Source organism: Ixodes scapularis, unplaced genomic scaffold (assembly GCF_016920785.2).
Source record: "Ixodes scapularis isolate PalLabHiFi unplaced genomic scaffold, ASM1692078v2 PGA_scaffold7__128_contigs__length_106722199, whole genome shotgun sequence".
In the NCBI taxonomy this organism is placed as follows: domain Eukaryota; kingdom Metazoa; phylum Arthropoda; class Arachnida; order Ixodida; family Ixodidae; genus Ixodes; species Ixodes scapularis.
The window spans coordinates 63,967,530-64,092,799 of NW_024609882.1; the positions used below are offsets into that span (position 1 = coordinate 63,967,530).

The 125,270-nt window shown below is 46.4% G+C and overlaps 2 protein-coding genes and 1 pseudogene across 2 annotated transcripts in view; all 3 read left to right on the plus strand.

Moving 5' to 3' along the window:
- Positions 1 to 1,542, plus strand: part of LOC121833287 — a 3,632-nt gene extending 2,090 nt beyond the window's left edge. The window contains exon 4 of the mRNA XM_042286441.1: positions 1,300 to 1,542. Within this exon, the coding sequence (XP_042142375.1) occupies positions 1,300 to 1,454 (155 nt within the window). The 3' untranslated portion in view covers positions 1,455 to 1,542. The remainder of the gene's footprint in view (positions 1 to 1,299) is intronic.
- A 21,517-nt stretch (positions 1,543 to 23,059) lies between these two features.
- Positions 23,060 to 65,429, plus strand: LOC121833146 (annotated as a pseudogene).
- A 17,369-nt stretch (positions 65,430 to 82,798) lies between these two features.
- LOC121833147 (trypsin-1-like) lies at positions 82,799 to 98,323 on the plus strand. Its single transcript, XM_042286252.1, has 3 exons — positions 82,799 to 82,895; positions 86,123 to 86,283; positions 98,156 to 98,323. The coding sequence occupies exons 1-3, from the start codon at positions 82,814 to 82,816 to the stop codon at positions 98,321 to 98,323; spliced, it is 411 nt and encodes a 136-aa protein (XP_042142186.1). The 5' UTR covers positions 82,799 to 82,813.
- The last annotated feature ends 26,947 nt before the right edge of the window (positions 98,324 to 125,270 follow it).

Sequence of the window (125,270 nt, forward strand, 5' to 3'; positions counted from 1 at the left end):
TATAATTTTAATTTTATACCATTTTTGGTATCCTTTTGAGTTACTTTGCAATTTAAGCGAGTTCAATGAAATACAGTAGAATTGGTTGACGAGATTTTTTAGGGAAAAGTGACAGCCAATTAAGCGTTGGGAGGCTTATAAATGAGAGGAAGCAATTATGACTGCAGCTGGTTTCAGATAGAATTTCACAGCCTTGGTGAAGTTTATGGTTATTGCAATATTTGCCGAGTGTTTGTTTTTCAGAAATGTTATTTAAAGTTAGCAATTAATTTTCAGTTGCAACTTACACATGGCAGCTTTTAATAGTGAGCAAAACTTTAGAGACCATTGAGCTGACCCAGATGTTGACCCCCGTCAAGTACTGCTCCTGGCACATGAGTGCAGAGTAGTGAAGCTCCACATGCATGCTAGTATGAGGGGAACTGTACACTGTGCTTCTGCTTGGTTAAAAAGTTGGGATCACAAGAAAAGTTAAACCAGTAATAGGATGGGAAAGCAAGCAAAACTGAGCGCAGCAGTAAAAAGCTTGCATCGAGCGTCATGGCATAGTCAGTGCAAAGAGGTGAGAAAAGGGGCAGCAGAGCAGAATAAGGGGCAGCAATGATCCAACACATCAAATCGACCGCATAATATTGTACATTTTACTTTAGGGCAAGCAAACAGATTAAATAGAAATTGATACACCTATCACTACGGGAGTTTGGGATCAGTGTTAATTAACATAAAACTGAAACAATGTGTCAATCACTTCCACTATTGCACTTGTGCGATAGGGGAGGGAAGCAGGTAGTGTTTTGACATTGGCCTTTTCACCGACCTCTCTGAAATTTTATTATGTTATGACCTCACCCACAGCTCACTGTCCTTGCCCTTTTGTTTGTATAAGTTATATTTCTGTCGCTCTTGGATCATACTTCCTGAAAAGTAAAACACAAAGTTCTTAATAATTTTGGTAGTTTGAAACACTTGTATGCAGAAAAACTGTACGGTGAACGTGACATACGCACTGTCTTCAGAAACGTTTGATGAGCCAACAAGAGGAAATCTTGGAGCTTACTTTATTTGACTAAAGCACCTCAAAAAGCAGGTGAAAGGGATGGACAGGACCAAGCGCTAACTTATAACAACACAAACATGTTCAATTGTAAGGTAGCACTCCGTGCTGTCCATCCTTCTCTTGTGTCCACGCTTTTTAGGCGCTTTTCCATTCAAATCATGCACTAATTAACTAGCCCACCTAGCCATTTTATTGCTTGTTTTATTGCCCATCTAACACACATCTATTTAAAATTTCCCCAGATGGTCTCATGTACTACGAGGGAGCCAAACCCACCGAAGCTCGGCACACGGGCCCCGAACTTCAGAAGATTGTGCGGGAGGTTTTAAAGGAGTTCCTGCCCGACAACGCAAGACAAGGCACAAGAAGGAGGGAACCACCGGCACCCAAAGAATAAATGTGCATGCTTGGGTGAAACAGCACACAAGATTTACACCCAAGCCTCCATCCTCTCAATAAATGTTCCTCGAGGCATTTAGGCATAACTTGTTTACCTGTGTATTTATTTCAGCTGGTTGAATGGCTAAACTGGTTTGTTCAGCCAATTCCCTCAGCATGACAAATCACTGAACCATCTGGTCATGCTAGGTGATCTACCCAGTGTGACCAGATCACCCACCATGACCAGATCAACCAGCATGACCAGCATGCCAAGCTGGGACCAGCTTGCCAAGCTGGTCCCAGCATGACCAGATTAACCACCATGCCAAGCTGGGCATGCTGGGGCAATAACCCAGCTTGAAGCTGGGACCAGCTTAACCAGCTTAAGCTGGTTTTTTCAATAGGGAAGTGTCTCACAAACGTTTTAGGGCAAACATGGCCGCACATCACTTGGCTATTTCGCCGCGACCAGCAATTAATATAGAAGCGTGGGAAAGAGGCATGTGTTTTGCGCACTGTTCACATGCATCCCTACTTGAAGCAGTATAAGGGCAACGCTAAACTACACACAAAGGATTCAGCCGACAAGTCTGCCGAGCTGTCCGTCCTGCCCGTTAGAGCTAAGGAGGTGCAGGACTGCGATCAACGGCGAGATGCGCCAATGAATCAACGAAAGCAAATGCCACACAAATCTTCAGTGCACCCAAAAGGATCCTTCACCTATGAATGGCGTGAACCTGATTTGGTGATCACTAGCGCCCCCTCGTACTTCAGTAGTGATTTTCAAAGTGGTGAGCAGCTGTGCGACCCAACCACACGAAAAGGCACATTCGTGACAGGATGTGCCTTTTTAATGCCAAAGCATTATATGTCCATGGAGCGGAAAATCCGAGTTGTACCAAAGGTTAACAGAGGAATAAAAGAAAGAATAAAATGTGCTTCCACGGCTGAGATTTGAACCCGGTGCTGCTGTGTGAGAGCCGGGCATGCTAGCTGCTGTGCAATATCAGCCGCTTCGGAATGCGACATTACTCTCCCCTCAAAAAGAAGCTTGTCCTATTACAGCAAAAGATGGCATGTCTTTACCCGTTCTTTGTCCCTGTTTATCTGAGGCGGTTTTTTCATCATGTTTGACGGCATCGGCGTTGATATGCCCGAAAGATGGTCATAAAAATATGTCCTCGGTTCGATGACATCACACTTCACGTGACGACATGACGTACCATGATGTGTGATGCCGTATGATGTAACGTAAAACAAATATTAGAGGGGCACTTAGTTATACCTACGTGGATTGAATGCGAAAGCATTGCCATTCCTAACAATAGAGGAAAAAAAAAGGAAGTGTCGTTAGGAACGGCAATGCTTTCGCATTCAATCCACAAAGGGATACCCAAGTGCCCCTGTGATATTTTGTGTGGAGTAGAGCTGAAATAAACGCCGTACGCTGCAGTATATCCATGATTAAGTCGCTGCTAGTCGTGAGGCTTAATGTTTTGCACCAACAATACCGTAGTTTTTCCTCGGTTGCGACGAAGTGCCACTGCGCTACGAACTTGCTAAACATTTCTGCATATGCGACCACTTTCTTCTGGAAACCTATGGCGACCTGCCACTCACTTTTGGCCAAAGAACAGTGAAAACACCAGATGTGGAAACAGCCATAACAAGCATTAAAGAAATCAAGATGGGGGTCATAGCATTAGCTTCCCAACGTGGCAAGACTAGCACAGGATTTCTGTTACTCGCCGTTTAAGACAGGAGTCGACTTTTTCCGGTCTGATCTTGAAAACAAAGTTTGGTTCGGTTAATTTTGTAGCAGAAAGCCCGTGCTTTCCTGTTTGTGGGGTCATTTTCTCGTGTTCAAAATATGATGCAGAGTCCTTCCCATAAAAATGCATGGGTGCCCGCTAGGACTCTTCGAAATGGTTAAATTAACTGAGGTCATTATACTCTGTTGCCACTCTAGAATAGCAGAAGGCCCTCCCACAAAGCCCTTCACTCTTTTTAATAAGCAAACACCAGAGAGGAGGAGAGCCGAGAGGACACTGCCAATCATGGTGAGCAAAGGGAACTGTGGGAGGGGCTTGTGCTATTCTATAGTTGCAACGGACTATAACAAAAGTTTACAGTACTATGAAAACAAAAAGACCAAGTATGCACAGAAATTCGCAGGAAGTGTAGCAGGGACAGAATAGAAAAAACTGCAGCTGCAATATTTACCCTTTAAATTTCCCTCGACAGCACAGCAGAGATGACATGCTGGTCGTCAGCGCCTGGAGGGCCACCCCCTTGTACTGGGAGCACATGTAGTCTGAAACGAACAATAAACAAAAAATTAAATGCATGGACAATCCGCACATGCTGTTATTTCGCTTCATTGGCCGCTTCAGAGAAAGCAAGCATGCACACCGTTGTTCAATCATGTCAACTGCTAGCCGAAACTTTCTGCCACCAGGATTACGATATTGCTTGCGCTATAAAAAAAAAAAAAAACATTTACACACTACCCAGCTGGCACGCAGAAAGTTCAAACATTGAAGAAACTACAACATAAAACTTCAATGCAAGAGCTACACCTCGTGGACAATACACAAAAGTATGTTCAGTGTAAACCTTGGTGCACCGCAAGGCTGATTTATCTCAGCCAGTTTGAAACATCTGCAGTTCCATTCTTTTCAAGATATTATGCCTGAAAATTTGTGACAAATTAACTGGGTTAAAATTTTTTAATCGACACCCGGCCCAAATATTTAGGAAGTATACTAGTGGGTTAATTTCTAACTTACCATAATTATTTTCGGCATCCTGAGGGCGTCGCTTCAGGGTCCAGTTTTCATATTGGATTTACCTCGCCCACACAGCTGCAACCACACTGAAATGTTTGCAAAGTTTCAGGCAGGGTAATTAAACGTCTGCAGTTTCTCTCGAACACCGCTGTCACAAATTTTGTCTTTTTTGTCATTTTGGTCTGTTTAAGGGTGGTTGGAGGGAGGGTCAATTACAATCCTCGCACATGTTTACCTGGGCGTCAAAGGCTTGAGCTCGGATGAGACTATACTTCTCTTCATACTTAAGGTGCAACGCTGTCAAAGCTACTCGCGCGAGCGTGGGGCTTGATCTTGTTGATCATTTGCACGCCTTCTCGCGCAAGCCAAACCGTAGATGAAGCCACGCACTCGCGCCAGTAGCTTTGACAGCGTTGCACGCTAAGTATGAAACGGAGTATAATGCCGGCCGAGCTTCAAACCAATGGGAAGAGGAAGACAAGCGTTTCAGGTTGACCAACCACGAACCTGTGACAACCGCATAGGTCATTCAACACATGTCTTTACCGCTTAAACACTGTGTCGAACTGCATTTTGAAGGCAGGCCCAATTTCAACGGTGTATGAACAGGGCCATTCATTTCGTGGCATGCCTTAAAATGAATCGAAGTGACGCAAGCTGGGAACACACTGCTGCTGCTTCATTTGGGAATAACTGCGGCCCTCGGCTTGATCACATCACAATTGCAAAATGAAAGAGAAAAAAAAGAGGCGAAAAGAACAACTGCTTTATCAAAAGTTCTAACCGACAAATGTAAACCCAGTTCAATTCTAGAAAGCCAGGGGATCGAAGTTTGTCCTAACAGTACAATTTAGTCCACTTCCATAGCTTCAAAACAAAAGATGGATATCCTCTTCTACCATTTTGACTGAAAAGGAATATTGTCTCTGCATGAACCGAATTCCAAGGAAGTCTAACTTCGGAAATGTAATAAAGTATTATCAATGTAATTAATTTATAGTTGAAAGACATCAGTACACTGCTAGACCAATAAGACATTTCCTAAAGCAACGGACTGAAAGTAGCATTAGGAATTCAATACGTGCTCTGTTGACATGAGCTACACTTTCTCGGACCATACACAGAATGAGTGGCAACTTTTCATTACGCTACACATAGATCCAAACATTAGGACAGATAAAGCAAACCCAACTAGTTAAAAAAATAAAAAAAAAACATTCTAGCTTAACGAGAAAATAGGGAGTTTTAGAATATCGGGCGCAACTTTACCGCGCGTTACGGACGGCAAAATAGCGAGGATTGCGGCGAAGAGTTTTAGAATAGCGTTTCTCTGAAGGGGACCCCACCAAACGCAAGCATCTCGCGCTTAAAACGCCACCAAGATGTCGCGACAGCTTTTATTTGAAAGTTAGAACGTTTTACCTTGAAAATTAAACAAGCTTTTTGTTCAGAGTAACATTTTTATAGTTTTTTTACACTCAATGCCGCATGTTTTGTTTTTGTCGCTGCCAAGCTGCTCTGTTGTACTTACGAAGCCCAGACGATCCACTACCCAGGCATGCTTACATGTCTGCCGCGATCGTAAGTACACGCGCCTCGATAGCTTTGCGCCTCGATAGCTTTGAGCTGTGAATCCAGCGATCCGTGGCGTTTTCAATACGCTTCGACCATACCGACCGCGGTCACCGAGTGCGACTCACGCAGTTCCCGAACGGGCGACGGCGTCGAAGACGCGATCAACAGAGATGTCGTGGGCGCCGCCTTTTGCGGTACGCCGCCTTTTGCGGTACCCACGCTATTATCGAGAAATAACGGGCCCCAAAGCTCGAGTCCGATGCTTGTTTTGGGTCTGCGCATGCACAGCAGCCACGAGATTATTCTAAAACTCCATAATGCTCACTTCTCGTTCAACGCGTACAATGCAAACAAAGAAGTATGCTTACCAACTGCGTTGAGTTGCTCGTTCTGTCGCGTCGTCGGTCTTCCGCGCTCTTCTTGAACATAATCATCACAAGAGGAAACTTCACAGATGGATAAACTTGATTGAATTAGCACATTTCCATGTCTAAAGGCATTTCTATCCCGCGACACACCCAACGGTCGCAAAACTGGCGAAACCATGCGCGAAAAAGAAAAAATAAAGAACTGGTGTCGCTACCGATGGGGCGTCGAAGACGCGATCCTTAAAATATGAAACCGAAACCAGTAAAAGTTACAATACTGAAACCGAAACTGACCAAATCGCGATAGAGGGGCGGCGTAAATAGATCTGTTCACATGATGCATCTTGTTGGCGAATCTTGTGTCGCAAAACTAGGTTTCGGGAAACAGATTCCCCGTCTGAACGCAACCGAAAAAGTGGCGCGCCTTCGAAAAAAGTGGCGCGTGTTTCTCGCTTCTGGAGCAATTTTTCGCTGAAACCTCACCGACGCCCGTCAGTCACCCGAAGGAGAAACGCGGACGCTGCCAATGGCCGCTCGACTTCGCTATGACGTCTGACCTTCGAGGAGGAGCGAGCTTTTGGAGGAGTCTGATTTTTGGCCGATTCCGTATCCGAGCCGAAGCCGAAAGAAAACAAAACAAACATGTCGAGCGACAAGCCCCTATGCGACAAGCGGCGCAGCGGTGCATACGGGCGACGAGTCTTGTTCCTTCTCTGTTGCAGGTGTGTGAACGGCGCCTACAGTACGGATTGGGGGCGCGGTGCAGATTCGTCAACAGTCGCGGCGGGTGCAAGCACCGTATATAAACATGATGACTGGGGATAACGTTCTTTATTAGCGGTGCAAAAATTTCCGAAATGCTTCGAGATCATCTCGCGGTTTTTCCCAGGTTTGGCAGGACTAGTAAACCCGTTAAGCTGAATCTGACGAAATTCATTGAGTGGCATTAATAAAACAGGCTGTCTCTTCACACTGTGCGTACCTTATATCATTTTGAGGCGAGACGCTTAATATTCCCGGTGCAGACAAGGTTTGGCGAAATTCTCGTGAGTCAACACGTCACAGGTTTCGCGCGTCAAACTCCACGTGTGAACAGGCCGATTTCGCGAAATCTTGGTTTCGCTAAACTGTGGCGCGTTGAAGACATACATCGTTTGAATAAGCCTCTAAAAGTAAAAGAGGGTGAATACAGTTATTATTTTCAGCACAGGAAATAAATCTGTATATCAGAACTAGCACCGACGCGCTTTTTGCTTCGGGTGCAATGCAGTAGGGAGTAGATTTATTGATTTTTTTTTTATAACACTCATTTCAACGTGTAATGAGTAAACACAAAAGAATCGCTATTGATTGGGTAACGATAAACCTCACTTGAATTTGTAATGAGTAAACTCAAAAGAATTGATATTGATTGGGTAACGATAAACCTCACTTGAATTTGTAATGATTAAATTCAAAAGAATAGATATGGAGTGGGTAATGATAAAACTCATTTAACGATGAGTTTCTTATGAGTTTCATTTGACTCTATAAAAACACATTAGAAGCTCAATTGAAACCCATTGTTCATTTTTGTAAGGGAACCATCATGAAGAAATGTTATGCCTGAGCAAATGCACCGAAGTATCACAAATTAGAGCGTGTAACTTTATTTTCGTTGCAGTGAAAAGCAGTGCGTAAGTGAAACTTCAGAAATGACAGAGAACAATTGTGAATTTGCCGCCAAGCCCGGCAGATGCCCGTGATAACCCGCCAACCCAGCCTTCCCGTAGAGATCGCTCGTTTTTTGTTTTTATCTTTTGATCCAGGTAAGCTCATGTTCTGAAACATTGGCATCTTTCTTGGACCGCTAGGGTTACACTCTGGCGGAGTTAGAGCGTTCTGCGATGCGTAGTTTTTTTACGCGAGCCGAAAAGTATGGTTTACTTTTCTCGATCGGGCCCTGTATGTTCACCTGATGCTTGTAGTATGCGTAATGTGTGTATAGTTGAAGTTCCCGAACATCCCGAAGCGCAATGGTGGCCTAGCTACTTGCAATTACGCTGCTTGACCCTGTCATCTGGTGGCAAGCGATTTAACCTTCTTTCACGCAACGCGATAAACAGCGGCCTCGAGTTTGTTCTTTTGAGAGCGGCTTTTGGTTTCGCGAATTGAGTTTGCCATTCCTCCGTGATGTGCGGTTGACGAAGGAATTGTGACTCGAGGAACACCAAAGGTAAGACGTAAAGTGCGCGAAGAAACTGGGTATCGGTTGTCTCCGTTTAACATCGCAGTGCTGTCGACGAGAAGACTGAGTAACTGCTTTCGAAATGAAAGTTTCTGTACCTGTGGGGGGAATCTGGCTTCGGAAATAAACCCAGTTCCCGGAAAGCTCGTGTTACGCTTTTATTTGCTGCTCCTCTCGTCCCGTACAAGAGACGTAGCGTCCTCGTTAAGCCGTTAAGTGTCCATAATGACATGCAGGCGACGGAGGAACTAGTTGCTCCCCTGCTTCAGGGACGAAAGTTTCTCCCTTTCTAAAGGAACATAGGTTACAAGACCGTTCCTCCCCTTAGGGAGGACTATCGATACCCTTTTTTCTAAGAATGTAGACTTGAAACTCGTCACCCCGAGTTGTAACCTGGCTTACCTCTACCTGAGACAAACATTGCCACAGAGGCACCGATCCTTGGATAAAGCACTACGAATTTCGCTCAACCCAGCACTTCTGCTTTCATGTCACCCACTCTCCCTACAAGGTCCTTAGCTTCGAATTGGCCCCTTCATCCGGCTGCCGTGCAACCCTCATTCTTCAGGGACCAGCTGCCAGTCCAACGGCCACCGCCATGGTTCCAGGTGCCTGTCGCTCCTTGGCAGACTTAAGGGGCTCATTGGCAGCGTTGTGGGGGCTTGGGGCACGCCGAAAGGAGATGTCCAACGGAACGACCACGGGCTCCAGTTGTATGGTACCGGTGCCACCAATCCAGTCACATCCAGTCCCACTGTCCGGGAAACAAACGCCGGTAGATGCCACACCGGTGGGCATCTGCGACAACTCGCTGCAAGCTACAGCAGCTGCCGGGGGAAGGGAGCCACTTTTGGATTTCCGGATCGGTAACTTAAAGTTTACAGCTCTCCTGGATACCGGGTCAAGTGTGAGCCTTCTTGGACCCCGAGCGATGGAAGCTGCAGAAGCGTGTGGAGCGAAGAAGAAACAAGAAAGACGAGCACTTCGTCTAGCTGCAGGATGGGCTCAGTGTCTCGTTACAACACGCTGCACAATTTACTGGACTGATGAAACTCGTCGTCACCAGTTCTTTTTTATCCCCGATTTGTGCAAGGACATCGTGCTTGGGAGAGACTTCCTCACAGTCAGTGGGATCTCCCTGCATATGCCCTCGGTGGATGGACGGTAGGCCTTGAGTGGCAGCGAATCGTCCCATTTATAAAGGAACAGAAAACCTGCGCGAACGAGACAGTTGATGAAGAAACATACTTCCTTCAAGGCCTTTTTGGCGAAGAGTTAGTTCTTGATGCTGCCGGTTCAGAAATCGACTGCTTCAGACAGCCGGACAAAAACCGACAGAGTGTTCTTCATAGTCGGCGTATCGAAATTTCCTTTGCGCACTGTTTTGCAATGCGGATGCAAGCTTTTCTGAGGCCGTGCTTTGCCCACCAGCCTTTGAGCCCCAGTACATCAAATGGTGAGACGGAATATAATTAATGTAAAATCCCATAATGACGCCCCCTCCTAAGAGATCGCCCATCCGTTTTTTTTTTTTTTTACTAAATATCTGTCACATTGTGGTTCTCCTTTGGGCCACTGCCTTTGGGAGTACCACGTTCGCGGCGAGACGCTCTACCGCGAAGCGGGTTCGTACTCGCGTGGCATGCTGCTCGTTGAGCGCAAACAGACACCAGTCACGTTGGTAACGGTGATAAACTGTTTATTTACAATGAAACAAATAACAACAAAACAGCGGCTATAAGCTGGTGAACGCCGTCGGTGTGGAGATCGCCCACGGCCGAACGGTCGTTCACAAAGGTACAAAGGACGGGGTAAACGCTCACCGGTGCGCCGGACGGTTCCCCGTTGTCGCCGCCGCCGAATCCCTGCTGTCCGCTGGTTTTAAGATAACGGCGGGGGCGAAATGGCCAATCAAGGAGCGACACGTCGATCTCCTTTGTGCGGGGGTTCGTTACGGAAATCGCCCCAACGGAGGAGAGGAGGAAGCCACTCACAGTGGTAAGCAGCGCCACCTCTCGCTACGCCAGCGCGGCCGCCACGGCGCGCCAAAACGCTGACGCGACAGAATGTTGAGGGATCACAATCCCCACACTCCCCCCTCCTTAGCCAATAGTCACCCGCAAACGGGTGGACCAACACAAACACACAACAAGACTAAAATAATAAAAAAAAAGAAAAAGGCGGCTGCAACTACACGGGAAACAACAGCCCGGCTCATAGGTCCATGCTCCAAAAGTTCGTCCAACGGTCCCTCACCAGCGGTGCAGCTCCCAGCGGCAGTCGGTCGGCTGCGTCATCCCGTGACGGTCGCGCACTTGGCGGGTCACCTCCTGAGCGCCCAGGCCGGGGTGGGGCGTCGAGCCCAAAGTGACGAATGTCCCACAGCAGCATTCCGACGAACGCTCAGACGTCGGACTTGAAGGGCGCCCTTGGACTTTTGGTGGTAGACGTCCGTCTCGGGGTCCCAGTGCTCATGAAGAGTCCGAAGTCGGCGACCCAGCAGCCGTGTTCGTCGACGAGCACGTTCCGGGCGGCCAGGTCCCGGTGGATTGTCCCCCGGCTACCGATGTAGTGCATGCCCTGCGAGACTTGCTGGGAGAACTGCGCCAGGTCCCTGGTGCCCTTGGGACTTGTTACGGGACGAACGGGAACGGCTGGTCCCTGGTCGGCGAGCTTTCCGACCGCGGCGCGGGTCCCGAAGATGATAAGCCGGCAGTCCCTGACCGGATGACGATCCCGACGGCCCACGAACACGACGGGTTACTGGTTTGGCCCACGGCCGGCTGGGGTAGCGGGGCCGCCTGACGAGTCACGCCCAGCCGTGGTCCCTGGACGCCGCTGAGCTGCCGTAGCCACGAGACAGCAGCTCCCGAACGACGCGAAGCAAAGGCTGGAGGTTCTCTTCGTAGGTGCGGAACGTACTGCGGTAGAATGACCACTTGGTCTCCGACCGCTTGTGACGACGCACGCACCGCGCTCTTGCGTTGACATGTGGCCCACGTGAGCGTAGGTGGCAATAACTGACCAATGGCAGTTACGCGTACCCTTTCCCTCGGAAGCCGTGTTTGGGGGATTCCCCTACGGGTTCATCCGGGAGCGAACGCTGAGGTGACGTATCTAGGTGACTGCTTGCCAGTAAACAATGGTGTCTGGCGCGTTCGCGAAGGCAGCAGGTGTATTGCGCTTTGCACTTCCCTTAATGTGACATTTCGCCACTTACAGGGGCTGCCTCTACGAAAACTTCGGATAATAGTTCCTCAGTCTAAGCAGATTGTAGCGAGACGCCTGTTGTTCATCGTCGGCGTTATCTCGCGCTGCGGGTGCATGTTTTTGCGGGGGCTGAGTTTGCTCGTTGGCCCCGTTTTCCCTCTCATGGTAGGGTTTCAGATCGCACACATGCACTGGCCCACTGACTTTTCTTGATTGCAAGTTTGTCAGCTTGTACACGAGTGGGGAGAGAATCGCTTGTACTCGGTATGGGCCACACCACTTCGGAACCAATGCGGCCGAGAAGCCTTTGCTAGCATCACTCAGAACATGGTTGCGTCTGAGGACGAGATCGCCCACCTTGTAGCGGAGATCTCGATGCGAGCGGTCGTACTGAGCTTTTTGTTTCGCTCGCGCTACCCCGAGATTGCGACGCGCCTCCGAGAAGGCTTCCGTCATCCGAGTTTGTAGCTGTCGCGCGTGGTCCGTTTGCGTCGGCTGCGCGTTGTCCACCCCGGCGCTCGCCCCTAGGACACGGTCCATGGGTTTCGGAAGCTCTCTCCCGAATGTGAGGAAAGCGGGGGTGAAGCCCGTCGAACGGTTGAGAGTGGTCCGAAGTGCGAACCCGATCTCGGGGATATATGTGTCCCAGTCACGGTGCCTTTCCGCGAAGGCGGCTAGCATTGGTTTGATGTTTCTGTTACATCGCTCCGTGATGTTCGACTGCGGGTGGTATGGCGTGGTTGTCTTGTGCTTTATGCCAAGGGCCTTGCACGCGTCCACGAATACTTTCCCGACGAAGTATCTCGCTCGATCAGTCAAAAGAGCTTCGAGGAACCCAAAACGGGTGAAAGCCTCCATGATCTTCTCCGTGATCGCTCGGGCTGTCAGCTTACGGACCGGAAAAAGTTCCGTCCATTTGCTGAAGTGGTCAGTTACAACCAGCAGATACTGGTGTCCTTTAGGGCTCCTCGGTAGGGGGCCGACCACGTCGCAAGCTGCCAGAGACCATGATTGCTGGCTCGGAATCGGTTGCATTAGGCCCGGCGGTTGGCCGCCTCTCGGTTTGAAGCTTTGGCAAGAGTGGCACGTGCGGGCATAACGGAAAACGTCCCGTTTCATGCCCGGCCAGGTGGCGATGCGACATAACTTTGAGTAAGTCTTGGAGCCGCTCGCGTGTCCGGCCAAGTGCGAGTCGTGATAGTAGCGCAAAACTGCGTTTCTCAGACTGCGGGGTACCACTACCTTGAACGCCTCGTCGGAGTCGTTCTCGGAGGGTATGTACCTCAGCAAGAGCCCGTCATTGCTCAGCAGATATGAATCCTCCGTGCCCGCAACAATACCAGATACGTCCCGGCACTCGGCGCCTACTACAATACCAGTAGTGTTGCGCCCGGCGGTCGCACCGCCCGCCTCCACGGCGTCCGACTCTTCCGCGAGTCCGTCGATCACCTTTCGACAAAACGGATCATTCTGCTGGGATCATTCTGCTGCAGAAGCTCTTCTTTTCTGAACACGATTCCCACTACGCTCACTGCGTCTAGGTGGTTGATCGTCTCGTCCGGGGTGGTCAGATCTGCTGCCTTCCTTTGGGACTGAGTCATGGCTTCGCCTGGCACTGTGAGTGTCGTTGGCTTGGCCTGGGTCTTTGCGGAAATCTGTGTGCGGTCTACGAGGGCTCGTGACAATGCGTCCGCCACCACGTTTGTGCTGCCTTTCCGGTACGGCACGACGTAGTCGTATTTTTGCAGCATCAAAGCCCATCTTGCCAAGCGACCAGCGGGTTCGCGAAGTCGGGAGAGCCATATTTATTTATTTATTTATTTATTTATTTATTTATTTATTTATTTATTTATACATACCCTCAATGCCTCGGGGGCGTTATAGAGGGGAGTGGGTCAGTACAAGTGGTTTTGAAGGGCTAGTCGGAATTGCTTGGAGTCGGGTATGGTGACTATGGCGTCCGGGAGGTCATTCCAGTCCACAACTGCTTCAGGGATGAGGGAATGCTGGTGTGCTTCACTTGATGACTTGGGACGGGCGATCTTGCATGAATGGTCTAATCTTGATGATATGTAGGTGGGCGGGTTCAGAAGAGACATTTTCAAGAAAGGTGTGTAGAAGACTTTATGAAGAAGAGAAAGGCGGGAAATTCGACGGCGGGAGGAAAGTAGAGGAAGGTTAAGACGAGACTTCATTGATGACACACTTGAGGTACGAGAATAGTCATTAAAAATAAAGCGAGCAGCACGGTTCTGAACGCATTCAATGGAGTCTGTTAAATTTTTCTGATGAGGATGCCAGATGGAGGACGCATATTCTAATTTAGGCCTAACAATAGTGGTGTACAAAATACGTTTTAGGTTTTCAGGTGAGGATCTAAAGTTTCGGCGAATGTAGCCTAGAGAGCGGTTTGCTGAGGATATAATTGTTTTAATATGAGTATGCCATGATAGATTAGGTGTGAGATTCAAGCCTAAGTATTTGTATTGGTTAGTATAATCAATGGGGACAGAGTTCAAAAGAAGTACAGGATAGGTGATTGACAATGAACGAGAAAAGCACATGCATTGACATTTGTTAGGATTTAAGGACATGCGCCATGTGTTACACCATTCAGAAATTTTATAAATGTCGCCTTGAAGCGTTACAGTATCATCTGTAGAGGTTATCTTACGATAGATTACACAATCATTGGCAAAAAGCCGCACAGTGGAAGAGATGTTGGGAGGAAGATCATTAATATATATTAGGAAGAGTAATGGGCCGAGTACTGTCCCCTGGGGGACACCAGAAGAAACAGAGCACAGGGAGGATTTGGTGTGGTTAGCATAAACAAACTGACAACGTTGAAGAAGGAATGATTCGATCCATTTTAGTATGTTAGGGTCAATTTTTAGCATAGAAAGTTTCAGCAGAAGGAGGTTATGTGGCACTTTGTCAAAGGCTTTGGCGAAATCCAGAAATACAGCACTAGTGGGGTAGCCGGAGTCAAGGTTTAGGTGAAGGTCATTAGTAAGAAATAGGAGCTGCGTTTCACAAGAAAAGTTGCGGCGGAAACCGTGCTGCGCGTTGCTAAAAAAGGAGTTGTTTTCGAGGAAATCAAACAGATGCGTGAAAATGATATGCTCCATGATCTTAGATGGGATGCAAGTAAGAGATATAGGCCTGTAGTTGAGGGGAGAAGACTTACTGCCGCTTTTGTGGACCGGAATGACCTTGCCGATTTTCCAGTCCCCAGGCACCACCCCCGACTCCAAAGACTGCTGAAATATCTTGGTTAGAAATAAACTACAAGACAGGCTAGTGTTACGTAATATTTTAGTGTTTATATTGTCAACCCCAGAGGACGACGAGACCTTTAATGAGTTAATAATTTGAGATACACCATTAACGTCTACAAAAACAGGGTCCATTGGAAAATAATCAGCAGGAACGTGACCAGGTAAAAAGTCGGTAGAAATAGGTGTAAACACATTGCAAAAAACATCATTAAAGGGGTACTCCGCCGATTATGGTCCCCGATTTGCTTGAAATTTTGCTAAACTCGCCAAACAACATCGCCAAAATAGTATCCCGAATATTAGGTCAAAATAATTTTTTTTCGCGAAGTTATTGAATTTACAACTTTGTTCCTCACCGTGTTTTTCAAACTGAAAGTCTCTACTGGCAACAATGAAAAAGTGACGTCATTGGAAGTGCAGAGGTTCACTCTTTGGACTGTAGAATTTGTTCCCAACTGATTTGAAGCAGTTTCATGGTGTCAAATGAATGCCTTGGAAGCTCGCTCCAGTCCCCGCGCTCCAGCACGGAACAAATGATTGGCATATTCTATTTTTTAGATTGCTCGCCCGACTGGCAAGCTGAACTTCCACTGACGTCACGGCCCTGAAAAGGGCGGGTATATTTGAATGTCTGTTTTTGCATCATTTTCATTTGCCGATTTCGCAATAACTATTATGAATTTCACGATACTAAATAGCATACCAGAAAGGGTAAAGGCCTGGGAGTCAGAAAATATAGTTATTTAAGGTAGCTCAAAAATCGGCGAAGTACCCCTTTAAACATAGCTGCACACTGATCATCTGGCACAACTTCACCCGAGCCGTTAAAAATCTTTGGTAAAGTGTGGTCTTTTGAGTTAACAATACTCCAGAAACGACGAGGGTTGTTAAGTAATATTGAAGGGAGCGTCTGCTGAGAGTACACGCTTTTGCACTCTTGCAGTTTCATTTTGTAGTTATGTTCACAATTTTTATATTTGGACCATGACTCAGGAGTATCATCACGCTTAGCAGCACGGAAAAGCCTTTTCTTTTTGTTACAGAGAGACCTAAGCTGTCGATTGAACCATGGTTTCGCCGAGGAAGGCCTGAGGTATTTGAATGGGATATGAATGTTCACAAGTTCATCTAACTTGTTTTTAAATAAGTTCCAGTTCTCGTTAACATCTCGAGAATCAAAATTATTTAAGAAAAAAAAAAAAAGAGAAATAGTCCCACAACGCTCGGTTTATTTCTTCGTAATTCCCTTTGTCGTATAGCAATATTTTCTTTCCTGAACGAACAATTTTTGCAGTTTCAACTTTTATGTAAGAATGAATTGATTTGTGGTCACTGATGCCGTCCAAGAATACCAAAGGCGTTGGAAATAATTCAGGGTGAGAAGTAAGAACAAGATCTAAAATGTTTGAACAGGAATGAGAGACTCGCGTAGGAAGGGAAACTATCAGAGAAAAATTGAAATCTAAAACGACGTCAATAAATTGTTGACAAACACTGGAGTTTTTAGAGCAGACAGGAGTTGGGTCGTTCCAATTAATGCACGGAAAGTTAAAATCGCCAAATAAAAGTATGGGATAGGTTGGATATTCTTTTGAAAGTAATGACAATTCATCGTGAAGAAGGCTTGAGAACGAGTGTGACACGTCAGGAGGACGGTAACAAACACCAACCAAGACAGACCTAAAACTGCATTGTAAGCAGACCCAAACTATTTCAAGCTGTGAATGATTAGAAACAACTCTGCTAGGTATCTTTTTATCTACGGCTATAAGAACGCCACCACCGCGTCGTTGCTGTCGATCGAGACGATAGATAATGAAATTAGGGTGATCAGGCAGTACTTCACTATCAGTGACTTGAGGAGTTAACCACGTCTCGGTCAGCAAGATTATTTTGGCGCTGCAAGACGAGATAATGGTACTTAGCTCATCACATTTAGATAGAACGCTTCGAGCATTGGCATATAAAAAACTGATGCCCTCATACGAGCCTAATCTGCTGTTTCGAACACTCCCCGCCTTGCGCTATCGCTGAAGTTCAGTTACTAACTTAGAATGGTGGTCGTAGGTATATGTCTTTGGACCGATCAAAAGTTTATCGAAGCGTAGTTTGAATGGGGAAGTTTGTTGTTTGGCATATACGAGCAACGCCTTCCTTGCGGTGCGAACAGTTGGTGAATAATCCTCAGATAATGAAAAGGGTGTACCTTTTAGTTTCGAAGCGGAAAAAAGTAGCTGGTTTTTCATTTTGAAAGACAAGAATTTCACAATGATGGGCCTTGTTTTCCCTTGACGGAAAGCACCAAGGCGGTGCGCACGCTCAACATGCGAGCTATCAACTGCGACGCCCAAGTTGCCCTTCGCAAGGTCGAGTGCTTTCTGTTCAGAAATTTGTTGAGACTCGCTAGGAGCATCAGGGATACCGTAAAACAACAAGTTTGAACGACGCGAACGGTTCTCTAAGTCGTCTATGCGAGCAAGCAAGGTTGATGTTGCAGCACTCTGCTCAGACGTCACAAACTGTAGCTCATTAATGTCATGCTTAACTTCAGCAATGATAGATACATCCTTTTCAATTGAAGTAACCCGATTAGAAAGAGAAGACAGAGCGGTATCAAGGCTTTGTTGTTTCTCTAAGATATGTTTTATGTCGACCTTGATGTTTTTCTGTCCAGCTTCAAGTATAGTTGATTTGGATTCAATGGTTTGTAGCATAACAAACATGTCATTTAACTGCCTTTGTTCAGAGGCAGACAGGGGTCCCGTATTGGTTTCCACATCACCACACTGCAGTAGCAGTGCCTTAAGCATACAAAAACAATCAGTGACAGATACAATAAGCACTCCGGGGCATGGGAGCAGAAGAAGGTACACGTTGCTAGTCCGCTTAGTATGTAGGGAGAAACGTTTACAGACCTGTACGAAAACGAGCATGTCCTGGTTAAGCGTCAGCATTACGCTTGCGCTCCCATGCCCACTGGCGCGGCGACGCTCTGGCACCTCCTTTTGTAGGCCCATCGAAGGGTATTGTGGGAGTGACGACAGGGGTGGTGGCGCTGTATCCGCAAAGAAGGCGCTCCATGAAACAGCTGACGGGCCCTCCAATCCAGAAGACGATAAGGGTGATCCCGGACTGTCGATGACGTTGTTGGTCGGGGCAGCGATGACGGTTCCAGGAATGAGTCCGACCAAGACGAAAAACGGGAGCTGTACGAAAACGAGCATGTCCTGGTTAAGCGTCACCATTACGCTTGCGCTCCCATGCCCACTGGCGCGGCGACGCTCTGGCACCTCCTTTTGTAGGCCCATCGAAGGGTATTGTGGGAGTGACGACAGGGGTGGTGGCGCTGTATCCGCAAAGAAGGCGTTCCATGAAACAGCTGACGGGCCCTCCAATCCAGAAGACGATAAGGGTGATCCCGGACTGTCGATGACGTTGTTGGTCGGGGCAGCGATGACGGTTCCAGGAATGAGTCCGATCTTTGGTGATCTGTTTCGATCACGAAAGTGGTCCCGTCGACATAAATGTCGAAACGCCGGAGTGCAAAGACGATGGCCAAGCACTCTTGTTCGCATGTGCTGTAGTTCCTTTGAGCTGGCGTCAACGAGCGGCTGGCGAAGGCCACCGGTCGGAGTACACCTTCGTGCTGTTGGAACAGGACCGCGCCCAAGCCAAGATTGCTGGCATCTGTTTGGATCAGAAAGGGCTTGTTCAAGTCGAGTAGCTTGAGTTCAGCTGTGTCCGCGAGCGCTCGGGAGGTGCGGCGAAAGGCTGCTTCCTGCTCGGGACCCCAGCTCCAACTCACGGACTTTCGCAATAGGCGTGTCAGTGGTGCTTGAAGCGTCGCGCAGTTTGGGATCAATTGGCGATAGATGTTCACCACAGGGCCGTAACCAGGGGGGGGGGGGGGGGGGGGGGGATAGGGGGTTCTGACCCCCCCCCCCCCCCCCGAAATTTTTTTCTGGGTACGGCCCTGGTCGGTGCACTGGCAGCCAGCCGATTTTAATCTCCACCTCTGCGCACGCGCAGTGGCGCCGGTCGGCTACCGGGTACCAAACCGGGACCGGTTCTCCGGTTTGCTGTAACTCCCCATTATATGCCACCGATGCACATGATTCATAGGCGAAAATAAGACAATAGACACTTTCAAAATGGCCGCCGTTGTCCCCGAAACCCCCCCCCCCCCCCCCCCCCCCCGAAATTTTTTTCTGGGTACGGCCCACACCATTCCCAGGTAGCGACGGAGGGAGCTCACGTCGGTTGGCGCAGGAAACTCCAGGATTGCCTGTAGTTTGTCGGGATGTGGCGCAAGGCGCCCGCGATCAAGTTCGAACCCGAGCAAGGCGATGCGGGTTTCGGCTATTTGGGCCTTTTCGGGGTTCAGGGTCATTCCCGCGGCTTTTAGCCGGTCGAGTACGTCCTCCAGATGACGTAGGTGATCTTCGAAGGTGTTGGAGTAGACGACAATGTCGTCGAGATAGGCCATTGCTTGTTTCCATTTGGCTTCTCCCAGTACTCGGTCGATCAATCGCTGGAACGTCATTGGCGCTCCACACAGACCGAAGGGCATTCGTGTGAATGCGAAAAGCCCGCGGTGACAACAGAAGGCTGTTTTTGCCTCGTCACCTGGCTCCATCCGAACCTGGAGGTAGCCTCGGCTAGCGTCCAGGGTGGTGAAGTACCGCGCACTGCCCAAGTTGGACAGAATCGAGTCGATGCTCGGTAGCGGGTAGGCGTCCTTTCGTGTGACGTCGTTCAGACGGCGGTAGTCCACGCAAAGGCGTGAGCTGCCGTCTTTCTTCGGGACCAGCACCACGGGGAATGCCCAGGGGCTGTTAGATCGCCGGACAACTCCGGTATCGATCATTTCGTCCAGGGCACGGTCGATGGCTTTTCGTTTAGCCAAGCTTACGGGTCGCGCGTTCTGCCTTCTTGGCAGTTCGTCGCCCGTGTCAATCCGATGTCGCACTTCGTTTGTGCAGCCCGGTCGGTCCGTGAACATTGCGTCATAGCGGCGCAACAACGACGACAGTCGGGCTTTTTCTCGCAATGACACGCTGCATGACTGCGTGAGCAGTGGATGCGTCATTTCCCCAATGGGGGCGGCGCTCGCTGCCATCGGCGGTGGACTCGGTGACTTGGGGTCAATGACCCGGTTTAGGGAGTCCCTCGCTTCCTCCCGACGGCTCGTCGCGTGCGCCAATGGTGGCGTTGGCGGTACGGCCGGGGGTTCGCAGAAGGGTTTCAGGGGTGCAGAAGTGCCCCCCCCCCCCCCCCCCCCCCCATAGCTTGCGCTGCTGACGTCGATTACAATGCCTGTTTTGGCAAGGAAGTCTCTGCCCAAAATAATGGGCACCTATAGGCCAGGGAGATGAACGAAGCGTTGTCGTCTTACTCGATTCTCCCATCTCGCGACCAGCCGCGCGATACCAGCCGAAAGGGCGGTTCCGCAGGCTAGGCGAAAGGCAGTGTTGCATTCTCGGAGTCGGACAGAATTCTGTCGGAGGTGAGTCAACACTTCGTCGCCGAACATCGAAGCGCTTGCTCCGGTGTCGAGGAGTGCCTTGAATGGCTTGCCGGCGATCGTTACAGAAATGAACGGGGCTGGCGTGCCGGTCGGGAAGCCTATTCTGTAGGCGGTCGGTAAAAGAGTGGCCATGGGACCCTCCGATTCTTTGTTAGCCACCGGTCCGCCCGTCCAAGGGCCGTTCACCGGTGGCTTTGCTCGTTTCCCGCGTGGTGCGATTCCGTGTTCGGCCGCTCCGGGCACTGGCGAGCGAGATGACCGGGGCGATTGCACCGAAAACATCTTCTGTCGTCGCCTCGCCGGGGGTTCCGCCGTGCGTTTTGGTTTTCGCCGGCTATGTCGTAGCGTGCATCCGCTCGCTGAGATTGAGGGATCCTCGTTTCCTCCTGCCTCGCTGCCTCGTTGGGGCGCGAGTCGGTGGTTCTGAACTGCGGCGTCGGCCGGCTTGTTCGTCTGCCGTAGGAGTAAGGGTCGAGCGCACGATCTGAGATTGCGTACGTATCTCGGCCCCAATCTTCCGCATAGTTTGCGGAATCGTAGCGCCTCGGTGTTCGAGATGGCGTGACCCCGCTCCACGCGCAGGGCGGTTCGAGGGCCGCTGACGCTGGAGGCGGAGGCCGTTACGCACGGGCAGCGAGAATGTCTCCCTGAAGGCGCCGGGCCTCGGAGGCGAGCTCGTTCAGATCGCGGAAACGGCTGCCTCGAAGATACGCAGCGAAAGTCGGGTGGCTTTGGCGTATGACGCGTTCCACTCGCTCTGCATGGGGAGCTGAGGGTTCCGCGAGCTCGAAGAGCTCTTGCATGACTCGTACAAACTCCAGCAGGGACTCGTCCGGATGCTGGGTTCGCTGTTCGAGCTCCCGCCGCATCCTTCTCTCGTAGCCGGCGGGAAGGAATTCGCGGCGGAACGTTTCTCGGAACTGATCGAGCGTTCCGGGTTGGTCACCGACAAGTCTGAACCAGCGAGCGGCTTCGTCGACGAGCGCGATTGGCAGAATGCGCTCAAGTATTTCACGATCGGACATACCCATCGCGCGTTGGTACTTCCGTAAATCGTCAAGGAAGTCCGTAGCGCTCGCTCTGTCTGCGTAACCCCGATAAGTCGGGACGGGAATTCGGACCGGAGGTCGTTGGGTCTGTGGTGCGAGTGTTGTCGTTCGCAACGCGCCTGTCAGACTTTCAATCACACGTGCCGCGTTTTCGAGCAAGGTGTGATGAGGCGCCGCAGCGGTTTCTCCGTGGGGAGACCGGTAGGCTTCGCTTTGTGCCGGCGGCGAAGCACGTGCGTTAAGGGAAGATCCGGGAGCGATGGCGCCCGTCCGCAATGGCGTCGGAACCACGTTCGGCTCCAGGTGTGCGCCGTAGGGCGCTTCTCGTTGGAGGGTTGGCATTTCGGCTCCCCGGTGAAGTGGGGGCCGCGCGAATGCGTCGGCCGCGGTCGCCAGCGTGAGCAAATCCGAGAAGTCGGTCTGCATTGTCACGGCAAGCGCTGGTTGCGCGAGGACTCGTCACTCGGCTGCAGTCGGACACGCAGACGTACCGGAATTCTGGTCGTCAGCCCTTTTGTTGGGCGCCAAATTGTGGTTCTCCTTTGGGCCACTGCCTTTGGGAGTACCACGTTCGCGGCGAGACGCTCTACCTCGAAGCGGGTTCGTACTCGCGTGGCATGCTGCTCGTTGAGCGCAGACAGACACCAGTCACGTTGGTAACGGTGATAAACTGTTTATTTACAATGAAACAAATAACAACAAAACAGCGGCTATAAGCTGGTGAACGCCGTCGGTGTGGAGATCGCCCACGGCCGAACGGTCGTTCACAAATGTACAAAGGACGGGGTAAACGCTCACCGGTGAGCCGGACGGTTCCCCGTTGTCGCCGCCGCCGAATCCCAGGAAGAAGAGACAGCGATACTGCTGTCCGCTTGTTTTAAAATAACGGCGGGGGCGAAGTGGCCAATCAAGGAGCGACACGTCGATCTCCTTTGTGCGGGGGTTCGTTACGGAAATCGCCCCAAGGGGGGAGAGGAGGAAGCCACTCACAGTGGTAAGCAGTGCCACCTCTCGCTACGCCAGCGCGGCCGCCACGGCGCGCCAAAACGCTGACGGGACAGAATGTTGAGGGATCCCAACCCCACAATACTTTTCGAAGTATCTTGGTATCTTGCAAATACTTTTGATCGAGAGTATTTGATAGTGTATTTTAATTACAAGTTTGAGTATCTTGTACTAATTATCTCAAATGCATTTCTAACATTGTGCCATCTTCCAAGTTTTTCGGTGTGAAGTGGTATCGGCGTGGCACGAGTGAACGCGAACATTCTATCCAGAAACCAAATCCTGTTGCAAGCTCCGGTAAGCTACGGCGACTTCTCACCCGACAACAGGTGTCAGGCGAGACTTTTTCGAACGATCGTTAGACAATCCGATCATGCCTTGAACTCTGACGTAACGGCGCTTCCGCTGGCTGGCTGACATGAAACACTGTGAGACTCAAGGCGCCCGCATCATGCGGCACGGTAACACCATAAAAAAACTACTCTCATATTATAAAAGCCACCTTCTCGACACTCCATTAGCTGCGAAACACTTCCTTTGCTTTGCCTTCTGCAATACTCTCACCCACTCAAGCTGTCACACTCATCACGATGGAAGACGGAGGTTCTGTCCTACCGTGGCCGTGTCCTTATTTCGAATGCCTGTCCGAGCAAGTCTACAAACTGCAAGTTGAAATGCAAGCTATGCCTCCCCAAGACGAAGATACTCTCCGTTGGCAAAGCTTCAAATTCCAATATCCGGAAGCACCTGAAAGTGCGTTTGAATTTTTATTCTTGCTTTCAGGCTTCAGCTCAACATGTGCAATTGTTTAATGTTATCTCAAAGCATTTGCATTGCAGACAACTCCTCTGTGTATTTACTTTCCTCTAACTGCAATGAAGATAAAGAACCTAATGAGTTTGGTATTGCATTTGGCGATTGTACTTCCTTTTGTCAGGGTAAACCGAAATTTCGCGGTCATGTCTTCCAGCGCAAACGAAGACGGATATATGACGAGAAGTTCGAAAACAAGCATAGGTTGCGTGCTAATAAATCCTCCTGATAAACCAGATTTGCGCAACTGGATAATTGTGTTTGTCACTGACGTCGATACAAATTACGCAAGCATCTTTAAAAGTAGTTTAATTGCATTTTTCAGTATTTGTATTCTAAACAAGATACTTTAGAGTAGAAGCAACTTGAGTAGTAATTTAAATACTCTATTAAGCACGTATTTAGAACTAAACTTAAATACTTTTTTCGAGTATCTTGTCCAACACTGGTTCAAACCAACGTGACTAGAATAACTCAGTTGGGAAACTGCCATGGAGCCTGCTTTGAAAAAGTGGTACCTATCTGTACTCGAGGGCCAAACTAAAGGTGATCGCAACGACGCCATTTCTCTCGCAGCGGCCACTCCGTGGACTACACGGCTGCAGGTGTTGGTTCAGGACGAGTCGCGCAAGGGTTCGGTGGCGTCATCTCGAAGTGCCAATTCGCCCTACCCATATAAATAAATTTTCATGTTCTGACTCGTCGCTAAAGGGAGGCGCTGTTATAGTATTTGGTTTGGTCTCGATGGACGCGAGTGGTCCGGGTTTCAAGGGTGAGTTTCCAAGCTGAGTGTTTTAGTAACATTGGCCAGAACGCAAACTCTCATAGTACAGCTTTGAATTCACAAGATCGCGAGCTCTCGCTCCTATAATTTGTTTTTCGCCCCCACTCTTTTTAATCTAAGAATAGAACATGTTTATGATTTTACTCGTTCAGATATAAGTTTGACGTGACCATGAACATAAAAAGATAAGCCGAGAATCTTTTCCTTTGACTAGCCATTCGTGTTTCGTTAACTTGTTTTCACCATTGGGTTTAAACAGCCTCGACTTCTTCGTCCAGGGAGCACAAACGACGACATCGTTTCTCGTGCGTTTCAGTATTCCAGCTAGTCGAAAGCCTTGAGCCATATGCCAAGAAAAATCATCGACCTGTTAACAGATTTTGTTTTGTGAACATCATTTGTTTTATTCATGGCAGTTGGGTCTTCCAGCTCTATGCCTTAAGCCGACGTCCTACTATTCGGTTTTATTCCTTTAAGCATAATTTTATTAAGCCGATGTCCTACTATCCAGTATTTTTCCTTTAACGCTGGGGCTGCTGCGAAAAATCGGCGAATATTGCCCGGGGGTTTTTGCTCTGCGGTGGGCATCGATCAGCGCAGTGGCTGCTGAGTCGCGCGCACATTCTGAGCATGGTGTTCAGACTTCAAGCATAAAAAACTTCCAACCGCCAGCGTTCATATAGACATTCCGGTCATTAAAAGTCGGCTTTCATTTCTCGTTTTTTTTTTCGTTTTTTTTTTAACATTTGACTACTTTTGCTTTCATTTATTTTATTTCAATAACGGGTTGATCGTTTCAGCCAGTACATTTTTCTGAAATATCATGCTTAAATTTTTCTAAAACAACTACTTAATTCAAGTATTATAAAACAATCACGCGCACGTTAGTGTCCACGCGTTATAGGATGAAAAGAATATGTTTTGTCTTATTTCCCACGCAAACTTGGCCACCGAACGAACTTGCCGCTCCCGTAGGAGAGGTCACTTTACACCGTTGGATTCGCGAGCTCAGCATATCCTCGCGGATTGCGGGCTATTTTCCATAGTTTTGCCATCGCCTCAAAAGAACGATTCGGTATCGCCGTTAGTGTACACCTAGGAAGGGGCAGACGCAGATACAATCGGTTGCCGACGCACTAACAGCAGTAAAAGCTGACCAAATATCGCTTTCAAAGTCCCGGATTTTTTATTTTTTTTATTATGGAGCTAATTTCGAGCTTAGCCTGTGGCTTTTTTAGTTTTTTTGTTTGTTTTTTTATTGAAATTTACGCTACAGTTTGTTGTGACGGGTTTCTTATGAAATTCGGCTAAAAACGTAGTTTTCGCTTTAAAAATATTACACTAGATTGATAATTTCTCAAGACTACTAATAATTAAACAGAGATTTTTTTTTTTATTAGGCACAGAGGCAGAAAAACAAGGAAATAAGCCAAGGCATTCTGTTATCGATGTTTCGTGTTTTGTTTTGTTCTGCATGATACGATTAGAATTTTATGCTCTTATTTTTATTCGCCCACTATGACATGAATACCTTATATCAACAAGCATTCTCGAACGATGAGGAGATCGTTTCGGTGACCAAAGTGCGTTTTTCGTTGTCAGATATCATCGGAAGTTGGTGTCATAATGGAGCCGGTATACACCAGCTGCAGCTTTATATAGTAGAGTTGACTACATCTATACAAAAGATGTGAACTTTTTTGCGGCCTTTTTGATAAACCTGAAAGCACGCTAACCAAATAATTTAAGGGAAAAGCGGATGTGGGTACAGTTCGACGACCCTCGTAAGTTTCCACGTGTTTAGAGATCAGTGTTGTTTTCGAATAAGCTCAAGGTCCTTTATACTTATGTTTTTCTGCATTGTTCTACTTTTGTGCGCGCAAAAATATGCTTTGAAGTGAAGAGCACGGGCCAACTCAGGAAAATTTTCCAACTAGATTTTAGACAGCAAAAACACGATTAGTTTTTTTTTTATGATTATTTATGAGTAACGTAACTTGCGTAAATCGCAAAGTTGCAATAAGCAAACAAACTCATCGTAGGGGAAAGGTCTACGAAAGCGTTCAAATCACTCGCCGTTCCTCCCGCGTCTCCCCGAAACAAATTACAAAATAAAAGTACAGTCTCGACTCTCAACCATGTATTTGTTGGGCATCGTTAAAAACCACTGAAGCTGCTCAATTGGCAAATTGGCAATTGGCAAAACCACTGAAGCTGCTCAACAGGCAAATTTAAGACAGGCTCCCGTTTTTTAACGTTACGTTAGGTTAAGAAAGCTTGCGGGTGAAAATGAAGGGACATATGTGATTCATTTTAAGCGTGGCTAGCAGTTCAAGGCAGTAGCCTGGCATACGACATTCGAGACACCATCAATGTTTCGGTGGCTCACACGTAACTTAAGAAGACGTTGCTGCGTAAACCAGCCCTTAAAGGGGTGATGCAACAATTTTGTACATTGCGCGAAGCTTAGAACGAATCCCTGACATTTATGACAAATGAAACGCGCGTTCGTATATCTCGCCACGCAATAAATGCCGAAAAAAAAAATTAGCGAAAAACGAGCAGCCTTTGCCCCCTCAATTCGCAGCCAGAACAAGCGGCCGCGTGATCTGGAGCTGATTATATGCCGCCAATGTTCGTCATATGCACGCCCGGGGGTTGGAAAAGCAGATAAGCGCTGGATAAGCGCTCGCTGTCTTACGGCCTCTCCAGTGAGGCATGATAAAATTTGTTTACGAAGCGGCACTGGCACGTAGTCTTGCGCGTAGCTAGAGGGGCTTTACACGTAGCTAAAACCCCTCAATCCTGGGAAAAGTGGCGCCATTCATTGTTGTGGAAATGCTCGAGACACGTGCCGCGCTGCAATTCTGGGAAGAACATGGCGTCTGAAATCTATCCCAGTGCTGCTGTGCCGCCATGACCTTCCTAAGGACTGCAAGTTGCACGTGCCTCTTCTACCGACACACCTTGCGCTACTTTTAAACATTAAGGGGCTTTACACGTAGTAAGCTACAAGCGCCACTGGGCGGCCGGGAGCTGTGCCACAGCGCGGCCGTACGATATGCCACTGTGCTATACTTGGTGACAACTTCCTACAGCGATGCATCCAATCGAAGGCAGGAGAACGCGCGCTTGAGCTCTGATCAAAGCTGTGCACGCGTGCTCCCTTCCCTTCTTTGGAAATGCTACAGAAATTTGTTTACAGGTATAGACCTTTCCAAAAAAAGGGCCCCTGGCCGGTTCCATTTTGAGTGTGTGTGCCTATGGCGCGTGATTTGTCCAATTTCCTAAGTGACGAACATGCGCGTGCTGGGCCGAGCAGATCGCACGCTGGGATGTGGAGTGGTAAATATTGGAATGGTGTATATAGGGGTATTCACACGAGGGAGAAATCACGGGGATTTCTCCCCGGCACGCGCATTCCACGACGAAAACGTTAGGCTTTGCGATGTGCAAAAGCCTCGCGTTTTCATCTCGTGATTCTCGCGTGCCGGGGAGAAATCCCCGGGATTTCTCCCTCGTGTGAATACCCCTTATAGATCATAGTTCAAGCAAACTGGAAAAGCCGACAAAAAAGAAGCGAACGCGCAAATCGTTTAAAAACTATCGCGGAGCCTGCTGTGCCCTATTCCTTTTGTTGTGCAGGAATGCGAAATGCGCGTAAGGTGATGCTACATTCTCGGTGACTGGCGGTGAAAGTTTATTCTGAGTATGATATTTGAGAATCACTAGAAAAAGCATAATTACAGCGCTGGCCGAAGATCTGAATGCTGACTCTGAGCGAGGTAATGCCCCAGCACCAAAATTGCAGGGTATGAGCATTTTCTCGTTTTTTTTTTATTTGATTACCATTAATCCAATAATCTGCTAAATGCTTCACTACTCACACACCGTAGATGGGTACCTGTCGACAACAAGGTCTTTCCTTGGTATCTTCTTTCTTCACGTGGTGCTTTGAGATTCATAGCTGGGCATCCGGTGAAAAGAAACACCAGGAGTCTTCCCCGAGCTTAAATGGGAGTTTGGAACACAACAGGAGACTATCGCTGATGCAAACGTTGAGCAGGATGATGGAACTGCGACTGCGGCTCGTATTCAGTGACGGCCATACCTGAGTCCCTTGCTCCCGAGCACTTGGGGTGCAGTAGACCCTATTCTAAATTGAGCCTGGCCACTTTGATCACTATCATCATCTGTAGACTGCAAACCTATATGAGGGGGCGGGCGAGTGCGTTTTCCCGGCTTTCCCAGATCGCTTACCCTTTCTCCAACTTCCATACGCTGGCATGGATTCGGGGGAGGGAGTGGTATCGATCCTCAAGTGTGAAGGTTGCTGCTGGATGTCCACGCGGATTGACGGGGACATGGAGATGGACCTGGAGGGACCTACCTGTCAAGTCTGTCGGTCGCTTGAGGAGGCGCGCAAGGTTCAGCAGGAGTGGTTTGAGGAGGTACACGTTCTGTATTTTCCGAGGTGAATCTTCTACGGGGCATACGTCGCTGGGCCGAGTGTTCATTTTAACGCAGCCTAGGGCAGGTTGCTCCAAGCCAGCTCAGCTCATTTGAAGTTCTGTCGGCGGTAGCCGGCCGAGTCCAGCGAAATCATCCCGGACGAGAGAATCAGACACAAGAGACACGATCTCTCAGGCAGAATTTCTCTCAAACGATCCCCGTGCTCCCTTTCTTCTTTTTCTTTTGATTTTCAGGGCGCACAGCCGCGCCATCTACTTGGCTTAGACGGGGAAGTAAGATAATTTATAATCACTACGACATGTCCAACTAGCTGAATTAATGAGGCAATCGGAGGCGGACAGGGCTGTGATTGGCCTCCTCGCGCAGGGGATAGCGAGTCTGGGTAACGAGAGGCGGATTGAGGCAACGAGTTACTCGAGATTGAAGAGAATGATGGAGATGCAAGATAAAGAACCGACAGGGGATTGAGGACGAGGATGTGCAGGACACAGCGCCCGGAACAAAGGGAGGAGGCGTGGTGCCAATGGGAACCGGCCAAGAACAAGCCCAGGCGCGGCAGGATAAAGAACCCGCAAGGAACGAGGAAGAGTATGTACGGGACACCGCGTTCGAGGTTCATTTCTTGAACCGTTTTTACGTAGCGTTTACGTTTTTACGTAGAAATCCCCATTGAAATCCATCGCAAAGGACAACAAGGAGAAGTCAGCGCGAACACAGAACGTCGATGAGAGCGACGGCACGGGTTGGGAAGACCTCTGCGAGTACTATGACAAGGGCGGAAGGTCGAGGACGCCGATGAGCAATAAGAATGGAATGGTGAAGTGTGAGGGGTGCTACCGGTGGGTAGACCATGAGGCGGCACGCTTCGTGACACTAGGGGAAGCACTGGCAGACCGCTACAGATATGCCTTGAGCATCAAGATAGAGGTGCTGCAGGCGGACTCACTGCAGGGCCTACAGGGGCTCATGAATGAGTGTGGCGCAATGGGAGAGGCCCTGGGGCTCAGCTTCAGTTCGCTTAAATCTGGGCTGATGAGCTTAGGGGAACCGAGGAAAACGGGACCACCAATCTGTCTATTCAGGCTAATTCTGTACCACGGGTGGACCACTACAAATATCACGGTATAGACCTGCAGACGTGACACCACTACCTTCTAGAGGACGAGACGAAGGCCAAGACGAAGAGTAGGAAAAACAAGGGCATAGCAACGAGGCCTGGGACCTCTGCGGATATAACCGATATGAGGTCATCCGAGTGGTCTGGAAGAGAAGTGGCAATGCCGGGGCTCACGTTCGGCAACGCGGTGTTGTGCCTGTAATCAGGCATCCGCCAATACCTCGAGGTGCGTCAGAGGCAAGTAGGAAGTTCAGCACTAGGAGCAAGCCGAACAGCACCGAACGAGGTCGTCCAAGGAGACATGAGTTGATCCAGTTTTGAGGCCAGGGAGGCCCGAGCCAAGCTGGGCTTCGAGTGACGCCTTAGCCGGATGAGCGAAGAGCGCTGGGCCAGACAAACTTTCAAGTATGTACATCTTCGGTCCCTCCCGAACCGGTGGGTGCGACGGACGAGCCATCTGGCGCAGCGGTACTAAGTCAGCACCCACTCCTTTACCCATTCGTGGAGCAGCCGGAACTAGAGCAGAGCTTCCGCGTAACGTTGATTGAGAGCGAAACGCGGCGGTGGGCGGAAGCAGCACGTCGGAAACCAGCGCTGGCCCTGAATGCCAGAGAAAAGCAGGAGGTGAAGCGAGTATCTTTCATGGACAACAGCATGGGCAGCGCTTTGCTTTCAGACGCCCGAAGCGGCATGCTGCGGACCCGCGTGCTCCGCGCAAAGTACATGGACGTGGACTTGAGGTGCGTCATGTGCGCGCAAGGAGCAGACGAGACAGCGGAGCACGTTATACTAGAATGCCCAGTCCTGAAGGCGGATATTGAGTGTGAATCAAGCATAGCGGTGGCGCTAGGCTTCCGGGGCGCCACCGATAGTGGTCAATCAGTGGAGGTAACGAGGAGGAGACTGGAGTGCTGGTGGAAGAGGACAAAAGAAAACGACTACGACATTGGCTAGTGTGCCTACTATATTCTGTTTCACCTTATGATGTACCACAGGAAAGGCTACAAGCGCGAGCTCCTTGCTTTAAGGCACATTTCGGCGGCACAAGCTCTCGTGTGTTAAGAGCAGCTCCCAACGCTATGAGCTCGCGCTTCTAGCCTTTGCTGCGGTAGAACATAAGGTGACACGGAGTATAGTTAGGCTAGATCCGGGGGGATCGGTGGCCGAGTGGGCTAACGCACACCACCTCGGAGCACGTGTAGCGAGAGCTCGCGCTGCAGAACCCGGGGATCCTGGACTCAATATTGTCAATCCCCACCACTGATCTCTATTTTAGTAGGCTGGATCGCGGATCGGGAGCCCGCCGGTGTCGTCACCGGCGGCCATTGCTTGACACCAGGCAATACACGCAGGTCTATGGGAGAAACGCACAAAAGTAAGCATACTGAAGCATGTACGCTGTGCTCGGAGGCGAGTATTTTATGGTGCGCTGCAATCCTTATGTTGGATGTTTGGAGATCGAATTGGTATTTCTCAAACGTCCGGTCACCGAATCAAAAAATGAAACGTACCGGAGCACCTACGGCTGAGCTGTCGAGCTTGCTCTCGTAGAGGAGTAACAAAGTAGCTTGCCGTCAATAAGACCGTCCTCAGGGAAGCCCAGAAGTTGATGAATGACAAAGAAGTTCCAGCTCGACAGCGGCTTTCCGGGAGAGAGCGAATTCCGCGTAGCAAAGCCTTCGAGCTTGTCGTCTGCTAAACCCAACTCAACGAAACCGCCACCGACTCGGCGGTAACTCTAGGTAACTCTCGCCTCATTGAGCTGCACCACAGCGGAGTCACTCTCGACCACAAAATATTTGTTTAGAAGAACTGCGACAGCTGTCAGTTTTAATGTTTGTACGCAAGCTGTTTGGCGGGCTTATCGAAAACCATCCGAAAAGTTTCAGTGTCGACAACAGCTTAGAAACGGGAAAACGTCACTTTTTCTCGTTCTTCCCATAGAGTCCCATGCATTGGCTGGTGTCAATCAATGGCCGCCGGTGGCGACACTCGGCCCCAGCTGCCGAGGCCGCGGTCCGCGATCCAGCCTACTACAATAGAGATCAGTGATCCCCACCCCTGCCCGTTTCGATATGGATGACCAACATACCGGCGTGCGGTCGTGTATCACTACTGCGTGGTGCAGGTTAAAGATCCCAGGCTAGCAGTTGTAGTGCACTAGCTTAACATACCGATCTCACCGAGTGTTCGACGCATGCGTGGCGCCGCCGTAACTGTAGTTCATAGGAGGCAGACACCAGTTCACGAGACAGCTCATGCCGCCTCGTGCTCTGCTCGCGCCAACCTCCAGCGGGGTTGTCGCGCGTGCAAAAAGACTACAGGTCCCAGGATGCATGGCGGCAACGGTGGCGTACTTTGACTAGCTGATGAGATCGGTCTATTGCTCATATACAGCGAGTGCCTCGTCGCAACATTGAAATGGCTGACCAACTACACGCTGTATAAATATCAACACAACCCCATTATTTTATTCAGGCTAGATTCAGCGCTGCTAAGATCCCCCGGTACAAAGGGGTTAGCCCCAGATCCGATCCAATCCAATCTAATCTGTTCAATCGCATCAAAAAATCAAATTGGACGTTTTTGGTGATTTATACAGCGTAAGGTTGGTCTGCCAGTAGGGGCGACACTGGTTTACACTGTAGACGAGCAATTTTGCCAGTGCAGTACGGCTGCTAACCTGGGGTCTTTTAACGTGCACCACGCAGTAGTGATACACGACCGCACGCCGGTACGATGCTCATCCAGATCGAAACGGGCAGGGGTGGGGCTCGAGCCCAGGGTCCCTGGGTTCTGCAGCGCGACCTGTCGCTCCACGCGCGTCGAGCTGGGTGTGCGCTTCAGCCCACTCGGCCACCGATCCCCCCTTCAATTGCATCTGTGCCGTACCAATGGCGGCCTTCTGGTAACTTATAAAGGAAGACGTTGAAGATGCTCCTAAGCGAATGGTGTGAGGCCTGTACATTCGGGGGTCAGCACGATGCGACGTAGGAATGAAACACAAGAGCTACGTAAGCGTGCAATTCAAACTCAAGTTAAGTGAATCTGTGGGCGGCACACAATCGGCTTTAAAGCCATTTGGTGTTTCGAATTTTATTTAGCCGCCTGTGTGGGTTGGAGCTTTTTCTCGTGCAGGTTTTTCACCACACGCAATCAAAATCGTAAAAAAAAAGAAAATTAAAAATTGAGTGCTTACGCAATGCTCGGGTTCAATCTATGAGCCGCCTTCGAATACACCGCAACATTTATCGCATACAAATACACCGCAACATCGTAACAAAAGGGTTCCTTGGTCAAGGCCGTTGCGCGCGAGCATACCTGGGTCCCACTAATGCCAGTAAACTCGTGTAAAGTGAAAAACATGCCAATTATATATCTTTGCACTGCCCATTTAACGCGCTCACGGAATTTCGAGAAAAACACAAAACTGATCTCTCCGCACAAGGTTTTGCTTCGCGTTCACAAAATTAAAGCTCAGCCTAATACCCAGTGAGCCTCGACGGACTTAGCATTAAGAAAACAGTTTTTTTGTTGTTTTTGGTCAGAGCTTTCTTTTTTGCAATTTTTATTTTCATACACCATGCTACAACCAGAATAACCAAGATGCTTATGCCAACAAAAAAATAGAATTTTACCCCAAGGCAAAAGTTAACGTAAAGCGGGCGGGTTGGTAAAGGTGATTTGAAAAACACGGAGAGACTAAGAGAGACAGTAGAGATGTTTTTCAAATAGCAACCGATGTTTTATGATGCCACCTACACTAAAAATGAAGGTAGGGCTGATGTAATGAGAGTGGCATCATTAAACGTCTGCTGCTTTTTAAAAGAAACGTATTGTCTATCTTTGTCCTTGTACGTTTTATGTACTCGCGGTTTTTAAAAATATTATTAGGCAGCTGGATACTTTTTTTCCTCTATTTGTTGACGAGTATGGTACTCGTTTGAGATGTGGAACTTTATGATGTGGAGCCTACTGATTTTCGATAACATATGAGTAATTAAATTAAGAAATATCCTGCAAAGCGATATAAATTAAACCTGCAAAGCGATATCAATCAAGAAAGAGCGTGCATTATATATTTTGTACGACACGGTTTCCCGGTTTCATCATGAGTCTGGAAAACACTTTGTCGTCTCAGTAATTGTCTGTAATCTATTTTGATCAAAACCATTTACCGAAACAAATGTGTTTCGGTAAACACAAATAGGCCAATGATATTCCTGGCAATGGGGACCAGTTTCAGTGTCACGTAGTTTGGTTCACGATTCTTTTTTTTTTTTTTGTCGGCAGTACAATATACTTATACGCGTAAAACAATTGAAGTTAAATTAAAAAGCCTATCAGCTACGTAAAATTAAAGTCAAGGTAGACTAAATTCCGCAGTCTGTCGCCCAATACAAACAATATCGCAAATATTTGTTATCCATTCATGTTGCCGGCCACTGTCGCCAAGCTCTATCCATTTAACTGGAGGCTATACTCTCACCGGGTGCTTTCAGTGACAGTCAGGAACGCCACTAGGGCCCTATGGCATTGTCCTTTCTTTACCTTGCGTATAGTACTCAATGGTCTTGAGCCAATATTATAGCTATACCCCGTTTCACTCCAAGTTCGAACGCAGCCGAAGCTATACAGGGTCCGATGGGGCAAATCAAGGAGTTTTAAAAATGCCTCGTCACGACGATCGTCGTTCTTGCCCGTTTGCTCTCCCTTGCTAAACGAATCATGCAAAGTAAAGGACCTCGAAATCCATATTTAATTCTAGAGAGTGAGTTGAGGCTCGCCGAGAACGGTCGTTGCAGCCGCAGGTGTACAGAACGCCGCGCTACTTGATGTGGCAGTCACAGAGCAAATAGAATTACCCGCACGCAGAAATGTTTCCACTGGTTCGCACACATTACGAAAGTTCCACACCGCCTGTTTGCCAAGCTGGTAACGTGGTCTGTCAAAGTTAATCATGACGAGCGATAGTTTCGCTAATCATATTATTGTTTTGATCCAAACAAAAAAAAAAAAAATATTTTCAAACATTTTCTTGGTGGCCTCTTCTTGACCACGAGCATGTATTTTGGTAAACACCTTGAGCGCAAAGAAAAATAATAAGCCAGATCTACCGATGCGTCACAGCTTCGGGTGACATTTCAGTGTTCCGAGGCATCCGGTGTGCATTTTGGCTGTTCTAAAAGCTTTTGAAATGGGTCGTACTTCCCGTGTACACGCAGTTCGCTCTATGGTGAGGCTAACGTCCCTGAATAGCAATATGCGAGATAGCAACAACTCCTCCTCCCCCACCCTCCTCCCCTCGCTCCTGTCGTCTGCTAGCGCGCGTTCCGCCATGTCCTGTGTTCAAATTCTTTCGAGTTACTCCGGCGGGTAATGTCACGTGACGATGCAGATAGAAACGCTGGACGCGGGTAGGTTTTCGAAAGCCAAGATGCCAAACCGTTACTCGAGAGTTAGTTCGAGTCAAATTCGCCATGCTCTTCCTAACCGAAAAGGAACGCGCGGACCAATAGGAGAGCTTGTCGGCGCATCGCTGTCGGTACTTAGCAAAGCGCGTATCGGGGGACTTTAAGTGAGGCTGCAGCTGGTGCATGCGCGCATCGTCATCAAGCACACGTCACTTCCTACATAAAAATTTAATAGCCTAGTCGTCGGGGGCATGAGTCACCAGTGCGGTGCAGTAAACTCTTTACTCTTTAGTACACTGGAGCCTGGTGGGGAGAGAAGGAAGCTCCCCTCTTTCCTATAGCCTTCCATGTACCACAAACAGCACTGCGCCGTTGCGATGCGGGCCCAGACAAATTGGCCCTAAGACTGGAATTAAGTTCAGAACCTTTGTTGAACCTCAAACCTGTAGCCCCATCGAAACTTCAAGTTTCAAAGCACAATCATGAGTGCGCTTCAAAGTCTCTTCTTCTCGGTCATTCTTGCTACGGCCTTCGCTTCTGACGCCAGTAAGTAATAAATCGATTTTAAAAGAAAATGCGTAAATATGATTGCACAAAAAGAATCAGGTAAATGTGCTTCTTCAACACTGTTCGTGTTTTCTTAGCGCCATTATTGATTGTCCAGTTCTGTAATTTCTCTTTGTGTGTAACCAGCTTTCCTGGCACGCTGTAAGACGATTAGAAGCGGACCCATTTCACAACTCTTTCTTTAAGGCTGCGGTCCCACGGCAGCCGTCTTGAACAAGGCGTTAGTTCAACCACTAGATGGCGACACGCACCCGTGGGGTGACCGAGACATTGGTTCACAGTGGGATGGCTCGAGCACCATCACGTTCCCCTCGTGGCCTTGCTCGCGCCGCTGCCAGCTGATCTCATCTAGCTCAAATAGCGTGGCCCAGAATGTCAGGCTGCGGTTCGGCGGCTGTAACGGGCTTTCGCAATAAATCTTACCAAGAAGGAATCAAATGTTCATTGACGTGTCAATATTCTATCAATGAAAATTTCTTCTGCAGGAATGCACGTTCAGTAGACTCAATCTTCCAAGACACCAGTAGAAGCGGACGTCAAGTAAACTGCTTCGCGATTTACACCATTTTAATGACGACTAAAATAACGTCACGAAATATTGTGTTTCACGAGGTCTGGAAGATGTTGTAAAGGTTGTTACATTATAGGGAGGGGGGGGGGGGGGGGTTCCCAGAAACTTTCTGGATAGACTCGAAGTCTTCCTTGAGTCCAACGCCATCATGAACAGTAACTGAAAACGATCCACTATTCAGTCGGTGGGTGGCGAAACGTGATCCGCATCTGCGGAGCCATAGTCGATGCGTACTTTAAATGGCTGGAAGTTTACACGATGCCTGAAACGACTTCCAAACACGTCATTGACGTTCTACGGTCTCTTTTACCTACTTTTGCCCTACCGCAAATACTTTTCTCTGATAACGCGCCAAATCTTGCTTCAAATTAAATAAACAAGTTTTTGAAGAGAAAAAACCGGCATCAGGCATCACATTAGTGCACCATACCATCCTGCAGCTAACGGGCAAGCAGAAGAGATGGTCTGCAAAACGACAAAAAAACCCTTTTGAAGCTTACGGAAGAAGCAGTTCAGTGAAGAATCGGCAGGTTCTTGCTCCAGCAGCACGCGACGGTCTCATATTACACGGTAAAAACACCCGCCGAAGCGGTATTCGGCGGACGAAGAGCCACACCCCTTGATCTCATGATACAATGGCCTACGAACGAAGATCGAGAGGTTCCCAGATCGGGATTAATGGCAGTTTATTCGGTCGGACACCTCGTCTACGTGAGGAATGTCAGCGGAAGTCGGGCCTTCCATGTAAAACTTGAGTAGAAAAGGCTCTATGTTGGTTGGCCAGAAGGTGTCATACCTCTGAATACGTTGGATATCAATGCCTTTGAGTGTAAATATAACTAAATCACAGAACTCTCTTTGTGTATTGTGTAACTGCCCTTGTATTTGATAGTAGAAGCTATGGTGGTGATTTGGGCCTTTCACAGCAGGCTCCTTTTTCTTATTTTTCGCCGCATATACTCCTTTGCGGTTTAAGTATAGGCTTCAATAATCTTTTGGAACGGGGACACTTTACGTCAACGAGGCCCATTTGTTCCAAGTAGTCAATCAGGGAAGGCTGCTAGAAATCCGTCCCTCCTATTAACGAATAAGCCGCACTTCTGCACAGTGCAGTTTTCCTGTTCCACGTACAGTTGTAAAGCAGCATCCTCATTGATTCTACCATATTCTGTTGCGGGTGAAGAAAGTCTTTGGGTACACGATACTTGAAACAAGTCTAGCACTGTACGCTGTGGTTCGACACCAACTAATGTGTTCGTCCTTATAGAGCCTCATCATTTAATCATTACCTCGTCACCTCATATTGCTCTTCATCAACAGTAAGTACAATAGGCTACCGCCATATTACAATCCAAGAATTGAAAAATTGAGTCGTTCAGTCCTTCAACAAGTTTACGATTCATATAATGTTATTACGTTACAGTACCTCGAGACAATCTACGTCCATCGTCGATCTTCAAATACTTATACCTGTATATAAATTAGACACACAAGGGGTGGGGGGGGGGGGGGGGGGGGGTCGGTGGCCGAGTGCATCGTCTAGCGCACACCAGCTCGGAACACTTGGAGCGAAAGCTCGTGCTGCAGAACCCACCACGCCCCTGCCCGTTTCGATCTGGAAGAGCATCGTACCTGCGTGCGGTCGTGTATCCCTACTGCGTGGTGCACGTTAAAGACCCCAGGTTTGCGGTTGTACCGCACTGGCTAAATTGCTAATCTACAGCTGAGACACCAGACGCCCACTAAGGCAGACTAACTTCCGGCTGTATAAACATACACACAACAATTTGCATTTAGACGCATAATAACAAAGAACACAGCGTGCCGCCTATTTTCTTTGGATGCCTCTTTTAAACCAGCGAAAGCTCGCGCGTTCTCTCTTTTAAGACGGTTAGAATGGTCGCACATAAAACCCGCGTTTCTCCTACCCGGCCGCTCCCTCCTCTCATTATATGTAGTTGGTTATAACTAAATAAGCTATAATAATGGTGTATTATTCATATTTACTTTCAGTTTCAGTCAGGGAAAAGTAGTTTCGCGGGAACTAGAGCCAATAAATGAGCTGCGCTTAGAGTATCGGCACTCTCTTCCCCAACAGTGTTGTGAACGCCGCCATCTTGGTGCGTGTGCAGAGCAGGCGCAACTGCCGATCGTCATGATTAAAAAGTGCGACATCCTCAGCATTAGATTCGGTGTTTGGAAGCTCATGTAATGTTGCTTTGCTTTGTCGCAAACTGTTTAAAGTGGAGGACGGAAGGGCGTTTCTTGTGATTTCAGATAAAACTTCAAATAACTGGCAGCCATGATTTTAAGCCACGATATGGCCAAGTGTCGCTACTCTGAAGCGTAGCTTATTTAATGACACTATTCATGCTCTTGTTCAAGAGGCTTGTAATACCTGGAGAGGCCATGACATAAGCCCCGCGGATTCCACAATCCACTACCTTTTGACACCTGCCTCTTCTTCATTGTTTCGCTTGTGTCAGTAAATTAGCTACGGTTCAGAGTAACGACACTTGGCCATATTGTGGCTTAAATCATGGTTGCCAGTTTTCTGAAGCTTTATCTAAAATCACAGGAAACGCTTTTCCCTCCCTCACAAATGTTTAAACAACCCGCGACAGAGCATAGCAATATTGCATCAGCTTCCTAGCACCGCATCTAATGCTGAGGAAGTCGTACCTTTGGATCATGACGATCGGCATTTGCGTTTGCTCTGAAGAAGACCCAAAATGGCGACACCCAAAACAATTTCGGGGAACTGAGTGCCGATACCTTAAAGCTCATTCAGTGACTCTAGGCATGAAGTGAACTCGGGTGTATTCTTTTCCTCTTCGTCTTTATTATTTATTGATTTCAATCATATCGAATAATGAACACGTTATATCACGCTACGCGTGTGTAATTATTTGGCTTAGATTTATTAACCTAACCCAGTACTTAAACCATTCATTTATCGATAGTAAATCTTCCAATATATTTTTTAAATGTGAAGGTAAAAAGACGCGGAGATTGATGATGATACAGACGCCAACGCCGCCCTCGGAAATTTTTTGAACATGAGAAATCAGCAGTTTGTCTGCCATCCACCAGGTAGCGCAACAAAGCACCCAAACAGTTTTTAATTGTTTTTAAAATTAGCTAAGCTCTAAAATTATTAAAAAACCAAAGCAAGATCATTGTGAAAATTTAATACATCGCAATCTATATCTATTCCAAACAATAAACGTTATCAGATGCCAATAAATCTGTTTGATGTCCAAAAAAGATATGCGTCAAATACAGGTAAGTTTGAAGGGCTCCTGAAGCGTTATGACTTCGAAAATAAAAAAACCGTCGTCCACCTCTTGGGCAACCATTGTAGCTCTTAATGCTATAAAAGATTTTATCATAGTTTAAATATTTCCTCAGCGGCATTTGAAGTACCATGGCTCAAAGCACAAAAAAGTGTTACGTTTGATATGAAATATCTAAACAAAAAAATTTTACACAACATTAAATTTTGTTTTGCATATTACCAATTATAAGCACTACATTTGTAGCTAATTTCATTGTCCTAGCGCTTGTCATTAAAAACATATTTGTGCTGAAAAATGTAAATTTTAGGGCAATATTTGGAGGGATGAAAAAAACAAAGTATTGCAAATACCAAAAAAGTGTATCGTTACATTCTGCTCCGACATCATCTTAACAAAACTGCTATATTAGAACCGTGTTATGTTTAATGGATCGTTCATAAAACATGAACTAGCGGAGCAAGTAAGGGTCCGCGCCAGCATATTCGCAACGCTAGAAATGCGCATGAACAGTAAAAACCAACAGATACTTAATATTAAATGAAAGAGGATTGCATCGCCTTTCGAATGACATCAATCCCACAAAACAGTATTTAAAAGGAGATGAGTAATGACCTGCCAAAAAGTACCTAAACTGCCACATTCAGTGGGACCGTCGCCTTAAATCCGGCAATCGCACTGCCCTCACGAACTACAAACTCGTTTTTAAGCCGGAGTCACATTGCTTATACAACGTACGAAAGGCAGTCAGCATACAGATTCGAACGCGAGTCACCGCGAGATCCGTGCTTCGAATGCCGCTTGTCAATGAGCCTAAAGGGAAAACAACCTGGCACTCGGCACTCGAACCACGGATATTCCGGTGACTGGTGTTTGCGGACTCTCTTTTGTATAAGGTATGAGAAATGTGACCCTGGCTTTAAGGTGCAACCCCACCGTGCATGACGTTTTGGCGCCTTTCCGACGGCTTATAACTTTCTTTCTATGTATCTTACAACTATAAAGTTACTGTCAAATTAAAGAGAAGTTTTTCAACAATGCTTTAATGTCTTGATATTACGATTATTTTCAGTTGTTAGTTAATTATTTGGCTTTTAATAGACCACAGTCTCTAATATTGAAAAAATTATTTCTCGAGTTATAACGTCCCATCGTCCCCGATATTTTACATGAGCGTTCGGTTAGATGTAATAAAATAAAAAAAGTAAGCAACGAACTGTACAGATAATGTATATTTTAAAATAAAAAATAAAGTTTAAAATTGTAATATTTTATGGCGCTATAAAAACGGAATCACGTCAACTAATCAAAATAACGAGACATTAAATTATGAAGCATCCTTCGATATTACATTTTCCAGAACTTCCATATCGATGTATTACACGTTAAGAATGTTATAAGACCTCAAACTTTTCCCATTCAGTTACGGCGAATTGTAGTTTCTTAATATGAAGTACAGATGGTGACACGTGTTCAAGAACAGCTTGATGTGCATTTTCCGTCATGTGCCGCTTTGAACGCCACGTGAAAGACAGAAAAAACGCCAGATGTCAGGGTGTCAGATGCCTGGATGCCCGCAGTGAGCGAGCCAGAGATGTGAGAACAACAAGCGCGAGGCTGCGGGTGCACCACAGCTACTTTTGCGCGCCTTCTACTGTGCGTCGGTACACATGCCCGACGCGATCCAAATGAAATGGGCGCCATGAAATGCATTCTGCCATTTCAGATTCCGCCACGTATGCGAAAACATTTTAATGTTTTTATCACTTGCATAAATCATTTGCGATATCAAACTATGTTTGTCGGAATGGTTCGACTATATTTTGTTTCAAAAACCACCTCGATGGCTTTTGAGTGCCAATGACATTAAAACGTCTCAGTTCCTCTCAGCCAACGCGCTGGCCCATGAATCTATATTTGTCGGGTTTAAATATCGGCCGAGGTGCCCGCAATCCGACGGAGGCCAACCTGAGATTTCGGTTGCACGTCAAAAGATCTACGGTTAGTCAAAATAAACCCGCAATAATTTTTTGGGGGGCGTGTTAAGTGCTTTTTGTTGGTTTGGCTTGTGAAACACTAAGATCTGAATATTTGCTTTGCTTTACCTTAGTTCGGAGCGCAACCAACGCTACAGGCTGATGAAGCCACTGAAGCAGCGCCAAGAGCGCGATAAGCTGTTCGTTCTCTTTCTGTGCCTATGCGGTCGGGCTAAACTAGACCCACTAAATAAGCTACGCTTCATACAGATATGGATGCTTAATGCTTGTCAGTTATCTGAAGCTTTATCTGAAATCACAGGACACGCTTTTCCGTCTTCCACAAATGTTTAAACAGTACGCGACAGAGCGAAGCAATATTACGTGAGCTCCCTGACACCGAAACTATTGCTGAGGAAGTCGCACTTTTGAATCATGACGACCGGGCGTTGCATTTGATTTGTCACTAACCACCAACATGGCGGCGCCCAAAACCATATCGGGAGAAAAATTGCCGATACTCTAAGTGTAGCTCATTTGGTCTAACTTACAGGATAAATCAAGTGCGGTGGGGGATCGTTGGCCGAGTGTGTTGTGGCACCGCAGATCAGAGCACGTGGAGAAATGCTCGAGTGCGAGCTCCGTTCAAAGCACGGAGCTCCCGCTGCAGAGCGTGTAGGGACTAAATCCCCTCGATGGATTTGCGTTGGTCTTTCAAATAACCTCAAAGGTGCCAGTGCACGAGGCCCGTGTCTCGACCGGCCCTTGGACACAAATGGTGACGCAGCACTAATACATTCGAGTAGCCCGTGTGGCACGCGTGCCACACGGGCAACTCGAATGTCAATTACAACGAATGACATTCATGTGATCAACGAATCGGCTCGCGATCTGTCGCGCGTGGAACGCCCCACGCTCAGAGTGTCGCGCGCTGATTGTCCGATCCTTCAAATGTCATTCGTTGTAAATGGAATTCGAGTTGCCCGTGTGGCATGAGCACCGTGGGCACGGGTGTATAATGACTGGCCCTTGAAAGCGAATGGCGGCGGAAGGCCCGCTCGTGGCACGTGTCTTGCGCGTTCTCACAATAATGGTTGGCGGTATTTGTAAAAAACGCTTTTATCAAGGGGCTTTAGCAGGGACCCTGGGTTCAGTCGCCCATTTGCATCCTACCGTCGTGCGATCGTGTATCACATATACTGCGTAATGCACGTTAAAGACCCCGAGCTAACAGTTGCACTGCACTTTTTATAACCTTCATCAGGTAACAATGTCGTCCTACGAAATTGCTGCTCTCTAAAAAACTAACGACTAATTTTGAATGCGCCGTTACATCGCATTTTTAATGTGTGTTCGCGTTCTTTTTTATATTTTTTTGTCTACATCTTTGATTATGTGGCTCTTACTTATAATGAAACAGACTATAGTTGTCAGACTTCTAGAAACATATTATATAACTAAGAAAATGGCACGTAAACGTAAAAGCAAAAAAAAAAATAGAAAAACGCATAGGCGCACTTACTAAAGACAATTTAAATAATAGAATTGATTATAATTGTGTTTTCAAAGGTTTGAGCGCCCCAAACTCTATAAAAGCGAGCTCGGTGCTTTGGATGGTGCGCTTGTTCCAATGGGGGATCGTTGAGCGCACCAAACGCTATAAAAGCGAGCTCGGTGCTTTGGATGGTGCGCTTGTTCACTAGAAGTGTAGTTTAGGACAGTATGCTCTCACTTGTGTGTTCCGCTTCGCTCGCAAGATAAAACCAAATACTTTATTGGTAATGTATTTAGTGAAACAAAGCTTACCTTCTGTATATGTGCAATGCCCTCAGTTTTCGCGTGATTACACGCTTGTTTATCATTATTGTTTTCGTTTTCCACAGCGATTTAGTTCGTGCTCTTTTGTGTGGTACATGAATTATTAGAGACCAAGTTAACCCAAGAGCATTCTTTTTCGCAAATTCTAAAAGAAAAAAAAAAAACCTATGCAACTTGTTACGTGTTCCACAACCAATAGAAAATATTGTAAGCTTCACATATGACCGCTTGCCTGACTAAACATTGTTGTTTGTCAAGAACAATTCCGATCGTATGAAATCACGTGGGGAAAACTCGTTTTAAGCACGCGACCGTTGGCATGCAGTGAATACTCATAATTGGCGCCGAGATGATTGGTGGCCGTCAGCAGGTGGAGTTTTTTTACCAACCCAGAGTTAGAGTGTTTCCTTCTTTCTGTTGTAAGCAATCAAGAGACAACTTACAGCAAATCTGAGGGTAATAAATTATTATGAGCATTCAAACACAATGGCCTGAGCGGTATATGTGTGCAAGCTTTAGTTTTTGATGCACCCTTAAAGGAGCGGTGCAACGATATTCAGTTGGAATGTTTTTCACTTGACAAGAGTTTACTGGCACACCTGGGACTCAAGGATACTCACACGCAACACCACTGGCCAAGAAACTCCTTTGTTGCGGTGTAATTTCAAGGACAAAAGCGATAATTTTCATTCAATCTCTCCTTTGCAAAATTTGATGACGTAACGTGGGGATCGCAGTGCACTCAAGTGACTATATTTGGATGCGGTTAATAGATTGGACCCGAGCATCGCGTGGGCACTCGACTTGGGCTCGTGATAATTGCTAGCTCGAGAAGCATTCGGGTAGTGACCCGTGTCCAGTCGCTGCAACGACGACAACAGCCGAGCCACAACAATGTCTGGAACTCAGCGCGTGTCCTGCGCTTTGCCGACCCGAGCGCGCGGCTATGATCAACACTGGCGGCATATAATCGGCTCCAGATCACGTGGCCGCTTGTTCTGGCTGCGAGTTGAGGGGGTGAACGCTGCTCGTTTTTCTTTAATTTTTTTCTGGGACTTCTATTGCGTGGGGTGAAAAACGAACGCGTGTTTCATAGGTCATTAACGTCAGGGATCCCTTTAAAGCCGTATTTGCGCAAAGTACATAAATTGTTGCATCGCTCCTTTAACTTTCGACACGCTCAACGTTAGTGTAAAACGTAGGGCTGTTTCATTCTTAATCAGCGTACCATGTGCGTACTTACACTATATTTTATACAACGTCAAAGCCTAACCGTTTGCATCGTTTTCATTTTTGCACACCACTACTTGCGCGCATGAATCACCAAATTAAGACTGGCACAGGATGTCACAAAAACAATTTACAGGGTTGTTTTTTTACCGCAAAAATAAACTACGCATTGCCTAAAGCTCATTCTCCGCCCAAAGGTAGCGCTAGGTCACAACCAGATGCCAAAGTTCCATCCCGAATGGACACCTTATTCAAAATTTATAAGTGAATTTCTGAAAATTCCAATGGGAAAAATGGAGCCCATTTTTGGACCTTTTTTTCGTTTCTGGTGCCATTGTGCCCCATGTATTCGAAAACTCCGTCGGCCGCTATTTTCCCATTGTACTTTTCAGAAAATCACCTATAATTTTTGAATAGGGTATCGTATTGGGCTGAAACTTTGACATCTGGTTGTACCTCTAGCGCTAACCTATGGGCGGAGAATGAGCGTTCGGCGATGCCTAGTTTATTCTTGCGGTAAAAAGAAACCCTGTATTTTTTTCTTGTGACACCCTGCAAGTTGCTTAAACTATGTGGAAAAGCTATCAACAGACCCAGGCTGTGTTCCAAAAGTTACTCGATCCGACTCCGGAGTAAAAGTTTCGTACCGTGGCGTTCCAAAACTTACTCGAGCTTACTCGATGACGTCAGAACTCGCGTTCCAGAAGCGGGTTGTTTACTCCGGAGTAATTATTCGCGCTACCCTCCTCGATCGGGGGGTAAAGTCGGATCAAATCGAGTAAATACGTCACGTGATCTGTTCGTCGTCTGCTTTCTGCGCCGACAGCCGTCAAAGCTCGCTTGCTCCGTTGGTTTTGGTGGCGGACGTTCGAAATGACAAAGAATTAGGTGCAGCATGTGTGGTTATTGCGATTTGCTGTTGTCAACGCAGGAATTGACTGCATTACATCCAGACCGTCTACCTTCCCCGGGAACGTGTACTTGTTATTATCTGAGTGCGAGCGTAAACAGGAGCTCCTCCGCATCCTCGTCCTCGGCATTGGGGGAATGCCGTAATCTCACGTTCAAGGCCGAAAATGTTTGAACTCGGTATATGATAATGTAATATTTTTGTTTCCTGCAGAGTGTGTGTAATGAGAGGATAACGTTTGTAAAGCAGTGAAGGCTTCGAAAATTTCACTGTAATCACATTCGCGTCAAAGCGAACGTGAGTTTCATATTCTGGAGAAAGCACCCTCGCGCTGGACCGCTACACCGTGTGGAATATATTTCTGCAAAACATAATCGGTGCAAATTACAATGCGTGGAATATATGTGTTTAGGGCACCGTGACTAGAATTGCAGCGATCGCGCTGATTAATAAAAACACATTTTTTTTATGTCTAGCTGTAAGGAGTAAGTAATATTGATCTCAATATACAGCTCAAAACGAAGGCGAGCAAAAGGAGCTGGTGGATCGACCTCAAAATACACCGCGTCGTCATTAACATTACCGATCTTCGGGTGCTTTCTCCATGATCAAAAGGATCGTCTGCTATTTTCTGCCATCGCTGCTGTGTTTTCTTTTCGCCGTCGCCCAAGACGAAGCCAATCCGTGTAGTATCCAGGTGATTATCCTGGCCGTTCCAAAATCGAGTCGCGGATCGTTTACTCGCGATGTCACGTGGTATTACCCGCTGACGTAGGAGGCAGGTTACTCGGGTAAGATTTGGAACATAGTCCCAGAATCTTTGCCTGGTCAGTCATTGCATTTATCACCGAATTCCTATTAAAATTAATAATTATTCTTTATTGCTGTGAGTTCATTTTTAACCTCGGCATTTTTTATTTGGTAAACCCAAAGTAGGACTGGTGCGGGGATCATCCCCCGCACCAGTCCTACTTTGGGTTTACCAAACTCAACATCGGAACCTGAGTGTCATTTTTTGTGTTTTTCAGTCTCGCGGTTTGGGTCAAAATAAACACCCAGCTACCTAAATGAGACACCTGACCGCCCAAAAATAGTCTTTTCTTTTAGGTAGTTAATTCCTCAAGCTAGAATTTTGGAAATCAAACTATGATGTCATCACGTTTTTGCTGGAAATCCACAAAGATCCAAACACATGCACGATAAAAGGGCCGGCCCGTCATATTGCCGCCCGCAGAGCCGAGAAAGCAACGCTTGGTCACGGACTTCTGGAAGATTCGCGTTCATTCTTGCACGAGACAGAATTTTCGCCCTGTTTTCTTGTCCTCGAAAGTGCCAGTTCATCCTCGCCCCGAACGCGCGACGCTCGAACCTTCTTTGCCGAACTTTCGAGATGGCGACGTGACGCACTCTAGATAAGCAGCTGCCAGCGACCTTGTCGAGTCAGTCTCGCTCTCGCTCTCTGTTACGCTGCCGAATCGCCGCCTGCTTTTCTGCTGTCTCGACGCTCTTTGTTTACTTTTTTTTGTTTGGAACAAGTTCGCCGATTAAGGCCACGGTCCCACTGAATGTGGCAGTTTAGGTACTTTTCGGCAGGCCATTACTCATCTCCTTTTAAATACTGTTTTTTGGGATTGATGTCATTTGAAAGGCAATGCAATTCTCTTTCATTTGATATTATGTATGTGTTGGTTTTTACTGTTCATGCGCATTTGTAGCGTTGCGAATATGATGGCGCGGACCCTCACTTGCTCCGCTAGTTCATGTTTTATGAACGATCCATTAAAGATAGCACGGTTCCAATATAGCAGTTTTGTTAAGATGATGTCGGAGCAGAATCTAACGATCCACTTTTTTGATATTTGCACTACTTCGTTTTTTTCATCCCTCCAAATATTGCCCTAAAATTGACATTTTTCCGCACAAATATGTTTTTAATGACAAGAGCTAGGGCAATGAAATTAGCTACAGATGTAGTGCTTATAATTGGTAATATGCAGAAAAAAAATTTAATGTTGTGTAAATTTTTTTTGTTTAGATATTTTATATCAAACGTAGCACTTTTTTGTGCTTCGTGTCATGGTAGTTCAAATGCCGCTGAAGAAATAATTAAACTATGATAAAATCTTTTATAACATTTAGAGCTACAATGGTTGCCCAAGAGGTGGACGATGGCTTTTTTTCATTTTCAAAGTCATAACGCTCCAGGAGCCCTTCAAACTTACCTGTTTTTGACGCATATCTGTTTTGGACATCAAACAGATTTATTGGCATTTAATAACATTTATAATTTGGAATAGATATACATTGCGATGTATTAAATTTTCACAATGATATTGCTTTGGTTTCTTAATAGGTGTAGAGCTTAGCTAATTTTAAAAACAATTAAAACTGTTTGGGTGTTTTGTTGCGCTACCTGGCGGATGGCAGACAAACTGCTGATTTCTGATGTTCAAAAAATTTCCGAGGGCGGCGTTGGCGTCTGTATCATCATCAATCTCCGTGTCTTTTTACCCTCACATTTAAAAAATATATTGGAAGATTTACTATCGATAACTGAATGGTTTAAGTACTGGGTCAGGCTAATAAATCTAAGACCAATATTTACACAAGCGTAGCGTGATATAATGTGTTCATTATTCGATATGATTGAAATCAATAAACAATGAAGTCGAAGAGGAAAAGAATACACCCAAGTTCACTTTATGCCTAGAGTCACTAAATGAGCTTTAAAGTATTGGCACTCCGTTCCCCAAAATTGTTTTGGGCGCCGCCATTTTGGGTCTTGCTCAGAGCAAACGCAACTGCCGATCATCGTGATCTAAAAGTACGACTTCCTCAGCATTAGATGCGGTGCTAGGAAGCTGATGCAATATTGCAATGCTCTGTCGCGGGTTGTTTAAACATTTGTGAGGGAGGGAAAAGCGTTTCCTGTGATTTTAGATAAAGCTTCATATAACTGGCAACCATGATTTTAAGCCACAATATGGCCAAGTGTCGTTACTCTGAACCGTAGCTAATTTACTGGCACAAGCGGGAACAGTGAAGAAGAGGCAGGTGTCAAAAGGTAGTGGCTTGTGGAATCCACGGGGCTTACGATATGGCCCCTCCAGGTATTATTACTGGGTGGAGCACTTCATGTGCCCTTTGCTTAGGGTGGAGCACGACATCTGGCCATTTTGTCCCCCTCTTTTATTTTTATTTTTTGTTCAGAAGCGCGTGAAAGAGCGTGTCCCTGCACGCGCTCGTGGCGCTGATTGTGCTATGGCGACGTTTTGTTTTCGTCGATTTCTTTGTATTTTCCCCGTGAGCGCGTGCTGTCGGCATCGGGTACTACAGAGGGTGGCATCACCCTAAACAGAAGGACATTGAGGCACCCTAGGTATTACAAGGTTCTTGAACAAGAGCATGAATAGTGTTATTAGAGAGTTTTAGTAGACCGTTTTCATCTTCCGCTCCGCTCTGAGGGTGCCAGACTGCGCATGCGCGGCCCGCTTCGCCGGAATGGAAAGCGGAGGTCCAAAAACGCGTTTTAGTAGAGTGTTTTTCTTCAGCGTAAGAGCGTTTTGAGCGGGTTCGAAAAATTTGCTTGCGTGGCCCCACAAGTGGACGTTTATAGTACTAGTAAGACAAAAAAACCTAAGCGTTAACACCAAGAGAGTAAAAGGGAGCGTGATTGTAGAGGTAGTAAAAACGAAGGCGACAATAATGAACACAAAAGAGTAGGCACACACCTGAAGAAATATTAAGCTATAAAATATAAATATAATCGTTCCACCTTGTGTGCGAGTGAAGCCGAAGGTATAAGCATGAGCGTGTTGCTCTATACGGTATTTGCACTGCACGAGCGCGCGTGCTTATCAAGGACGCTGAAAGGCCGGCACTCGCTCTTGTAGCTTCTGCTCCACTCGAATTAAAACTGAAACAGATTTACTTATTCGAAGTAGAAAAATAAGAGAAAAGGACGAAGTTTGCGCATTGCGAGTACATCCTTTTGCGTAGTACGAGTACAGTGTTGCTCAAGGCTAGCAAGGCATCTGCACGATGAATCCCCGCTGTTCTCAAGGAAGGAGACTTCTACTAACGATATTAAGCTGGCGAGACATCGAATCTATGATTCGTATCCCTCGTGCCATCAAGCGCCGAAGCTTCCTTTCCGAACGCGGTTTGCTGGATATTTCCAACGTAGAAAAGAAACCATTTAGGAAGCTATCCTGCTTAAAGAAGGACCTGGCTGTTCTGCATGCGGGCCTCCAAATACCAGCACCCGACAGATCGGCGCAGGGTGTTGCCAATCTGGCGAGACGCTTCGCATGGTTCTTCCTCGACTGGCCTATCCCAACCGTCTGTTCGTACTTGGATGAGCGTTTGGACGGAGCTTGTCGGTGTTCTTCAGTTCTGTGAACCTCATCGTGGGTCACATCAACGAGAGGTTCGGCCACCTGCTCGCTGACATGAACAAACATAGGTGGTTGACCCTGGCGAAACTAGAGCTGTGCTCACAGGTGAGACCCCGCATGGTTTGTGTAAATTTCGCGTATCCATTGTTTCTAGCACAGCTGCTCTGTCTGGTGAAAAGTTACTTTTTTCTATACGCCAAAGGTGTACATGGGCAATGTCAGGACAAGTCACGACGAGCGCTTTCGTAATCTATGAGTATTAGTAGGCCACTTTTATGAGCCCTCTTTGCTCTGCTTTACGCTCTGCGAAAAGCATCGTCCCCACCGCGCATGCGTGGCCCGCTCTGAGTTGGAGCGTATAGTTAGAGGAGTGAGCGTGCGCTCCGCTTCACAAGTTGTAAAGCGGACTGCCCTCAGCGTCCTTAGCGTGATCGCTCAACTCTCAAGATGGCTGCACTTACTCAATACGCGTCTATCTTTTTGACCGTGACCTCAGCTTGAAAGAGGTTGAATCAAGAAGTAAAGCGTACGCCCCGCGCGTAAAAAGTAAACCATTCGATTTGAGTTCTATGTAACACAAAACAGCATAATCAAACGAAGTGAACGAGTATCACTTTGCAACCAGCACGGCGTCGGTAAAGTCGTCGCGTTTTGTGGACGTCCTATGGCTATGCAGTCAGATGTACGGGTGCGCGTGCTTGAACGCCGATTGTATCTGTGCATGCGCCCTCCTGTCGAAAATGTCACTGAAAGCTGACCACGAGCATAGCGCTCGCAAGCTGCACCAAAGAAACCATTCCCTCTCAGCTTCATTTATTCACACTCGCTCGCAACTTTTGAATTGTTTAACTTTCCTCTAGAAATGTTTGCATTGGATTTCCTTGGTAGATTTAGAAAATATTAGAAACTTGAATGCAGCCTTTTTAAAAGTGCAACCCATGGTGCCGCTAGTCTTCGAGGCCGCCTTATTTTGGCCAAGTGTCTAGGGAGCAAGGGAGCTACGTCATTGTTTGTCGCGGATGCGAGTCTAAATGTATTAGACACGAATGCTGCGTCAATACTGAATATGAAATGGGTTCTATCACAAGTCTCGCACTAAAAGCGATGCCCAAAATATGGCGGCCGAATATGTTACCCGGTGGTGTTTTGAAAAGAGTTACCAATAACGGTCGAAAGAATATTCCACGTCAATTTTTTGTCTGGTGAAAACCAGACAGGCATAAACAATGCAAAATTTAGCAAACACAACCCTGGACTTCTAAGCAATAGTGGTAGACTAGAACAGTTTTCAGAAGTTTCGTTTTGAATTCCGGCGTAGCGGGCCTCGCATGCACAGTTTGACGGCCTCAAACTTTAGCAGAATTAAGGAACAACTATATATATATATATTAATTTACGATACCCAGTTTTTTACAACCCTACTATGGAAATACGCTTTATCTTAGAGGAGTAACAAGTCCCATATCACATGTTTTGGTAGTGTTTAAATACTGCCGTGTTATAAGAGTGTTTTTCTTTGTCTTTTTTATTAGGCCGTCAAGGACAAGAGAACACCCCTGAACAACTGTTGGGGTTTTGTTGACTGCACAGCATGCCCATATGCCGTCCATCAAAAAAATTAGAAGAAGACCACAAGAAGGTGCTCGTCGTGAAGCACCAGGCAGTGATGTGCGCAGACGGCATAATTTGACGGCTGGACGAAACCTACAAAGACCATGGGCATTTTTTTGTTTGTTTAATATTAGAATGCATAAACTTATCACAGTAAATCATGTTCAAGCTTTTGTACTGAGCGAAATACCTGTCCAACTGGGCTGAAGGGCATCTAGAAATATTTTAATAAAAACGTTTACTAACGACTCCCATTTTACTTCTCAGATGTGCGTGTGAATATTGCATCTAACCAAATTACAGTGTTACTGTTGAATTCAGCATTGTAAGAGTAGACTATGTTGCGTGGCCTTCTATTGCAAGAAAAGACCGTAGCACAAGTGAGGCCGAAACTGGGCAGGAGCTTAAGCTGAAAAATGCACTTTCATAAACACACAAAAGAAATAAAAAGAAGTGTATAGTCAAGCAAAATGGTTTCATGTCACCCCCCACAACATACACTGCGCTCCACTGTTAATACGAACACGAAAAAAATCGCTTTCATTTGCAGTTTATTTCTTTGACAGCTATTGAAAATGCTGAAAATTTGTCGCTCAGATTAGTGCCCCAAACGAGCGCTTTATTCCACACCAATAGGCAAATGTCAGCCCCTCGAATTTAAGGTGAAAAATGAAAACAGGATATTGAATGCTCCCGCTGACAGTGTCGCGCCAGTGTACATAAACACCAAGGCACCATATCACAAACCGAAGCATACGAAGAAGAAAAGACTCAATTCATTGGGAAAAAAAAGTAGAGATATAAATGGAGCGCTCGCTTTTGCTAATTTTCACTGTCTTTCTGCCTGAAGTAACCAAACAAAATATCTGTCCGTTTGCCGACCGCTTTAGTCTTTGGTCTTTAACCTTTAATTTTTGGCTCTGGAGAGCCGCGGCACCCCGGAAAGGCAGCAGCCCGTACCACCGAGGCCCGCGGTGCCGCGTCTAGGGAACATGGTAATGTGATGGGTATATACGTGCAAGATGACGACGACATGGGTTGTTGGTATTGGGAGGGTGGCAGTCCGATTCGCAGAAGTCCAGACTTCGTGGAGGCGGGTTGGGCGGGTGAGCAGCGAGCTATGAGGATCTTCCATGCCGTTCGATCAGTGCATGAAGGAGCACCAGGAACATAATGGCGCTATTGCTCACTGGGGTCCACTGGGGTCAAAGAATCATGCTCCAAGGAGGTAGTCCAGCCGAAGTAGAAGCTGCCGCCTCCGAGGAACCGAGGGCTCAGATTGAGACACCGCCGTCGCCCGGTGTGTCATCCTCTGAACGTCGTCGTCGTCATCTCGCATAGAAAAATCGAGCCCGCTGGCTTAGACAAGGCAGCACCTGTTCCCACCGTTCAGCGGCCGTGAAAGGATTGCGGCCAGCGATTTCTCGAAGCAGCCAGAGGTTCTTGACTACCGCGAAACGGTTTCTGGGGGACGCCTTTTCAAACAAAGTCTGCGCAGCTTCTTAGTGCAGCGAGGTTCTTAAGGGTCAAGCGCGCTCCCAAGCATAATTTCAAATTGCGAGCACCCACCTTTCCAGAAAAGCACCATCTACTGAACCTTTACTGAGAGTGGAACGTACTTCTCAAAATGGCGACGATAGCGGAGCTGACGCTCCACGCTCAAATCCCAGAGCGGGTCGCGCATGCGCGATGGCGACTCCGCTTTCCATAGAGCGGAGCGGGAAACCGAAAACGGTCTACTATAACTCTCTATTAAATAAGCTACGCTTCAGAGTAGCCACGCTTGGCCTTAGTATGGCTTAAAATTATGGTTGCCAGTTATTTGAAGCTTTATCTGAAATCACAAGAAACGCTTTTCCGTCCCCCACTTTAAACAGTTTGCGACAAAGCAAAGCAACATTACATGAGCTTCCTAACACCGAATCTAATGCTGACGATGCCGCACTTTTGAATCATGACGATCGGCAGTTGCGCCTGCTCTGCACAAGCACTAAAATGGCGGCGTTCACAACACTGTCGGGGAAGAGAGTGCCGATACTCTAAGCACAGCTCATTTATTGGCTCTAGTTGCCGCGAAACTCCTTTTCCCTAACTGAAACTGAAAGTAAATATGAATAATACACCATTATTATAGCTTATTTAGTTATAACCAAATACACATAATGAGAGGAGGAAGCGGGCGGGTAGGAGAAACGCGGGTTTTATACGCGACCGTTCTAACCGTCTCAAAAGAGAGAACGCACGAGCTTGCGCTGGTTTAGAAAAAAAGGCATTCAAAGAAAAGAGGCGGCACACTGTGTTCTTTGTTATTATTGTTGTTGTGTTGTTGTGTGTATGTTTATTCAGCCGGAAGTTAGTCTGCCTTAGTGGGCGTCTGGTGTCTCAGCTGTAGATGAGCAATTTAGCCAGTGTGGTAAAACCGAAAACCTGGGGTCTTCAACGTGCGCCACGCAGTAGTGATGCACGACCGCACGCCGGTACGATGCTCTTCCAGATCGAAACGGGCAGGGGCGGTGTAGGCTCTGCAGCGCGAGCTTTCGCTCCCAGTGCTCCGAGCTGGTGTGCGCTAGACCGTGCACTCGGCAACCAACCCCCCCTTGTGCGTCTAATTTATATACAGGTATAAGTATTTGAAGATCGACAATGGACGTCGATCGTCTCGAGGTAATGTAACGTAATAACATTATATAAATTATAAACTGGTTGAAGGACTGAACGACTTAATTTTTCAATTCTTGGGTTGTAATGTGGCGGTAGCCTATTATACTTACTGTTGATGAAGAGCAATATGAGGTGACGAGGTAATGATTAAATGATTAGGCTCTATAAGGACGACGAAATTAATGGGTGTTGAACCACAACGTACAGTGCCGGACTTGTTTCAAGTATCGTGTACCCAAAGACTTTCTTCACCCGTAACAGTATATGGTAGAATCAATGAGGATGTTGCTTTACAACTGTACGTGGAACAGGAAAACTGCACTGTGCAGAAGCGCGGCTTATTCGTTAATATGAGGGACGGATTTCTAGCAGCCTTCCCTGATTGACTACTTGGAACAAATGGGCCTCGTCGACGTAAAGTGTCCCCGTTCCAAAAGATTCTTGAAGCATACTTAAAGCGCAAAGGAGTATGAGGCGAAAAATAAGAAAAAGGAGCCTGGTGTGAAAGGTCCAGATCACCACCGTAGCTTCTACTATCAAATACAAGAGCAGTTACACAATACACAAAGAAAGGTTTGTGATTTAGTTATATTTACACTTAAGGGCATTGATATCCAACCTATTCAGAGAGATGACACCTCCTGGTCAACCAACATAGAGCCTTTTCTACTCAAGTTTTACATGGAAGGCCAGACTTCCGCTGAAATTCCTCACGTAGGCGAGTTGTCCGACCGGATAAACTGCCATTACTCCCGATGTGGGTATCTCTCGATCTTTGTTCGTAAGCGATAGTATCATGAGATCGAGGGGTGTGGCTATTCTTCCGCCGAATATTGCTTCGGCGGGTTTTTTTCCGTGTAAGATGAGACCGACGCGTGCTGCCGGAACAAGAACCTGGCGATTCTTCACTGAACTGCTTCTTCCGTAAGCTTCAAAAGGGATTTTTTTTTCGTTTCGCACACCATCTGTTCTGCTTGCCCGTTAGTTGCAGGATGGTATGGTGCACTAATGTGATGCCTGATGCCGTTTTTTTTTTTTCTTCAAAAACTTGTTTATCTTATTTGAAGGAAGATTTGGCGCGTTATCAGAGAAAAGTATTTTCGGTAGGGCAAAAGTAGGTAAAAGAGACCGTAGAACGTCGATGACGTGTTTGGACGTCGCGGCAGACATCGTGTAAACTTCCAGCCACTTAGAGTACGCATCGTACATGACTCCGCAGATGTGGATACGTTTCGCCACCCACCGACTGAATAGTGGATCGTTTTCAGTTACTGTTCGAGTCTTTCCACAAAGTTAGCCCAGGTGCCAGGACTTTTGTCGAAAGCGGTAAGTGTTCGAAACGTCGACAACGTCGGTAGCCACGTGTTGTGCTTGAAACTGGACACTAACCAATCGCTGAGAAGAAACTTGCTTGTTCGTCTGCCATGAATCGTCCGATATCCGGTCATCACCACAACACCATCTCCCGACAAAACTGGTCTTCATTGTCCGCATGTCCATGGTTAGCAATCACGTCAACTTATAAATTCCCGAACGCTCATAACTTGCCGTCGCTAAACGCCGTTCATTCATAGCGTCTTCATTGCAAATAAACGTCTTCCTATTTCTTCTGATGGTTTCCCTAAGCTGTACTTACAACATAATGTGTGTCGGTACTTCCGAAAATATTGCAACGGCGTTTGTTTTCCGGAAACTATAATGTAACAACCTTTACAACATCTTCCGGACCCCGTGAAACACAATACTTGGTGACGTTATTTTAGTCGTCATTAAAATGGTGAGGTAAGTACCGTAAATCGCGAAGCAGTTTACTTGACGTCCGCTTCCACTGGTTGAGTCTACTGAGCGTGCATTCGTGCAGAGGAAATTTTCATTGATAGAATATTGACACGTCAATCAACATTTGATTCCTTCTTGGTAAGATTTATTGCGAAAGCACGTTACAACCGTCGACCGCATCTCCCTATAGACGCTTTGCACACGCGCCAAATTACAGCCGCCATTGCTGACCTTCTCTTGTCTTACCGAGATGCCAAACAACTGAAACGGTAGTTGACGATCCTCTACAAAGGCCGATGCTTTAGAAAAGGACACAGTTGAATCTAATATGGATATAACCTGGCCTGCTATGGCAATGATGAAGTGAAATAAACGGAATAAGAGGAAAGCAAAAACTGAAGGTCAGTTATGGCGGCGTCCATGCACAGCTGCTGCAAAGCGTCTATATCAGACAACAATTTATACCCAGCCTGACATTCTCGCATACATCCGTTTGCTGGGCCACGCTACTCGAGCTAGCTGAGCACAGCTGGCAGCGGCGCGAGCAATGCCACGAGGGGAACGTGATGGTGCTCGAGCCATCCCACTGTGAACCAATGTTTCGGCCACCCCACGGGTGCGTGTCGCCATCTATTGGTTGAACTAACGCCTTGTTCAAGATGGCTGCCGTGGGACCGCAGCCTTAAACCTTTATTTTTCAGTTCACTGTTCGTCCTCTCGTCACCTTCATTCGTATCAGTATAAATCTGATCACATTGTAATATGTGTCATTGGCCTCTGAAATCTCCGATAACGGCGCACAGGCAATTTTATATTTTTCAACACGTCGGTAGTTTTGTTGTGCATGTGTCAGCCATTTGGCTCAGGACGATTTTCGCGTTTTGTTCTGACTACATTTGCTGGAGACGTGAGCTCGGAGCGTGGCAACTGGCCCCCTTGCACGAGAACTGGCGCAGCCGTGCGCGTTCCAAAGAAAGCTCGTGCAGTGAAAACCAAGCAAGGGACCAGGGATGTCAAATTCTGGATATAGAAGAATATCCAACTGTATCGAAGCGCCACCACACACGATTTCTCGCGTTGATGTAGAGGCCTGGAAGGCGATCCCACCGCCATCTGTTGGTTCAGAATCACACTAACCAGGGGTGGGGTTGCACCTTAAAGGCCCGTTCACACGATGCATTTTTCTCGCGCATCTAGTGTCGCGAAACGTAGTTTCGCGAAATGGTTGCGCCGTCTGAACGAGTCCGAAAAGGACACGCGCATCTAAATAAAGTTGCGCGCACACCTCGCTTCTGGAGCGAGCTTTTGCTGAAACTTTGCCGAGTCCTGTCAATCACTCCGAGGGCGCCGCCAATGGCCGCTCAGAAACGCTCTCACGTGGCGTTTGAGGGGGGAGCGAGCTGTTTGAGAAGACCACTTCACTGCCGGTGTTGTAGCCGAGCCAAATCCGAAAAAAAACCGAAACCACGAACGATGGATACTGCCGGCGCTTCCGCAAGCACGTCAAGCACCACTGAAGGAAAAGTGAGTAGCATATCAGAAAAAAATCCAGCGATGGACGAAGACGTGATTGGTGATGATGATAATTCGCGTCTATTTTTAGTCATAATTAAGAAATAAAACCTTGAGACAAGAAAACAAAAAGGGACGTACACAGTACCGTCTCAAAACCAGCACAGCGCACAGCTCTCATTTACTTCCACAACAGTCTTCTTCTTTGTCTACCTCCGTCCAAATTATACATATTCCAAAGTAAATAAAGTAAAGGGCAGTGAATGGCAATTCAACAACTAGTAAATGACGATTTAAGAGTAAATTAGGTAAATGGAAGTAAATGACAGCTGTATGCTGTGCTGGTTTTGAGACGGTGGTGTGTATGTCCCTTTTTGTTTCCTTGTCTTAAGGTTTTATTTATTAATTATGATTGTTCAGCAGCTCGCCTGCGTTTTGACTCTTAGAATGTGGCGGGAGATGGAGAACACGACGCTGAGTGGCTAATGGTGATGATGTTGATGTTGGCTTTCAACTGAAGCGCCACTTTATGGTCAACACCCAAACTATTTTCGCGAGTCTAAACGTCATTGTTGTTGCACGTGAAGCGGTACGTGTGAACGAGCACATTTTGCGAACCTTGAGTGTCGCGAAACTGTTGCGCGCCTAAAAGATGCATCGTGTGAACAGACCTTAAGAGTAAAAATGCTCAACGAAAACAGAGTAAAAGAACACTGACAGACGGCAGCGCCTCTAAGTCGGAGTCCCATTGCTCTTGTATCATGCGAAACCCACGGTGATCGCTGCCGACATGATGGCAAAATTATCTACGAGAACGCCTCAAGCACGTTCCAAAGCATGTTTACTTCGTAGAAATGTATATGCTTCGAATATGTCTGCAGGCAGTCTTTTGCGTGACGTATTAGCTGCGCGCCCGCAGATTTAATCTTCTTTTCCTCTGTCAGTGTCTTCGCCCTGTTTGTACTTTGGACGGGAGCTCAGACATAGTTTTGATGGTCGCTGATTTGTCTCAAAGTTTGTGTAGCATATTAAAAAAAAAGCACTAAAATGGAGAAAAAAAAACTAAAAAGGCTTATTTGGGGCACTAATTTGCTCTGTTTTATAAGCCTATGTTCTCACTATTTATTTTGTCAGACACACTTTAGGTGCAGGTAGCCCGCCCTATACGCCCACACAGGAGCGTAGCCAACTACACTCCGTTTCTCGGCTCTCATTGATTAGAGAGACGATGGAGGTGTGGAATGTTCGTTATGAAATTGTTTCTCCGTACCGTAACAGTATTTTTAATCGACTGTATGTTTATGTTCGAGAAACAAATAATTGATGTAGAGTCACTGATAGTTTTCAAAAATATCCCGAGATTGCCCTTCCGCTTCGATTTCAAACGATAACAAGCATGGCTACCGGTGTTTGCGGCGTGCTCAACCAGCCGTCCTCGCTGAGCTAGATTATTTTTATCAGGACGAGTCGCTATGAGTTTACCGAGGTGTTGAGAAGAAGACCTCAACAGTTCTATAGTTTGCAGCAAACAGCTGTCGCAGGTACACGCCTTCGGGAGCGCTGTGCGGGTGCTCGCTCTCGTAGCGGGACTGGCATAAGCCCTAGCGACCCACGTCAACTATGTAGCTTTATCTGGCTTGATTTGTTCCTTTGCTCGTGGTGATGGTGAACAAAAATTTCGATTGACATAAAAGCTGTCCCGGTGCTCTGTGACTTGCGTAACCGTCGAGTTAGCCACCATGGTTTCAATACCAAGAGGATACCTACAAAGGTAAAAATGAGCGAGCCATTTGGCTGGAGGCAATCAGGCGTTCGGCTAACCTCATGTTTCTAGATGTATGTGTCCGTTATTTCGCTTCGAAAGGCAAGTAGCCCTGAAGTTTTTCAGTGCACCTCACGTGCTAAAGCGAATACTTTGGGGTCACATTTTAATTGTGCGTCATTACCAACGAGGTAGAGGGGCTCAGAGTGATAGACCGGTGTTCAGGTCCGCACACGGAAGTTGACCTTACCCCCCCCCCCCCTCATCCATTCCCCCGGCGCTAGGATTGTATGCAAATGTTTCTGCCAGTCACTTGACCCAACTAAATACGTGACGTCACAAGAAATATGGCGGCGCCCAGGCGGTGACTGGATCCAGCTGGGCTGGAGCTAGTCAGATGCGTTGTTCGCTGTTGGTCTGAGCGAGTTGCTTTCAGATGCGAGAGCTGTGATATGAGCTGGTCAAAAGCAGCTTCAGAGTTCAGCGTAGTGTCTAACGTAGGTATAACGTGAAAATACGGAGGAACGGTTCGCATTTTGCTGGCGATCGAAGGGGATATTGCCAGGAAAGAGGTAGAATTGGCACTGCGTGGCTCGGATATCGGAGGCAAAACAAGAATGTGAGATAATCACGCATTTTTCGTGAACGCCTTCCAGCGGCGTGGAGAGATTGATACGATGTTTTAGCGCATACCAGAAGTTACGACATTCAAGACGGTTGCGCCTTTGTGGAAGAGATGTATAAGCCGTGTGACCCCGCTTTAAAAGGGTCATGAAACGATGTCGGGTTGGAATGTGCATCTGTTGGCAGAGGCGTACAGGTCCTAGTCTGGCCCAGATATACTTGCACAGACCGCCACTGATTCAGAAGCTTCTTTGTCGCTGTGAAATTGCGAGGATAAAAGGGGATTATTTTTTTTAGTCTTGCCTTTGCGAAGCTTTATGACGTAACTGTAGGATCGAAACCACCCACCTGACGACAGTCGAGCAGGGCTCATGGAGTGGGCGCAGTAATTGCGTGAGCACTCGACTCTGGCTCGTAACAATCGATGCCTCGACGGACACTCGGGCAGGGGCACGTGTCCAATTACTGAGATGATGAGAATAGCCAAACCTTAACAATGCCTAGAGCTCGGCACGCGTTTTATACTTTGCCAACACCAGCGCGCGGCTATGATTAACTTTCGCGGTATAGGATAGGTACCAGGCCGCGTGGCCGCTTGTTCTGGCTCCGAGGATGAACGATGTCCATATTTTCTGAATTTATCTGCTAACAGCCATTGCCCAGAAAGAAAAACTACGCCAAGATTTGTCGGGTATTAACGCTAGAGAGTGATTCTAAGTAGTATTTAGCGAAATAGTAAAATCGTTTCATGGCTCCTTTAAAGGACAGGTGTGACAAGCAAAGAACACTACCACCTTGTCCGTGCTTGTATATGCTAAATTCGAATATAGCATTTTAATGTGTGCTGTAGTTAACCAGAGTAGACTTCGAAGAAGTTTATTATCGGCACTGTTTATTGTCGCCTGGACAGTTCTCTCTTTCGAAATAGCTATAAAAGGAACACCCTAAATTTGTATAATCTAACTATACAATGTGCATGAATATTTTTGTTGTACAGATTAAGCTGTCATGATGTTTGGATACATCAGCTACTGTTGTGTAGCATGGTGTAATTTAATTTCTCATTTTAATTGTCTGACAACATTTTCGGTCATGCTGTAATGCATTTAAGCCATTTTTTCATAGGATGTAGTCTTTGTGAATCCTTAATGTACTTTACTTTTTGTGTTTGTAATTATCTATGAATAAGCATCGAGATATAACTGCCCATCAGATTTTATTTGGTTTCGTTTTCTTATGAATATAAAATATGATGATTACAACCGTGTGTAGCTCTTGAGTTAACACAAACCTACAAATGGGTTTTCTTTTGTGTACAGTCAATTCTGCTGAATATGGTCTTGTGCACGAGATTCTTGTCTAGAGTAGTATTTATATAAAGTAATGCAGTAATTTAGACATACGCGTATAGTAACTCTTGTTGAAATTAAAATACTAGCATAAGTAGGATGTTGCGGTACACAAGAAAGTGCAAGCTACCACCCGATACACTAAATACCTCTCATATTGACTATCCATTCATGTAATCCGTCTACTTTGGGCCTCAAGTCATTTATTTGGTTCTACAAAGGCCTCTGGAACGCTCCTTGGCGGCTAAATTCGCCGCTAGGGCCTATGGGAGTGTCCACTCTATACATGTAACTACATTACTTCATGCCTTGCTTTCCTTCTCTTCTACCAGGCACTCAAGGAATAAATGTGGCAGTACCGGTGCTCAAAGCCAAATTTCGAGCTGAAGTGCATGTCCGCCATGTTGGTCATGGAGAAAAACCAGCGACCGGTGGATCTACGAGCACGTACGTGCGCAAGGAAGAAACTAAAACAATACTAACCATTAGCTCGCAGGTGCGGGTGGGGATCAGTAACGGTGAGCAGGCTTCGATTGTTATCGACAACGCTATGAAATTAACAACCGCCAGACGAATCTCGACCTAACAAAGATGGCAGCGCACAGAGTGTTTCCAGATGTTCGAACGATTTCGCGTATGGTCTATTGAGCTCGAGCCCGACGCTGAGTATCGTTCGACGCGTTGCCTGTACACGAATTCCGGCCGAATGCGGACGCTGTGCTCATGGACAATTTGTGTCTGCGCTCGATATCAATAATGGGATGACATCAACATTATAATGCACAAGCTCTCATTATTTTAAGTGGGTGTATTCAGACCACCGTGATTCTGACCCGTTCTCTAGACGGAAAGAAAATATTGCAGCTAGCCGGCAAAACATAGAGTTCCTCTATAGAGAGTCAGAGTTGCGCGTTCATCTCCGTAGAGCCGTCTTTCCTGCACAGCATGTTGATCCCGCTCGTCACGTGACTGAACTCGGCGAATAGCGGCGCCGTGCGTTCGAGGCGCGCGGCGCGCTCAAATGCAGGGGAACTTACGCCGGGGCGCGTGCGACGTCTAATTTCCTGCACAGCACTTGATCCGGCTCCTCACGTGATCGGATCTCGGCAAATAGCGGCGCGGCGGCACGTGGAAAACATACGCGCAACTCTGGCTCTCGTAGGGAGCCTATAAAGGAACTCTACGCAAAATTAATCTCGCCCGCGCCCGGTGTCAAGCTACGGCGCGTGTCGTGCACCCATTTGCTTGCCACAAATGCAGCGCAACTTCTCTTGGCTATGTCTGCGTTTATATGGATCGATATTTTAATATATTGATTGGTAGCAGATGGGTAGAATAAGAAAGATGTAGGAAGGCGATTGGTCCCTCCTTGGTTCGATGCGCTACGATTGCGTTCATGTAGACGAAGCCCACGTAAACGCAGCCTACGACTCCAACGCTGCAGGCGCCCGCGCAGTCACGTAGTCGCGTAGCTTTGAGCGCCCCTCAAACCTGTACGCCCGCGCTCTAAACTTCTTCAGAAATGTCCCGCGCCTCAGCACGCTCTCTGACGTTGCACGCGAACAATAAATGCGAAATAAAATTAAAAATTCCTAAAAAAATCTAGAGGAAACCATTATTAGCGTTTTGATAAAATGCTAAATATGGTGCACTATGTTGGTCTTTTTACGCTTAATTAGCGCTAATGAGCAGGAGCTCAAATTCGCTTATACACAGTTTCTAAGTGTACAAAATCACAGTCGAGGCTATTATAGTTTTTCGCCGTTTTGAAAAGTGAGTAGAGCCCCCGACATACGCACGAACCAACGCTACCAACCCATGAACGCTGAGGTTCGCACCGGCCAGAAATTCTTTGTTTACAAAATGATGGGCTGTGAAGATCGGACTGCTCAGCATGCTATCTTCAAAGTTCTCAAAGCACGGATTTGTTGATTCCAAAATTGAGCAAAGCACGCGCAGTACGCACAAGCGCTGATAATGGCACCACGGAGAGAAGCATTTTTTTAGCTAGGACCCTGACTCGTGCATAATCTGACGCTAGTCATGACAGGCTTGCATCTAAGGCTAAACTCAGTGGAGCATGGCTTAACAGTAACATTCGCGGAGCACAAATCTATTACAACACACCACTGCATACTGGGCGGAAGTCAAATTCCATGCGACGAACAAGCGATGAACGCCGCCAAAGGCAATACATGATGTCAAGGCGTCGATTGCGTGTGCGACTTCTTCTGCACGCAAATGAAGCACTTGCAAACGCTGGAAACTCGAGTGCAAACCTGCGCGCAACAACATCATCAAATAGGGTGTTCACAACATGCGTTTGAAGTGGTTCTGACGTGGTTCCAACTTGGGACCCAGTCGGAAATCAGAGCCATTATATATATATATATATATATATATTGCTCGCGCCTCGCGACGGCCGATAGGTGAACCAAATCTAGCCCGCATATCCGCAGCGAGATGTTCGGGTATCGCCGCCTGGTGGAATTTTTTCACAACCCAGAGTGAGAATATTTCCGCCTCCTCTCCTGGTGCAAGCTCGCGCAATGCCGAGCTTCATGCGCTATAAAAATTAAAACAACCGCGTGGGTAGCGAGTGCACTACCCATATAGTGAGGTAAAGTCCTGTGATAAAATTTTCTCAAGACAAACGTAAACACGTCTAGAGGCTTCATAGTGAGGAAGACAGAAGCGCACCTTGCGAGATTATCACCGCGAACACTCTTTAGTCTTTTTCATACTTACTGCAGAACGCTGCCAAAGCTGGGGGATCGGTGGTCGAGTAGGGAGGAGGAAGAAGAATCATATCTAACTAGGCCACAATTTTTTTCCTCTCTCGTTCAATTTTCTAATACACATAATTTAAGACACCCATTCAAGTCAACCTTGGCCTTTCGAGGCAGGGGTACACCTGGTGCGTCCAGTGCCAATGGGCATTCGCCAGCCCCAAACTCGAATATTATCGAAGTGGACGATACCTAAAATGGAACACAAGTAAGCCCCCGAACTAAACGACGTAAGAAAGACGGGGATGATGAGGAGGTACCTGTGACCGACCCCTTCTAAAAAATGGAAGAGGCAGAAACCAGAAAGGACGCGGAGTTAACCTTAGAAAAACATCGCCGACAGCGGACAAGATGCGTCCCAGTACTTCTAACGCCCGTGCAGGAGGGCAAGCGGTTGCAGCAACAAACCCCGCTGAAACTGTTTGCTGAAGTAGATAGACCGGCTGGCGCGCCCATCGTGAGACATCATTTTATGACGAGGGGAGGTCGTCTAGTTGATGACTCAGAAGTATCGACTGTGCGTCGACTTCTCAAAGTGCACTCCCTATGCGGGATCCCAGTACAAGCAACAGTACCCAAAGCGTTCCTGGAAAACTTCGGACGTACCAAAGTGGTATTAACGAATTCCTGGGACCAACCGCTGTGATAGTCACTTGTCGGCTCTACCAGCGACGCGAAAATGCAACAGATCCTGCACATTCAACCGACCGGGCAATACTAACATTCCGCCCAAACACCGAGCGACCGGACAAGATCAAGCTCGGCTTCACACGGCACGAGGTAACCAAGTGCATTGAGGCACCTCCAAGGTGTTTCAACTGCCAGACCCTCGGCCATGTTGCGAAGTACTACATGGGAAAAACAAAATGCAAGAGGTGTGAAGAACCACACTCGAACACAGAATGCCATGGCACACTTCCTACCCAATGTGCAAACTGCCTCGGTGACCATCCTGCTTCTTATGCAAATTGCACGGGGCGCCTGGCAGCGCTTTCAAGAACAAAATATTTTGTTCACGGATCAAAACTCGTTGAGAGCCAACGATAACTGGCTGCAGTACAAGATGAATATTCTGCGCTCCATAAAGAAACATCCCACGCAGTTCATTCCCATGTGCAAGCAGGAGGAAAAAAAAACACAAAAAAAGACTCGTAAAAAAGAGCCACATCGAGGTTAATGCATATCCCTTCTGAGGGTTCTCCATCCACTGATAAAGAAAACTCAGGAAAGTCAGATGCGAAGAATGACCAGCAGCAAATGACCCAGACTAGACAAAAGGGGAAACCTTGCATACAATAATGTACTTTCTGGTCAGCGCGTGCCTGAGGAGACAACGCAGGAATCAGCCACATCCGGTGATAGCATGATTTGCTTCATCTTGTCTGCACTGCGGAGCGCGACTGTACAAATGCCACCAAGCACGTTGAAGACAATTTCACGAGGAATGATGCTCCTTGAGCCGTATATCGTCGTAATCATGAAAGCGTCTCAACACAGCGATGCCTGAGAGGAACGCTTCAGGATCCCCTGTGTGCTCACCGGTCTACGCGAGGTCGTATCAAGATGCTTCCCTTGATCATCCAGTGGAATGTTAATACTCTTCGACATCAACTCGCTGAACTTCGTCGACGCCTCCGGGAGCTTCAACCATATGTTCTTGCTCTTCAAGAAACGTATGTGCAATCAGGGCCTCATCAAATATACCCATACGTCCAATATCACAGTAAAACACCGCACCTTGACGGAAAATCTAGGGTATCTATACTCGTGCAGCGACTCGAACACTTTTTATGATAAACATACAGCCCTAATAATAAGAATGGGCAAACATGATATTACCGTTGTCTCAAGCTACATACGTCTTCACCAACCCTGGGATCACAATGAAATGAGAAATATCAGAAAGCGCTGTCCTAGGCCAATCGTATGGTGCGGTGATTTTGATGCGAACCACCCTGTTTTGGGAATTGACAAAATTACGCGAAGGGAAAATGCGCTCATTGATGTAACGAAAGATCTAGGCTTAAGATGTCTCAACAACGGCTTGCCAGCCTTCATTCGTCTTCTCCTTAAAACAGACTGTGTTCTCAATCTTCCTTCGTGTCACCCAAAATACGTATGGTTTCGAGTGTTGAGCCTGACACATGGGAAAGTGACCACGTGCTCATCTTCTCCTCCTCATCACGGCCATCCCACGGACGATCAGAATGCATAAGATTGTCAGTTGGGATGTTTATTTATGTAAGTCTGAGCACAATATTAACAAGTCAAAATCTCCCAGCAATTGAGGAGTCCGTAGCCACAGGCTTCAAAGTCGCCACTAAACAAATAACGCTCCCAACAACGAAACCAGTCGCAGACTTCACATATTTGAACCTTCGCGCCGCGTCTCGAGAAGCTCAAGGAATAGCTGGGCGTTCTAACCGACCGCAAAACTGAACAACGTCACGACGAATTGAGGCCAAGCTTTGCAAATATGCCGTACAACTGGGCCGTCAGCAGTGGCAACAGAGGAATAATTTCCTCTGTTAAACACTGATGCAAAAACCTGCCTTCCGTGGACGACAGTCAAATGCCCACTCACTGCAGTCCCACCTAAATACCACTTCGCAGCAATCGCCATCAAAAACAAAAGCTTATTCGCAGCCCTCAGAGAACGGTTTGCAGATGAATTCATCGCTCACATCAACTTACCAAAGGCAGTTTTTCCTGGACCCAGGACTGCCGTTCCACACTTCCAGAACGTGTCAGGTGATGACGATTTCACTACATCAGAATTAAATTACGCCTTGTCATGCTGTCGTCGACGCGGTGGCCCAGGACCTTAGGGTATAGCTAATCAAGCTCTAAAAAACATCGACTAAGAAGACGAACCCAAACTACTAGCCTACTTTAACAACATTTGGCAAAGATAATTACTACTCGATGCCTGGTTGTAATCGACCGTGATAGCTGTCAAGAAAACAGGAAAACGCTCGAACGTAATGTCTTCATATAGCCAAATATCGCTGACGTCCTGCACTTCAAGCTAATGGGAAAGATAATCCACCGCCGTCTCACTCGGCAACTTGAACGTACAAACGCGTTCCCACACGAACTTTCGGGATTCCAAAGAGGTTGATCCACAGCAGATGCCATTCGAGATATTGCCTGTCTTTTGAAGAGCCCAAAGCACAGAAACATGTTATACATGCCGTGTTCTTGGACAAAGATCGTGCTTTCGACGCTTTTCCTCACGACATCATAATAGAGAGATTGCAACTAATAGGGGTATGGCTCTGGCCCCGGCGTTTGCACGATCTTTTCTAAACAAACAAATGCTCCAAGTTAGACTGGTCAGGCATTTGAGTACGCCATCCTAGTGCCCACAAGGAGTGCCACGTGGAAGTGTGCTCTTCCCGCTACTCTTTGATATTTGCACATTTGACTTTCCAGTCAAATGTGCAATATACGCCCACGACGTCGTACTGCAGTGTGCTGGTCCAACGCTCCTCTCAACAACAGTTGAAGCACAACTCCGAAAGGCTCTCAACACCCCCTCAGTATTTCTCTATCACGCTGGCCTCACATTGCCTACTGCCTAAGACCTCCGCACTCACCTACAGACAACGAGGGCGATTAGGTTCCGAATTCTCAAGACTACGCGTGGAAGGAGAACGGATTTGAAAGCGAACACACATGAAATACCTTGGCGTCATTATAAAGGACAAAGTAAACTGGCACCCTGCTGTTAAGCACGTCATGAGGGAGTCTCGTAAACTATGTGTCGCGCTTCACCTTATTGCGAGTTCAAACTGGGATCCGTTTCAGTCATCATTGTTGACGTTCTATCGGGGTCTCATAGTAAGCAGAGTGTTCTACGCATGTCCCCTACTCGACATAGCAAGACCCACAATGGACAACTCTTGAAACTTTCCAGCGAACGGCGCTAAGGTTCTGCCTCGGCCTGCCCTACTCATCACAAAATGTGCCCACGCTCGTAGAAGTCGGCGACTCCCTACTGTGGCATCAAGCACAAGAACGAGTGCTTCGACATTTCACTAAGCTCCACAGTGCACGTAATACAACCCAATTCATAGAAGGCATCATAGCGTTGTGTAATTCCTATTTCGGAAGGATGGGAGCAGCATTTCGATAAATTATCGGCTACCCCTCTAACGTTCCCGAGACACCCACGCCTCAGTGTGACGAGGAACATCAGCAAATACTGCCAAGTATTGCTGACCTGCTTCGGCAAGGTAGGATCGCAGATTGCGTAAGATTGCGTAGTACGGTCTATTATTGAAGAGTTGATAACTACAAATTACTCGGGAATAACGCACATATATACATATGGTAGTACACATGGAAATTCCGCATCAGCTGCTTACTGCATTTCTGAACTCAAAGTTCACACAAAAGGTCGTTGGATATCTGCTTGAACACCGTCTGTGCTGAGCTTGCTGCCGTCTGGCTTGCCATAAAAGAAACCCTCAAGCACGCCAAGCTAGACCACTTTGCCATCTTCTACGACTGTACCATTATTTTATCGTAAGATCCGTAAAATAATGTACCATTATTTTACGGATGCCAACTATTTGGAGCCCATCGATGTAAATGAGCAAGTCGCTCGGCTCACGTGGATTGTTCTCGGGGCTACCGACATATACATTACGTTAAAGAAGTCAACGAATTTCCGCTTTCCTAACTAGTTTTTATCAGAACTAAAAACTCCCTTAATCAGAAAAAGCTTCTTGCACAGAAAATTTGCGAAAACCATCTCCCTAAGTGGGAAGCAGAATTCAAGAGCTGTAGAAAACAATGCAAGCATTTAATTATTCGCATTGAAAATTGTATCACGAATCTGTAGAATCAGATCTTGTGAAAGATCCGAAGAAATTCTGGAGGTACGCTAGATATCAACTAGGATAGCACTTAAAATCAGAGATAGCTCTGTATTTTTATGGAGGTGATGCGGCGAGTGTACCTAAGTTGTTTGCACCTCACTTTAGTTCAGTCCATAAAAACGGCTCTGACTACGCGTCTCCTACGTTGCCTCACCTGGCTTGGATCTTCGACCAACTAAGTAAAATCATGTGGATGAAGAATTTGTTGGGTTATGTATTAAGAAACTTAGAGCCATATTTTTGCGGGAAATAACAGAATGCCCTCAGCAGTACTTACATCTTATCATGAAATATTCAATCCCATTTTCTGCGTTACATCTAATAACTCCTTGAGGCCAGGGATATTTCCAGAAACGTGGAAAATAGCCATTGTCGTTCTAATATTAAAGACAGGAAATAGGGCTGATGTCCTTAACTATAAACCTATCTCTCTTCTTTGTTTTCCAAGATCTTTGAAATAGTTATGCACAAAAAAATTAAGTTTCCTAACATAGCCATCCCTAATCATCACGACTTTATGTCTGGCAGGTGAACTGCTAAAAATCTCGCCCCTTTTAAATCCACCGCTTCTCGGGTCATTTGTAATGAAGGTCAGCTGGATGTTATCTATTTCGACTTGAGCAAGGCCTTCGACGTTGTTAACCACGCTATTCTTTTAGCGAATCTTTCTGACTATGGAGTGTGTGACTCCGTTTTTGACTGGATTAAACACTATATTACCAATCAAGCCTCTTCGTTCTACAGGGCTTCCTCTGGCGTTCTTAAAGGATCTGTTCCAGGTCCCCTCCTGTTCTCTATTTTCGTAAACGTAGTTTCCTCTGCTTTTTCTGAATCTTCATTTTTGCAGTATGCAGATGGCATAAAACTCTAGAAACAAGAAATTGGCATTGACGACTACTTTAAGCTTCAAGAGGACGCATGTTCCTTTCACAACTGGTGCTCGGTTAATGATATTTGTCTTAACCGATAGAAAACCAAAGTTATGACGTTTTGACGGAAGACATCGAATAACATTTTCGCTTATAGCATCTGCAGTGAGTTGTTACCGCGTGTGTCATAAATGAAGGACCTGGGGCTTACGTTTGATTCAAGCTTGAGTTTCGTTGATCACATAGCAAGAGTTGACTCCTCTTTCCGCATGTCGCATACCAAAGCAATCTAAAATTCGTGTACGTTTCTGAAATTGTACCGTTTGTTAGTGAGATCGAAACTTGCGTACGCCTACGTTGTGTGGACCAGAATTTCTAAAACTAATTTCTTGGCACTCGACATAGTTCGAAATACGTTTATTTCTATCTTTAAACATTGCTACGTTAAAAGCCTGTTCACACACGCAACGGAGCGTCACAAGAATTGCGCTGACCTCGCGCTACGCGCGTGCTGACGGCAGCGTTCACCAGCATTGTATCGCGCCGTCAAAACTGTTGCTCATGGCAGACGATAACTAGCTGACGACACGTGAGCAGCGCTGCATGTGAGAACCGGCTTTAACCGCTCATTCACACTGGAAGGGGATCCGCGTTCGCAAAGCGGTTGCGAACGCGGTTGTAAAAAGATGCAGTACAATTGCAGGCGCACTTGATGTCATCGAGTGCGCGTGCAATCGTACTGGATCTTTATACAACCGCGTTCGCAACCACTTTGCGAACGCGGATCCGCTTCCAGTGTGAATGAGCGATAAGAGTGGTGCACATCGCTTCAATTATAAAAATCATTCCTAGCATGTGAACTTGCTCAGCCTGCATCAGCGTCGGGCTAAGGCCGATATGTCGTTTTTATTTAAAGTTCTTCGCGGTATTATTAACTTTCCCAGCCTCGTGTTAGAAGTGAGCCTTAGAGATGCATCTGAGCCTTAAAGGCATCAATCATCGTTTTATACCTCTCGGCATCTTAATCGAATAAGCCCTATTCTTAGGTCGGCTGCGTTCTACATCATGTACTCTGATACACTCAGTATGTTTGGTTCGTGGTGCAGAGCTTTTGATATCTCTGTGTGCAAGCAGTAAATGCTTGAAAAGGTTGAGGAGTACGTGTGCGTCGTTACGATATCATGCACTTGCCTTTGTTTAGAATATGCAAGCTTTGGTGTAGCTTCTAAGTAGTTGTTCTTCTGCTTGTTCCGAGTGCTTGAACTGTCTTCTCATTTTTGACTGTCCCGTGTCAGACTAATGAACTGCGTTCCACCACTCCCCTGGTGCTTTTTTTGTTTTTTTTTGTTTTTGTTTTTACTCACAAGCCTGCAAGCACTAAGACCCCAGAGGTTGTTCCTGGACACTGGACACAAACACTGATTCATTGAATCATTGATTGATTATTATTATTATTAATATTATTTAATATATATATATATATATATATATATATATATATATATATATATATATATATATATATATATATATATATATATATACAGGATGTTTTTTTTAAGCTTAACAGATTTGTTTAAACAAAACCGTGAAAGTTACACTTATGCCGCTTGTGGAGGTGAGTTATACGGCCAGGGGGACATATTATAGGGGGCTAATCGTAACGATCAGTCGGCTAATTAATTCAAATTCGTTAATTAACCTTTTTAATTAATGAAAATAGACATATAGTACCAATTACAAACTTGCTCAGCGTCATTGAAAACCACTGAATCAGTCATTTTCGGAAAGACTTTCGGCACGTAAGAAGCGTAGTAGTGCACTAAAGTTACCACTCGTGGAGCAGGTACAAGGCTGGGGCTAGATAAGCCGCAACCGCTAGCTTTGTACCTGCTCCACGAGCGTTAACTTTAGTGAACTACTACGCTTCTCACGCGTTCAAAGTCTTTCTGAAAATTACTGATTTAGTGGTTTTTGATGATGCTGAGCAAGTTTCTAATTGGAACCATACGTCTATTTTCATTAATTTAAAGTTAATTAAAAAATTTTAATTAATTTGCCGACTGATCGTTACGATTAGCCCCCTATAACATGCCCACCTGGCCGTATAACTCACCTCCAAAAGCGGCATAAGTTTAACTTTCACGGCTTTTTTTAAGCAAATCTGTTAATATTAAAAAAAACACCCTATATATATTATAGAATTAAGTACAAAAAAAAAACACCGAACAACGACAACAGCTAAGCATAAGACGGAAAAACCTCCACATCTCTATTATTAACGATTCGTGGTACCCAGAAGCTTAAAAATAGAAAAATAATATTCTATTGCACGCATGTGCACGACGCACCCCTGTGTATGAAGCAAACATGCTTCGATCAAGGTTGACGCGTGTCTGCACATAATTTCATTCATCGTGTCTAAAGCTAACACCGTGCCTTTTTTTTTACGGTGCGAACTAATGTGTGGCGCACTCTTACGCGTAGACGCAGAATGCGGCGTCCGTGGTGGGGCCCAAGGCAAAGCTTCCCAGATCGTGGGCGGAGAGATGGCAGCGCCCCTCGAGTTTCCCTGGCAGATCTCCCTTCGACTCCTCAACGTCACCGCCAACTACGACAAAGGACACTATTGCGGCGGATCCATCATTAACGCACAGCACGTCATGACAGCGGCACACTGCGTGTACGTGCGAGCCCACGATGGCTGACCCTCTTGTCTTTAATCGATAATAGTCGTTATTGAAAGTTTTTCGCACAGGGGACTCCAACGCTTACGGTCCCCCGAATAGCTTGGCACATTGCACTGCGCGTTCATAATGATTTTTGCGCAAGCTCAGCGTGACGCCCCAAGTTTTATGGCACCCTATTCTAAAACTTTCATATTGACAATTCTTCTTTTTTTGTTTTATAACAGTCATATAGTCGTTGTAGGCGAGGTTTCGCATTGGACCTCCGGGTGTCCTTTGATTTTTTTAAGTTGGGTCGTCGTGGCACGTGACTTCGCAGTGTCGGGCAACGTCATGCATGGTGTCACTTGACATGACGTCATATGACCACGTCACGGACGTCAGCGTGTGAAGTCGCGTGATGCTGTTACGTGCCGCGAGAAAACGTATGTTCTCAAAATGTATCGGGAAACTTCCTGCATGCAGCGCGATTGTGCGTAGTCGGCGCGCAGCAGAATAGACCCCTTTCAAAAGTCCATCTAGCAACATTGATGATAGCCAGTTCTTGGGCCCGAAGCACGTGATTGTATCCCGAGCAGAGGTCGGCATTTGAGGTCGCCCTCACTCACCCTCACTCTCACAGCCACACTCACCTAAGCCCCTCACTCACCCTCACCCTCACAGCTACACTTACCTTCAGCCCCTCACTCACCCTCACCCTCACAGTCACACTCACCTTCAGCCCTTCACTCACCCTCACGGCCCTCACGCACTCACCGCCCTCACGGCCCTCACCGCCCTCACGGCCCTCACGCCCCTCACTGACTCATGGCCCTCACGCCTCTCACCGCCCTCACGCCACTCACCGCCCTCACGGCCCTCACCGCCCTCACGGCCCTCACGCCCCTCACTCACTCATGGCCCTCACGCCTCTCACCGCCCTCACGCCACTCACCGCCCTCACGGCCCTCACCGCCCTCACCGCCCTCACCGCCCTCACGGCCCTCACGCCACTCACCGCCCTCACGCCACTCACCGCCCTCACGCCACTCACCGTCCTCATGCCCCTCACCGCCCTTGCGGCCCTCACACCCCTCACTCCCCTCACGCACTGATGGCCCTTACGCCACTCAGGCCAGCTTCAGATGGGGCAATTTCGCCCAGAAACTTTACGTCGCAACACCAGCAACACGGGCCGCTTGCGATCACACGCAGCAACCAATTGCTGCAATTTGCCATCGTCATCATAAAATTTTATTTTTCTTGTACTATTTAGACACAATTACGCGTTCTAAACGTGTTTTTATGCATTTAAAGCGCTACGAATATTAATGCACCTTTCTGAAACAGTTTGTTTCCAAAAAACGATCGATTTCAAACCAGAACCAAGTCTTTCAGTGTCATCATCACCGGCACGAGGTATCACGTGAACATTTTGCGTCCCTGATTGGATGCAGCTGCTTCAAAAGTATTCGAATTGCTCCGAGTTGCTTGCTTATTTCGAGCCGGACCCGATATCAGCAATTCGTGTTGATATAGGGAAAGCTAGAGAATAACCCGTCATTAACACCAAAATTGCTGAGAAAGATGCTCGATCTGAAGGGGGCCTCATGCACTCATCGCCCTCACGCCACACATGGCCCTCACACCCCACCTCATGCACTCACCGCCCTCACGGCCCTCACGCCTCTCATGCCACTCACTGCCCTCACCGCACTCATGCCCCTCACACCTCTCACGCACTCACCGCCCTCACACCACTCACGCGCTCATGGCCCTCACGCCACTCACCGCCCTCACGCCCCTCACGTACTCATGGCCCTCATACCCCTTATCGACCTCACCGCCCTCATGACCCTCACGGCCCTCACGGCCCTCACCGCCCTCACCGCCCTCACAGCCCTCACGGCCCTCACCGCCCTCACAGCCCCTCACGGCCCTCACTCACCCTCACACTCATGAATTTTCCTGGTTCAGAAACTCACTCACCCTCACCTCACCTGTGAAGATGAGGGTGAGTGAGGGTGAATGAGGGCCCTCATGAGTGAGGTTTGTCGAGGTATGATCCCGAGTCCTCGCCCAAAGCTGACGCAACACTCGTGTCCAATATATGCTCGGGGAACGTGATCGAGCAATGGCAGACGGGCGATGGCGCGGACTTTTGAAAAGGGTTTATTTGAGGCAGAGTTTGAATCATGCACAGCGCGCAACGCGTCGGCTGTCGCCGTAGTTCATTCGCTGAACACCGCGGGGAGACGGGATTTATTTTTAGAACGCAGCTCTTAGGCACCCATTCCCAGCATGAGCGGCGTCGCCGTCGCTGTCGCCGTCGGCGTAACCGCGAGTAACCCTCGTAACACTCGTGAGGGTTACGAGGATTACGAGGGTTACTCTCACGAGGGTAATACCCTCACGAGGGCTACGAAGGTTACTAACCCTCGTAACCCTCACGAGGGTTACGAGGGTTAGTTACCCTGAAAAGGGTTACCCTCACGAGGGTCACGAGGGTTATGAGAGTTACCCTCACGAAGGTTATGAGAGTTACCCTCACGAGGGTCACGAGAGTTACCCCTACGAGGGTCACAAGAGTCCCTCACAGAGGTTGCTAGGGTTACCCTCACGAGGGTCACGATGGTTACCCAGGTCACGTGACCTGGGAATACCCCCCGAGGTCACGTGACCCACCCGTTGACGTCACCGCCACTGATGACGTTATCAGTAACGTAGCTAATGACGCCACCGGCATCCGCATCGTCATCGTCATAATCACTGATGACATCACGAGTGACGTCATTGATGACGTCACCGGCATCCGCATCGCCATCATCATCATCACTGACGTCACTGATGACAACACCGGCACCCGCATCGTCATAGTCATCATCACTGATGACGTCATCAGTGACGTCACTGATGACGTCATCGGTATCCACATCGGCATCGTCACTGATGGCGTCATCAGTGACGTCACGTGACACCCCAAGGTCACCACAAGGTCACGTGACCCCCCAACGTCACGTGATCCCCCCGCCACCCAAGGCCACTTGACCCATCCCCCTAGTACCCTTCCCTCCTTTTCAAGAGCTGCGCTCTAATTCGGCGTTACAGGGAGTTGTAAACAGCTTTCATTTTTCCGTCGAAACATATCATATTGAAGAGTGCGTAGGTTCATTGTTGTGCGGAGCGCTGGTTGGTCTGCTTCTTGCACAGGGGTTGCGCTGACGTCAGAGCACCCAGCTCTGATTGGCTGTGATGGAGGGATAGTAGGTATAGACCTCAAAATGCTACCTGCCTCCAGGTCTCCCCACTGTCCTTCCTATCGGAACCAATCAGAGCTCGGCGTTCTGACGTCACAGCAAGCCCTGCTGTAGAAGCAGAAGAACTTGCGCTCCTCATAGCTTGCGCGAGCGTTGCCTCCAGAGCGCCTTGAAGCGTCTCGCAACAAGCGCAACGCTGCAGGCAGCGGCGCCAAGGCGAACGCGTCTGCCGTTAGAGAGCGGGTCGGGGATCCACAAACATTGACGTCATGCACCGACGTCGTCTTCTAGGTGCTATTGGCTGGGTAACCCATAAATCATTCAAAAAATATGCAGCTTCTTCTGGACGCATTATAGCCATTTGATGCACGGCTCATAGAAGAGTAACCACGCATTTTTTTGTTTAATGCGGTTTAAGTTGGTTTAGTATTTGCGCGAATTTAGAGGGAAAGTGAAGGAAGAAGCGACACAAGGTACGTATAGGCATAGCTGCGTGTCCGTTCTGCTTCTTTGTGTTCTGCGCTCACAGTGGGAAGGTAGAAGGGATTGCCTACCATATTCCAGGGGATCTCCGTTCGCCAAACACAAAGTTGGAACCGTGCGCTTGCGGAGCCCGACGATTGGGGCGACAAAAGCGCGGCGTCACTGTTGCGGAAGTACAATCGCCGCTTCCCGTAAACATTGGCCTTCAACTTTGCGGTTGACGTCGGCAGGTTGTGGCAGCCTGCGTAGGCGCTATTCCGGACGATGGTGGCGGCAAAATTGCCTCGTTTTATTTTTTGTTTTGTGTTCTATGGCGAAGAAAATTCCTCGGAGTTTTTAAGGAAGCATTGCACTATTTTCGGGAACAAAAACAAACAAGTTAAAGCTATTTTCAGCGAGTCCGTGCGCGACAGAACAAATGCAACTGAAATGTTTGTTTCATTTTATGTTGATCTTTTTAATGGCACCATACACCTAGCCTGGTCAATCTACAAAGGTCTTAACTGCCTAAAACATTTGACCACACCAGAACATAGCCGAACTTCATGGGTATTCCCCGCTCATAACATGAAATTCAACAAGTCTCATCAATCTAACAGCATATATTGTACGTACCCCACGGTGCCGCGTTATCCGAACAGGATTTTAGAGAGATTTCAAATAACGCAGCATATCCAATATACATTGTCGACAATAGTCACATCACGACGATCGGACGGAATCCGGCTTGTCTTGGGGTACGTTCTGAAGAGATGCTTTTTTACACAGCAATAAAGGAAATGAACGAACGTGTCTATGCAGTCCCCATACCCCCGACCCTATCATCTATTTCTCGCCAACACCGGGAACATTGCCGGGAAGGCTTTTCGGAGATTATCTCAACGGAAATAATCCTCGAAGAACGTCGAACGGCCAGCGTCGCGGCCTGCTTGACGTTCGCTTTCTTCGTTCGTTTCCTGCAAAGGTCGAGCAGGCTACGAGCCCTGGTATTCCCTGGTTCTCACAGTGGAAGATAACACAAAACACGCAAGCATCCTGAAGAGGCAAATAAAGTAAAAACTTTCAAGGAAACCCGGCGAACTCCGAATGCACAATGCAGGCGGGGAGTCCCCCACGCTGGTCGGGTTTTCACAACTCAGGCCGGTGGCAGAACGTTTTGGCTGATAGGGGTCGCTCGAGTCGCAGAATGGCGGCGGCCGGAGAGCTCTTCCCGGGATGTACGGAGTTGGAAAAGTAGGTCCAAGCCATTCATCGCATCGGAACGGCCCCCCAATTATCCTCGCCGCGCGTTGCAATGTGGGGTCGCCGAGAGGCCTCTTGAGCTTTTACAATAACATGTTTCGTGCGCTACTGGGATAGTCCTCACGTCTGACCAGCCAGTGTCAAATAATTGCTAGGGTATTGTGTTGCATACGTGAAACGTGCTGGCATCACAAACGTTTAGCTAAGTTCATTTATCTGCACGTTCAGCGCACTCAGCCAGTCACCTGCGTTCAGAGCCCTCTCCATCAGATAATTTTACTTGTGGCACGTGTACACTCGAAAGTAAAAACCTGGTGACCTTCCATAACCTTCTCGCTCACTCCTCTCTTTCCTGGCGTCCTGAATACCTCTCCTTATCATTCCACCCCTGGTCACATGACCTCCCCGTTAACCAATCGGCGTGGAGCACCTCATACCTCCTCTCCCACCCGTCAACCAATCAGTGTCGAGCCTCGCGGTCACGCTTTTATCCAGGCTTCACTTTAGGGCTTCGCGCAATATCGAACACCTAGTTAAGGAACGTTTCATGTTAAAAGAGGACGGATTGTAGCCCTCCCGTCATTTTGGCATATTTCCGTGGATCAAAGACTTTCAATCACAAGATTCGGGCCAGGTAACCTTTGCTTGACTTTAAAATTTAAATCCGACCTCAGTCGACGATTCAATGGAATTAGTCAAGCAGCGCAAAAGATCATCATCATGGCACTCGTCGTCATTCGTCATAGTGCGTTTTCAAGCACTGAGTAAACAGGTCATGCGCAGTGATTGAGTGGAGACCCTGCGTTGCTTTCTTGACGTGGTTGGCGTGGCGGACGACAGATAACGCATCGATGACAAGCGCCGTGACAACGCACCTTTGGCGCTGCTAGATTGTCTCCTACGGCTCGTGGCATCGGCTGGGCTCGGGCTTAAAAGTGAAAAATTGACAGAGGCCTTTATCTCAAGAGTGCCATGGAATACCGCACTTTAGGAGCTATCGTCTATATTTGTTTAGAAAACATTAAACGTCGTATCGGGGAGTAAAGAACCTATATTGGCTACGAAGTTCTCCTCAAAATTGAGCGGGGAAACTGACTTGGTCTGCAAATCACGTGACGTCAGTCCGCCCGCTAAATTCAACAGGAAACTAAATTGGCGTCTATATCACATGAGGCCAGGACAAGTGACATCAATTTTTCTGCCAAATATAGGGAGGAAGGTGAAGTGATGTATAGGGTACGTGACGTCAACTTTTAAAAGAAGCACCGTTCATTATTCGGTAAAAGGGCATTGCAAACTTGTTGTGTTCAGTTTTCGATGGTGGCTTTCAGTGTCGTTTTACCGTTATTTTTATTAGCACCGAGATGCTTGGGTGGCACCCTTTTATGGTTTCCGCTTCCGTGAAGCCACGACCACACTTTGCCTTGCCGTGACGTCATGAGCTGTCTAATCTTGACTACCTTATCATCGCTTGCAAGCTACTAGTTACATACTGTTTGTAAAAATACCAATTTTCAGCTTGGAGTCATCGCAATTTTAAACCAACCTTATCACATAGTGGACACTCTGACAATGCGCCGATCTTGATCGATGAAATGAAAAAATATAATAAAAATAAAGACGTCACTGCGAGCGCTTCGTCAATCGTGAATTGCGACTGCGGGGCGGGGCGGGTCTTGTACATCTAATTATCCCACCGCAGCCGATCAGATGGCGGCATATGGGCTGAAAAAAAAAAATAAATGACCAAGGACAAGCCGCAAAGCAAGGAAAGTGAGCATAATAATGCACGCCCTGTGTTTCTTAAGCGGTCACGTGACAATAGCCTAGTGCGAGTTGAGTAAAAAACACCGATAACACGCAAGAACGCGGTTCTTTACTTCTTTCGAAATACCTGCAATTGTAATGGCTTTATGTAAGTACACGCGTGCAAGTACGTCTTCCTCCTCGCGCACCTCGCGTGTCTGTCCCCCCCCCCCCCCCCCCCCCCCCCCCCCCCCCCCCCCACACACACACACCTTTAACGCGCCGCTCCGTCTCATCGCGCGTTCCCTGCGTGTCCTCTAAGGTATACTTTGATCGGCGTGCTCCCCCTCGCGTTCCGATGAGCCAAAGACAAATTTTGGTATACTTCCTCGCGGTATTAGGTGTAGGAGTATTCTATTCCAGCACGATTCATGTTGTGCTCGACAGAAGACTCACATTTTAGTTGAATCTTTAAGTAGGCTGTGCATTCTTTCCTTTAGGCTAGGCGGAATACCGGAACAATATGCCGTTGTGGTCGGAGAACAAAATATCAATATTGAAGATCCCACAGAAGAAAGGATTGGCGTGCAGAACGTAAGTATCAAGTGGCATTTTCTAATACTACAAAGGTTTCGCGCGAATTTTAGGTTTGTGTGGAATCGAGGGTGTTGTGCACCCGCTTGTGACTTATTTTACGATGGAATGATACGCTGGCACGCTGGCGCGATCTACCAGTTAGCCTTGGTTCAATGCCGATCTGCGAATATATGACCGAGTTGTTTTACGCGCATTTCTTTTTTCGCCATGCGTTTGATACAATTTCGACGATGCTATAAACTAAGGATAACTCTGGGACCAATGCAAAAGGGACAAGACAAGCCGCCCTCTCAACTGAAGTTTATTTGAAAGCGCAAACATATATATAAGACCATCAAGAAACGAAATGTCATTGCGTGTTGCGGCACAGAAAGCATTTCAGATTTTGTTTTGTATTAATTTGTTGATAAGGCTAAGTAAGGACATGTCACTTATGCGGGTTTCTTTCCTTCGGTCCTAATCTCAAACACCTTATGAATTTTCTTGACAGTTTATTATTATGACGCGCAAACTCTTGGTGTCACAGAAGGCAGGTGTTTAGGTGTGGCGATGAACACCGGAATAAGTTAACAAATTCCGTAACATGGGTTGTTTATTCAATTCCCATGTTAAGCGGGACGTCATTAATTGCGAGGAGGTCGAACTATAGGAGGCGCTATGTCCAGCTTGTTTTGCTCTGAGTTCTACGTTTACCTAAGGTGCCTTCATGGGCGCTTTAATCAGGGTGATGACATTCTTTGCAGTACACGATGCCACTAGCACGCGCGATCGAAAAAAATACAAAAAATATCCGGCAACAAAATGCCTTCGTAGCACTGTGAATGCCAAGAGCCCATGCCGGGAGACGCACTTGCTCGCACTCAGGAACAAAACAAGAAACAAAAGCGTCAGAATAAAACTCGAAGACAGAGGAGAGCCCGCCAAAGCGAGTATTCCTTCGGAGGTCTTCCGAAGGCACGAGGTGATAAATTTGAAAAAAACTCAGGGCTTAATTTTAGCAGGCATCGCGCCCTCCCGCATTTAGCAATGGACGGCCCGCGAGAGGAGAGCTACCTTCACCGGGCCTGCGGCTGTAGAAGACCACGATTACAGCCTGCTAACTCAGAGACAGCGGCGGGAAACAGAAGGCTGTTCCAGGACTACTGCACGAATTGCGCGCCCCCTGTGCTTCGAGGCCTGATGCCGCCCCGAGGGTGCAAGAACAAGCGTGTCGCGTCCCTCTCCAGCCTGCGTGGATATCTGAGCGAGACCAGTCAGTCTGTCAGTCAGTCAGAGTTTTGAGAGTAAGGAAATCAAAGGAAGTGTTGCTCTGAGCGAGACCGAACTGCTGTGCCAGAAAATGGAAATTGCCAATGCCCCGCCTAGTCAACATTTTCTGAAATTGTGAACTATTGAGCCTTGTTTTTTAACGGAAGGGTCAATAAACGTCTTCTCAATAAATCAATCAATGGTCAGGTGTCATCACCCTAAGCGAAGCGCACATGAAGGCACCCAGTAATTACCAACAAAAGGCACGTGCACGGGTTCTTCACTTCATCTTGATGGATTAAGCGTGGGGCAAAGATGGGGCACGATTCGTGGCCAAGATGTCTCCCCGCGTTCAGTCGAAACGGATGAAGTAAAAAAATCAATGAGTGCCGCTTCCGCGTTGAGCTTCATGATTGAACACGAGCACCAGCCAAACGCTGACCCTGCAATCGGCTACGTGGGCCGAGCACTGTGTGAAAACATAACCAAATAATCTATGTTGTTGTTGTCCGCAATTCGTCCTCAATTTAGCCAGTAGGGGCGCTACGCTTGGATCTCTTTCCCAATAGGTGAGACGGGCAGATATGGAAGCGACTACGTGAGTAACCATGCAACTTCCACAAATCAGCACCGGCAGAACACCTTGTGGTTCGTTGTTCCAGGTGCTCGTGCACTCCGGCCTCCCATGACAACCAAGATTCTGGCGCGTTATAAGGATTAGGTGTCAAATGAAATTCGTAACGCACTCAAGATTATGACTATAGTGGCAAAAACATGCCCAAGTGACATGTCTTTAGCCTCGTCTACGAATGAATACGTGTATCTAAAATGCGGGATGTGTCGCAATACGCAGTGACTTGGAGTTTCTTGATGGATACATATGCGTGTATTTTGTAATAAACTTCAGTTAAGGGAGCACCTTGTCTTGTTCCTCTTGCATCGGTCCTTGTGTTGTTCCGGCGCTGTTTTCCTTAGCTACGAACCAACTGGTCCAAATCACCACCTTAAAGCTCTAAGCGACCATTTCTTATATAGAGTCTGTAGATTTGGCATCGCAAATACGGCAAAGCCTTTAGTTATAGTCATTCGCAAATTGGAAGTGAGCAGCGACTGTATGTTATATGGCGTCATTTTGTTTTCTCATCGTAAGCGTTAACAAGGTACGCGCAACTCACTCAGTAACACTCAAAAGCAAATGTGTGAACAGCCTTAAGCGTCGAACGAATTCTCTTCAAGTTATTCCACCTACTAGACAAAACCTCAACGTCCCACGACCTGTGTTTCAAAGAACAATCTGCAGGATAAAATCATACTTCAAGCGACATTTCTACATTTGCCTTTGTAGCGCGAGTAATTTTCGGCAGTTTCAACGCAGTCAAAATTTGTGTCTAAAGAACCGCTCTGCTTTAAAGAGAAATCTCTTATGCTTCTTTTTTTTTTATATATTATACTATTAGCGGTAGGGTAACTGTACCAATAATTGAATGAAAATGTTAACCTTTTAATTTACGTGTGCGAATACTAGTTCAAATGCAAGAGCGCAGAGTCATCCATATAACAATGATCATAAATTCGGTTGTCGTGGCTTTTCCTCTCACGGTGTAGGCTAGGAGTGACACAGTGCTATTTCATTAGATCAGGTAGTTTGCAACAACCCCCTACCTTTCTTACGTTATTGCCCTAAAATTCAAAATTATATCTTGCATGCGGTTTGCTCTTGTTTCAAAGGTTTTTAATATACGCCATGTTTCTTGTGTTTTTTTTTTCTTTTTTTTTTATTGCCCCATAAACACAGATAACAGTTCATCCACTATACGATCCGGATACCTTTGTATATGACTACTCGATACTGAAGCTCAACAAGACTCTGGACTTCAATGGTCAGGAGAAGCATCTCATGCCCATCTGTCTTCCCAGCTTAAACCAGAACTTTGATGGACAAACCTGCACTGCAAGTGGATGGGGTCTTACCAAAGACAGTGAGCGCACGTCGGCTAAACTCTATGTTCATGCAGCACAATGAAAAAAATGGCCACCTACAAATGTGTTTAAATCAGCGAGGTAGAGGGCCTTAGAGCGATGAACTGGCAGCTGAAAGTGACCCCCAATTGGCCGCCGCCATGTTGCACATTTTTGACCACTAGACACGTGACCTTATAGTTTCACGTCTCGATTTTAAGGACGTACCGCGCAAGAATAATTGTTTATTGACCTTTATTAACAGAACGTTTGTTTTAAGTACAAAATGTGCTTTTACGACAAAAACTCGGGCAGCTTCGCAATGCCTCCGCTAGGTGCCGTCAGCCGCGGTGCTGTGTTTTGGGTTTTTTATCGGAGCTAGACATTGATCCCTGAGGCTAACTCTATTAAAAAAATAGTTTATCATGTTTTTTTTTACAGCGATCGCAATAGAATTCTCGGCTCAGTTTTGCGTAAAAACTTCAGGATTTGGTACGATCACGTGTCTAGTGGTAATTCCGCGTCTTGTGTGCCTGTGAGTGTGACTCTATATCCGCGCTGTTTCATCCAAGCATGAGTCACCAACTAGCCCAAGCATCCACATTATCTAGTGGTAAAAAATGTGCAACATGGCGGCGGCCAATGGGGGGTCACTTTTGCCTGGTGAACGGGATACCGGTTTATCGCTCTAAGCCTCTCTACCTCGTTGGTTTTAGTATACCGAGTGTTTGTAAGAAAACCGAACCCGGCATTTCGCACCGCAAAAATATACTAGACATCGCGGAAAGCTTAAACTCCGTCAGAACGTAACCGCAGCCGTACAAGCAAGATGCCAAAGTTTCAGCACTAACCGTTATTTTATTAAACAGATAAATGTGATTTTTTTTTTTTTTTTAATTTTCAATGGGAGAATGGGGCCTATTTTCGGCCCGTTTTCCGTTTCTGGCGCCATAGAGCTCCATGTACTCGAGAGCTCCGTCGGGCGCCATTTTTTCATTGAAATTTTCAGAAAATCACTTAGCACTTTTGGTGCTGAAACTTCAGCACCTTTCTCGAACGGCTGGGGCTACGTTTTTACGGAGTTGGAGCTCCCCGCATTGTCTAGTTTATTTTTGCGATGCGAAAAGCCGAGTTCGGATTTCCCAGAAACACCCGGTAGAGTATTATTTATTAAACTAAACGAATCCACGTGGGTTTTATTTGCGTTATAAATTTGGGTTATAAACGATTAAAAAATAGTTTACATGTTTATAGAAAAAACGTGTTGCATGGACTGAAAAGTTAAACTCGTCACGTCCTGCATTCCTTCTTAAGCTGTTAGTCATTAGATATACCTTTTCAAAATCGGCTTCTGCGGCTGCCATCTCTGTTTGATAAACTGTGGAACGAATTCTGGGCAAGCGCTGTTGCTCTCTTGTGCGGTATACCAGATTCTGCGCCTGCGTTCACAGCTCATTGACTCGGTTTTTTTTGCCTGCGTGATAAGCACTGAAAAGGTGTATGCTCAATTACAAAACTGTTGATTTTTGCTTTGTTTTTAGCGAATTCACGAGAGAAACCAGCATCACCGAATTGCTAGAGCCGTGAAAATTAGAAAGAGACGAGGCACCAATTTAGCTTTGACAAAATGCACATTACTACAGGCGGCTCCCCCCAATACGTTGGCGTAAAGGAATCTCGCAAGTTATGGTTCATTTCAGTTTTCTAATATACTTTATTGTTCAAAATATTGCGATCTTTAGTACATATATATCTGCTCCGAGGTCACCATAACTTTGGGCATGCATATTTAGCATGCATTGGACGCGAGAGATGCGCCAGCACTCGGCATGAACTCGAAACCAATCACACTGTTTGCGCAGGGAACGATGTCAAAAATATGGCGGCGACCAGTGTTGCTCGGTTACTTTTTAAAGAAGGGTCCGTTCCCTCCAGGGGGTTTAAAGATGGAAGCAGAATGCGGCAAATCCTGAGCGCTGACATCGATGGTCCTAAGAGGAAGAACGAGGACGAGAGCGAAATAAAAGCAAAAAAGTAAACAGACGAAAGGTTAGGGGAGTGTTCGTTTGCCGCGACGTGTTGAAGTTGCTGGAGCGCTTGTCACCTTTGTTTATTTTTATAGAATCCGCTATTTCGTGTTTTTATTTTTTTAAGGGGGGAAGTTAGCTAGAAAAGACTGGGAGCACACCATACCTGTTATGTTTCGTTGCTTCTCTGTATGTATTAAGTCGTCGCCAGCGATTCGCATCTATCGTGACCACCAACTGGGAAACCCGATCTCAGCAACTATGCCCGACGTTTTTAAGCAGCCTGAATGCACAAGGCCTTTCCTTCTAGAATATTATTATAACTCGAAACTTGCTACCTCCAGTAACCTTGAATGTCTTGTTTTTCGCGCTTTGGCTACTTTTTTAGGCAAGGGGCTTCTAGCTTATTCATCATTTTCCTTGATTTAATTTCCTTCATATTATTTCATTTCTACAAGGAAAACAAAAGTTTTCAATAATATCTTGCATCTCCTGTCAACTTCACACTTCAATCTTCTAAAAACACTGGCCTAAGGGCTTTTTTTTTTTTCAGTAGATCTTCTAAGCAAACTTTTTGCGGATCAGGAAATCAAATGGAAGTAGTTGTTAACGCATTGCTGTGTCATTATACGTAAAAACATGAGAGGGACATGGACGACAATACAAACCACACGTGTCTTTTGTAGTGTATTCAACTATGGGTGCTTGAAACACGACTCCTACTGGTGTTTACCGCGTCCCTCGATTTCCGGCTGATGGCGTCACAAAAGTGACATGCTGTCACCAAACGCGACCCTGGCAGTGTATGTGACAGGCGCCTGCTCTGCCGCAGGTAGCTCTTAACTTGACAATTCCACGGAAGCTTCAGCAGGCAAGAGTTGGGACGTTGCGACGACTGCAACACTTGCGCTCACTCGTTCTTTTTTGCCTAGACTTCGTAGCGTCAACCGCCAGGATCGCGACATTCGACAGGATGACACAACGGTTACTTTGACGTCATTTGTTCCCGCTTTGGAACCACTTTTGAAGTAGGGGCCGGGAGGGGACGCTAAACACACCAGTCGAGGACGCGTTCCAGGCACCTTACTTCATAGGTCCCTCTTTCTTTCTTGTAATTTAGTTACCGCTAAGATCAACCGTTCAAAAAATGTAATGTGCATATTGTTTCTTTTGACGAATAAAGCGGAGTAATATGTTTTACTTCGTCCAATAACCCGCAGGAACAAAAGGGGGAAACGACTCGAATCCCGATCTGCTAAAAGTAGACTTGCCCATCGTACCGTACGATGAATGTAGAAGGGACTACATTGGTGTGCAACATGTCGACAGAAACACGATGATTTGCGCAGGAAACAAAGAAGGAGGAAAATCGACCTGCCAGGTAAGTGACCAAACGTGTTTAAAAAAAACCAGTGACACTGTGTGTTGTACAAGGGTATTTCGTTTTTCATCTTCCGGGGAACTCAGTTAACTTGGATTTCCTATCACGAGTTCAACAAGACCCTCAGCGGCTACAGGCCTTGTTTTCTTACCCCCATTTTTAATGGCGTATATTTTTTTCTCCCCGAAGCTTTATGCAGTTTTCTTAATAGAGTCGACGCGACTGTGGTCGAGAGACGGTCTAGTTAAATTTAGAAAAGCATGATTGACTGCCCAGGTGGCAACCTTCTTGGCGAGGGCATCTTAAATTTGTTCCACCTTATAAAAACTGCATAAAAATGTGCGCTAATACTGTCAAGGAATAGCCAGGGTATGTATCTACGTTTTGTGTATATTACTAGAGTTTAATCACTTTTCTGTGTTTGCCCGGTTCATCGGAAGCTGAAAAAAAAAACAGCTCTCCTATCAGTGGTCAAGTGCGCATGGAGACAATGTAAGCAGATTGGTCGACTTGCGCCGATTCCTTTTCGGCGTGCGACGTCCAGTGTAGGTTTCTATGTAAATAACGGCGCAAATATACCTCGTTACAGTTGCATTACTTCATTTAAAATGCATTTGACTATAGTTAAAACTACTCTAAGATAGGGTGAGCATACAGGCGCACTGCATACTATTACACAGTTTTGAACTGGTGACGATGGACGAAAGAGGGCAAACGCAGAACGTGTCAAACGCAACTACTAAAATTTATTCGCACAATTGTATATAGTAAAATAGCATTTGAAGATAGACCAAGGGACATGAATGATGGACGATGGGCACGGAAAGCTTTTGGCTATTTGTACATAAAGTGCGTCGATAACAAGTGAAGAAACCGAACAAGAAAACTTAGGTCGAAACTTTTTGGGCAATAAGGGCTCAGATCAGAAAATGAAGGTTAAAGCTGCAGCCGTGAGGGAAATATGGGATGATAGGTACGCAGACTAAGTAGACTTTGAAGAAGTATAAAAAACGTAAGATGAATATTGCTAAGGAAATCATCTAAGGCAATTCCAGGAGAACCTCGTTGTTGTTTGAGGCCACGACAGGAGCGTTGCGAACTAGGGTGTAAAGAGCAAAATGTCAGGACGTAGATAAAGTGTGTGGGACATGGGGGGAGAAAAGGAGGCGGCTGAACACTTACTACCTTACTGGAAGGGGCTTCATCCAGCAGTTGTTCAACGCGATACTGATTTAGTGGAGGCTTTAGGTTTCAAAGGCACCGACGTAAAAATAGACGCTGGGAAAGCGGAGATCGCCAAGCGCAGGTTACCAGACTGATGGCATAAAACGAGGGAAGAAAGAAGTTTCTTGAAGAATTGTGGATGAAGGCTTGTGCTGGCAGTGTAATGATATTCTGCCATTTGTTGATTACGAATTTTTCTGATATTAGTTCATTTTAATCAGAATCTAGGTGCCGCGAGCCGCCGCCCAATTTAAAGAGTTCAGTCGTATCCGTCGATCAAAATATCCATACTTCTTTTGTCTTTTTTCATTTTCTTTATAAAATACATTCGTTGTTCATGTCGCCTTATCTAAGGCAATTCCAGGAGTGGGGGATCTTTGTACGGACGTGCGTGGGTGGCGCCGGGTTCGGTCTTTGGGCGAATAGGCGAATTTGTGGAGGGAAGAATAGGTTTGGATTCCTTTGTACGAGCTGAGGTCATTGGTTTGATTTGAGGTCAAGACGAGATGTACCTTATATGAAGCCTGAAGGCCATGGAGACGTGTGAAAATTTCTGGAAGACGTGCGTGGGACATGGTATAGCTACGATTCTGCAAATAAAGCTTAGTAGCTGCGTTTGAGTCGTGTTGTGTTTGCACTTCCTTTTTTAATTTTGTAGGTCGTTTCAAGATTTTCAGAAATGCGTTACAATTACTTTATAGAAAATAAAATTGACTAAAGTTACAATTACTCAATTAAAACGCAATTTATTAAAGTTACACTTACTTCATTGAAAATGAAATTGCTGAAAGTTACAATTACTCTATTGAAAATGCAATTGCTTGAAGTTTAAGTTACTTGCCTGAAAAGGCAATTGATTGAAGTTGCAATTATTAAGTTGTGAACGCTATTTTAATAATTAAGTCGATAATTACTTTCTTAATATGCTATATTAAAGTTCCAATTACTCATTCGAAAATGCTATTGATTGGAGTTACAGTTACTTCGTCGAAAACGCTATATATTAATAAATTACTTCAATAAAAAATGCAATCTATTGCAGTGTTCAATTACTGTCTCCTGAAAGAAATAAAAAATACTATACCGGACTCAATTGCAGTTGACTTTTATATTTTCAAAATTGCACAGTGATTTTACAAATATATGACCAGATATATTACGTGATGTCACAATAACTGAAATATACGTTGCGCTACGTGAACAGGAATGGCAAAAAGAATTAGATATTTTATTAATCGTTATTTTTTTTTAGACTTAAACGTTGTTAAGTTGGGCCAACAGTTTATTTTCAAAGAACGGATCATGCACCTCGCAGCGCATCTTTCCGAATAAGGCAGCTGCGACTTTGCCCCTTTTCACTGTTCCTTTCGAAAAAAACTGAAATTTTACATTGTGCGAACATTTTCCGCACCACATCGTGGTCCCGTAATGTGCTCATATAAGCAATCTCAGAGAACTCTGCGAGGCTAAGCGTAGAAATGCCATCAGCAAACAAATATGAATGAGCTATTCGTTTCCTTATCAAATTGTCGAATATGTTTCGAGTCGATACACACTAAAGCCACCAAACTTATCTTCGTCGTTCGATGCAAGTTTCATTATTTCAATTTTTTAAAATTTAAGTTTGGTTTTCACGTGCTTTCGTTTACAAATAGTTGAGATAGTCATTGAAATGCACATAACAATTGAGGTAACCCAGGTAAACAAGATTAAACTTCAACCCGGTTTTGAAGACCTTTCAAAACTGTATTCAGTAGCAGCTCGCAAGACCCAGGCCCTGGAAAATATAAGCTTCAGTGCCCTGGCTGTTACTCAGACAAAAAGCATCGACATCGGAGACGTAGTAGCATGTGCAAGATATTCGAGGTGCTGGCAACCCTCTGTCGACATCAGAGACGCAGAGGCATGTGCAAGACCTTTGAGGTCCTGGCAATCCTTATGACTGAACCAGAGCCAAACCTGAAAAGATTGAGCGCCACTTTGTCCGCTGTTTAGTAGCCAGTGCATAACCTTTACACCAACACCAGCTATACACCTTTCCAAAAAAGAACACTATAGGCCTCAGAGAACCTTTTTTTCAATCGCACTCACTCTCGCACCGGTGTCCCACTCTCGCACTGTCCCACCGGTGTCCCTGCTAATTAACCCTAACCGAGCGGACTATTGATTTCGCGAAGCCCGTAGCCTGCGTAGGAACAATTCCAGTCACTGCTGTAGGTTAGGTGCTCGTATTTTTCCGTTGTTTTCGCGTTTCATTGTGTATATACTTTCCCGATGCCACTGAGAAACACATTTCAAATTAGAAGCTATTTTGTTTTGTACGTGCGCGACGAAACGAACGTAGTTAGAATGTTTGTTTTATTTTATAAAACACCGCCTTCTAAGTCGTATCAGTCGGCAAAGCGCTTAAAGGCCCGTTCACATACTTGCAGCCGAGTAGGACCGGCTGAAACAAGGCCGGTTTTTAAGCCTCTTGCGACGGCTTAGGTCCTGCTCTGCAACAGCGCATCTGGTCCTATGCCATCGCAAAAGGCTTAAAACCGTGCTTGTCTAAGGCTACGTTTACATGGATGCGACTGCAGCGCATCGGATCCAGTTAACGAATCGAATCGGTCCATGTAAACAACTCAGATCGAATCGGATCGGATCCGATCCGATCCGCTGGGACGGGGTGGTTTGAGATGGTCAATCCGAATCGAGACTCTCCTTGTATACGCTAGCGGATCGGATCGAGTGCTCAAGCGAGGGATTACGGGAGCTTTGCTTTGCATGCCGCTAGGCAAACCGGACGCCTCGGAAACAATCTGAAAATCACGAGGTTTGCGTTGTGATCCTTCGACACGAGGTGCCGCTACTGGTCGATCCGAATCCATGTAAACGTAGTGGTTCAAGTGGATCCGATTCGCTAACTGGATCCGATGCGCTGCTGTCGCATCCATGTAAACGTAGCCTAAGTTGGTCCTGCTCAGTTGCAAATGTGTGAACGGGTCTTAACTGTAGAAAATAATTTACAACTGAAGATAGCCGAACAGCAAAACTCGTAATGTCAAGCACAAAGTGCTTGACTTTTGCTCGGTTTGTAGCGTGAGCTACACTGGCCGAGGTTAAGCAATTTCGCGTGGCTCTCAAAAAGCCGTGCTGCGCATGAGCGAGGAGCAGTGACGTCACACGGCGCACAGCTGGCGCGCCGGAGCCGCCGCCGCCGCGCGCGCCTCGCCGGTCTGCGCATTCCCGAGGAGTGACGTCATAGCCGCGGCAGACACTGGCGCCGCCGTGTGCCCAGCTGTGCGCCTCCGTTGCGCAGTAGCCAAGTCTGACGGCGCACCGGAGCCGCTTGATAGCGCCTCTCATTTTGTGCGCATAAGCTCACGCTACGCATATCCTGGCATAGCCGAGCTAAGCCACCGCAATTTTTTTCTTCCGCTTCGCATAGCCGAAAACACAAAGGAAAATAAAACGCGGTCGTGTATTGCCACGTGACTTCCGGCAACTCTCCACTCCTTTACAGTTCTTCGTCCTACCCAATCCACACAACACTTGGTTTTACCTTTGCTCCAGACGCAGCCGTCGCTACAAGCTGATAGGACCAATCCGACAGCGTGAAAAGCGCACCATCATGATATTCGCATGCTCTTTTACGTGTTTCGACATCGCTGAACCAAGCATGAACAAAAACTTCCCAGTGACTTGCGTTTTTGATGCCGCTTGATTGGTCCTGTTACCTCGTAGCGTCGGCTGCGTCTGGATTTAAGCTGAAACGAAGTATAGAAGACAAGGCTGTAGGGCTGGACATTTCTGCGTGAGAAGCGAAGGCCGACGCAGTACACAAGCTGGAAACGAGTGGTCCTTCAGCACTCGGCTCCGAGTCAAGTTTGAGCCGAACTTAGACGCGATAGACGTGTCCAGTCGGTAAAACAACGTTGGCCTTCGCTCATGACGACGTTCCTATCAGCACTTCGACTTTGTTATCTAGGAGTTGTTGGTTCACATGTCGCGGCCATTAACTCCCTGCTCATGTTTCGGTTGCGGCTTAAAGCAGTTGCGTTTTTAGTTCGCAGCTCTTAGGCGCCCGCTTCCGGATAGAGCGTTGTCAGCGTCGGTGTCGCCGTGGGCGCAACCACGCGGGGAAACGTCCCATAATGCACCGCGGTGACGTTTCGGTGGAAGTCACGTGCCGAAACGTCACGTAACCTCACCAAACGTTTCGGCACCGCTCCGAAACGTCGCGTGAAAGAAGCAGGAGGAGAGAAGTTGAGGGTACGGATGAGGAGGAGGGGTGCCGGAGGAGAGAAGTTGAGGGTACGGATGAGAAAAGAAGCAGGAGTAGAGGAGAGAAGTTGAGGGTACAGGGCCTACTCTCCTTCACAGTACCCTACCCTCCTCCTCCTCAAGAGCTGCGCTCTAAATCGGCGGTACAAGAAGAAGTAAACGTTTCTCCCTTTTTTTACTTTTACTAAAAATATACGTGACTCCGCAGAAAAATACTGATTGGGTAGTCATCTGACAACATATTAAAACGTCTGGTAAAAGGAAGAGAAAAAAAAGCTTCTGCAATGTGTTAGTGCTTCTTTAAGGCTAGCACCCCTATTAGGTAGGAGATCGAACAGTCAGGCCTCTGGCGGCACACTTCAGCTGTTAGGGCAAAAACCGAATTTTCTTGCTTGTCCATGATCCAGTGTGTCGAACCGAAAAAAATACGGGTTCGGTTACGGTTCAGGTTCAGGTAAATTAATTTTGTTCCGGTTCAGTTCCGGTTCGATTAATTCGATCCCCGAACCGGTTCGCGAACCGGTTCGGGGCGCTGAACCGGTTGGCGAACCGGTTCGGAAATTATAAATGACAAATTGCAACATCAAAATAAATTACAAATAAAAGATCTGAAATCAGCACATACGAAACGGGATACATCGTAGTGTAAGGCTCAGGGATTTCTACCAGGAATGGTTTCTTTATGTGCACCCAAAGGTTACCTCACCGACGTTTACGCATTCGGACTTCATCTAATTGGGTCCGACGCAGTAGCTGTAGAATCCGCGACCTCCTTACAAACCCACTTACAAGTAGAACTCGCTAACTATCCCGCCACCTCGGCGTGTAAGCAATTGAAGGAACAGTGGGGAGAAAATACAGCTTTCTTTATTTGAACTAGCCTTCGGTAACTCAAATTAGACCCTTAAAAAAGTTTTCATTAAACAAGATACGGAATATGAAAAACACTTCACCGAACGCAACGCCAGAAGGACGTAATAGGATAAATATTAATGTAGAAGAGTTCGCTGTCTCACAAATATGTTAGCTTCTAAGTGCCTATACGAAACCGGATGCATTATTATCAAACTCCACAGCCTTTTCTTTTCTCATTCCGATGGAAGCAAGCTTCAAGAACTCGCGCGTTCTAGAAACATGTTATGAAATGAGCACACAGCAGCATTTAGGATTTACGAGATTGTAGAAAAATAAAATCCCGTGACGCGATTTCTTTTTTTTTTTTTTTTGCACAGCCTTTCATTTTTCTTTTTTCCGTGCAAGCCGCGACGAGCGCAATACTGGTTCTTATGTCACGATTCATGGATGCAGCGTTTGTCAAGATTCATGGACGCAGCGTTTATATTCCTAAGACTGAGTGGAGAAGAAAAATATGTAAGCGAGGTGTGTGTCAGTTGACGGCACTTAAAAAACAAATGGCATTGATAGCACATTCATTGTCAACAGCGCGTGGCCGAACCGTTTTGACATGAGCCGGTAACCGTTATTTTTTTTCCGGTTCAGTTCCGGTTCGGGTTCATCGCGATAACAATATAACGGTTCGGGTTCGGGTTCAGTTCCGGAAAAAATACCGGTTCGGTTCCGTTTTCGGTTCGGTTCGGTTCCGGTTCGACACCCTGGCATGATCAGTGATATCGGTGATTGCGATTTGAAGGCCGCTTCTCGTGCGACCAAAGCACTGGCAAGAGTGAAGCGCTCGTGCCCAGACCGTGCATGACGATGTTCAATTTCTTTGTTATGCTGTGTCAGTAAACACCGGGCTGTGGGGAAAACAAGCTCGATAAACACCCCCTATAGGGATTATTCACTGGCGGCCATGTCTGTGTGCGCGGCTGCTGAGCGCGTGCTCATGACGAGCTTCCACAGTTCTTTTGCAACTTGCATTCCGCATCATCAAGATTGCTGGTCTTAGCAGACTATCAATGTGAGCTCGTTCTGAGCATGCGCACTAAACATTGCCCTCAAATGTGGAGTCCAGTGAATACCCCCAATAGTTCGATCTCTTGCCCAACACTTCGTGTCAGGTTAAGTCCAGACGCAGCCGACGGTATACAAGCGAATGAGACCAACCAAGCAGCGTCAAAACCGCAAGTCACTGGGTCTTTCCTGTTTCTGATGGTTGAGCGATGATAGAACACGTACAGAAGGAAGACGAACAGTTAGATGGTGCTCTTTAGACGCCATTTATTCGGTGCCATCTGCTCGTAGTGTCGGCTGGGTCTGTGCCCAAGGTGAAACGAAGCATTGTTCTCGCAGTGCAAGATAGCACAACAAGGGTGCGCGGAAACTTCCTAGAGCGGCCGAAAAACACCGAATGCCAAAACCCTCAAAACACAGACGGAGATTCGAACTGAGCAGGTTTCAGAAGTCCAAGGAAGTGTCAGGCCAATCCTATCTTCTACGGGCCGCGAGAGTCGCAGCAGTAGAATCATCAGCAGCAGCATAGCAGCTGCCTAGCACCTTCGTCTTTTTTGTAATATTTTTGTTTTTTGTATGGAAAGGTGTATATGTACAGAATCAGAGTAGCGATGTGGGCGAGTTGGTTCATGCTTAAGGCGGACAAGGAGGGGGGGTTTGTTGTGCTCCCACAGGACATGTTAACGTCCAAGTCGAGCGCTGCAATTCAAAAACACTTTAAACTGACCTCCCTTGATCCCAAGAAAGTCAAGAGTGCCGCGCTGAAGTTGTGTAATAGTCTCGAGTTGTCTACTTTAGAGAAAGGCATTGGGAAAAGCAAGGCAGGGCACCTGGAAGTTTTCTTTTCTGTGAAAACTCACAAGTTGGGGCTGCCCTTCAGAACCATTGTTACGGAGAGGGGTGCTTGGCAGAAACTGGTAAGCCAGTACCTTCAGAAACACTTAGGTGCCCTGGAACTTTTTGACCCGTTTTTAGTGCGCAATTCACAGGCGGTTGTGGAGTATCTTAGCAATGGCGTACGCGCAGATGCAGCAGCGTTTTCCATTGATGTCGAGGATTTGTTTTATTCCGTACCCCATGAGCGCCTCTTTGCTTCGGTGCGTGAGTGTATCGATAGAAACGGGGTGATTCCATTTCAGAACGCAAGTGGGGTGGGGGTTGATGGCTTTCTGGAACTGTTGGAGTTTTATTTACAATCGACATTTGTCCTGTTTGACGGTGGTTACTATTTGCAGAACGAAGGAATATGTATAGGCTCAAGTGTAGCGCCCATTCTCTGCGACATTTATTTGGCCATGTGCGATCGAGCTATTGTAGAAAATTTGGACGGAAACAGCGTTCGGAAAGTGTTCAGATATGTGGACGATTACCTCGTGCTCACTAAATCGTCTGGGGGGGTCCTCGAGGATCAGGTTGTCAAAAAGGTGATGGAAGTTTTTGCAAAAAACTCTGGGGGACTTAGGTTTACTCATGAACTCCAAGATGGGTTCTGCCTCCAGTATTTAGATTTAAAACTACAGTTCACAGGAAGTCACGTATGTTGGGCCTACCATCCTCGTACGAAAAAGGAACTTCTGCCCTTCGACTCCGCCCACTCAAAGCTCGTCAAACGAAGCATAGCGTCTTCGTGTATGCAGGCTGCCCTTGATAAGTCCTGTCCCCATTCTATGGCAGAGAGCTTTGAACAGCAGACAGCGCGGCTTGCAGCAGGGGGATACCCTTCTTCTGTTTTGCTGGCGGTAGCGGAAACGCTGTTAAGGAAGATTAAGGGGGGACCTCATCAGCGGCTGGATAGACCTAGCAAGAGGCCTCAGGTTGTCCCGTATCAGCACAGAATTTCCCACAACCTGAAAAAGGTGGCGGGGAGGTTTGATGTCCCTGTCGTGTTTTCGGCGCCTCGTAAACTGGCACACCTTTGTTCTAAAGTAGCCGAGAGGAGGGGGGGTGGGAACCAATGCACTGTAAACCACAGAAAGAAGTACGTGGATTGTGCGATCGGAGTGGTGTACAGGATCCCGTTAAGCTGTGGAAGAGTTTACATCGGGCAAACGGGCCGTTGCATAAATGAAAGGGCACGCGAACATGACTGGTCGCTTAGTTCAACAGCAGGAGGGCATTTGCCCCTGCACTGCGGAACATGCAAATGTCATCCTGATTTCAATAAGATCACAATCATGGGGAGGGGAGTAGATAAAACAGCCAGGGAAATTTTAGAAGCGTATGGAATAAAGAAGGAGGGGGAACAGAACTGCGTGAGTCAAACTTCTGTGTATTTACATAAGAAGGAGATTACTTTCATGGACACGTGTTGATGCGAGTGTGTTTTTTTGTGGGTGTTTTCTTCGTTGGGTCCTTTTCAATAAATATTCAGTTGTCAGTTCAGCGCTCGTCCTGTGTACTCCTTTTCCTCCCGTCCTTGTCGTTTGCGCGCTGTTTCCATTATTTCTAAGTATATGTACACCTTTCCATACAAAGAGAACAATACATTTCTTAAAAGATCAGTAACTATAGACGCTTTGCAGCAGCTGTGCATGGACGCCGCCATAACTGACCTTCAGTTTTTGTTTCCTCTTATATCGTTTCGTTTACTTCATCATTACCATAGCAGGCCAGGTTATTGCCACATTAGATTCAACTGTGTCCTTTTCTAAAGCATCGGCCTTTGTAGAGGATCGTCAACTACTGTTTCAGTTGCTCGGCATCTCGGTAAGACAAGAGAAGGTCGGCAATGGCGGCTGTGATTTGGCGCGTGTGTAAAGCGTCTATAGTTACTGATCGTTTAAGAAATGCGGGACGTGACTCGTTACACTGACCGTTCTTGATTGGCTCTTTGGCCTCTTTACCTGTTAATGTTACAACTCATTGGCTAAGAAGCAGTAATAAGATTTGCATGACACGCCACACCCTGCGTTTCTTAAATTGTCAAATACTACTGCATTTACTCTTGCCTTTTTATACACCATCCTCCTTGATATTTCCATGACTTTCCTCTCGGTAGCAAGAGCCAAAACCCTCGAGATATCTCTTTAGGCTTTTTCGAATAGTTGCGTTTGAAGGTCGGTCCAGACACCTGCGTCTGACCGCGTAAAGACTGCTCGCGTATCGTGCTGTTGCTATGGCGACCCTTACTTCGACCCAATGGGGAGGCGCTGTGCTCAGTCTTCGACGCAACTGTGTGAACGAGCCTCGAGAAACCGACTACGCTAACGTCTCATGACGGCTTACGACGACGCAACACACCAGCGCCATCTATTGGGTTGCCCCGGAATACTTTTAATCTGCGTACTTTTTACGCCTTATTCTTTTTGTGTGAGATTTTACGAAATCCTGACAAAGTTATACTATACCATTTCTCATAGATAGTCCGCAGAGTTTATAACGTAAAATACTGCAAGACCTTCAGTCTATACTCCGTTTTACCTTACGTCCAGGCGCAGAGGATGCTACGAGCCATCGGAGCCAATCCAAGGCCACGTGAATGTCACGTGACCTTGGAGAGGGGGAAGAGAGACGCGCGGAAAGCGTATCACGGGCTACTTCCACTGAGTGGGATTGGGTGGGATAGATCGTAGCATCCGCTGCGTCCGGACATAATGTGAACGGAGTATACGCAACTCGAAAGGGTTCCATGTCTACCTGAGAGAAGGCGCTCACAACGCACACGCCGGCAGACTTGTACGTAACGCGTTACAAGTAATTGATTACTTGTAATCAATTACAGTCAAGTGTAATTTTGTAACGCTTCAATTACATTTGTCAAGCTGTAACGCTCGGAGTAATTCAATTACTTTTTTCTGTAATCAATTACAAAATCAATTACACAATTACCAATTACATTTTTCATTCCACAATTTTTTTTTCTCACAAAAATCAACATAGTCACTCAGCCATGGAGCAAAAATGATTGACATTTTTTTAACATCTAAAAAAATAAAACTAGGATTAGTCGGCAAATCCTTTTTTCTTTTGCGCCACGCTCTTCTACAAGCGCGCCACCAGCCTTGGCTGGGGAGTTCCGGATCTCGTTGCAGATTGCTGATAAAGTCGACGGGAAGCGGGAACTCGCTATTGACTTTTTAGTGGGCTTTGTTCCTTAGGTCAAAGCGTCAGCTACATGACAAGGTCCGGGTCTGAAAACAAAAAAGGGAACAATAACCAAACAAAATTGTGTACGCAATATTGTACTGTGTATTTGTGTATTTCTGTCATCGCAATAAGAAGTAACGTGAAAGTAACTTGAAAAGTAATCAATTACTTTGCAGTAATTGTTCAATTACTTCTGGGAGGCAGTAATCAGTAACGGTAATCGGTTACTTTTTTGACTGTAGTAATTGTAATTGTAATCAGTTACTTTTTTTCAGTAACGTGTACAAGTCTGGCACACGGTCACAGTCAAACGTCATTGGCTCAGCTTGCCTTTATTAGTTCGCGCGCCATATTAAACACAGTTTATACTAATTTTCAGGGCGATTCTGGAGGACCCCTGCAGTGTCCCAGGTCTGACGGCCTCTACGTGCTGGCGGGATTGACATCATGGGCTACCATATGTGCCGCTCCAGGTCAGCCTACTGTCTTCTCGAGGGTCTCAACGCAGCTGCCCTGGATTCAGCAAACTGCTGGAGCGACTCCATAACGGACTTGGCCTTCGCTGCATTTGATACATATTTATCCACTGTTTTTGTGTCCACTTTTTTGTGTAAATTAAATTTCAGCAAGATTTAAAAAAAAATGAAAGCCGCTTACAACTCCCTGTAACGCCGAATTAGAGCGCAGCTCTTGAGGAGGAGGAGGGAAGGGCACTGGGGGGGGGGGGTTAAACTAACCAGGGGGGGGGTCACGTTACCTTGGGGGTCACGTGACCCCCAATGCCGATGATGTCATCACTGACGTCACTGATGACGTCATCAGTGACGATGACGATGCGGGTACCGATGACGTCATTAGTGACGTCACTGATGACTTCACCAGTGATGATGACGATGACGATGCGAATGTCGGTGACGTCATCAGTGACGTCGCTGATGACGTCATCAGTGATGATGACGATGACGATGCGGATGCCGGTGACGACATCAGTGACGTCACTGATGACGTCATCAGTGATGATGACGATGACAATGCGGATGTCGGTGACGTCATCAGTGATGATGACGATGACGATGTGGATGCCGGTGGCGTCATCAGTGATGATGACGATGACGATGTGGATGCCGGTGACGTCATCAGTGATGATGACGATGACGATGTGGATGCCGGTGACGTCATCAGTGATGATGACGATGACGATGCGGATGCCGGTGACGTCATCAGTGATGATGACGATGACGATGTGGATGCCGGTGACGTCATCAGTGATGATGACGATGACGATGTGGATGCCGGTGACGTCATCAGTGATGATGACGATGACGATGCGGATGCCGGTGACGTCATCAGTGATGACGATGACGATGTGGATGCCGGTGACGTCATCAGTGATGATGACGATGACGATGTGGATGCCGGTGACGTCATCAGTGATGATGACGATGACGATGTGGATGCCGGTGACGTCATCAGTGACGATGACGTCATCGGGGGGTCACGCGACATCGGCGGGGGTCACGTGACCTCGAGGAGGGGGCCACGTGACCTCAGGGGAGTCACGTGACTTCGGGGGGTCACGTGACCCCCCACGAGGTCACGTGACCTTGGTGGGGGGCTCGCGCGGTGCATTATGGGACATTTCCCATGATGCACCGCGCGGTTACGCCGACGCCGACGCCGACGCCGACGCCGACGGCGACGCCGCTCAAGCCGGAAACGGGCCCCTAAGAGCTGCGCTCTAAAATTACCGATGACTTTTGAATGACAAAACGGTCAGTACTGAAACTTTGGCATCTGACTCGGACAGCTAGCGCTACATTTTTGGTGGAGAAAGCGTTCGGCGATGCGGAGTTTATTGTTATGGTGAAAAAACCAGCTAACTTTCCGGGGTACCCTGTATGATTTTCTAACTTGTCTAAAGACGCAATGGGAATATACGCCAAAAGAACCAGGACAAAAATATGAGTGGCACAAAGGATAGGAACATCCTGTCATTTGTGCGACTCATCTTCTTGTTCTCGCTTTTTTCTTTCATATATCCCCTTTAAGAATCAGAACCCACTAGCTCAACTCCCAGTCTAAATATATGCCTAAAGACAGACTTTTTTTTCTGACCAATGGGACAGGACCTTTAAACAAGAAAGAAACACCTCTCAGGCATCATTTGTGAACTGTGTTTTTCGTGATGTGTGAGTGCGGCTTCAAGGAACTGATCAGACCCGTTCGTGGTTTTGACTCGGTGTCTTGGCTGATGGCAGCAGAATTCCTTCGTACGGCGGAAATCATTAATGGGGGCATATACATTTATAAAGAAAAAGCGACTACAAAGCCGCGGTCTTTCTCTAGACGCGTTAACGGTTATAAATTCGACAAATTGTTTAACTATGCATAAATTTCTAGGTGCGTGAGCTTTAGATGTTAGAGTCTCAATTAACTCCAATTTTCGATCTTGCAAGCACAATTATTGGTCCTGCTCACCAGCTAATCGCCTCAAGTGCGGATTAACTCGTTCATGATGGTACCATCGCGAACTTTGGCTTCGCGACAGTGCATCGCTTCATACGTGAAAACTCTCTACCGTGGAATTCTAGGCGCATTTGTGACGGGTCTACACCGCCTAAACAGAAGGCCTCCGCATGGTCTCCTCTCCCTCTATGAAACGTCATCAGAGTTGGATGGCGCTAACTCGGCTATAGGGCCCGAGCCCGACCTTCGAGGCGCTGATTGGATACGAGCCCCAACCGAACACTGACTCAGCACTCGTGCCCAATCTCGCGCCTCGATAGATTTGACTGTGATGACGCGTGCGGAGGCCTTCTGTCTAGGTGGTGCTGGACGGGCAGGGTGAGATCGGCCGGGAGGAGCTTCGGTAGTCCCACCTCCAGCGGGCCCTTTCTACCTTCGACTAGGGGCCTCGCGCCGCTCGAGCGCGGACTTCCAGCCAAAGCACGGTGGAAGGCATGGAGCTCGTGCTGGAGGTCATGCGCTCAAAATACGCGCCCTGCCGTTCTCACTTTGTCCATCCCCAATAGTCTGTGGCATCCTCTGCTTGCGCCATCTCTTAGCTGGTTACGGCAGCGCTCCCATAGAAGCCCCGCATATATGACCATGATACCGAAATGTTACGCTTTATACAATTTTCTATGCTACTATTTCTTTCTATCATATACCGCAACTATTGTGCCGAAGTTTCAAGATGATGACGTGTAAAGTTCCTCCGTCAAATAAACGTTTCAATCTGCCACTACGGATAGTATGAAAGTAGATCAAAATGTACACTTCATACTTCTGCATAAAAAGCTCGTCGTTATTTTAGAAACATAATTAGAATCCCTCCCCAACATTTTGGCGAATTTTTAGTCTCTAAAATGTGTATTACATCTGTACAAAAATATATTTCGCATGCACCTCGCGACAGTTTTTAAGAAACAGCGAAGCTCAAACGAGCACAATATACAGTAAACCAAAGTAATCGATAATGTGCTGGTTATATTTTGTACTTTTGTTTCCTCACAAAATTTGTTTCTTGGGTTCTTGAGATCAATTTGCAAAATAAGGTGGATTTGTTCTCGTTCAGACGTTTACGATAATTTTCAGTATTCTGCTACTGACGTCGATTAACTAGCAAAACAAAGACAGCTGTTTTTTTTACGTTGATCTAAAATTACAAACAAGAAAGTTTTCAAATTATTCTCGCTTCTTATTCATGTTATGTGATTACAACAAAGTGATTTTTATTGTAGCGTGTGGAAGCACTGCGGTGAGTACCAAACGTATGACGGGATGATATTGTTCTTGTGGAATGAATATTCACATATCAAAACTAATAATTAATCACGTACTAAATGTTTACATTAAATTAATTATCCCAATCGCCCTAAACACAAACAGCAAAAGTAAAAAAAGAAAAGAATATAAAAAATAGCGTATTGAAATATCGGACTTGCTATCGCATTCGTCGAAGGGGGCCGAAGCCCAAGGTTTTCAAATGGCTCCGGCTTGTATTCGGCGTCCCTAAAATTTGTATTTCGTCATCAGTTGAAAACACGGTTGACCTCAAAACATCCCCGGAGAAGGCGCGGGTCCCCAAGTTTGAAATGACGCACGAATGCCAGAAAACAGTCAAACCATGTGCACTTCAAGACAAGGTTTCTTAAAAATGGCTCATTTTAGAGGATTCTCCATCCCCCCCCCCCCCCCCCCCCCCCCCCCCCGAAATCTTCTATTCTGTTGGGGCCTGCTCTCCCCCTCCCCTCATACAGCAATTTGTCGTGGGCGAACACCCGCACCGCCCCCGCCTCCTGGCTGCGTGCCTGGTCATAGTACCAGAATCCTGGCTACGTGCCTGGCCATAGTACCAGTATGTGCTCGAGGGCTCTATATTTTATTTTCCGTCTTTAGTTGAAGACTGCAATGTCCTCAAAACGTTCCCTGTAGACGCGCGGGTGCTCAAAATTCAAAAGATAAACGAATGCGAGCGTAGAAACGGCCGAACCATCTCTACTTTGAGACCGGTTTGCTCATGAAGATTCTACTTTGAAGTATTGGTTACGGTACCAGGGTAGTCCCGAGGGCTCTATATATTAGGGCGTAGCTTTTAGGCGCCCGTTTCAGGGTTTCGCAGCGTCGGCGTAACCACACTAAATTTAGCGGGAAAATTGACGTCAAGTGACCTCAACCGCAATTTAATTCCCCGTTGAATTTAGCGGGAAAACTAGGGAGTTTTCGTAGACCGCGTTCCCCTCTCCGCTATAAGCCCTCCGCATCGAAGCCGCTACTGCCCCCGCGCTCCTGTGGCCTCCACTGTAGAGTTCCGGGTATCGTAGGGTATTGCGGAAAGCGTTGCGGGACGGCAAAAACGATCTACGAAAACTCCCTATTGACGTCACGTGACCTCAACACCAATTCAGTCTCCCCGCTCGATTTAGCGGGGAAAATGACGACACATGACTCTTTGTCACGTCGACTATGATCAAATTCAGTTTCTCCGCTAGATTTAGCGGGAAAATTGACGCCACGGGACCTCAGCAGAAATTCGATTCCCCGCTGAATGTAGCGAGAAAATTGACGCCACTGGCCCTGAACACCAATTCACTTTCCCCGCTAAATTTAGTGGAGAAATTGACGTCAGATGGCTTGGTGCTATGAACAAGTTCAGTTTCTCCGATAGATTTAGCGAGGAAATTGACCTCACGTGCTAATGAGGAGGGAAAGCTACGGAGGAAAGGTGGAGTGAGAGGAGGAGGGGGGAGGAGGAGGGGAGGAGGAAATGACGGGAGGGCGAGGAGCAGAGGAGGACGGGAGAAGGCGAGGAGGAGGGGAGGAGCAGGAGGGGCGTACCCTCCCCTGCTCCTCCCCATGAGCTGCGCTCTAAGTTCGCGTTACAGAAATGTGTAAACGTCTTGAATTTGTATATTCCTTAAAAGATTAAAACAGCGCAAAACAAAACGACGGACTGGATGAAGGAGGACACAGACAGAGCGCTGACTCGCAACTAAATTCGAGCCCAGTCACTAAGTTTGAGGTTCACCGATCTGCCTGCTAACCCTAACCGAGTAGACTGTGGTTCGATAGGCGCAACCGACGTAGGAGCAATTTCAAGCACTGCTGGCGGCTACATTTTCGGCTTTGTCCTCTGTTTTTTGCGATTTATGGTGTATGTATTTTCTTGAGGAAATTGAGAAAGCATTCTACCACATTTGAAACAAACAAAAAGAAGCAAAATAAACTGTAAACTAAGTTTCTTGGGTACGCGTACGACAGGACAAGATCGACCGGAATGTTTGTTTTATTTTACGATATGTTTCGACGGCGCCGCCCGCTCAGCCGCGTGTCAGTTGACAAAGCGCTTAGCTCTCGAAAAGAATCTACAACAGAAGGCAGCCGAAAGGCTTGCATATTTCACGCGCACAAATAGCATGGTTACCGCTGGACAGGACTCCGACGTTATCCGAAAAGACTTTATTAGAGAAATATCTACAAAAGCACAGCGCTACAGTGTCGACGACAGTCACATCATGACGATCGGACGGAGTCCAAGAAGACTTCGTTTTGGTGCACGATTTTGGGAGAGTTTCCTTTTTTCACACCAGCACCAAGGCTAAGGGATGAACGCGACTCACCCACTCCCCACACCAACCCGAACAGCAATTCTTGGCTATGACTGGGAGGACTCACGCGGATCACCTCCGGGAAAAGGGAGAACAGTTGCCATCGTTCGTAAAAGTCGCGTCGAGGGCCGTTCAAGATTTTTCCCCTCCTTTGCGTCCCATGAATGTCGAGTAGGAACGCGAGAATGACAGGAACCTACCAGTGCTTTTTCTCAAAGTGGAAGATAACACGAAAAGAATACGCAGCATGCAAAAAAAGAAATCAAGTGGAAACTTTTAAGAGAGGCCGAAAAACTTCGAATGCAAAAGTGCAAAACATAAGTGGCGAATCGCGCTGAGCAGGTTTCAACAGTCCAAAAGCCCGCCGTCCCCCACCGCGCGGCACCGAAATTCGCGAAGAGGGACGTCGCCGGCGATCTTCGGTTGCTAGGTGTCCTACACCATAGCTTCTCGTATGAATGGAAGGGTGGATGAATGAGGCTGAACCCTCTGAATTGGGCGGCGACCTGCGCCCCCTAGGGAGTGCTTTTTTGTTTCGTCTTACTATTTATTTAACAGTGAGTTATATATCTAGAGATTGCTTCTTAAAAGATATAAACGATCCGTACGACGGAGGCTCCTCTTTGCAACCGGGTGCCCAAACCTTCCACCCAACGTGTCGCCCCGAAGGAAATAAGAAAATATCCATCCTTTCCTCGACCTATGCCACCAGTCACAGAATCTCTTCTTGGTTATCTACACGTTTTTCATCCCTTTGCCTAAATCCAAGTGCGTTTGTTAAATTAGTCCTCTCCTGGGTACTACAGGGTGATGTCCCATACAATAAACTAATACGTGCACAGCCCTCTTCTCCTCCTCTACTCAAGCTCCACATACCGTACCTACTCCCTGATATCTAGCTCTATATGTCTTAGTGCGCTATAATCCTGCCCTCGCCTCAAACATCAAGGAGCTCCCACTAGAATTGTCGAAGATGAGCTTCTTAGTAATGTACTTACAGGATCAGCACATTGCCAAGGCCGATTTAGTCTGCACGCTCTCTTTTTATATTTCCCCTCTCAGTCTCTTTAACTCTCTTCTTAACCTTTATTTTCTGATCCGCGCCTCTGCTATTTTCCATATATTTATATCCAAGTTTTCTAGTCCGCTTTCTCCGTTTTGTACAGATGCTTATCATCTGTAAATAGCTAAGAACTCTTCGTGCCCATCGTTAAAAATATATTTATCTTAGCCTATTCTCAAATTTTATCTTACTGCTACGTTCCCTGCCCTCGAATAAGAACCATCCCATAACACCCTGTACACCCTGTTTTGGTGTTTTAACATACGCTCCTGAGGGCTAATCTACCTCATGCAGTTGCTGTAGCTCTTGCCTTGTCTGGACGTCCAGTTTTATGAACATTACTGCATTTGCAAAAGTCAGGCTCGGAACCATAATTACTTTCCATATCTCCCTCACCCCTCACCCCCTCATACCTGTTACAGTTCCACAGTGCTCTATTTTTCATTACAGCTGCATTTCTATTTCCCTTACCAGTTACACACTTTGCATGTTCATTGAGGTATTCTATACCCTCGTTATTCCATACTCCTAAATACTTGTATTCATCGACTCGCTCAACCTTTACTTTGAAACTTAACTCTGCAATTTCAACGTCATTAAACACAATTGGCCCCATCAGTGGCTACGTCACAACATGGCGTCTGGGTCCAAACAAACCGCTGCTATTGACGTTTCTATGGACTAATGCATAGGGCTCCACCATGACTCCACATGAGGCTAGATTTTTGCTTACAAGTAAGTAAATAATTTTTTGTAAGCAACCTAAATTCTTGATATCGAATTATGGAGATGTTCTTGTCGTCTCAGTGTAGTATTGCAACGAGGAAAGCCAGTTCTGAAGTATTCCACTCCGCTTTGCTTTTGGTAGCAGATGAAACGATAGATTTGCTGGCCTTTGTTGCAGCGGGCGCCTTCATTGAATTGCGTCTGTAAACCAGCGACAAAAACAAGTGCATCGCTATGGCCGTAGAGGCCTCCGCAACGTGCTTTTTTTTTCTGTGAAAAACCCAGCTTACTTTAGAGGGGTGAAAATGCTGTAAAATCAAGCGACGTCATGTAGATCTGTTAGGACGACGACCTGAAGTGCATTACCGGCGCAGTGCAGGCCAGCACGAGAAACAGATTGTACGCCGTCGAGGGAGGTAGTTTATTATTAATATTATTATCATTATTATTACAGTCAACTTTCCAAGGGAGGGCAGAGGGGGCCGGTCAGCATGGTGACGACCGATGGTGGTGTTCGCCCGATGGTAGTCCCCCGGGAAGTCGAATAAGAAAAAAAAAACTAAAAGTTGTTCGATCCCACTGGACACATTACGACGTCAGTTGGTTTACGGTGGCCAGTGTGGCCACATTTATTTCAAAACAAAACGACAAGTCAACAGTAATTTACAAAACTCCCAACATTAAAACCCATACTTTAGTCCCCCAGTCTCAAGAGCCGAATCTGCCTGATCTCAAAAGCCGAATTCCCGAGAATCCTCTCGGCAGCCCTTTTATAGACTCGTCGGGGCCACCTTTCCCTCCAGAGACGAGCCAATCACTTCAAATTTGCCCATTGTCGCGTGGTACACTCTTACCCAATGACCGGCGAGCTGTGAACGTGACCCCCCTCCGACACTTCAACAATCAAACCCAAATTCCGTGTAGAGTCGGTCTCTGCAATTTTCTCAGACTAGCTGGAGCCAACAGCAAAATTATTACATCGCGCAAAAAGCGACAATTTTACACTAAGCGGTAAAACCCTCTATATACAGGCACACTCGGTTAAAAGACGCAAGCAGCCCCGCAGCGCCAAACTGAAATCCAATCCGTTTGTTAACGACCGGGGTCCGACTCTTCTCCACCGATGCCCGCGACTGCTCGGATGGATGGATGCTAATAGCTGTATATACCTCTGTATCTTGTATAATGGGCGACACCTTGAACCACCTAGCCTTGAAACCGCCCCCGAAATATTACCCGTATAGCAGACTATCCATACTGACGGGGTCGGTATTAATGAGTCACGATTGAATTTCAATAGACGCTTCGAAATATTATGCATATTTCGAGTGACTTTTCCCCAAACCCCAATTTTATTTTTCATTTGAATAAGAATTTCGTGTTTATAATTATAAATACTTATGGTTCCACGTGTGCTTACACGACTTCAATCATATTTTTATACAGCGATTAAAAAGCGCAACAAGACGACGAACAAACAAGGAGTGGACACAGACACAGCGCTACTTACAACTGAACTTTATTTCCGCTGCAGCTCGGTAAATATTACCGGCAACACCACAAAAAATGTTAGGAAGAAATAAGATACATATAATAAAATTTAAAGAAAAAGCATAAAAAGTCTAAAATTCCTGCATCACCCATCGACACCTACCCAAAACTAGTCATGTTTGGTCAAGAAACTGCAATTATTTTTCGGATAACTATAAAAGGCGTGCGCTGACACATTGCAGCCCTAACCTGTCGTCCGGTTTCCGTCCTCTATGCTATTCTCCACAAACACCCTAACTTAGTAATCTCTCGAGTCTCGAGTATTTCCCTTGTTGTTTTGTTTTTGTTTAGTACTGCGCAATCTGTGAAAATCGGAGTACAGCCACAATCCCGGCAATGCACACCGAGGTGTCCCGATATGACAGCATCGACGTTGTAACGGTGTTCCCTCTGTCTTTCATTTAGGCAGCGACCAGTCTGCCCCAGATAATGACGCCCGCACGATAATGGCACAGAGTAGACAGCCTCTTCTGCACACTCAACAAAGCAAGTGTTGTGCTTTTTCGTGCAGCCGGGTCTGCTTATGGTGTTCGACGTAGAATTTACCTTTTTACATAAACTAGCATACTTGACAGGTGCTGAAAAAAACAACGTTAATCCCTGCGTACAAGCCCACTCTTTTCAGGTTATGGGACACTTTATGTAGGTATGGTATGACCACTGGTTTCTCTTTTTTCTTTCTCTGCAATTCCGTTCCCTGCCTATTTTTATTATTTAACGCCTTGAGAGTGTTCTCTGCTACGGCTGATAGAAGAGAGATCATTATGACACCTCATTTGTAAAACTTTCGTTCATCTTGTGAGTGCGCGACTTCTTCAGAGCATTACCGAAGCAGAGATTGATTATCCCCCTCTTCACGACTTCTGAGTGCGCCGACGCGAATGGCAGGATTGGCTTGTTACCCCTTGGTTTATAAATCCAACATATATGCCCCGGTCGGAAGTTAAGGCTCAGGTCTAAGAACCTGATGGAACCCCTACCGGCACTTCATGCGTTAGCACCAGGGGCCTTAAACACCCACTAAAAGTTGACAGGGTCACGGACACCAGCTCCTCAAAGACAACCAAGCTGCAGTCTCAGAGGACTAAAAAAATCGTCCACAAATTTGAAAATGCTTACGACCCTAGAACCCTCAAGTTTGCTAGCCAGGATCCGATCAAGGGCCGCTAGAAAAATGTCGCTAAGTACCGGTGCTATGCGGGAACCGACATGCACCCATCTTCTGAATAAAGGTGCCTTCGTCCCACGTGGTAAACGTAGACCTTAGATAAAATGCCAGGAGTTCATGGAAACTGCTTACACTGAGTCCTGCCTCATTTTGAAATGCCACCACAGCATGCTTATCTATCGTATCTTCTACTCAAGACAGCAACTCATCCTGGGGGATCGCGTAAAATAGAACCTTAATGTCAACAGAGTAACCCAAGACGCTCTTGTTTGAAGCGCTATCAAGGCATCTATCACATCTTCCGAGCTCCTAACTGGAAGGGGTAATCCGTAGTCAGGAGATTTAACTTAGATTGCAAGAGGACAGCTAGGGCTTTCCGCCAGGCACCATTTTCCGAGACAATTACTCGCAGAGGACAGTTTCTCTTGTGTTTCTTGGCCGGAAGAAACAGGTTCAAAATCAGTGTTTTGCCTTTGTCAATGGCTATTGCGAGTCCTCCCACATTTAATCGTTTGCACATGGCGCGTGCTTCGAGTTCCTTTCTTGTTAGCGCTACGTCATCACGCCTCACAAAGGTGGACTCGATTGCCTCTGACACCTTTGACATGAACATGCCTTTTGAAAAACAGCGCGAAAGACACACGCACAAGAAGGAGAGACACAGGACGAGGCGCTGACTATCAACTATATATTTAGAAGAAACACAGAAAAATTCACGCGAGGACGACTTCGTCTTTTTCCTCTTCCACCAGTCATTCACCATTTTGCACGCAACATTGTAAATCATATCAAATTAAAACACACCAGTTCACTAAATCACACCAGCACAGGTATACGTCCTCGCGCCTTTTTCATCCTTTCTTCTTTCTTCGATCTTCAATCTCGATCTTGAAGTCTCAGGTCAGCCCATGTCAAAAAAAAAAACATCTCACTGTCCACTAGGTTAATGTCCTTCTTGTCCGTGTGTCTTTCGCGCTGTTTTTCAAATGGATTCTTACCAACTCGCCCAACTTTCTATTCTAATGAACATGCCCTTCAGCATTACTGCGAAACCGCCCTCTTTTTCTGCTAGGAGTAGCAATAAGGCATTATTTCTAAGATATGTAACTGTACTTTTAAGGGAAGATTACTCAACGTGGGTTTACACTGTAGCAAAACATCAGTGCCTTCTGAGATGCATCTATCTACAGCAGACACTTTGGCCCGTCCGGACACTTGCCTCACCAGTGTCAAAAGTTTAGGCGCTGTCTTCCTAGGTTCGACGGCGAACTTTGGCCCAAAACTCAGAACCCACTGCACCTGTTCAGGAAGGTTGACGTCTCCCACCTTGTGGACCGACCCTTTCGCAGTTGGAGGTTTCCTTGTTAGGCCTGCTCAAAGGTACTGCAGGTTCCGCTGCCACAAGAAGTCCGTCGTGCTGTCCACCAAGCGAGAAAATTCACGCCACTTTTTCCCGCCCGTTGATGATCCACTCTCGCCGAGGAGACGAATACGCAGGCACTCTTTGCATAAGCGTGCTTGTCTTTGAGTCTCAGACTGCAGGATCTTGCAGATCCTCATGCCGTGGCCCCACGAGGGCGCAAAGCCACCGAAGACGGCAAGTGCCTCGGGGGGTATCATTCTCCGGTGTATGAAGAACGCCAGGGCTTGAGCCCGGCAAGCAGTCACGGCGATGAGTGAAACTAAGAAGCTTGGTTGCAACGAAACACACTTAAAAGGACCCGATGTATTAGATATAAAGCTGACGAGGGCAGAAAGTTGGGAAAGTTGGTGATTCATAATAATTAAAAAGCGCAAAAAGACGATGGACAAAGAAAGAGGAGACACAGACACAGCGCTACGTACAACTGAACTTTATTTCCGCGGCAGCTTGGTATATATTACGGCAACAGCACAAAAAAGTTAGGAAGAAATAAGATACACATCATAAAATCTTAAAAAAAGAAAAAAAACATAAAAAGACTGAAATCCCTGTATCACCCATGGGCACCCACCCAAAACTAGTAATTCTTGGTCAAGAAACTGCAATTCTTTTTCGGATAACGATAAAGAGGGTGCGCTAACACATTGCAGCCCTAATCTAGCAATTTCTCAAGCCTTGAGTATTTCCCTTGTGGTTTTGTTTCTGTTTTTGTTTAGTACTGTACAATCTGTGAAAATCGGAGTACAGCCACAATCCGGGCAATGCACACCGAGGTGTCCCGATACGACAGCATCGACGTTGTAACGGTGTTCCCTCTGTCTTTCATTTAGGCAGCGACCAGTCTGCACCAGATAATGACGCCCGTGCGATAATGGCACGGAGTAGACAACCGCTTCTCTACACTCAACAAAGCAAGTTTTGTGCTTTTTCGTGCAGCCAGGCCTGCTTATGGTGTTCGAGGTGAAATTTACCTTTTTACATTAACTAGCCAACTTGACAGGTGCTAAAAAAACAACGATGATCCCTGCGTGCAAGCCCACTCTTTTCAGGTTATGGGACACTTTATGTAGGTATAGTATGACCACTGGTTTCTCTTTTTTCTTCCTCTGCACTTTCATTCCCTGCCTATTTTTATTCTTCAACGTCTTGAGAGTGTTCCCTGCTACGGCTGATAGAAGGGAGACTGGATACCCCGCGGTTTTTTGTTGCAGTTTCTTGACCAAGCATGACTAGTTTAGGGTGGGTGCCAATGGGTGATGCAGGAATTTTAGCCTTTTTATGTTTTTTTTTTTTAATTTTATGATGTGTATCTTATTTCTTCCTAACTCTTTTGTGATGTTGCCGGTAATATATACCGAGCTGGAGCGGAAATAAAGTTCAGTTGTAAGTAGCGCTGTGTCTGTGTCTCCTCCTTGTTTGTCCGTCGTCTTGTTGCGCTTTTTAATCATTATGAATCACCAACTTGCCTAACTTTCTACCCTCGTCAGCTTTATATCTAATACATCGGCTCCTTTTAAATGTGTTTCGTTGCAACCAAGCTTCTTAGTTTTACTCATCGCTGTGACTGCTCGTCGGGCTCGAGCCCTGACGTTCTTATACACCGGAGAATGATACCCCTAAGGTACTTGCCCTCTTTGGTGGCTTTGCGCCCACGTGGGGCCACGGCATGAGGATCTGCAAGGTCCTGCGGCCTGAGACTCAAAGACAAGCGCGCTTATACAGAGAGTGCCTGCGTATTCGTCTCCTCGGCGAGAGTGGATCATCTCCGGGAGGGAAAAAGTGGCGTGAATTTTATCGCTTGGTGGACAGCACGACGGACTTCCTGTAGCTTCGAGCAGGCCTACCAAGGAAACCTCCAACTGCGGAAGGGTGGGTCCACAATCTGGGGGATGTCAACCTTCCTGAACAGGTGCTGCAGGTTCTGAGTCTTGGGCCGAAGTTCGCCGTCGAACCTAAGAAGACACCTCCTGAACTTTTGACACTGGTGAGGCAAGTGTCCGGACGGAACCCAGAGTCTGGTGTAGATAGATGCATCTCAGAAGGCACTGATGGTTTGCTACAGTGTAAACCCACGTTGAGTAATTTTCCATTAAAAAGTGCAGTTACATATCTAAGAAATAATGCTCTATCGCTACTCCCAGCAGATAAAGAGCCCGGTTTCGCAGTAATGCTGAGGGCATGTTCATGTCAAAGGCGTCAGAGGCAATCGAGTCCACCTTCGTGAAGCGTGATGACGTAGCGCTAACCAAAAAGAAACTCGCAGCACGCGCCATGAACAAAAGATTAAATTTGGGAGGACTCGCCCTAGCCATTGACAAGAGCAAAACACTGATTTTGAACCTGTTTTTATTTTTCGGCCAAGACACACAAGATAAACTGTCCTCTGCGAGTCATTTTCTCGGAAAATGGTACCTGGCTGAAAGCCCTAGCAGTCTTTTTGGAATATAAGTTTAATCTCCCGGCTCTTGATGACCCCATCCAGTTAGGAGCCTGGAAGATATGATAGATGCCTTGATAGCTCTCCCCAACAAGAGCGTCTTGGGTTACTCTGTTGACATTAAGGATCTATATTACGCGATCCCCCAGGATGAGTTGCTGTCTTGAGTAGAAGATACAATAGATAAGCATGGGGTGGTGGCCTTTCAAAATGAGGCAGGACTCAGTGTAAGCAGTTTCCCTGAACTCCTGGCATTTTATCTAAGGTCTACGTTTGCCACGTGGGACGAAGGCAGATTTATTCAGACGATGGGTGTGTGTATTGGTTCCCGCATAGCACCGGTACTTAGCGACATTTTTCTAGCGGCCCTTGATCGGATCCTGGCTAGCAAACTTGAGGGTTCTAGGGTTGTAAGCATTTTCAAATTTGTGGACGATTTTTTAGTCCTCTTGGTCTGCAGCTTGATTGTCTTTGAGGAGCTGGTGTCCGTGACCCTGTCAACTTTTAGTGGCTGTTTAAGGCCCCTGGTGCTAAGACATGAAGTGCCGGTGGGGATTCCATTAGGTTCTTAGACCTGAGGCTTGACTTCCGACCGGGGCATATATGTTGCATTTATGAACCAAGGGGTAACAAGCCAATCCTGCCATTCGCGTCGGCGCACTCAGAAGTCGTGAAGAGGGGGATAGTCAATCTCTGCTTCGGTAATGCTCTGAAGAAGTCGTGCACTCACAGATCAACGAACGTTTTACAAATCAGGTGTCAAGACTCAAGTCCGCAAGGTGTCCGGTCTCTCTTCTACCAGCCGTAGCAGAGAACACTCTCAAGACGTTAAATAATATAAATACGCAGGAAACGGAAGTGCAGAGGAAGAAAAAAGAGAGACCAGTGGTCATACCATACCTACATAAAGTGTCCTATAACCTGAAAAGAGTGGGCTTGTACGCAGGGATTAACGTCGATTTTCTGCACCTGTCAAGTATGCTAGTTTATGTAAAAAGGTAAATTCCACCTCGAACACCATAAGCAGACCCGGCTGCACGAAAAAGCACATAACTTGCTTTGTTGAGTGTACAGAAGAGGTTGTCTACTCCGTGCCATTATCGCGCGGGCGTCATTATCTGGGGCAGGCTGGTCGCTGCCTAAATGAAAGACAGAGGGACCATCGTTATAACGTCGATGCCGTCATATCGGGACACCTCGGTGTGCATTGCCGGGATTGTGGCTGTACTCCGATTTTCACAGATTGTACAGTACTAAACAAAAACAGAAACAAAACCACAAGGGAAACACTCGAGGTTCGAAAAATTGCTAGGTTAGGGCTGCAATGTGTCAGCGCACCCTCCTTATCGTTATCCGAAAAAGAATTGCAGTTTCTTGACCAAGCATGACTAGTTTTGGTAGGTGCCGATGGGTGATGCAGGAGATTTAGACTTTTTATGTTTTTTTTAAGATTTTATGATGCGTATTTTATTTCTTCCAAACTTTTTTGTGTTGTTGCCGGTAATATATACCGAGCTGCAGCGGAAATAAAGTTCAGTTGTAAGTAGCGCTGTGTCTGTGTCCCCTCCTTGTTTGCCCGTCGTCTTTTTGTGCTTTTTAATTATTATGAATCACCAACTTGCCCAACTTTCTACCCTCGTCATCTTTTTATGTAGCTCGATATTTTAGCCACTTAAACCCGATCCAAAGATCGGCTGAGTGTTATAACCGCTACTTTGATACAATTGATACTTTTAACTCATGCGGGAGCAAGTTCGGAAAAGCTGTTCGAAACTTCCTCTTGCAAGAAAAGGGCTGATCAGTTGAAGGGTCGATGTTTGTAGTACGATATCCAAGCATTTGATTTTTTCCCTCACATTTGGGGATGTCTCTGTTTTGTGCTTTTGATCTCCCTTGTTGATTTGAGTCTCTTTTGTGCTTGTTCATATTTTTAATCTCAGACTGGTGAATTGCGTTCTCCTTCTGCACTCGTGTGTATGTGTGTGTGTATGTGCGTGCTTTTTCTAGTTTTTTTTCTTAAGCGTGCCAGCACTAAGACCGATTGGTTGTTCCTGGACGCTTTAATAAACGTTGATTGATTGATTGATTGATTGATTGATCACTATAAAAATTCGCTGTGTACAGTAGATTTATAGCGTCCAAAAAGCTCGAATTGCAGTTTTACACAGATAACAAGGTTCCTAAGTAATCTTAAATAGTTCAGACGCATGAGACTGGCAAACTTTAGCAAATACCGTTTGTCAGATTCAGTGGAATATTGTGCATCATAATATACAACTTCAATGCATACAGTGCAAAAAAAAAAAACCATTCTACAGTGTTTAAAAAAAATCACATCCTGCAGCTGTAGAATATCGACTGAAGACAATGAAAGTGAGAAACTTTTCAATTCCGTTTCGTTGCTACTTTTTTGCTCTTTTCTTTATATATATATATATATTGTAAAAATAATAATTTATTTTAGCAAATAGCGGAGACCGATAATCACAAAGAAAACACCCGAGGGTTATCTGCCATTGTAATTAAAAATTATTCTGGCGAATAATAGCGATGCCGACGGACATCTGCGGCACGTGTTCCTCTCGATTCTACAGCAAGCAGCAGCTTCTATGTTGCTCGGTTTCATGCAATCGGCGCTTCCATTGCAACTGCATCGGCGTGGGTCAGGATGAAAATGACATGCGTATGCAGAGTGGTAGGAACACCTACAAGTGCTTGGATTGAATCAGGCGCCGTCGGAATTCGTCGACGGTCCTGCTCAACCATGACGATGACGGCCGTGACGAGGAATCTTCGTCGGAGATGGAGGTATCTACACACGACGCTGCTGCCGGGTCTGAGGCGGTAGTAGAGCGTGACTTCGTCCGTCTTCTGAGTAAGATATCTTCGAAACTGGATGTCTTGACCGCCGAGGTTAAAGGGATGCTGAACCAAAATCTGGATTCCACAAAACACGGCGGCAAAACGTGCAACGGGATGCTACAAACACCAAGCCATCACTCATAAAGCAATATCTCGAAAGGATGACCGTATTTAAAAGAAAAAAAGAGGAAATGAGGTGCATTTGACAGATATGTCTACGTCTTATTTCTCCGAGAAGAAGAGGGAACGGCCTCGCGTCTTCTCCGCCTCGCCGCCTTGAGGGGGCGAAACGAACAGTGGGGGAAACGAGATACCTTTACGTCACGCGCCTCGTCAGCCTCGTTCAATCTCGACCTTTTTTTCGAAAATACGGCCGTCGATTCGATATTTCACCTTACGAGTAGTATTGTAGGGATTGTAGCGTTCCGAAACATCTCCTGGATTGTTTTTTTTAAATCCAAATTTCGGTTCACCTTTCCTTTAAACGCCTCAAGGTTGAAAATGGCTTCTTGCACTCCGAACTCAGCCTGCTGAAAAAGAGGGCGCTGGAACGTCTGCCTCTTGCCTCGAGACCTCAAGTATTGTGTGCAGCGGCCGCGGTAGCGTCCCCTGGCTCGTCCGGTGGGCCACCTTTCGCCTCAGGAGAGGTTCTAAGGCTTACTACGGTCGAGGCCACAAGAGCTGCCCCGACGTGCAGCAACCGTGCCGACTTCGACTTTCTCGCCATTTCTGCACAGGCTCCCGGTACCCGACGTGAGATTCGCTCTACTGCTCAGGCAACCGGACTTGATGGATTCACGCTTGTGCAGCGAAAAGCGACGTTCTCCAGCTTCAACTCGAACTGTAAGGGCTGAAAACGTAGGTACCTGCGGTACCCCGCCGACCGTCAACCAACTCACTCTTTGTGAATAGAATGAGTTCGATGACTACAGTGTCTGATAACGAGGATCTTGTTACCCCCTTTTTAGACAACAAACATGTTAGCGTTGCCAAGCTTCAGCCGAAAGTTAACTCTTACTCCTCGTTCCACCTATCTGGGTACCGGTCGGTGTTTGATAGTTTGAACCAGCCGGAACTCTGGCCTGAGGGCTCAATGTTTCACCAGTGTTTTAGAAAGCTGGACAGCTCCCGAGTATTTGGGCCCGAATGTGTAACGAGTCAAAATGTTTCGGACACTTGAGGTTTACTATCACAATACCAGGGGCTTACGTACTAAGGCGGATGCGTTTTTGTCGAATATACTGCTGAGTTCTTCTGATGTACTGTAATCTTTTTGACCGAGACTTGGCTTTGTGCTGGCATTTCGAGTCTCAACCATTTCCCGTTTAATTATGCTGTGTATCGACAAGACAGATTATGATGCCACAGGAATGAAACTAGGGAGTGGGGTTCGTCTTGCGGTTAAATTCTTAGTTCAGTCTCACCGAATGAAGGACTTAGAATCCTATTTAAAATGCGCCTGGGTTGAAATACCTACGACAGGTGGTTTTTATCACTTAATTGTAAATTATTATTTCCCTCCCCTCTTTGCTGAGGCAAAGTTCATAGCACATTTCGAAGCCCTCCAGACAACCATTAACGTTTCTAAGTTTCGGGTTCGGGTTTAGAGTGATTTTAATTAACCTGGAATTAACTGGGCAACTGCTATTGCTTCCTGTAAAAGAAGCGTGACTTCGAGGAAACCGACGTTGCTATTATCATTTGCAAACTTCTTTTCAATTTTTCCCACTATAATCAAATAGCGAATGCATGTGGTAATGTTCTTGACTTGTTCTTATCTAACTCCCGGCTTGAGCGGACAATGCCGGCTGATAACCCACTTGTGCCAGTTGACGTCTACCATCCGCCGTTTATAACAGAATTTTCCTTATCTGGCTCGCCGCGTCCGAAAGAAAGTTCTGTTGCTTTTTTGTTATTCCCGGGGAGATTATTTTGGTTTATACAAATTCCTTAAACAGTACAACTGGTCCGAAGCCTTAGCTGATGAAATAGTCGACTCAGCTACTTAAAGATTAAGTTCCATTGTTAAAAACGCACTTAATGTATTTGTTCCGAAACGGCTTACGTGCCCCTCGCACTATCCTAGCTGGTTTTCTAGAGATTTCTTCATGGAAAAACTCCACTATCATCGATTATATAAAAGACAGGACTAGAGGTTTGGTATCAGAAAATCTGTATTTATCGACGCCTGGTTAAACAGCTGTATAAACAGGACAAAGGAATGCACCTGAATCGACTTGAAAGTAGTGTGTCTGAAAATCCTAAAGAATTTAGGAGATACGGGAAACAACACCTTCGGAAAAAGGATTTTAACATTTGCCTTCGTGATTGCGCTGGGTACAAATCTTTAGCAGCAGAAGTAGAAAATCATTTTGCTGACTTTTTAGTTCTTCCTACTTGCCTCAGCAATTCATCAAGATTAATACCTTGGGTGTGGAACGTGGTGACTTTTTGTGTTCTTTGACTGTCGATATTGAAGATATAATAGAAGAAAAATGAAACTTAAATATTCTCCGGGTATTGATGGCATACCCACTTTTATTACCGAAGGCTGCTGTGCTAAATTTGCCCCTGTTCTGTGTCATATTTTCAACTTATCACTTAAAGGGTCCCTGCAATCATATTTAAGCGTCTACCTTTTTTGCGGTTTCCACGTCTCTTGGGGTTCGGGCAGGCCAGCGGGCACGGAGAGAGTAACTAAACATCAGTGCATCATATTTAACCGGACGACGCGGACACCTCCTCCACCGACGGGGGCGAGCCGCGGTACCGAAAGCGCGCGATATGTGGCGTCTTTGGTCCTTGACTTACCACTGGTCAGAGCCGCTAAAAGGTTCTTTTTAGTCGAAATACAAAATATAAGCGGCGCGAACCGTCTCAATTATTTATAAATCTAGTTTTTGTTCAGTATTTTAGATCAGAAAAGAAACAAATGCAGTTTACAAAGTACGGAAACAAGATGTGACCCGTCGACATACCCGGCACCAAGCGGTGGAAAAGGCGGCGCATACTAGAGAGGAGTAATGGGATCAGGCGCCGACACGGAAAGGTCCCGAATGTACACGTCGTCGCTGCGTTCGTATCGACTGGAGCATCCGACCGGCTCCGAGCGTTCCGAAGGCCTTCGGAGAGACTTTGTTTTGCGGTTTGGCTGTTTCGCGGTATGACAGCGCGGAGTGGCTCCCATTCTAAAGTGATCTGTACCCGGTGTTTGCTGTCGTTTGTGGCCAATGAGGTGTCATGCCGAATTAGTGTGTAATCGGGCAGCAAATGCAATGAGAGCTGCTCTAGCTACCCGCAGCATACCAACGTTATTAGAACCAACTCAGGTCTGGAACTCCGCTCCGGATGGGGGTCCCTTTGCGTGGCGCCTGTTAGAGGGTGCGCGCTTTGCATTAATACTCGCTATCATCATCATTGACGGCGCGCTTGTGGCCGTTGCCATAGAGATCGTACATGTCCGTTGCATCTGGCCTGCTGAGCTTGCGGATGTTCGTGACGCTTTTTCTGACAGTAGCAGACGACTTTCAAATTGTTTCTGCTGCAGTTGGTAGTCATCGGCACATCTACCATTACAGTATGCACAAACTTGCCCTGATTCTAGCCGCCGGATTGTGGCGCCGACGAATTTGGGTTGTTCGAAACACTTCGCTCTGTCAGCACAGCTAAGGCAGGAGCATTTTACAATAATGCAAAGCGTATGCCAAAACGGTCGTAGCGCTTTTCATTCTCAAATTGTAATTTTTACTGGCGAAAGGGCAAAAATGAACCAAAAACCATGCTGAACCTCGAGAGGAGTGGGACTCGCAAGCAGCCGCGGAGCAGTAGCAGACGAAAACGCGTGGAATAATGCGCCGGCAGCGCCACCTAGCTGGAAAAAAATCGGACACGGTTTTGGACCCCCTCCAATGTACAGCGTCTATGGGAAGTTCCATGACTGAGTTGATCTAGTAACGGTGCAGCATGCAGCCTATCCAGAACATGCTTTTCTGGCGCCCTCTCGCGCCGTCGACACGGGGTGCGGCAGCCGTGAGCGCTCGCTGAGCTCACTACCCCTCCTCTAGTTCACGGCCACTCAAGCAACCAAGGACGTCATGAGGGAGGTTATTTTTTTTTTCTTGTATTTGTAATTTTAATTTGCCTATAACTTTTAAAATAAAGCAAAATTCGAGAAAAGAAAAGTTTAATTAGGCTACTACGTTCAGTGCGCTCGGTTCGGTGCAGTAAAAAGTCCTTGCAGGGCAACTCCGCTCAATTCCGAAGATTTTGGGATAATGAGTGATTTCGAATTAAAAAGCCCTAGTAAAAGACACTACGTCGTTTGCTTCGCGAAAAATTAGATATATAATTTTAAATCTAATTTTAAACACGAGCGGAAATCGAAAGCGAAACTTCGGCTCCGTCCGGCAACATTGGCCTCGGGCCGCCAAGTACATGGCCATCACGTGGTACGAGATGTCACGTGATCCTCGGCCCAACGACGGGCGGGATGGGGGCGGCGGGCGTGCGGCAGGCCCGAGTGTCGTCTGCACCGCACTCTTCGCCACGTTTTGGTGTCTACGGCATTCGACGACGTCTGCACAACTGTGGCATAAGTCTGCGACTCTGCGCACGTAGTGTCCATACTGTGAACGAAACTCCGAGAGGAAATAATCGCAAACGGTGAGACGACGACGGTGGTCGTGACGCGGAAGACGGCGGTAACGGTGGGACCACGGCGGGCGGTTGGTCTGCTCCCATGAAGCGCGCTGCGCAGGCGCGTACGCCAATCACGTGGACACCGCTGAGCGCCGAGAGGCAACGTTGCTGACGTCATGCGCTACGCTCGATCGGAGAAGTAAAAACAAGCAAAAGAGGGCCACGATGATGACGTTTAGCTCAATGTTGGCTCCGCCCATGCCGTAGCCTTGACTGCGCTGTTGGTTGCGCCTGAATTCGCCCGCTCGAGTCAGCCGATTTCGGCAACTTGGCGAGTTGCAAGGTGTGCCGGACTGTTTAAGAAACATTTAGACAGAACTGCGTATAATATTTGACGTGTTGTCTTCCTAGGCGATACTGAAGAGGACTGCATTGTTTTTTCAAAACCAAAAATGAAGCAGAGTTGCCCTTTAAACAAGGAGTTTTCCCTGAGCTCTGGAAGTTCGCCGTTGTTGTCTATGCACTAAAAGGAGGTGATGCTTGTTTAGCCAGTAATTATCGTCCAGTGTTCTTATTGTGTAGATTTGCAAACGTTTTTGAGAAAGTAGTTTATAAGCGTGTTTATTTTTACCTGAACACAGTGATATCTGATAAACAACTTTTTTTTTTTTTTTTTGGGGGGGGGGGGGTAGGTCTGTAGAGCCCAATTTGTGTTCGTCTTTAAGTTAAACCGCTCCAATAGTTACTAGTAGAGGTCAAGTTGGCGCCATCTACCTAGGCATGTCTGAAGTATTTGATTGCGTCAGGCACGATTTATTGTTGCGCAAGCTGGCCTTACATGGTTTCAGTCCGCATTTGTGTAGATGGTTTCATAGCTACTTTTGTGATCGTCGCAATCCTGTGCGTGTCAATGGCATCTTCTCTAAATAGTTCATTTCAACGTCTAGCGTGCCGAAGGGCTCAATTCTTGGCCCGCTTTTGTTCCTATTGTTTGTAAATAGCATTGCTTATTGCGTAAGCAATGCTAACATCCTTTTGTTTGCTGACGATGTTACGTTATTTCTAAGTGTGGAGTCACAATCCGACTTCTCTCTTCTCCAAGCTGATTTACATTGAGTTCCGAGATGGTGTATAGAAAGCGGCTTGTCACTTAACACCTTGAAATCCAAATCAATGGTGTTATCCAGGAAATGTGCAGATACTATTTGCTTTGCATATTACCTGGATGGCGTATTAGTTCTTCCAGTCTCCTTTATCAGGGACCTTAGAGTGTATTTTGACAACTCATTCTCTTTCATCAATTATGTCTTCGCTACAGAAAATGCAACGTTGAGGACGTTAGCAATGATTTCAAGAATTTGTCGTCAAATTTCAGCTCTCTGTTTCTTGCTACTCTTATTTAAGTCTCTAGTTCGATCGCGACTGGAAGTTGCCTCAGTCATTTGTAATTCATTGACTCTCTCGCTAGAGCTAGCTATTGAAAATGTGCAAAACCGGATAGTAAGGATTTTATATGACGGCTACACTGGAAGGAGATATTTTTATCACTATGAAACATTGCTTCGTAACTTTTCGCTGCAACATTTGGTCGTGAGAAGGAAGTACTGAGATTTTCTATTCCTTCACAAAGTTGTTCATGGCAGGGTAAATTTGGCGGCTTTATTACAAATTATTGAGTTTTGTGTTCCCTCTCGCCCGAGCCGAAACATTTCAACTTTTTAACCATCTTGCTTGTACGCTGTGATCGCATTGTCAAGGATACAAATTGCTTGTTATTCGCTCAAATTTAATCTCGGCATATTTTCATCCAATCACGAGTTGATGTTAAATCTACGTGACTGGATGTCTGCGAACTAATAATAATCAATTTTTTGCATAATGATAATTATGCATGACCTTTATTGATTTAACTTTGTTTCCTGTATTTTTAGGTCTTACTCTCCGTATTTAGTGCATCACACTGTAAACCGGGAGGTTGTTTATGGGCGCGAAAAAACAACACAAATTATTATTTATTATTATTATTATTATAATTATTATTATTATTATTATTATTATTATTATTATTTGTTTCTCAGGGATCGGTCCTAGGCCCCCTTTTGTTTTCCATTTTTGTAAATGATGTTTCCCGTGTTATTTCGAATTCCTTGTTTCTTCAATACGCGGATGATATAAAAATCTACAAGGAAATAGTGCCGCCAGAGGATTGCACTAATCTTCAGGAAGAGGCATGTTCCTTCTTCGTATGGTGCTTAGATAATGATCTTTGTTTAAACCGTTCTAAAACAAAGGTCATGACGTTTTCTCGTAAGACTCATAATACCTCTTGTTTATATAATATACACGGCGAAATCCTGTCTCGTGTCGATGAAATGAAAGATCGCGGTGTCATCTTTGACTCAAGCCTGAGGTTCGATGGCCATGTAACCAATGTGCGGTGGTCAACTCGTCTCTCCGCACTTTGGGTGCCACATGTCGTGTAACGAAAGAGTTTAAAAACCCGCCTCCATTTCTCTTATTGTACTGCTCTCTAGGAAGGTCACAGCTGGAGTACGCCTTGGCTGTGTGGAATGGAATTCCCCAAACCAATTCTGTGGGAATTGAGCGAGTTCAAAAGAAGTTTACTTCTATTTTAAAGCATCGCTATCTTAAGGAGAATGTACATCGTAAGTATCAGGAAGACGCGCTAAATCTTTTTTAAATTTCTTAGCCTGCACTGGCGTCGGGAGAAAGCAGACCTGTTGTTTCTGTTTAAGGTCACGCACGGCCTAATTGATTCACCATACCTTTTGTCTCAAGTGAGTCTTGGAGTTCTACGCGTACATACACGTCTTCAGTCATCTTTTTATATCTCTCGAGCTTTTAATCTACTATTCCGGATCCCCAGGTTGTCTGAATGTTATAATCGTCACCAGAGAGTACTTGATATATTTCACTCGTGCTATAGGGCTTTCAATCAATTTATTGTAAACCTGTTCATGCTTGAGCAGGACTGAAAAGTGCTGAATGTCCGACCGTGTGAAATTTATTGTTTTCACAATTTGTGTGCGTTGCAGATGTCTCGCTGCTTCGCATTTACTTTGCACGCTTCAACTTTCCTTTGACCACATGATTCTCACCAGCAGAATTCCTATCTTTGTTACCCTTCTGCATTTGTTGAGTCTCGTGTAAAATTGTGTTTTTTGTGTATTTGTTAATTTGTAGTTTGAAGTGTTCCAGCACACAAACCGCGAGGTTGTTCCTGGACACTCTAATAAACATTGATCGATTTATTGATAAAGCTTTTTCGCAGATATAAAATTAGCTGCGATATGCTCTTGGGGATAAACCAGAAAAATTGCAAAAGCTTGATCATGCTGACCAAAACCCGGGAGTGCAGAATGCATTCATCGCAAACTATAGTACCATCGCGTAGAACGAAATAAATTGATGTTACGGGTTTTGTGGTAACATGACGTGATCACGTCAGGTTAATTTCCCCACTAAATTTAGCGGGAACTATAGTCGACACGTACCTTGAGGTAACATGACGGGATTACTTTACTTAAATTTTTCCGCTATATTTAGAAGAAACATTAATGGCACGTGTCAATAATTTCGTCGATAAACTTAGCGGGTAAATTTACGATATAATAGAAAAGCGAGACTGTAAGCCATTAAAACGAACAACCGCACACACAACATTTCACACAGCTGGTTCTACTTTTTTTATTATTTAATCCAAGTCCCGCTTGCCTGATGTTTTTGTTGTTGTTGTTGTTGTTGTTTTGGGGATTTTTTTGCTATTGCGTGACAGTTATATGTGACGGTTGTTCATCGCGGTTTTCTTGTGGAATTCAACTGAAATTACACCTTTTGTGTTTAAAGCAAATTCACATTAGATTGATAATTTCGGAAAACTACGAATACTTAAACACTTGTATATTGCTTACAATACTTAAATATTGTAAGCAATATACAATAATTGTATATTGCTTACAATATACAATTACAATTGTATGCACTTATGTTCATTCGCACACTACGACATAAATCACTTAAAACAAAAAGCATTCACGAGCGATGTTTCTATTCTTTCGCCGACACTACTAAAGTTCTACACGGCCTGTTTAGCGCCAGTGACGTTGCCTGTCAAAATCTGTAATGATAAACGAGTTTCCTTCATCAAAAAATGTTTTTCAACCATCTTCTCGGCGACCTTTTTTCTTTTTTTCCCCCCCAAATGCAGTTCTTCGGGGAAAAAAATGCATCGATCGCAATTAAAGATAAGCCCGACTTATTTACCGACCCGTGGCAGCTCTCGAGTGGCATTGCACACGCTGCTCGCTTCGGACACGCGCTGTCAAAAGTACGCTTGTCGTTCTCAGAAATTAATGAGATTTGATCTAATAAAGGCGCCGCTATACACCAGCTGCAGCTTCGTATGGGGTATCGGGTGAAAAACGTACAAAAACGTTTTTCACCATATTCCTGCGAAGTTTGAAAGCCATGCTAAGCAAGTTAATTAAACGGAACAGCGGATGCAGGTTTAGTTGAACGACCCTGGATAGTTGCCACATGTTTAGAGCTAAAATTTCTCTCTAAAATAACCTAGGTTTTTTGGGTTTTTGTGCTTGTTTTAGTGACTGAACGAATACCTTTAATTGAGGAGCACGTGCGAACTCAATCAATTTTATTTAATTAACTTCATGCAGCAGAAATGTTGCTAGTCCATTTTGTTTTGTACGATTAGCATAACCTGTGCAAAGCGTGAAGTTCTGTACCAGTCGGCCATTCCTAGCGTCCCGGAATGACTGCAAAACGATTCAAATCATTCGCCGCTTCTCTCTTTTCTGCCAGAAACAAATAGCAAAATAAAGGTACGGTACCAAGCAAAACTTGCTGTACATCGTTGAAAACGACTGAAGCATCCCGTTTCAAAACAGATTTGACGCGCTCACGGCATACCGAAAAAAAAAAAAAAAATCTAGCTTGACCTTTTTTTGTGGTTTCGGTTCGCGTCCACAAAATGAAAGCTCCGCTGGCTCCATTTGATATTAAGCAGAAAGTGTTTACGTTTTTCTTGCGTTGTTATGGGTAAAGCTTCTTTAGAGTAATGCGGATTCTTGGGCGAGTCGGCACTGAAACTTGGAGAACATAATAGCGCTTCACGACAGGGACGAAGAGTAGGAACGAAACAACACAATGCGCATTGTCTTGTCTCGTTCCTATTCTTCGTTCATGTCGTGAAGCGCTATTATGTTCTCCAAACTTCTTTAGTGGTAGTGGTTCTTTTTTTCTTTTCGCATCACCGTCCTATATTACCACAGTGATAGGCACCAAATGTGTGGAGCCAAGGAAAAAAACAAAACGTTCACTTTTAGAGAGTGGGGGGATTTTTTTTCTTCTTTCACTACACGTTGACGACAAATATTTTATTTTGAGATGTTTGACTTTTTTAAGCATACAGGATTTATAGAGCAGCGACAAAATTGAAATATTTTACCAAATGCCTCCCTTGCAAAGCTTTATATAGA

What these genes read in the sequence shown, in the direction of transcription:
- LOC121833147 (XM_042286252.1), top strand. Translation starts at nt 82,814, where the DNA reads ATGCCCATCTGTCTTCCCAGCTTAAACCAGAACTTTGATGGACAAACC. An exon ending in ATGGGGTCTTACCAAAGACA is followed by an intron (nt 82,896 to 86,122) that starts GTGAGCGCACGT and finishes AATAACCCGCAG; the next exon opens with GAACAAAAGGGGGAAACGAC. An exon ending in GAGGAAAATCGACCTGCCAG is followed by an intron (nt 86,284 to 98,155) that starts GTAAGTGACCAA and finishes ACTAATTTTCAG; the next exon opens with GGCGATTCTGGAGGACCCCT.